Source organism: Cornus florida, unplaced genomic scaffold (assembly GCF_030987335.1).
Source record: "Cornus florida cultivar Cherokee Brave unplaced genomic scaffold, ASM3098733v1 CherokeeBrave_3.0.0_Hap2_Chr01, whole genome shotgun sequence".
In the NCBI taxonomy this organism is placed as follows: domain Eukaryota; kingdom Viridiplantae; phylum Streptophyta; class Magnoliopsida; order Cornales; family Cornaceae; genus Cornus; species Cornus florida.
This window is the reverse complement of record NW_026775571.1, coordinates 111,801,134-111,920,363: the sequence shown is the minus strand read 5'-3', so window position 1 is coordinate 111,920,363 and position 119,230 is coordinate 111,801,134. Positions and strand designations below refer to the sequence as shown.

Here is a 119,230-nt window from a genome sequence, read left to right as displayed (position 1 = left end):
TCACTTTCGTTGCTGCAATAAACTCTGCCTTTGTGGTAGAAAGAACAATACACTTCTGAAGTCTCGATTGCCAACCTACAGCCCCACCTGCAAAAGTGTGATACCCCTCGGATCCGAAACACGGGTTGATCAGGCCCAGGCCCAAACTCGAGGGAATACCAAAACAATTAAAGTATTTTAAAGCGAACACAGATGACAAAATGAAATAATAAAGATGGAATAAAACTAAAAGAACATTTAATTAAAAAATCCTCCATGCATAACTGAAAAATAAAACTCCAATCCTCCAAAACTTCAAGGTTACAACTTGGGAATCCATTGGTGGACCCCTAACCAAAAGTTCAACTGAAACTGAAAACTGAAAATAGATAATGCTAGAAATATCGAGAGAAGTCCTTCGTAATCAGATGAATGTGGGACTGTCCTTGACAAGCACGATCAAGCTCTAAGGCTGGAACCGTCCTGTACCTGAAAAGAACAATAAAGGAGTGGGTCAGACCCACGAGCAAGTTCTAATCTAACTGTAATCCATACAGTGACCCTATACGCAGATACACCGTAGACACTTCACAATATCTATCTAGTCCATACGTATAAATATATCCACACTAAGGGACATTCACTAGTCTATAATAGGGGTCTCAACCTGAATAGAAGGCAATATGCGAATACGCACCCAAAGGTGGGCATGAGTACCTAGACCTAACAGGGTATACCTCAACCTATTATAACCAGCTACGCATCCACCGCATATACACACCCTAACCAACGAGTCTGAGACTCAAGCTCAGCTCATGGTACCATAAACATATATATATAATCCATCCAAATCCAGGATATGTAGTTCAACTATTTATTAAACTGACATACAATAAACCAACCAGTTAGTCACTCAACTTATTCAATTGATATAACTTAACTACAATCCATTAATCTAGGAAGCCACTCAACTTAGTTGCAGTTGATATGACTTAAACAAAATTAGGATTCAATATTAATAAATCCATTCCTTAAATCCGTTAGGTTAGGTTTAGGCGTTTTGAGCTAAACTGTCCCTAGTATGTTACCGTCCCATACCGGTGCATACAATCCTCCATATCCTTATAAATTACATCATATATATAACATTTTAGTAATTTACAATCCAAAACCAATAACCAAATAATTGCAGGAAAAAGATTAACAATTTAGCAATTAAAATCCAGTATTAATCTATGTAACTACATTGAATAATTTAATATTCTAACAATTAACATCCAAAACATGCATAGTTCAAATTTGATATAACAATGACCCTATCATATTTTTAAAATCAGTTCTATAATAATATTATGGTTCAATAAATCGCTAAATTAATTTAAGCGACTTAGTTCCTTTCATCCGGTAACAGCGTACTAAGTTGTATACTTATCTTCTGTTTTATCCTTTAGCACCGAGCCACACCCTATGCCACAAGTCCAAATTTTTAAATAAAAGACTTCATCATACATCTAAAATTTAATTTAGATTCATATTATAGCCCCTTAAATTATCAAATCAAAATTAGACAATCAATTTCCTTCCAGCCGTTAACCGTATGCAAAGTTAATAAATAGCGCACTGCCAATTCCACTATTACCAAGAGGGTATTTGATGCAATTCAAGACCTTTATTACATCATAAATTATTTATTAAAAAGGCCATTAAATTTTTAAAACTATTCAAGAACCACAAGTGCCCAAACAGTAGCCAAGAAAACACAGTACGTATTAAAATGAAAGAGCCTGCTCTAGAAAAATAGAGCAGGCTCCAAATCAACATAGAGCCGACTCTACCACCACCTTGGAGCTGGCTCTAAACAGGTGGGAGCCGGCTCTTGGCATTCCAGAGCCGGCTCTCTCCCCCTACGAGCTTCCCCTCCGTTTCAGCTTCGTTCTGACCTCTGTTCTAACTCCGGCCAGTTGCAATCTTTCTGTTTGGTTTTAAAACTAATTCAAGAGTCTTATTTAAGCCTAGTATCATCCCCAAGATTTTATTAAAATAATTTGAAACCAATTACAAAGATTAAACGAAGCCATTAAACTAGTATGCTTGAAGAACAACACCGAAAACTAATTTAAGAAAAATTTCAGTTCTCTTCCAAACCCTCTGTTCCTCTTTACCACTGAACCTAAGGATCTTATATCAATCCCAATAACATCCCCATGGTTCATTTACAGAGATTAAAAATAATTCCAAAGACTAAAGTTACAACAGAGCAACATGCTTAAAGAACAAAAAACTGAAACGAGACATGCTTAAACTGTAACAGATTGATTTTCAACATAAACAGATCATTCACACGACATATATTAAACATATATTCTCCAATAATTTATTGATTAAACCCTAGAGATTATCTAGGTGCACAGAACATGAGCCAAAGAGAAGGAGAAAGAGAAAAACTTGCCTATGATTTCAGTTATGAAATCTCGGCCTCGTCTCTAAGTTTTCCGGCAATTCTGAATGCTGTCAAGCTTCCTATACCTCCGTCTCTAATCCTTACTCAACCTCCTTGATCCTCTCTGTAAAATTCCCCTCAAGCCTTGCTCTGTTTCTCTCACGTCTCTGTTTTCTCTCTGCGTTTCTTTCTTGTCTTTGATACGTGACTAGGAGTGGTATAAAGACTTTTTAAAACCCTAAGTTGTCTTAATAATATATTTATAGGTTTTAAACTAAACCCTAATCCGAAATTTCTATCCAAGAAGGAAACACAAATACCGTTATACTCTACCTTATTCAAAAACGTGAAACCCTAAAAAATAAAACCCTACGATAAACAGTAATTTAATTAAATTCAATAAAACAAATAATTAACAATACAATTAATTAACAAACCAAAATAATCAAAATGCCAATACATTCAAACAACTTTTGAAATAAAGTTCAAATAAATCAGCTAATGAAAATAAAACAAATAACACACATAATTAAACAATGATCTTAGCAGTCTAATATATATCCAGTAGCATCCCAATGATTTGTTTTGGCAGTTGAAATTTATTTATGTGACTTAAAACCCCTACCGATTCATTACGCGTTACCACAAAACTTGAAAGCTCCCACTCGATCCGTAATCATGAATGGACCGACAAACCGCGGAGACAACTTTCCTTTCTTCCCAAAGCGCATAACACCCTCCATAGGAGATACTTTGAGAAGAACCTGATCCCCAACCCGAAATTCCAAAGCACGAGTGCGACGATCAGCATAGCTCTTCTGCCTACTTTGGGCAGTACGCATGCGATCTCGAATAAGAGCAATCTTTTCAGAGGTATCCTTGATGAACTCAGGACCTAAGAATCGATTCTCTCCAACCTCCATCCAACAAACAGGTGATCGACACGGTCGACCGTATAACGCCTCAAAAGGTACCTGTGACACCCCCAACATTTTCCACACATAAGTTGATCAGGCTTATACACGAAAAACGAGGAATATCAAAAACAATTGGCAATATACAAGCATGGAATACAAAATGATGATAATAAAAGAATTTAGACAGGAAAGGAACACTAAATAATATAACATCCATCCATCCTTTATTTAATACAGTACTCCATTACAACTTGGAAATCCTATGTCAAGGATCCCTAAATATAAACCGGAGAGTTCAACGTCAAAAGTAAATAAAAACTGAAACTGAAGTAATACATAAAACTTCTACCCTGAACTGGATCGTAAGAGTAGATGAGTTTGGACGGTGGTCCCTCACTGCTAACCTCAACCTTGGAACGGGTACTGACCGTATCCTGAAATAACAACAATGGTGGGTCAACCCCACGAGCAAGTCCTCTCTACTATGACCCAAATCAGAGAATAAAATAAACTAATCATTTATATCCGGATGAGTACTATATCTGTATACATCCTAAGGGAACTATCCAATGTATAACATGACCTCAACCAGAATAAACGGTGATCACTTAGACTTACACTAGGTGGTTAAGTGTCACCTTTCCCTACCTGGGAAATCAGCTATTATACATGGTGCACGGTACTGACAACACAGACTATAACGAACTACACAGTGATAACGCATCTCCATGTACAAATGAATATACTGAGCATATCAATTAGGCAACACATGCTAACAATATTAATAAATATACCGAGTATGTCAATTAGGCAACACATGCCAATAATATTAAACCACATATCCCGACAGCCACACATCTGTCTATCGCAACGAATGCATAAGGTATAAATGAGTCTAAACTTATTAGCCAGCTCACATGGCTCTATATGGCAACACATCCATATAATATAAATGCGACATAATTTGAACAGTCCATTTATTCTTTGAAATGCACACAGCATAATAATCATGGTTGATATATGATTAACAGTATAAATATCCCATAATATATAATGGATAATTTATATGACGATAACCGTGACATTATTATATTTGAACAGTAATAATGAATACCATTTAATAAAATAATAACACCATCTATAGTAATGTTGATAAATGAATCACATTCATATCCGTACGGTAAACGGGCCAATTAAGGTTTAGAAATATTAATCGGCCATAATAATAGTTAACGGGTATTAAAATAATAATTTCGTGACCCGTTAAACCCGTAAATACCAACACGGTACCTAAAAATCCAAGTTTAAGGTTCTGAAATTTACAAAACAGGCCCTAGGGGTATTCTGGTAATTTCCAGCAGCTGACAGGGCCCTTCACGCGCCCCCACGCGCCGCCCTAAGCTTCCCCACGCGCAGCCCTATGTTTTCCACTCTCTCACGCGCTCACACGCGCGTCTGGCATCAGCCGCGCGTGCGCACGCGCTTCCACGCGCCCTCTAATGCTTCTTGCTGACGCGGCGGCTCCTGATTCGGTGGTTGCATGGACTTTGTTGTGGGCGCGCTACACTGGATAATTCTATCTTAGTTCTTCTAATCCAAGGGTCCTGGTTCGCGCGCGCACCATCCTATGGTGTATTGGACTACACCGAATCAATCTGCTGATTAGTTACTCATCTAACAGCCGGATATCCATGCGCACAGTAACTATAGTGCGCCGTATCACACCGGATTACTCCGGTCATCTCCCCCACTGCCGGCGACCGGAAAACTCGCCGGAAGGTCGCCGGAAAATACAGAAAAATTCCGAAAATTGCCCAAAAATTCTAGAAAAAATTCTAAAGTTTTAAATAACAATTCTTAAGATTCAATTAATTACCTAGGCCAATAATAAATTATTTAACCCTTAAATATTTAATATCACATTATTTTAATAAATTAAATATTTAATTTAGCATTGTCCTAGCATGGTTTCTAACTAAAAAAAATAGCCGAATAAATGTAATGAATAATTTATGGACTCAAAGGGGAAAAGTAGATAATAACTTGCCTTTTTGGATTTAAAATAAATCCGCCGGTTGCGCGTAGTCGAGTAAATTTCTCCTACACCGGTCCAAGCTCCTTTCTTTCTCTCTCTTCCTTTCCACACTTTTACAATGGCTCACTAAAAATTATAACTTTTTCTAACTCCCTTCCATTCCTTCTAAGGTAGGCTAGCTAATTTATATACAATTTATATAATATAAATATTACAAATATCTAATTTTGCATTTAATTAACCACACTCCCAACCATATGGCTTCAAGTCTTACCCATAAACATTAATGAAATCCTATCCTAATCTCTAATTTCATCATGACTTATGATTTAATACTATTATTATTATTATTATTATTATTATTATTATTATGATATTGTTATTAATAAACTTTTATAATTATTATTATTATTAAACTATTATAATAAGTATTATTATTATTACATAAGAATACATTATATCATCATAATACTTTATAACACAAATATAATACTTTAATTAACTAATAATGCTTAATATAAACATAACAAACAAATAAAAATTATTAATAATAACACATGCACAATTAAATGAATAAATTTACTATTTTAACATACACAATTAATTTACATGCACCATTAAATGAACTTAATATAATAATGTAGCATGCACAATAATAGGTAAAGAAATCCACACATAAATGAATTTAAATAAACTAAACTCTTTAATAAAATACGGGGTATTACATTCTCCCCCCCTAATAAAGGAATTTCGTCCCCGAAATTCACTACATACCTGTAGTAAAAAGCTCTGGATACTTGGCACGGATAATATCTTCCCGTTCCCAAGTAGACTCTGTAACACTATGATGACTTCACTGTACACGTACTAATGGAATAGTCTTCGTGCACAGTATCTGATTCCTACGATCGAGAATACAGTAAGGTTGTTCCAAATAGGTTGCATCGGGTTGCAACTCAATCTCACCCACATCAATGTGTTGATATCGATCTTCTTCCCGTAGAAATTTTCGCAGCATAGATACATAAAAAACATTATGTACCCTATGAAGATTATCTGGTAGAGCCAGACGATAAGCTACTACCCCAATTCGATCTGTAATCATAAAAGGACCCACAAAACGAGGCGATAACTTACCCTTTGACCCAAACCGCATTACTCCCTTCATGGGAGAAACCTTAAGCAAAACCTGATCACCAAACTTAAACTCCAAAACACGAGTTCGACGGTCAACATAACTTTTCTGTCTGCTTTGAGCTGTACGCATCCGATCCCTAATGATAGCGATCTTTTCTGACGTGTCCTTAATAAATTCAGGACCCAAAAAGCTGTTCTCACCAACTCCAAGCCAACAGACAAGAGACCTACACGGTCTACCGTACAAAGCCTCAAATGGTGCCATACCAATAGTTTTCTGATAACTATTGTTATAAGCAAACTCTGAAAGCGGCAAATATTCCTCCCAATTGCCCTTAAAATCAAGAACACATGCCCGCAACATGTCTTCTAAAATCTGATTAACTCGCTCAGTCTGTCCATCTGTCTGAGGATGATAGGCAGTGCTAAGATAAACTTCTGTACCCAAAGCCTGCTGAAAGCTCCTCCAAAATCCTAATACAAAATTCGGATCTCTATCTGATACGATGGACAATGGTACGCCATGAAGTTTCACCATTTCTGCAATATACAGCTTAGCATACTGTTCTGACGTAAAGTTTGAACGAACAGGCAGAAAATGAGCAGACTTGGTCAATCTATCAATAATGACCCAAATAGAATTATGATTATGATGCGAAGTAGGTAATCCCTCTATAAAGTCCATAGAAATACTCTCCCATTTCCACTCTGGTATGGGAAGTGGCTGTAACGATCTTGGCGGTCTCTGATGATCAATCTTAATCATCTGACAGGTGCTACATTTAGAGACAAAGATAGCTATGTCTCTCTTCATGCTGGCCCACCAAAACTGGCGTTTCATGTCCTGATACATCTTGTCTCCCCCTGGATGTACAGAGAACTGAGAAGTGTGTGTCTCTCTCATCACAACATTTCTCAAATTGTCAGCTGAAGGCACAATTAAACGTCCCTTGTACCTCAATCCTCCATCAGTCCCTACAGAATAAAAAGGAACATCTCCGGAGGCTAACTCCGAAACCCGATCAATACACTGTTGATCTGAGAGTTGCGCTTGAATGACCTGATGAATGATAGAATGAGTTACTACCACACATGCCATAAAAGCGTCTGCTAACTCATCAACGGTCTTCAAAGCATCCCACTCTGTTGCAAACAAAGCTGAAAGGCTGACATAGGGTCGGCGGCTGAGTGCGTCTGCTACAACATTTGCTTTCCCTGGATGATACTGTATAGAGAAATGATAGTCTTTCACGAACTCCAACCATCTGCGCTGTCTCATATTCAGTTCCCTCTGTGTGAACAAATACTGTAAACTCTTATGATCGCTAAACAATCGAAAAGTCTCCCCCAAAAGATAATGCCTCCAAATACGCAAGGCAAAAACCACTGCTGCGAGCTCTAGATCGTGAGTTGGGTAATTAAGCTCATGAGGCTTAAGCTTCCTAGACCCATAAGAAACTGGTCGCTCTTCTTGCATCAACACACAACCCAAACCCTTCAGAGAAGTGTCAGTAAATACTAAATACTCGATTCCACTTTGAGGTGTGGCTAAGACAGGTGCAGAAGTTAACTTACTCTTCAATTCAGCAAAAGCAGTCTGACAAGAATCATCCCATACAAATGGTACATTCTTCTTAGTCAGATGAGTAAGTGGACTCACAATTTTGGAAAATCCCTGGATGAACTTGCGATAATACCCCGCCAATCCCAGAAAACTGCGAATCTCTGTCGGTGAGGTAGGCTGTCCCCACTCCATAACGGCCGCAACCTTGGCTGGATCTACTGCTAACCCTTCTTCTGACACTACATAACCCAGAAATTTGACCTCTTTCTGCCAAAATTCACACTTCTCAAACTTCGCAAATAACTGATGTTCTCGAAGTGTCTGCAACACTGTGCGTAAATGTCTGGCATGGTCATTCTCCGACTTAGAGTAAACCAGAATATCATCAATGAAAACAATGACAAACTGATCTAAGTACTCTCTGAATACTCTATTCATCAAGTCCATAAAGACAGCTGGAGCGTTCGTTAAACCGAAAGGCATAACACGAAACTCATAAGATCCGTACCTTGTGAGAAATGCTATCTTTGGAACATCTTGTTCTCTGGCTCGTGGCTGATGATAACCAGACCTCAAATCGATCTTTGAGAAGTAAGTAGCTCCCTTCGACTGATCAAACAGGTCATCAATTCTGGGCAACGGGTACTTGTTGCGAATAATGACCTTGTTCAGTTCTCTGTAATCAATACAAAGACGAAGAGATCCATCCTTCTTCTTGACAAACAGTACTGGTGCTCCCCATGGTGAAGTACTCCTGCGAATAAATCCCTGGCTGAGCAACTGCTGAATTTGATCTTTCAACTCTCGCATCTCCACTGGTGCCATTCTGTACGGCGCCTTAGCAATAGGCGTAGTGCCTGGAGCTAAATCAATGACGAAGTCTATCTCTCGACTTGGTGGCAAGCCTGGAATTTCCTGGAATACATCCTGGAATTCCTGTACTACCGGGATACTGTCCAGAGATACCGCAGTCGCTTCCTGTGAGTCCTTCTCAAGAACGAATAAATAAGTGCTAGGCCCTCTATCAGGTTGTGGTACAACAAGAAGATACATCTCCTGTCCTGGTATAGCAAATACAATAGACTTTTCGTAACAGTTAACCTGAGCATGGTACTGAGATAACCAGTTCATCCCAAGTATAACATCCTACGAATGCATATCTAACACTAACAAATTTGCAAGAAATCGAAGCCGGCCCATATCTATAAGGATATCACCGCTACACTCTCGTAAAGTTGCGCCAACTCCCAATAGTGTATAAATATTGAGAGGTTGGTCACATAACTGAGTCGTCATACCAGATAAGATAACAAAAGATCTAGACACAAAAGAATGTGATGCACCAATGTCAAACAGTATACGAGCAGTTCTACCATGTATAGAAAACATACCCTCAATAGCCTGAGGAGCCTGCGCATTATGTGGCATGAAGTTATAAACCCTGCCATGATGCAACTGCTGTGGAGGTTGTCCCGGAGGAAATGGTGGTGCTGGAAGTGCCGAAAAATTCTGAACTTGCCCACGTGGCATCGGTGGGGCCGGTAGAGGTAATGGCTGATTAGGTCTCGGCTGCCCATACTGTCCCTGCTTAGCTTTGGGACACATCTTGGCCGGATGCCCAATTTCTCTACAGTGATAACAACGTCCAGTAAAAGGACCTGCCTGCCTTCTCTGTTGATTTCCCGACCACTGTTCCTGTCCGGTCTGAGTTACCCCACCTTGTCTACCCTGATTAGGAACTCCATCCCTCTGCACATCTGGGTTTCCTTTGTTTTTCTTCCAAGGTTGATGTCCTTGAAATCTGCCCCGATCATTGGACTTGGTACCACTGCTGCTTCCTTTCTCCACTGTCTGGTAGTCTCGGTTAGCCCGCTTATCTCCCTTGGACTTCCGGTAATCACTCCTCATCTGGCAGTGCTGTAAAGCGGCATTAACCACCTGGATATAAGTAGTATATGCAGGACTACCTATGATCACCACTTTAATCGGCCATATCAACCCCTTAACAAAGCGGTCTCTCTTCTTTTCTTCCGTATTGACCTCTTCTGGTGCAAATAATGACAAGTTAATGAACTTCTGTTCATACTCAGCCATAGTCATATCCTCCTGTTGCAGATCCAGAAATTCAGTCTTCATCGCTGATCTTACTGACATAGGAAAATACTTGTCATCAAAGCGAGTCTAAAATTCAGCATAAGTCAATCTGGTTCTCTCTTCGACAGTAGTAATAGACTCCCACTACTGCAATGCATTGCCTATCAGCATAAACGTAGCTAGCATCTGTTTCTGCACTTCGGTACAGATTACCATCCGAAGATGACGCTCGCTCTCCTGTTTCCACTGATATGCTAACAAGACATCTGTGGACCCCGCAAACGATGGTGGATTCCCTCTGATAAACGAGTGACGAGTTTTGTCCCATGACATTGGCTGTGCCACTGGTTCAGGAACAGGCACTATCGGAGGAGGTTGCTGGTTTCGTAGAGCAGATGCTACTCCTGCTGCTACAGCTCGTGCAATAATATCAGCAACTTGGGGGGAAAATTCCTGATTCTCATTTTGAGTTGGGGAAGTACTGCGATGACGGTTCGCATTCCTTGTCCCACGCCGAGACATCCTTCTTTTGAATTCAGAAAAATCTAACGTCAGTACATTATAATGGACCGACTAAAAGAATACAAAGAACCCTAATACTTAGGCTCTAATTATCAGAATACACAACGCGGAAGTATAGTAATCACAGATCCCTAAGACACTCGAACCTGGAATGCTCTGATACCAACTGTGACACCCCCAACATTTTCCACGCATAAGTTGATCAGGCTTATACACGAAAAACGAGGGATATCAAAAACAATTGGCAATATACACGCATGGAATACAAAATGATGATAATAAAAGAATTTAGACAGGAAAGGAACACTAAATAATACAACATCCATCCATCCTTTATTTAATACAGTACTCCATTACAACTTGGAAATCCTATGTCAAGGATCCCTAAATATAAACCGGAGAGTTCAACGTCAAAAGTAAATAAAAACTGAAACTGAAGTAATACATAAAACTTCTACCCTGAACTGGATTGTAAGAGTAGATGAGTTCGGATGGTGGTCCCTCACTGCTAACCTCAACCTTGGAACGGATACTGACCGTATCCTGAAATAACAACAATGGTGGGTCAACCCCACGAGCAAGTCCTCTCTACTATGACCCAAATCAGATAATCAAATAAACTAATTATTTATATCCGGATGAGTACTATATCTGTATACATCCTAAGGGAACTATCCAATGTATAACATGACCTCAACCAGAATAGACGGTGATCACTTAGACTTACACTAGGTGGTTAAGTGTCGCATTTCCCTACCCGGGAAATCAGCTATTATACATGGTGCACGGTACTGACAACACAGACTATAACGAACTACACAGTGATAACGCATCTCCATGTACAAATGAATATACTGAGCATATTAATTAGGCAACACATGCCAACAATATTAATAAATATACCGAGTATGTCAATTAGTCAACACATGCCAATAATATTAAACCACATACCCCGACAGCCACACATCTGTCTATCGCAACGAATGCATAAGGTATAAATGAGTCTAAACTTATTAGCCAGCTCACATGGTTCTATATGGCAACACATCCATATAATATAAATGCGACATAATTTGAACAGTCCATTTATTCTCTGAAATGCACACAACATAATAATCATGGTTGATATATGATTAACAGTATAAATATCCAATAATATATAATGGATAATTTATATGACGATAACCGTGACATTATTATATTTGAACAGTAATAATGAATACCATTTAATAAAATAATAACACCATCTATAGTAATGTTGATAAATGAATCACATTCATATCCGTACGGTAAACGGGCCAATTAAGGTTTAGAAATATTAATCGGCCATAATAATACTTGACGGGTATTAAAATAATAATTTCGTGGCCCGTTAAACCCGTAAATACTAACACGGTACCTAAAAATCCAAGTTTAAGGTTCTGGAATTTATAAAACAGGCCCTAGGGGTATTCTGGTAATTTCCAGCAGCTGACAGGGCCCTTCACGCGCCCCCACGCGCCGCCCTAAGCTTCCCCACGCGCAGCCCTATGTTTTCCACTCTCTCACGTGCTCACACGCACGTCTGGCATCAGCCGCGCGCGCGCACGCGCTTCCACGCGCCCTCTAATGCTTCTTGCTGACGCGGCGGCTCCTGATTCGGTGGTTGCATGGACTTTGTTGTGGGCGCGCTACACTGGATAATTCTATCTTAGTTCTTCTAATCCAAGGGTCCTGGTTCGCGCGCGCACCATCCTATGGTGTATTGGACTACACCGAATCAATCTGCTGATTAGTTACTCATCTAACAGCCGGATATCCATGCGCACAGTAACTATAGTTCGCCGTATCACACCGGATTACTCCAGTCATCTCCCCCACTGCCGGCGACCGGAAAACTCGCCGGAAGGTCGCCGGAAAATACAGAAAAATTTCGAAAATTGCCCAAAAATTCTAGAAAAAATTCTAAAGCTTTAAATAACAATTCTTAAGATTCAATTAATTACCTAGGCCAATAATAAATTATTTAACCCTTAAATATTTAATATCACATTATTTTAATAAATTAAATATTTAATTTAGCATTGTCCTAACATGGTTTCTAACTAAAAAAAATAGCCGAATAAATGTAATGAATAATTTATGGACTCAAAGGGGAAAAGTAGATAATAACTTGCCTTTTTGGATTTAAAATAAATCCGCCGGTTGCGCGTAGTCGGGTAAATTTCTCCTACACCGGTCCAAGCTCCTTTCTTTCTCTCTCTTCCTTTCCACACTTTTACAATGGCTCACTAAAAATTATAACTTTTTCTAACTCCCTTCCATTCCTTCTAAGGTAGGCTAGCTAATTTATATACAATTTATATAATATAAATATTACAAATATCTAATTTTGCATTTAATTAACCACATTCCCAACCATATGGCTTCAAGTCTTACCCATAAACATTAATGAAATCCTATCCTAATCTCTAATTTCATCATGACTTATGATTTAATACTATTATTATTATTATTATTATTATGATATTATTATTAATAAACTTTTATAATTATTATTATTATTAAACTATTATAATAATAATAATTATTATTACATAAGAATACATTATATCATCATAATACTTTATAACACAAATATAATACTTTAATTAACTAATAATGCTTAATATAAACATAACCAACAAATAAAAATTATTAATAATAACACATGCACAATTAAATGAATAAATTTACTATTTTAACATACACAATTAATTTACATGCACCATTAAATGAACTTAATATAATAATGTAGCATGCACAATAATAGGTAAAGAAATCCACACATAAATGAATTTAAATAAACTAAACTCTTTAATAAAATACGGGGTATTACAGTGCCATCCCAATAGTCTTCTGGAAACTATTGTTATAAGCAAACTTCACAACTGGCAAATATTCCTCCCAGTGGCCCTTGAAATCCAGAACACACGACCGAAGCATATCTTCCATAATCTGATTCACCTTCTCAGTCTGTACGTCAGTCTGAGGATGACAAGCAGTACTAAAGTGTAACTCCGTACCTAAAGCCTGCTGAAAACTCTTCCAAAATCCAGATAGAAACCTCGAATCCCTGTCCGATATAATAGACAATAGAATGCCATGTAGCTTCACAGTCTCTGAAATGTAAAGCCTCGCCAACTGCTCCGAAGTGTAGTCAGTGCAAATAGGCAAGAAATGAGCTAACTTGGTCAACCTATCCACAATGACCCATATGGAATTATGCCCCTTTAAAGAATTTGGCAACCCTTCCACAAAATCCATAGATATGCTCTCCCATTTTCACACCGGAATTTGTAGTGGCTGTAGAGCTCCTGGCGGCCTTTAATGATCAATCTTAACCATCTGACAAGTACTACACTGAGAAACAAAAAGAGCAATGTCCCTCTTCATACCTGCCCACCAAAACTGCCGCTTCATATCCTGATACATCTTATCGCTTCCTGGATGAACAGAGAACTCAGAGTGGTGAGTCTCAGTCATCACATCCTTCCTCAAATTATCAGCAGAAGGTACCACTAACCGTCCCTTGTACCTTAAACCTCCATCAGCCCCAACATAGTAGAATGGAACCTCTCCGGAAGCTATCTCTGCAGCCTTGTCGACACACTGCTGATCGGTGAGTTGTGCTTGTAAAACCTTGCGAATGATGGAAGGTGTAACTACCATGCAAGCCATAAAAGTATCCGATAACTCATCTACACTCTTCAAAGCATTCCACTCAGTAGTGAATAGAGCAGAAAGACTACCAGCAGGTCGGCGACTGAGTGCATCCGTCACCACATTCGCTTTCCCTGGATGGTACTGTATAGAAAAATGATAGTCTTTTACAAACTCCAACCATCTGCGCTGTCTCATATTCAGCTCCCGCTGAGTGAACAAGTACTGCAGACTCTTGTGATCACTGAATAATTTGAAGGAGTCACTCAACAGATAATGCCTCCAAATACGCAAGGCAAAGACCACTGTTGCCAACTCCAAATCATGTGTTGGATAATTAAGCTCATGAGGCTTAAGTTTCCGAGATCCATAAGAAATCGGTCGCTCCTCCTGCATCAATACACATCCAAGACCCTGCAACAAAGCATCCGTGTAAACAAGATACTCTATCCCGCTCTGCGGAGTAGCCATAACCAGTGCAGAAGTCAGCTTCCTTTTCAGCTCATCAAAAGCTCGCTGACAGTGTTCATCCCACACGAACTGTACACCCTTCTTGGTCAGATGAGTGAGTGGTCATGCTATCTTGGAGAACCCCTGGATGAATCTCTTGTAATATCCTGCCAGACCGAGAAAACTCAGAATCTCAGTAGGTGATGTAGGCTGTCCCCACTCAACCACCGCTGAAACCTTGGCCGGATCCACTGCTATCCCCTTTTCTGACACCACGTAACCCAGAAATTTCACCTCCCGCTGCCAAAATTCACACTTCTCGAACTTTGCATATAACTGGTGCTCACGAAGCGTCTGCAAGACTATGCGAAGATGTCTAGCATGATCATCCTCCGACCGAGAATAGATCAAGATGTCATCAATAAAGACAATAACAAACTGATCCAAATAAGCCTGGAAGACTGTATTCATTAAGTCTATGAACACTGCAGGTGCATTAGTCGTCCCAAACGGCATAACACGAAACTCATAAGAACCATATCTCGTGAGAAATGCTGTCTTAGGAACATCCTGCTCCCTAACCCTCAGTTGATGATACCCAGAACGCAGATCAATCTTGGAGAAGTATGTGGCTCCCCTTAACTGATCAAACAAGTCATCAATCCTGGGCAAAGGATACTTGTTACGAATCGTAACCTTGTTCAACTCCCTATAATCTATACACAGACGAAGCGAATCATCCTTTTTCTTCACAAACAAAATTGGTGCTCCCCAAGGTGATGTACTCCTACGAATAAAACCCTGGCTGAGTAACTGCTGAATCTGATCCCTCAGCTCTCTCATCTCTACCGGTGCCATCCTATAGGGTGCCCTAGCAATAGGCGCAGTGCCTGGAGCTAAGTCTATCACAAAATCAATCTCTCGACTAGGTGGTAACCCTGGAATCTCCTGAAATACATCCGGGAAATCCTGTACAATCGGTATGTTATCCAATGGCACAGTAATCCACTCCTCATTTTCCTCCTCCACATGGAACAAATAGGTGCTACTGCCCCCTTTAGAACGTGGCATAGCTACTACATACATATCTTGACCAGGTATGGTAAAAATAATAGTTCTATCAAAACAATCAACTTGGGCATGGTAGTGAGACAACCAATCCATCCCAAGTATCACATCATAACTGTTCACGAGTACGAATCACTGTTCCCGAGCTCAAAATCCAATCTCCACCATTCAAATTTTAACTCATTGAGTCATGAACCATTCCTCCAAATTTCAGCTCGATCGGACCACGGACAAAGCGGGATCGGACGTTTGATGAAATCTGGGCAGACTAGGAAAAACCTGCATTTTTCTTCTCTTTCTTGTGAAAGCTATGGCTGATCTCTCTCCCTTTTTATTCTGACTTCCTTAGGGTTATTTACCCTAAAGAGCTGAGCTTTGGGCTTTAATAAAACCCACTTGGGCTTTCCTCCATATAGAAGGAAATAAACACAACAAATCTCCCCTTTTCTGACTATGTGGAGGGAATCGCCATTCCGGTAATCGAACAACAAACTTCAAGCTTCTCTCTTGGTAGGGTCTTTGTCAACATATCAAAACCATTATCATCAGTGTGAACCTTCTCAAGTTCAAGTAACTTATTGTTCAACGCATCTTGGGAACAGTGATTCGTACTTGTGAACAGTAACTGGGTTTTGGTTTTTTCTATTATGCCTAGATTTCATCAAACGTCCGATCCCGCTTCGTCCGTGGTCCGATCGAGCTGAAATTTGGAAGAGAGGTTCATGACTCAATGAGTTAAAATCTGAACGGTGAAGATCGGATTTTGAGCTCGGGAACAGTGATTCGTGCCCGTGAACAGTAACCGGGTTTTGGTATTTTTCTCTCTAATTCTCTTTGTTTTTGCCAAGATTGTTGATATCTTAATGAGATGTATTGTAGCCTCTAATTACAATTAGAGAAGACTTTGTGTACCCATTATTTGGTTGATAGTGGAGATTTCAACTGGACTAGGTCTCGTGATTTTTGTTCCTTACATTAGGGAAATTTTCCATATAAAAAATTACTTGTGTTCTTGTGGCTTGGTGTGATTGTTTTTTTTTCCTATTATTTTCAGCACATATAAAAGTAGAGATATATTATATTTGTTTGTATATAAGGATAAGAGTTATTCTGCTATATTTGTTTATTGTTATTTCTCCCAACATGAGTAACGTTCTTCTTTTTGAAAATCCTTTCATTACTCTCTTTCCAAGTATGGTAAACCATAGCTGAGAAACAAATCTTGCAAAGAAGATTTATAGGGGTTTTCATCTTTCATTTTTTGCTGATCCAATAAATTAGGGCTTTTCAATCTGTGATAAAGGTGTTAACCTTATATTTCAGCTTGATGTACCTCCAGATAGGAGAGATGAAAGAGCAATTGATGAAAAAGTGGTCGTGTGACTCAGGATTGTTAAGGCACAGAGTACACAAGTTAAGGTGCTTTGCCATTGATTTACTGTCAAGAGTGGGGAGTTTGCATTGTGTTGCTAACCACATATTGAATTTCATACGAGGTATTGTGGGGGATAGCTATACCAGGTTAAACCAAGGCACTTGTTCAACATGGCCTGCCAAGAACAATGATGTATGTTTCAAGCTGAATTGACCTGAGGATGATGCAATCCATATTTTTGTATCAGACCATGAAGGACATGGTTGTTGTAGGGAGTGAAGCTCTGGGATGACAACTAGCAGTGATGGTGGAAATGTCCAAGTTGAGTTGGTGATGAACCTGTCAATTGTAATATAATCATCGGTAGGTTTAGTTTGTTTTTTTACGATTCAGTTATGGTTACGGTTACAGTTATGATTTCAAAAATATAGAATCATTTATAAATGGTTCGGTTACGATTTGAGATTCCACAAAACCAAACCGAATCGAACCGAATGGTTTTTTAAATTATATATATTTATATATTTTATATTATATATTTTTTGATAAGTTATATTTTGTATTATATAAAAAATAAAATAATAAGATTAGCCTTTTAATCACACAACTATATATATCATGATATATAATAAAAAATTATATTATAATAGAAAACTATATTATATATAATATATATTTTTAATTGTATATATATGTTAGATTGAATTATAAAAAAGTCTAAAACCGTGAAACCGAGCCGAACCAACCCGTTTTCTCATGATATGGTTTGGTTTGGTTCCATTGATTTCATGATTTGATTCGATTCCATTTTTTATGAAACCAATAAAAATTGTTTGGTTCCAAAATATTTTCAAACTGATCCAATCCGAAGTGTGAGTACCCTTATTATTTCTCGAATTTAAGTACGAGTCCATTCCTTCCTGGCTGTTATGTTTTTAGTTTTTATCTTCTCAGCTTAGTTTGGGCTAATTTTTCTGGGTCTCCACTAAGTGATCGTCACACATAATAAACAAAATAATTTGCTTTATATCCGAGAAGCCCAATGAGAGAAGGGCATGGGCCCATCATTGCGAAGTAGTTCAGCCCACACCCTTTACCTCATTCAGCCTTTTCAATTTCGGCATACTATCATGGCTCCATAATAAAAGTATTGGAAAACTGCACCCGGATAAATTATTACATTGTTCGACTTATAGTCAAACACAATATGATACGTGAATAAAAAACGAATCAAACTATTATATTTATTTGTGTATCGAAATTTTTGAAACTCGTCTCTCTTAAAAATCTATGTATATACTGCTACTTTTCTTATGTTAGGTGGATAGCATGGAATTGATAACTTTCAATTAATTTTAAAAAAAAAATTTAGTTCAAACTTTAAACTATTTTTTCACGTGATTCCAAGTGAAGTTACATAATAAAAACGCTTCCAAATGAAACATAGAATAGATGTATATATCAGAAAATATAAGGCGTATTTTTGTGGATAGTACCTATTGAGGTGTCCAGTATATGAAACAAAAAAAAAAAAAAAAATCTAAATGAAAATTAATAAAGCAAGAAAACTCCCTAGCCATAATTAGTACGAATATATGATCTCTCTTTCCTAAAGAAAGATCGAGTGATTTGAGTTTCACATGAAAAAGTGTGGTGTATGCGCACGTGTTGCTTAGGTATAAAAAGAAAAAAATTAAATAGAAAGAGAAAATAAAGAGAGGAGCTTAGAATGGTTGCACACAGTGAGGTTGCATCAATGTAACGTTTGAGGTGTATCTATTGTTGGGAAATTAATATGAAGGAAGCATTTATCACATGTCAATCTATCTACCTAAAATCATAAAAGTTGTTACCATCATCATATTATCTTTGAAAATTTTGACATCTGTGAAATCATTCAACAGTGACCTTTCATGAAAACAAAGGACTATATATATATATATGGTACAAATTGATTGCGAATTGATTGCGAAGGCCGTAAAACTCGTACTAGTAGTAGAATGTGTGATTTCCACCATCAATCCAAATGCACGCTTGACAAGACCAAACGCACGGAGTATCATTTATGGTATAGCTCACTACCTTCCACTCAACTTAACTTATCATCCGTACATTATCTAATGGAAAGTTGGAAGCTCTCTCTCCTCTCAATGTGTGTGTGTGTGTGTGTGTGTGTCAGTGTGTATAATATATACATATCTATATGCAAGTTGTTCAAACCAGAAAATGAAGTGTGAGCTAGTAAGGCCAGGCACTATCTGTGTTTAATTTCTTTTACAAGTGAGTGGTGTTATCAGTTGTACGTACCTAGCCTGATATGAGCTCATTTATGTATATGTGTGTGTATATATATATTTGGTCGATCAAGTCTCAACATAAGTACTTATTTCCATTCCAAGTCGGTGCACAAGGCGTAGGATACAAACTTGTAGTTGGCATCCCAATCGTCTAGCTAGCCTAAAATCATATCCATTTGAACAAAAAGTGAGTCATGAAGTCATCATGCATGTACTGACTCATGCAAAGTCAAAAACTAATCAACTAGGTGCTGATTGTCAAACTTTATCTTGCTAAGAAGATATCTGGCAGAAACACTTTGAATATATTAATTATCGAAATGATAAGATTGCTTTATTGTGACCAATCACAATAATAATTATTTTGAATATATCTCATAGAAACACTTTGAATATATCTCGCTGAAGCACTTTGAATATATTGATAATTATCAGAATGATAAAATTGCTTCATTGTGACCAATCACGAGTTCAAAATAAAAAAATTTACTTCACATGCAAAGATAAACTGCATACATCTAACCCTTTTCAAATTCCGAATCACAAGATGTTAAAATAGCACATACACCCATAGTTCAACTTAAACTCTTAAACTCTTATATATACAAGTGATGCAATTTGATCATATCAATGAAAACTTTTTGTAATCCAATGAAAACTTTTTGTAATCCTTCCAATTTGAGACATAGCAAGTGGTTATGCAAGTTGTGCACTTTCTTATCAAATCAAACCAACTTTGCTCTCTATCCCCAAGGGCTGTAAGTGTGTGGGTTTGGTGGAATAGGGTCATCCACAATAGAGAGGTTTTGGTGTCTTTTTTCCTTTTTTGTACATAAAAAAGATACTATAAATTGGGTTAAACAAATATCATCTTTTATAAATTCTCTTGATAAGCAAAAGCAACATATCTAAGTTGAGGTTATTGACATATTTAGAAAATTAGAAGGTATGTTAAAATCTCTTATTAACCTTTAAAGGGTAATGGACCCGAGTCTAAGCCCAATACACAAGACCAAACCCACTAAAAAAGTGTTTTGATAAGATGCACTAAGGCCCATCAGTAACTTTCGACATGTTTTAAACGTGGGCCAAACTGAAAAGTCAAATCGATAGAGAAAAGTGCTTGACCTAGCTAAAAGAGTTCCTAACCGATAAAATTTTGATACCTGTCAATCTCACAGTTCCATATATTGAATGCGTTAGGCATGCCATCTCATAAGTATATTCACCCAATGATAGTGCGTTATTTAAAAAAAAATGATCTACCTACTTATAAAAATACTGATAATGAGATTATGTTTCATTAGATTGGTACACTTATGATAGGGTGTGCTTGACACATTCAATATCTACTCCTGTTCATCGGTAGGAGTTTGAATCTGCCGCTTCCCTATTGGAGCCCATGGTCTTAAAATTTTCAATGTACTTAAATTCAATTTTAATACATTTGATCTATATTTTAATATATTAATTGTGTTGAAATTTAAAAGAAATGTGTTGACATATGATTTAAATATTTTAAAAAATGTCAGGTAGTATAAGTAATATAACTACTATTGCAGAGGAAGTTACAACTTACAATAGAGGATCCGAACTCTATAGTAGATAGTTTGGATTAGAATGGCTACATGCATAAGTACATACTATATAACTTTTGCATGACAACCTACAAAAACACGAGAAAAAGAAAAAGATAAAAACCTTTATCATGACACTGATTATTGTTTTAATACAAAGTTTATTATGTTCTCATTCATGCCACTTTAGCAATAAATAAATGTTGCCTTGATTCCATAATGTAATTGACGATACCATGATATATATATATGTAGCTGATTGATGATGGACAAATGCTAGGATACATTTTAGCTAATTGGGTTGCATTCTGTCATTTCTATTTTTTGCAAACTCACTCAACGCATCAACTGAGTCAAGAGAACACACACAAATAAATAAAAAATAATTTCTATCAAAAAAATTAAGTGTAACTGTGTAAGCCAAACAACCACCACCACCACCACCACCACCACCACCACCACCACCACCACACACACACACACACACAAATAAATAAAAAATAAAAGATCTCTAAAGTAAAATAAATGCTTATTCCCTCAAAATTTTTATTTTTGATAAAAGCAAATAGAAAAAAAATTGCACTATTTGTTGGTTTATATATGTGATGCTTGTGCATAAGTCATGCTAATCTTATTTCTATTGCTATTGTTTCAATCACAGATGTTTTTGAAGGGACCTACGCCATGTCACCCAACAAAAATTGTTAGGGTGACGATATAATTTTTCTAAAATCTCATTTAATCTCGATCTTGAAGTTTTGTGTTGAGTGGATGACAATACGTCATTAGATTTTCAAACTAAATTTATCCTTAGAAAACCCTAAAAATAAAGAGCCCATTTTTGCCACCCAGCTCAGGATGTAACCATTACCAACCACTAACGAAGCGTGGAGCATGAAATGCCTCATCATATGAGAAGAGCTTAGAAAACCACATTTAATTTGTAATATGAATCTAGCTAGGTCAAGGTGTGGCCACAATATTAGTAACATGACCTTGGATCCACGACAACGGATAATTGATTTCGATTGGTCCAAGTTGGTCCCAGTCTCAGTCATTTGAGCTGACTCATTTCAATTCATCTTTACACGAAACAAATAGGAACATGAAATTAATCGAAAATAAAAATGTCCGCAACGCAAGGCACCAAATTTGCGAGATGTCTTGGTCAGAAAATGTCCTTCAATATGCTATATATATTTATACATTTATATGGCAGAAATGATGGCTGTTACATTAACACTCATTGTCGGTGATGCCATCCGTATATGTGCTGCCGCATCTTCTCCTCCTAGTTGGTACCAAACTTGAGTCTCACGGCAACCTGGTGCATGAGGGCCTTACAGAAAATGTGATGATACAGAAAATAATAAATATTGTTAATTAACAGTATTCACACACACAAAGATATGTATAGATAAGGGAGCTAAAGTAATAAGGATAATAACTTTTCCTGATATGATCTCTCTCCAGAATCGCAACGGAGAACATAACAAGAAGAAATTACATACAAAATTCACTCCTGGATACACAAGTGCTCAAGTACTGACCTTTTTTTTTTTTTTTTTTTTTTGAATGGTAACTCAAGTACTGACTTGATAAGAGTGTAACAATAAAAAAATTACATACAAAATCCGTTCCTTGATACACAAGTGCTGACTTGATCATTAGAGTGTACCGCCGGACAACGCACTAGGGCTAGTCCCAGTTACCACACCTCATTTTTGCAGAAAAGTCAAGCCGATCCAAATGGTGCCAGAATCACTCAACATATATATATATATAATATTGGTGATCCAGGTGGGAATGACCCGAGTTAGATTGTGCCACTGAGTTGCTAATCATAGCCTTTGATATTCCATTGATTCAGTTGGTGGAGCAGAAAGATTAAAGAGGCATATAAGACGAGCTCTCTGATAGCTAGCCAGGGAGTGATATCTGATCTGACCCACCTCCACATGGATGTGCTGCGTGACCTGCCCGTCTGCCCATTGCAGGTGGATGAAGAGAGAGAGATTTTGAAAAAAAAAATGTCATTTTCCATTGCACAGGAAGATCTCCAATCTCCTCCTGTTTAAGTGGTCTTGTGCGCTCATCGTGTGCCTAAATGCAATACACTACATTATAATGCACCATAATTACATCACAAAATGCAACAACAATGTAATAGTTATGCAACACATTTATATCAAACACATTACATCTTGTTCCAATGTTATAATACCATTAAATCTAGAATTTTATACATTTACATAATTATTGCATTCTCGATTTAAAGTTGTTACATTAACGATTTAAAGTTATTGCATGAGGCACAAAGACAAAAATATCAGAGTTTTCCTATATCTTGTGTTGTATCATAGATAAGCAAAGTACTTGTTTCTTAATTCTTCCAAGATTTCAAGAAGAAAGATAAAGATGAGCTCTTTGATGATTAAAGAGAGTTAGTACTATTACTTTTTCTCTTCACAATTTTCATGATCACAAGTGGCCTTTTCTTGTGTGGTGGTTAATGGAAACACTTAGACAATAACCATTACTTTAAGAGAGAGAGAGAGAGAGAGAGAAAGATTCTTACTCTTAGTTGTCCATGTCCTATAACTCTCTCTCCAAACTTCCCAAAGTGTAGGATGTCTCACGGGGATCACAGTAGGCCCTCCCAAATCCGGTAACTCCAATGCCATCCCCCTCCTTCACAGGGTGTGTATGTGAGAAAGAGACATGTACAGATAGATTAGACAAAGAAGAGTATGAAATATTAAAAATATAGAATTAATATACAAGCATTAAGTTTATAAATTACATGGGTCCTGAGCTCATGAACTTGTGAATTTCCGATCTCTTGACCTGAAATAGGGGCAGAACAAAAGAATGTCACGGACGATCAAAATCATGAATCCATCATAACCGCCCATTGAACGGAAAATATCATTAACATTGAACTTTAAACTATGTAAATACTAAATCTTTCATCATCAACTGGTCGGCAAATAATTACAACAATAATGTGTCCTCATACTAGAAATGGGCCACTGTACATCTCACAGAGAGAGATGGGTTATTGAGTTGTTGGGGAGGGGCGGGCTTAGTACAGTATCACCCCACCGAGACAAGCTCTTATTGGTCCACGTGGCATCCATAACATGAACATCTCCATAATTTATTACGTCTGTCTGGTTCATTTTTAGACTCTGAAATGAAAACACCAAAATATTTTCACTCAAATCTGTCCTTAAAAGCCTTGTCTGTATAGCATTCACACCCCCAACATTCATTGATGATGGAGCTCCCACCATCACCACCAACGTACACCAACATCAGCACTACAAGTCTATCATATTTTCTTTCAGTAACTCTCTCTCTCTCAGAGGTCATCTCTGCAACTGCGTTACGGAAAAAAACTCGTGTCTGCCACTTCAAGAGCTATTTAGTGTCGTGTTTTTCTTCTTCGTCAATCTTGTCCCATTCTAATTTCTCAACCTTTCTTAACACAATTAAAAATTCCCTTTTTACCTTTTTCCATTCTTAAAATCTTTTCCACCCTTAAAATGACACGCAAGTTGCATACTCATCCCAAATATGTTCCAAGCAAACCAAAGAAGCGCACTGATCAAGGAGAAGTAGAAAGAAGAGATGTTACACGTGCCACCACCCAACAGCTAGCTTTGCTATATATAAATAAGCATTACAAAGAAACTTAACCCTAGCAGAAGTTTAACACACTGCTGTAACTTGGGGAATTCAAACCCGTAGAATGCTGCTTTCCTGTGCTAAAAAAGATTTCTTACCACGGTGCTGTGTCGATGAGTTCCATACGAGTACTGATAGCCATGGCAACATCTTTTCCAGTGATATTCTCCTCCCATCCCTCGGAGCCAGAATCAACCACGCAACTAAACTTCGCAGACATATAATTTCCCCATTCAATCCTCGTTACAGGTATGATGATTACCATTGCCCTCTACTTACTCAGTACAGTTTAACAAAAAAGTGAAGAACTGATATTTTCATTTTCAATTCTTCATTTCAGGGCTTGGGAGATGTTGCTGATTGTTCTAGTCATTTACTCAGCCTGGATTTGCCCATTCGAGTTTGCATTCCTGACATACAAGAAGGATGCACATTTCATAGTTGACAACATTGTCAATGGCTTCTTCGCCATTGATATAATTCTCACCTTCTTTGTTGCTTATCTAGACAGCCAATCATACCTTCTTGTTGATGATCCCAAAAAAATAGCAATCAGGTTTACATGCAGCATTTGATTATGCTTTTTATTTAAACTGAATAGAACTGATAGATTCTTTAGGTATCTTCGATAACCATCACTTAACTTCCTATGATTTTGTCCTTACAGGTACATAATGACCTGGTTTATTTTCGATGTGTGTTCAACTGTGCCATTTCAATCCCTTAGCCTCCTTTTAACAGACCATAGCAGTGGACTTGGTTTTAAACTACTCAGCATGCTCAGACTCTGGCGTCTCAGACGAGTCAGTGCCCTGTTCGCAAGGTCTGCTACCACGTTCAAAAGATGCCCCTTGGTTTCTTGAAAATTTTAAGTAGTTACACGGGAAGAACCATATTACTCATTAACCTGGTTTGCTTTTCTTCAGACTTGAGAAAGACATTCGATTCAACTATTTCTGGATTCGGTGCACAAAGCTCATCTTTGTAAGCCACTAAAAAACATGATTCAGTTCATTTGTAAAGATAATATTTATGGTATCTTAGCTATTGAAAATGTGTTGCTTCCCTTTTGGTTTGCTTTCAGGTTACCGTGTTTACTGTACATTGTACTGGATGCTTCAACTATTTGATGGCAGAGAGAGATCCAAATCCAAAGAAAACCTGGATTGGTGCAGTCTATCCTAATTTCAAAGAAGAAAGCCACTGGGACAGATATGTAACTGCATTATACTGGTCTATTACAACACTAACTACAACTGGTTATGGTGACTTGCATGCTGAGAACCCAAAAGAGATGCTAATTGATATTTTTTATATGCTATTCAACTTGGGGTTGACATCTTACCTCATAGGGAACATGACAAACCTTGTAGTCCAATGGACCAGCCACACCAGAAATTTTGTATGCTCTCTCTCTCTCTCTCTCTCATACTTTTTTGTGCTATTCCAAACTGCACCTGTTATTCATCCAAAAAAATCCCTGTTAAAAAAGCTACATACAAACTGGATTTTAAAAGAAGCAGAATAAACCCAAGTTCCCATCAACAGTTTCTACTAAGATTCCTACTGTAGTGAGAACTATAAAACTTGTGCAGCAAGACATCCTCTCCCTTAAAGTTGATATTTCCGTATGAAAAACTTCAAATGCCATGCCGACACTAAAGAGAAAATAGGACATATTCGTGCGTAATAATACAACATTGAAATTATCAAATTAAGCATTGGAATTTTCCAGTCAGTCAGTTAGATTTGAGTTATTTTTCCTCTTCATAGAATGTTATATATATATATATATATATATATATATATATTTTTTTAGGAGTGCAATTTTTAAGAAACTTTCCTCTGGTACTGTAGAGGGATACAGTCAGTGCTACTTCTGAATTCGCAGCAAGAAACCAGTTGCCCTCTCACATACAGGATCAAATGTTGTCTCACATATGTCTCAAGTTCAAAACAGAAGAACTGAAACAGCAAGAGACCTTATATGGTCTGCCAAAATCCATTCGCTCGAGCATTGCACGCGGTCTCTTCTTCCCTATTGTTCAAAATGTCCGTCTTTTTGAGGGAGTTTCTCACAACTTTCTTTTCCAATTGGTATTCTTCTTTCTATATTATTTCTCCGTTTCTCTCATTGTAAGTTAAGAAAGTGTTTCTCTTCTACAGAGGTCTAAAAACAAAATCCACGAGTTATGGTGTTCGTTTATACTAAGTTCATAATCTTTGCAAGATGTTAATACTATTTTCTACTTTGTAAAAGGTTTCTGAAATGGAGTCTGGATATTTCCCACCCAAGGGAGATGTGATTCTACAGAATGAGACTCCAACAAATCTTTACATACTGGTCTCAGGAGCAGTGGTGAGTGAACTTGATATTCATCTCAAATACTTTTCAAATCCTCCACAACACTTACCTCTTAACATCTTTGGTTCGGGAATGATTTGTGGTGGCAGGAATTGATCGTTCATATTGATGGCCATGATCGAGTATGTAACTTTAACACTAGGATATTCATAACCAGTAGAACAAGCAGACACCAATGACCTAACTTCACATTCTCTGATGCACCGGACAGGTTCTCGGAAAGGCTGTTGCAGGGGATATTTTTGGAGAAATAGGTGTTATGTGTCATAGGCCACAGCCATTCACAGTTAGAACCACCAAGATTTCTCAAATACTACGGCTGAACAGAAGTACGCTGATGAACATTATTCAGGAAAATACAGAAGATAGATGCATTATCATGAACAATCTTTTCCAGGTATGCATATATGATGAAACAGAGAATTGAAGTGAGATACCTACTTCATTTGTTATGTGCAACAATAATAAAGATTGATATTATGTGCTCTCCATGTACAGAAAATGAAAGAGCTTGAAAAGTTTGGTCTTCTGGACCAACATGCAAATCCAGGTTTGACCCACAGTGAGTGGTTTGATGGAGAACTAGAAGGAGAAATCTCTTCTCACACTGTTTATCAAGATCATTCACATGATCCATTGAAACAGAGTGAGACAGAAATAGATTTCCTTACTTCAGAGGCTACAGAGAAGAATGGTGCAGGAATAGCTCATACTGTGACCAGAAGTGGAATCACTGGAATGGATGTCAATTTAACACCTTCTGTTCGCAAGGGGCACTTCGAAATGGTTAGAACTCTATTGGAAGAAGGAGCAGAGGTGAACAAACCAGATGCGAAAGGGTGGACACCAAAAGCTCTAGCTGAAAAGCAAGGAAATAAGAGTATACATGACCTTTTACTTAATTATGAAAATAGAAGGATATTACATGGAAAAAAAATAGATTTTATAGGGCCAGAAAGAGCTGACTGCTCCAGGAACAGTCAATTCAAACCTACAAGAAACAAGGGCCCCAAATTTTCAAACTCTGATGTTAGAAAGGTACCCCCAACCTTCAGCTCGAGCAGTTCTAGCCGTGCCCCTGCTAGAGAAGTTACAAAATTGACTAAGAGAAGAGTCACCATTCATATGAAGTTTCAAAATAACATCACATCCCCAAAACAGCTGGGAAAGCTAATACTCCTACCTGATTCACTGGAAGAGCTATTCAGGATTGCTGGTAAGTTTTGTAACTTCTGTTTGACCACAAAGGCTACTTGCAAACATAAACCTGGATTCCTAGATTAATAATTTAATTGTTTGATCAACCTTAGACTAGATTCAAGAGAAATGAAAATGAAAATGAAAAGTCAACATATTAACAACATTCAAGCCTGATTTGTAGATTAATTTTTTAATAGTTTGATCAACCTTGGACTAGATTCAAGTGCAAGTGAAAATGAGAAGGCAACAACAAGATTAGCCTTGAATAGTGACTAGCTATAATGTTTCACTAACAAAGCATGTTTTACTTTCTTAATGCTTTACCTGTTTGCCATCCTGCAACTTGTGGAAATGCAGGTCAAAAACTCGGAAGCTACGAATTTACGAAAGTTGTAAGTGCCCAGAATGCAGAAATAGATGACTTGAGTGTAATCCGAGATGGCGACCATCTGTTTCTCCTTCAAAATGTGTGAAAGGTCCAGATTGTGACGTCACCAAATGAATATCGGAAAATTACAAGTTAGAATGTAGACATGCAGTTAGCTTGTAGCTTCAAGGCAACTGTATATTGATATATTTTAACAAGAAAATAAACTGCACTGATTAATCAAATTCGCTGCCCAAAGCAATAAATAATTCTAGGGAAGTCAAATTACAAATGGTCGCCTTCAACTCATTATATGAGATAAAAACTCAATCCAATTACAATTCTATCCTCTTATGACAAATGCCGTCAATCAAGCACAAAGGTAAACACGCCACACACAAAGATTTGCGTGGTTCGATATAAGCCCACATCCACAGTAAAGATTTCAGTAATGCAAGAAATTACAAACCCAAACCCTAACTCTCTCTCTCTTTCCTAAACCCGGGGGGGGGGGGGGAGTTCCATTTTTCTGGTCCTACCATGGCTAGGGAAAAAAAAAATTGGCCACAACATCACATATCCAATTAACTAACTGAAATCCAGTACTAAAAGCATCATAACATTTTAACCCAATGTAGCTTTCCTTACCGCTTATCAAAGAGAACAGTTTGAGATTGCAGCCTTCTGAAAAACAAAATTTTATATGGGAAACAGTTGCATATTCATGAACACCAAAAATATTATGGTTACTGGACATAAAACTAGTGTAAAAGGGATGATGTGAGTGTTGTCTGACCCTCATAGAGATATAAAGTTGAATAGGGAAAGTTCTATAAGCCCAACCATGCTTTATGTGACTTAAAAAATAGCAATATTAGAGGTGGGTATAGACAAATTGCCATCAAATAGAGGGTACAGTGCAAAAAAAATCCTCCATAAAGTATTGGTCATTTAGTAGAAAACTCTCTCGTCTAATAATTTGGCATATAATCCCCGAACTAACCAATTTGTTGTAATTAACCCGTTGTAATTAATCCATCCGTGATAAGCAAGTAGGTTGAATTTGACCGTAAAGAAGCATGTGCTGGTCACGACAATCCAAATTTTTTTAAATAACCATACAACCCTTATATGAAACTAAAAGACCACAATGCCCCTATCATCAACCACCTACAACTCCGGTGCCCGTGAAAGTTTCTGATTCTCTCTCTTTCTATATTATATCCATCATGAATACACACATATATACACACACCCTCATCGTCAACCACCACCCCAAGCGTCATCTTCAACCCAAACTGCAAGGACGGTTAAACATGAACCCAAATGAATCTACTTCATGAACTTTAATTTCTCCCAAAAATAATAATAATAATTAAAAAAAAAAAAATCAGGAGTTTGGTCAATGCATCCTTGACTGAACAGCATCCGATTTGAAGGAAATTCTCGAAGACGAATCAAATTTATAACCCTAAATTGAGAAAATCCCCAAAAAACTCCTCCATGGACACATGAAAACATAAAACACTGTCAATTGTATAAAATATAAACAAAATTGAAAATTTCTGAATCATTGTGCCCTAGAATTCCTTGGCTGTTGGTGGAGATGGAAGGCGGGCAAGAATCGGCCGGCTGTGGAGAGCTTGGTTGTTGGCTCGGCCGTGGAGAGCTTGGGGCGGTGAGCAGCGGGCTGTGATGGTGAACTCGCGGCGGCTACCTCGGCTTTGATGGTGTCGGTTGTGATGGAGGCGGCGGTGAGTTCGGAACGGGGAGGTCGGCGGATGAGGCGAAGCTCGGCGGTGAGCTTGCGGCGGTGCTCGGAACACAGACGGCGGTGTGCTCGGCGTGGAGACGGCTGGTTCAGGAGGGCAGCGAATCAACGACTAAAGAAGTCGCGATTCCGGTGATGGGCTGTTATAAAGAAGCTCGGCCGTGATTGGGTTTGATGGCGGCCGGCGGGACTGAACGGCTACGATCTTGGCTTCGGATGGTGGCGGCCGGCGGTTGAGAGGACGGTGGAGAGGACTCACTTCTCGTACATTGCCGGAACAGTCTCTGATTTTCGGCTTTGTGAAGCTATGGTCGCCGGCGTTGATTCTCTCTCTCTCTCTCTATATATATATATGATATATTTATCTCTATATAGAACCAAAGAAAGAGGAAATCAAAATTAGGCCTGTTTGGCTACAAGTGTAGCACTGTCCAAGGGGATAAAATTATCTTTTGCTATTTCGTTATAACTAATTTGGCCGATTATGTCACATCAGGAGATTAATTGTAAAAATTTAATAGTTGAATGAGGCAAATTATAGTCCAGAAGAGTTAATTGCATATGGCCAATACTTCAGGGGTTATTTACACTTTACCCTCAAATAGATGAAAGCAGCAATCCTTCACTTCTCAGTCCGAAACAAACCTTTCAAGTTCATTTGCCACAGAACACACAATTCTGATACATACATACATACATACATATATATATATAGACACACACAACACTATTCAGAATCCAAAATCTCACAATATGCTTGGCCAAAGTGGAACTAATATGAAGAAAAAAAAAAAAATCAGATAAAATAGTCATTGTTAGAAGCAAATTTGAAAATCTACTGAACAGACCTTGAGGGTTGGACGAGTTGGTCTTGGAGGTGCTTCGCAAAAAAACAGAGTTGATCTTCGGGGAGAGAGATTTAGGCCAAATATGGATTTTGCTTTCGACCTCAACCCGTCAATTTAAACAGAGTAGAGGGGTCTTGAACTACATATGACTCGAGTTTGAATTATGCCTCGAATGTCACGCCCCATCTCAAATTTCAAAATAAACTATCCATTATTATATATATATATATATATATATATATATATATATTTTCATAAAGCACGGTATAATTTGAACCCAACTTATTATATAAAATACTAAACCCAAACCCAACTTAACTCTATCTTCAACCCTAACTACCTAACGCGAATCCAACCCATTCTTCTACTTTTAAATTCGAGTTTGCAACTCGGGCTTGGATTTCATATTAAAAATTGAGAGTAATTCAAGTTACTCATATAACTAATCTTCACAACAAAAATTTAATATGATCTTGAATTAGTTTTAGATTAAATTACTCTTAAAAAAAAATTTAAAGACATTTTATAAAATTTGAATAAATTACGAAGAAATTCTTAGAAATTAATTATCTTGAGTGTTAACATATAATAAATTAAGATTTAAGAGATGAAGTTGAAAAGAAAAAGTTAATCGTACTTTAAATATTATGTATAATGTATTTAAAATTAAAAATATATATAAAAATAATATTAGAATTTAAATTCAAATTTTCTTAGATTGCTAGTACCCATCCTAATTAAATTCTGATCCATGTTAACGTGATTATGCCCATGAGACTCATATAAAGTTGTAAAAATCTTTTATTATATCATACCTTGTTCAAATCTTCATAATCACGTGTGGGATCATATTGAAACTCATATTGAACCTTTGTAGGAAAGTTAGGACTTTTACCACTCAATCAAGTTTCATTTCTTTTAGTACTAATTTACATAGTTTATTCGTTCCAAATGCTAACTATTTCATAAACTATAATTTTTATTTATTTGATTTATGTAGCAAAATAGTAATCAACTTTGTCAACTCTAACCAATTGTGACAATTTGACAAAGCAACATATATCAAACTTGCCCTATTATTCAGAAAAAAAAAAAAAAAAAAAAACTTGCCCTATTCAATTTGGGCCTACTAAGGTCTCCTCTTTCCACGGCTGGTCAATTGAATGTCCCCCACCCCCCTTATTTATTTATTCTTCCCATTCTATGCCTTTTTTTCTCCATCCATTTTTATTTTTAATTTATGATCCTACGCTACATGATGATTCTATGGATCTTGATTTAGCGTCTCAAAGTATCAGAAACCAACAAATATTTTTATTTATTTTGGGTACAAACAACTCGACCTATTTCCCCTGGTTTAATTTCATCCAAGCCAATTCAAATAATAATTAATAGAAAATAAATTCAAATAATATTATTCATAGAAAATTTGTTCAACCATTTAAAGACTTCAAGAATGCCGTTTAATAAGTTTTTAATTGGTAATTAAAATATTTTTGGAAAAATACAACAGGACAGAAATTACAAAAACTTGGTAATTTTTTATTTTTAAATAATCAAGGCAATAAAAAATTAGAAAATTGAAATTTACATAACAACCGAGTCTTACAATTCGGATCTAAGTAGTGTGGATGTTCCAAAGAATGTTGACATAACCACGAGATCAAGGCCGTATATGTACTTGTTGTACATATATAAATAACCAAGAAACTATCAAAATAAGAGAACGCAATTCAATAATCACATTCACTCTCTCTCTCTCTCTCTCTCTCTCTCGCTCCATAAATATATAACAAATGCATCACAATTAACCTATACTCTGATGGGTTTGAATTACAGATTGAATGTTTGCAACTTTCTGTTGCTTGTTTTGTTACTGATCGTCATCTCCTCGTTTGCTTACTCTTCATCATCATCATCATCATCATCATCATCATCACACGATGAAGTATCCAATATTGCACCATCTGTTGTGCCCTCAAGATTCAGAGTGTTCTACATCAAGAACGCAACACCATTGTTGTTAGTCGACAAACAAGAATTGAAGAAGCAGCTCAGATCAAAAAAAGGAAAGAATAAGAAGAAGAAGAAGAAGAATACGATGACGAAGAGATCAAACTTCAAGAACAGCAATATTAATATCAATGGTGGAAGCAGGCCTTTCTCAGCCATGCTTCCAAAGGGTTTGGTCCCTCCCTCCGGTTCGTTGCCGTGCCACAACGACTATCCTCGATCATCAGCCACCTTCATCTACTGCGATCTCTCCTCTACCCATAAACCCTAGTTCTTGAGGCCGCCATTCTATATGCACTTTCTCAAAACCCTAGAGATAAAAGGAGTTGCATATATGGTACGTCTCTTGGATCGATCATTCTGTTTGATCAGTACTATATATAGATGTATGTATTTCTTGATAAGTTTTGGTCTAATGTTTGTTAATTTTACTTTGTTTGTAAAGGCTGCTGATTAATATTAGTAGTAAGGTAGCTTTGAGGTTCATGAGAACATATTTGTTGATTGATCTTCTAGTACCATATAGCAAAATGGATTGTACTACATATGGCAATCAAAAAATAAGATTGATCGCAATCTATATATATATAAGGACGTTTTGTATTGTATATATCTCTATATATCTTCCATATGTTTCTCTTTTTTCTTTTTTCTTTTTTTATCACGGGGATGAAACTCTTCAATATCTCATAGTTTCGTTCTGGCCTAATGTCATGATTTTCCCCGCTTCTTTGTACAATTTAACTGTATCTTTATCAATGTACATTTAAGTACCATAACATTCCAATTGATTGAGCAATATGAAGCTGGTGGAAAGGTTTTATTTTATTATTATTATTATTATTATTATTATTATTATTATTATTATTTTTGGTTCAGTTTGTGGACAAATTAATTAACAATCATCTCATCAGTGTCAAATAAATGTAATCTATGTTAGAATATATATATAGAATGGTCATAAATATATTAATTTTTTACTAGTATTGTATTATATTTATATTTATTTTATTTGTGTGCGTGTGTGGTGAACAGGATGGTCCAATTTGTGACCTAGAGTATTGGTCTCAGAAATACCAACAGAGATGCCATCTAAAATATTTCAAAAGCTACAAATTAATAAAGCCTTGTCATTTATTGTTATTAGTAATTTCCTTTAATATATACTACTATATATATATATATATATATATGTTAGTGCAATGAATGGTTCTTGTAAGATATGTGAGTGGGGTGTCTGTTTTTTTGACTTGTTGGGATGTTTCAATTTCACCCAGCGGACTTGAAATCTAAAGGTCAATGTGTAATTTGTCACTTTGAGAGGCTAATTAAGAGCATGTGAAATTGCATCGTTTGTGGGGTTAGCTCTATATATTGTTTGGGTTATGGAGATTTTCGTAGCGTATACTCCATGCATATATATATGATAGCTAGGGGATGGCTCTCCATACTATGTGTTTACACAAATCTATATCTACACATAAGATCTATATATCCTAATCTATATATATATATATATATGTATAGAATAGACTGTAGTAGCTATCTCTTCTACATATATATATATTCATTTGGGTATGTACTAACTATCATTTTCTATATCTATAACCTAGACCATGTGGTCTTTCGTTCAAAAATCATAATTTATGGAAGGACAATGCATTTCTTGGATGTCAAATTAGAGACTCATTTCAACGTATGCAGTTCTACCGAAAACTTGAAAATGAAAATTTTAAAAATAATGAGAGCGATGAATATTTTCAAAATTGTGACTTTACATGTCAGTTGGGTAAAATCCAATTTGATTTATGTTAATTCTATATGGGACCATGTTGAAATTTGAGGATAGAAAAATGTAAAGTGCAGTTACCACAGTCACTTGCATGAGTGCATCAGGTAAGTTATCACAGTAACTTGCTTGATTTTATCAGGAATGTTACTCACACACTTTGTCCGCCTATGGGGGTTTGAGGTCGAACTCTTCTCCGAGCCTATGAGGATGGGGAGGTTATTGCCCAATGGCCTTTTGGTGACAATTAAAAAGCTTGTAATTGCTTTTATGCTATGTTTGGTTGTAATAGATGACGTAATATAACGGACTGTTATAAATATTTCACTAAAAACAAAATGAACCAATAATATAATTAAAAAGCTGATTTATGTGTTTTAATGGAGTGTTAGCCGTCGTTAGATTGCAACAGTTGCAACCACGTGGATATGTAATTCAGTCTAATTAAAGCTCTCTAACTAAGAAAAATATATTTAAAAAGAAATAAAAATTATAAGTAATCAAAAAATCGGACACATTCAATTTTTATGTGAGTAAAAAAAAAAAAATGTTTACCTTATGGCTGGAGTTTTAAAGTCTAAAAATTGAAACAGACCAGCTTAACAAAAATGGTCAACCCACCCAAATTGCCCAAACAAGATTTGTTGGCCTTTTTGGGAGCCAAATTGGCCAAACAAGTTTTGTAGGCCTTTCTGGGAGTGGTAGCTCTAACATCTACAACTCCTCCAGCTCAGACAGGTCCGGATCAATAAAGCCCATCTCACCGCCAAGTAAACGCTAAGCATTCAAATCGAAGCACTCAGTCGAACAAAACGTTCGCTTCAAAATTGTAACCAATTGAAAATGTCTCTGAGAACAACCATCAAACACCTCAGACGCATCACTTCCGTTCGCTCTCTCTCACACTTTTCTCCCCACCACCGCCACGAGGACCACCGTCAGCAGCCTCCTGAACAAGACCCATATTCTCTTTTAAAAGAAGACCCTATCCAAGTCCTCTCAGACCTCTGGGTCCGAACCTTCTCTGATCACCACAACCAAACCCAGACTTGCAAACCCTTTTCCAACCTCACCGGCTTTCTCTCCAAGCTCGATCTCTGGGTTTTGGCATACCAGCGCACGTGTGCCCACGTGACCGGATCTTTTCCTCCTCGTAACGCCATTCATTCCCACATACTCTGTGACCTCCTATCCCTCCGCAACGCCATCGTCAAAGGTCAGTTCGTCTGGAACATGAAGACCCACCTCTACATTCGCAGTCCCAACGACAAACCTCTCACCACAGTGATATCCAGACGCAAGCTCCAATCGATTCTAGACTCCGATACGCCGCCTTTTCAAGACCGCGTTGTTCAGGAAGTCCTCTTGATGATTCTGGAACCCATTTTCGAGTCTCGGTTTTCGCCCAAATCGCACGCCTTTCGACCCGGTAGGAATGCGCACACAGTCATTCGGACCATTCGGAGTCATTTTGCTGGGTATCTATGGTTCTTAAAAGGTGATATGAGCGAAATTTTTTCCAATGTCGATAAAAATGTTGTGATGGGTTTTGTTGAGAACGCAGTGAAGGATAAGAAAGTATTGAGCTTGATCAAAACGGCATTCGGAGTACCGTTAAGAAATGGATTACGATTTGGTACTGAAAGTAAGGGAGAGTTTGGAAGGAAGAAGAGGAAGAAAAGAAAGGGGGCCACTAAGAAAAAGATTCTGAATTGGAATGAGCCGAAACCAGACCCCTACTGGTTAAGAACTTTCTTCGATTTTTCCCCTGAGGAAGCTGCCAAGGTACCCAATTATGGTCATTGTGGAATTCTTAGTCCTTTACTTGCTAATGTATGTCTTAACGAATTGGATCACACCATGGAAGAAGAAATTGCTAAGTTTTTTCAGCCATCTAAGCTCGATTCAATTTGGAAAGATTCAATTAATGATGGTAGTCATAACCCTGCTTGGCCTGAGTTTGTTCCATCAAGTGGGAAGGAGAAAACAAGAAAAATGGATTACATTCGTTTTGGGGGTCATTTCTTGATTGGAATTCGAGGACCTAGAGAGGATGCAGTGGAAATTCGCAAGGCAATCATTGAATTTTGTGATAGCAAATATGGGATAAGGTTGGATAATTCGAAGGTGGAGATAGAGCACATAACTAGGGGAATTCAGTTCTTGGATCATATAATTTGTCGTCGGGTGATACACCCAACTCTTCGTTACACAGCTACTGGTGGTAAAATTGTGAGTGAGAAAGGTATAGGGACTTTGCTTTCGGTTACTGCTAGCTTGCAACAGTGTATTCGCCAATTTAGGCGGCTCGCGTTTGTTAAGGGTGATAGAGATCCTGAGCCACTGCCTTGCACTCCAATGCTCTACTCAAGTCAAGCCCATACCAATGCACAGATGAATAAGTTCCTCGAGACAATGGCAGATTGGTATAGATATGCAGATAACCGCAAGAAAATTGTTGGATTTTGTGCCTATGTGATTCGTAGTTCTCTAGCTAAACTATATGCAGCAAGGTATAGATTAAAATCTCGTGCCAAGGTGTATAAGATAGCTTCACGTGATCTCAGCCGTCCATTGACGGAGAATAGTAACAATTCTGCACCTGAATATTCAGATCTTTTGAGGATGGGGCTTGTTGATGCCATTGCGGGTGTTCAGTTCTCTCACATGTCTATGATTCCATCATGTGATTACACTCCATTCCCAAGGAATTGGGTGCCTGACCATGAACAGGTGTTGCGCGAGTATATCAAGCTACAGGACCCAAAATTCTTCTGTGAGTTGCTTAAATCAGTTAAACGTAAAGGATTAGTTCTGCCTCAAGATGAGATATCTGAAATTTTGTGGGACTGCAAGACTCTTGGAATTCGGAATTCCTGTTCTAATGGTGATTATCAAATGAAAAATGCTTCAGAGAATGTATTGATATCATCATAAATTCAGGATTAGAGAGCCCTGGAATTTAACTTCATGGTTAATGATTGCTAGCAGGAGGTTTACTCCAAAGGATTATGGGCTTTGTCTGTCCACGTAACACACAGTTCAGATGCATGGGCAGTTACATGACTATCATCAGAGTTTAGGTACTTAATTGCTTCTTATGCTTTGGGCTTTGTCGTTTTTAAACGGATCTCTTCTTTTCAGTCACTTCAGTGTCTACCATTAAGATAGAATATGTGCATTAAATGAATGTAGGTAAGTGAATACACAGGAAGGAATAGAATTCTAAAAAAATATATCCACGAGAGGCTAGTGTTGCATCAAATACAGATTAGATGATATGAAGGTTGCTGAAAATATTTGATCTTGTTGGAAGGAACCAATGACTTCATCAGTAAGCTATGGTGAGGTTGGATGGCCCTAAAAGGATAATAGGGGCCAAATAGAGCTTGGATTTAGGTAGTGAGGAGTGAAAAAGGGGGAAACAAAAAAAAAAAAAAAAAAAAAAAAAAAAAAAAAAAAAAAAATCATGGTAGGATTTAATACGGAAATTGAGCCTAGACACGGGTAAAGCCGTTAAATTTAGTTGGGATTTGAGTAGAAAATGATTGCTTGAGAAGCTCATTTTTTAGAATTTCAAGAGAAGAACTCAATGATCTTAATACTTCCGTCGAATAACTTTATTCTGGTTTTTCCCTTTGAAACCTCCTCATGTGAAGGGACAAGAATCTCTTGAATTTGAATGATTGGAAAACATAACCCTATTACTGGTGTCGAATTCAGAGCTTTAGTGTTGCTTTGGATTTCAGTTGATAGTTGATTGGCAACAGATTTCAAATTTTCTTTCCTGGAATCTTATTTACCTTTACTTTTTCTTTCATTATTCTCTCTCTCTCTCTCTTTTTCCACTCATTGATTTTATTTGAATTCTCTTCATAAATTTATTCCCAAGTATCATTGTGGTTTCCTGCCCCTTGTTGCCTTGGAACTTTTAAATGATTTATTGAAGAGATCTAGTATTACTGTTCTATATTTGACAAAGTATAACTTTGTAGATGAAGTGGTTTGGATTTCACAGCTCGTCCTGAGTATTATTGTGGGATTATCAGGGGGAAAAAAAAAATTACATCGTCATATCAGTGCATCATGTGGAGTACTGAAGGTTAGATCTGGGATTGCACATAACTGAAATCTAATATCAGTTCTTAAATAGAAGCCAAAAGAAGAAATTTTTTGACATCCAGTGCAATTTTGATATCCATTGCAATGCTATATAATGTTATCCTTGTGATTATATGGACTGTATATGTTGAGACTTGGGGGCCTGGGGCATTCGATATTATGCAACTTTTATGATGTTTTAATGCATAAGAGGCATGCGTAGGTTACAGATAAACTGTTTCAAGCTGGAATAAAAAGTTTGACTTAGCTGGAAGAAATTTTGCCTTCAATTTTGAGAAAATCTTAAGTTGACTTCCTAGCTGCAAATGGTTTCTTTCTGGGCCTTGTATATTCATTGCAGTGTGCTGTTGCATTTTGAGATCAGATCAATCCTGATAATTCAGATACCTAGAGTTCTTTGATCCAGTTTTCTTAATGTTTAAAGCCTGAATGTTAAGTGATCCTATTTTCAGAACAACAAATAAATTTAGTTCCATAAAGTTTCTTGAGCATGCAGAAATCTAGCTAGAGGGAAAAAAATTCAAATTACATTTGTTAATTAATGAATCTAAAAATGTCGATGTCGAACATGACTCTGTATGGCCATGCACAAGAAGCCAGTCTTGATTTTTTCTTTTAATTTTCTTTAATTTTAAGTATGAGAAGGAAAAGGCAAATATATATATATATATATATATATATATATATAATAAGAAAAATTAAGTGAGCCTTATTGATTTCCAGCACTATCTTTGTTCCTTTTACCAGGAGTTAGGCTTGTTTTCACCGGTTGAATGGTACTAACAGTTTTTCTCATTCTCTTTTAATACTTATCAGTTGTGATATCTTTGGTACAAATTATATGAGTCAGTTCTAGCCTTGCAGAGTGCTTGGCATCTTTTCATTACTTTAACACAGTGGTATCGCTTTCTCCATTTATGTGCATAAAATGTACTGTTGGATGCTTGAATTTTTATTGACATCAAGCCGGCATGCATATTCCTATTTGGATTTTTGGGTACAGTTGTTTGGTCGTCAGTATTAAGTGATCAAGAACAAGGTTGTGGTGAAAGTTCCTATATTTCAATAAATATGAAATCAGATTGGTGAGCAAGAATTCAACATGCTTACTTAGATGGATCAAAACTCCTCTTATTTTATTTGACCTTTGCACAGAATTTATCTGTACTTAAGTTGGAACTTTTTTAGCATTGCATTCATTGCAATTTTGATTGAATTGTTCTTAGCAAAAAATAGAAGATAAAGAGAAGAAGACAAAAAGAAAAAAGGAGGAGACTGAGGCCAAAGCTGATGCTACCTTAAGCACTTGTAACAGTAGATAGGTGGAGTTTTGGTATAGTGTTGTTCCCTTTGTGTGGTTACCTCTTTAAGACACTTCTTTTATGTTGCATGACTTGATGGCTCTATTTACTGATGAACGTAATTGGTCTGGAATTTCTGTATGCTGTATGGAAATCCTATTTTCCCTTTATCTTTTGCTGTGCTTTCTAAGGCCAGTCTATGACAGCAGGTGCTGTCATCTCTTTGAGTTCTACTGATCACTTTTTTTATGTGATATAAATTTACTCTTTGCTTATGTTTTTACTAGCTTTTTCAGTTTTTGAATGAATTGCTTGTCTTTTGGGTTCATTTCAGATTCTTTTGGATTAATAGTCTGATAGTCATGAAGAATTAGCACCATTGTGATGCTACTTGTGGATAAATTCAGCTTTGCACTACATTTATTTTTTCCTCCGGTGAGTGTCTTGTATATCCTTCCGTACTACAAACATTTCTACATGTATTTTACTTTTCTTCTTGATGTCACCCCTAGGTGAATGACTGAGTCGTTTCTGCTAAATCAGACCCCCTCCAAATTTATATTTTGTTTTTCTCTCTTGTAGAAGCTGCATCCAAGAAGAGGGGGTAGGTATACAGCTGCATTTTGACATTATGCTGGTAATAGTTAACTTGTTATGCCATAGTTGGAGAATTGAAGGATTACATAATGGTTTTTAGTTTCTGCTGTCATGAAGCCTCTTGGTGGTTGTCGTAAGTCACATATCATGTGATGCCCTCTACCCCTTTGAAGCTCATTCAGAAAGGGAAATTGAAACAAGCTTAGTAACTTGGAAAGTGGTGTTTATGCAACGGAGGAAGGTGGTGGGTTGGCATTAGGAACTTTTGTACTTTTAACCAAGCTTTGTTAGATAAGCGGTTATGATAATGACGAATGGAGACGGAATTTTTTTGTGGAGAAGGGGGTTGTTGGATAGTGTGGAAGCATTAGGGATGATTGCTTGTTTATTGAAGCTCTACAAGTGGGACTTTGGAAAGCCATTAGGTTTTGCTGGGAGGGATTTGATGAGTGTTTTTTTTTGGGCTCCATTTTGATGCCCTTTGAGGTATATGTTACTTATTGAAAGGAAAAAGAAGCATCAACATTATGTAATTTCTTTTACAAATCATTCTTTCCTATCTTCATGGTTGTGTTTGATGTTGCATAAGTAATGACTCCTGGTTTATATATTTGAAAGACTTACTAATTTTTGGACAAGTAGAGGAGATACCACTATGCTAGAGCCTTCGGTATTTAGCCGCCTAATGTAATTGGTTTTAGTTATTATCTGTATATATCCTCGAGTAGGTGAACTTGGTATGGAGCTCTTTGAAAGCAGGATTACAAAGTTGGCTTTATTTCTGTCGGTAATGATTTTTTTCTTTTTTGTTTTTTTGGAAAATCTAAAGTCTTAGTAATTATATACATTAAAAAATTATATAAAAATGGTAATAGTCACAATATATACCATAAACTTCACTGATATCCTGACAAGTGACATTTTTGGGTGATCAGTTTCATGAAATCAAATCTGCAACGGAACATGGGGTGTTGAAAAATAAGATTTAGGTGATCAATCAACCGCCCTTGAAAGGTAATTGTGGATTCCCATGTGCTAAGTGCATGATTTCAGATGAGTTGAACCTCAAACATGGCGTTGTCAACATCAAACATAAACCATTTTTATACTTCGGCCACCTCTGAAAGTGAATTATAAAAAGAAAGTAGAAGATTCATTTATTTATATTTTAATCAAAACTTGTAAGTCACATAATTAGTAATGAATCATTTTCTTTTTATAAGTCAAACCTATTGTAAGTAGTGATATTTATAAAGAAGGATTTGATTAATTTCTTTAACCGAATTTACTTACGTGATTGGTTGGTAAGAGAATGCTATCTAGCTCGTAAACGAATGTTATTGGGTCATGTCTCACCAAATTACATCAAAATCAATCACTCTCTTTTTCTCTCAGTTCTCGTAGTAATCCTCATCCATCACCAAATATACGTCTTCGAAGAATGAGAACTTGGCATAATCAAAATGACAATGACACAGTGGAAAAAATAGAAACAAATTAATAAATGATATATCAATTAATTACCTTAATTACCTTCTTTATATGTATTTTTAGTTTGTCCCAAACTCTTGATAAAAGAAAAAAGAACGGTGTATTTTAGTTTAGCGGCTCAAACTCATTGTATTTTAGTTTATATAATGTTTTATCCACCGCTAGGCCTCTACCATGCAAGTGCCCGGTTTATGGACATAATTCTTTCTAATTTATCAAACTTTAAATTAATTTTGATTCCAAATTCAAAACACTACTCCCAAACCATGTGACTTAAATTACATAAATTCACTATTGTAATGTTTGGTAACATGTGACTTAGATTTAAAATTAGATAAAATTTAGTTCAAAATTTGTACTAAATTTTGACAATGATATGGTGCGCCAAACATAACATAATAGTTCCAGTCATTCCTAAACTGTAAAGACAATAGGTAGAGTGCATAAATACATTATGTGCAATTCAACATTTTAAATGTTTTCAAAAGATATATTTGCTTTTCAAACCAAGTTTTTAACATTACTCTAATATCCAAATCATATATAAAAAAGAAAAAAGAAAAAGATAGAAAGTATTAACTTGCCTACGTGGCTGCACCAAATATCACAGTTAACAAACAAGACTATAATTAGTAATTACTGTAATTTCCTAAACAAACCCCAAATCTCAAAACACTAACACAAACTGAAAGTAAATTCATAAAAGACATCGAAAACAGTTTCACAACGTTTCACATTTTCTTATTTTGCAAAAAAAAAAAAAAAAAAAAAAAAAAAAAAATATATATATATATATATAGAAAGATTTTACTTTTTATCTTCAACCTCGAAGGCCGAAACCGGAAACGATCGTGAAATGCCGGCGGCGGTACCGAAGGTGATCTTGCCGGAGGAAGGGTCATCGATGTAGATATCTGAGATGGAGACCCAAATCAGGAGCTCCTTGCTCTTGACACCTGTCAGCTTCCGCATCCGACGGTCCTCCATGAACGCCGTCACCTCCGTATCGTACGAAACGTTGCGGCCGATGAGGCGGAACCTGTGCTGCGTCTTCTTCTTCTGCTTGAGCCAGACGAAGCCAGTGGACTGATTGTGGCCCACCTCCACGACGTCGTCTAAGGGCAGGAGTCCCTTCGGAAGCGACACCTTCTCCAGCAGCTCGCGAGATTTCTGCTTGCAGAGGGCTTCGCCGTGGTATATCTCGGCGTTTTCTCGGTGACTTGCGACTTTTTGAGACGACATTTTGGAGGATTTTTAGGTGACCTAGCGTGAAGGTTTAGGGGAATTGTTGGCGGCTTTGGATGATGGTAAGTGGAGAGACATAGATTGGGTTGGGTTTATTATTTATAGTCCTGTGCTTGTGTGTATTATTGTAATTGTTGTAGTGAAATTACTGAAATACTCTTATTTATTTGTCGGCACCACCAATAGACCACATGACTCATGACTTAAAAATTATAAAATAATAATAAGAATCAAGTACAAAAACAAATCCCACCTAATATACAAAATAGGCAATTTACTCTGTTGTTCATAAAACTCACTTGCATTTTACAATTTATGCAAATAAGAATATTAGGTCAATTTAATTATTGAAATGTCTAAAATATTCATACAATAAAATCAAAATTATAAAATATAATAATAAAAAAACAAAATATCCACTCTCTTCTCTAATTTATTTTTTCTTTTTTTGGAAGGTCTCTCTCCTCTCTATTTCTTTATTTGTTTTCACTTTTTAGTGGGACTCTATTTCCAGCAACTTCTATATTTATTTCTCTATCTTATCATTTTTTTAGCAATTTTCATATATTTATTCATCTTGTCATACATATATATATATATATATATATATAAGATGAAAAATCTTTAAAAGAGATGCAATCAACCCATAACAACTCTGATTTTAGAAGCAAAATCCTTCTCTTTCTTCCTCTAACATATGGGAGTAGGCTTGGTTGCAAGGATATACATAATAATGTTCATATAATTTAATTTTTTTGATTTTTGGAATGTAAATGCTCCTATGAGCCTGAAGGATCAAAATTACAATGTGGCTCAATCAAGATAACATCCAATCAGAGGCATTGAAGAACAATCAAGAGGGACAATTGAAGTTGTGCATCTTAGGGAACAATTAAATATTTTGTTGTGTTATATATATATATATATAAAATCTTGAAATTATATAATTTTTATAAAAAATTGGTCAAAATTGATGATTAGGGAGTAATTTGCTCAAAAGGTTGATAAAACAAGAATTTATATGCACTTAATTTTTAGTGGGGGTGTTTCTTGCATATTTTTTATATAGCGAGGGGGTTTTATGCACTTAACCCTAATAATAAAAATAATGAATCTTTAAGACTATTAATTACTCCTCAGTCTCAAAATAAGTGTCATGTTTTTCTTTTTTGTTTGTCTCAAAATAAGTATTCACTTCTCTTTTTCAAACAATATATTTTACATTTTTTCATATATATTTTTTAAGTTTAAAATTTTAAATTTGAATATTCAAAACTTTAAAAATCAAATTAGTAATTTTTCAAAAAAACAATATATGTCTTACATGTCCCTTTTAAAAATTACCACTCCCCGTAAACACTTAAATTGAGACAAGGAAGTACAGGAAAAAGTATATACTGTATATAACTTGGCCACTTAAAAAAGAAACAAAGTGAGATAAAATGAAAATTGTGGTGGGACTACTTTTTAATTTTGAGTAAAGAAATATAGAATAGAATATATTGAGTGTAACTTAGGAACATTAATTCTTTTGCTTTTGACCCCGCCCTTTTTTTTTTTTTCACTGTGCGTTCTATAGACCACTTAAATAAAATGTAAGTATTTATAATTATTTCTAAAACGGTACGTGTTAAAGTGTTATTAAAGGTATTAAAGTAGTTAAAGAGATAAGGAGTCGTACTCCGGATATTTTTTACCTTTGAAAATATGGAGAATTCTACAAGTACACGTCTCCATTAAGTAACAAGTTTGTGGTTTATAATGACTATTAAAGTGTAAAATAGGTTTTAAGGTTTAAGATTTGCTTAACTTTCCGTGAATTATTTTGATACCTCACGAATAATAAAAGTAGAAAATAAAGAGCATCTTTTTGGTAGCATTGGAGGATGGAGGATACTTCTGAAAATATTATTCCTATTAGCTTTTGCAAGTTGTTTGCCATATTTGTTGTTGTTTGTTTGTTTTATTTTATTTAAAAAATAAAGTTTTTTTCTCCTAAAAGTAGAACATTTAGGTTCCTATTTGTTTTAACGGAAAATATTATTTTTGGGATTTTTATTTTTATTTTTCAGGTAATATATATATATATATATATATATATATATATATATATATATTTGGTACTTAGAAAAAATTTAGGCTGGGATTAAGGTCCATTTCGTTGGGTAAGGTATGTAAAATAATTTGTCAAAAATTAATAAATTAATTATTTTTATTAAATTTTAATATTTTTTTCCTTTTGTAAATATTTACAACAATCAAACACTAAAAAATAAAAAAATATATATATTTTACATTGGAACAAACAAGTCTTAGTTCTTAGTTCTGTCACAATTCTTACTTGTAAAGACCATATTAGATACAAACTCTGATGATTCGATTTCTGTAAACTAACTTTCATTCATTTCTACAAATTCAACTGGTAGTCTTCTCTTCCTAGAGGTCTTTTCTAATTCTATTTCTTTTCTCACTCAAACCCTTTTTTTTTTTTTTTATTAAAAATTAAAATATCTCAAAATTTACAAATATCAATAATAATAATTTACTCAAGTCTCCTATAAATTATATTCCTAAAATTCTAAAGAAAAAATAAAAATAATTAATATAGGATTTAGTCTCCTCCACTGTCCTTCTATTCCTACAACTCCTCCACTGTCCCTAAAATTGAAGGGAAAAAAAAAAAAAAAAAAACATATCATACTTCAATCACAATCTATTTCACGCCTGTTCTTCACTAATGGTAAAAGCTCTTAGTTATAAACTCTCACGAAACAACTATAACTCTTCTTCTTTCTACAAATTCAACTGATAAGCGAAGAGTTTTAGATTCATTTAATTATGAAAACAGTTTTGACTGACTTTTCTTAAATTTTCTATTGTAACGTTCCATTAAATTATGAAAACGTACAGTTTTATTATTGTTATATATATATTCACTATGTGTTACTGATTTGCACTTTGCAGGTTTATACATTAACGCCACAACTGTTGCCGAAGTCAAAGCCTTTGAAAAGGTTCTCTCTCTATTCCTTCCTTTCTCTCTTATATATATATATATATATATATATATATATATATAAGAAAATACTGATGCAGTATTCCTTCTCACCATTTTTATTCAATTATATATTGATGTTAAATATAGTTTCATGCTTGAGTCCCATTGCATTATGTCCACTTAACGGTAATATATATGCTGAATTTCTTTTTCTTTTTTCAATACAACATTTTATTCGGCTGTTGGTGGAATTGCTTTAGACTCAGCTGTGATTACATTGAATAACTGATGCTGTTAATTAACCTCAATTCTTAATTGAAATTCATTTTCAATACCACAATTCCATTCCATTTCTACTTACTAGCTATGTTAATGCCTTCAAAATCCATGTCTAATGTGTATTTGAATCTCTTTCTCTATGTTTGTGTGTTCATGTTGTACAATTTCTTTTACATTTATTTTTTTCATTGTTTGGAGCAATTAAATTTGTGACTTAAAACTTGAGGTTTCTTATATCAGACCATATGAGATCTAGATTGCAATAGCATATTATTAGAGTTCCATTATTTCTTTTCATAGGCTAATGTTTCATTAGCATATTGATTGATAAATTTGACATCCAGTATGTTGTTTCTCATTTTTAACATTATTTAATATTATTAATATCTTATAGATAAATAGTACGTATCATAGTTTTTATTCTAATATATACTCCGTATATATACCTATATCAATTTATATTTCCTCCCACATGCCCCAGAATAAACCAAATTATTATACCAAATTTGATTATGGTCTGCTTGACTGCTCTGGTAGTGTCTTTAGGATTATTTTTATTCTCCACAAACTACCGATTACATCACTAATCCAAGCATGCGTATCCTTTAAAATTCTAAGCAAACCAGAAATTGTTAGATAGCACCCTTGTCACTTGGTGGTAGGGCTGCAAGTTGGGCAAACCCAACCCAGCTCGGTCCTAACTCAATCTGAACCTGAAAGTGGGTTGGATTGGATTAATCCAAAATTTACCTAACAACAGAAAATCGGGTTGGATTAGACCAGCCCAAAGTTTACCTAACAACGGGTTATGTTCATAACCCAAATCCAAATATTTGGACGAGTTGGACGAGTTTTACGGGTCATTTTTTTTTTTCTTTTTCAAATATGCAGAATTACATTTTCCTTTTTCCCATATTTGTAAATATCAAAATTTTTAAGAAAATTTCATAAATATACCTAGGCGATTTATATATTTTTCTTCTGTTCTTTAGGTCGTCTATATTGTATGGTAATACTCTTGTCCTTATTCCATTATAAATTTTGATTACACCATATACAAAAGCTATTCTCATGCCATTTCACACTACTATCTTCAATTTCTTATCAACCATATGATATGATGACACAATATTGTAGGGCCTAATCACTTACATGACTTCAAATTTAATTAGTCCAGTGATGGGCCACACTTGTATAAAATCTCATTCACACACTGTGTGTTGTGTGTTTGGTCGAAATGAACTATTGTTTCTAGGACTGTATTATTGTTAATTATGTGTCATTTGAACATAAAGTTTAATAAATAAATATCCATTTAAAACATTTCAGTTACTGTAACATTTGGAAGAAAATTCAGTGGAGGTATATGTGTGAGTACCAACTAATAATAACAATAATAATAATAACATTAAGGCTCTTTGTTTCAACATAAAATATTTTCCTTGAAATTTTTTTTTTCAAGTAAAATATATTTTTTTATTTCTATTTTTTCAGTTTGACAAATGTTTTATCAAAACCATGCTATACAGAGTGTTCGCACCTGAGTTATGTATATATATAAAATAAATTATCTATGCATTTATTGGTTAAGGTTTCTGTTTTTGTTACAATTGATACAATACTTTTTTAGTATATTAATATAAATAATACTAATTAAGTCTAAGCAATCAAATTTATAATAACAATAAAAATGAATTACAAAATAAAATATATAATAACAAGTTAGAAGAATTTTAGAAAAATAAAATAAGATGTGGGTGTTTATTGATTTGGGCTCAGATTGCTTAATTTGGGATTTTGGTGGGTTTGGATTGAACCCAACCTAATCCGAACAAGACTGGGTTTTGACAAAACCCAACCCGATTTGAGAATTTAAAAATCCAAGTTCTAAAATTTTTGGGCTGAGTTCGGTTGGGCCGGGCTAACCCGCCCAGGTTGCACTCCTACTTGGTGAACTAATTCAACTTAAACTCTTACAATTTAGAAAATGGCTCCACAAAATCGAATACATTAATATATAACAAAGAAATCTCAACTTTAATTTCGATTGAATTGATCTAAACCATCTAGTAATTTCTCACACCTACACATGGTGTGCCACTCAATTGAACCATCAAATAGTACCATGGTAAAGTTATTAAAGTCTATAGAGTTGATGAGGGAAAAAGGAAAAAGAATAGACTTAACCTAGTTGACAGAGTTACATTTCAATTCTTACCTTCCACTCACAACACAAAAAGATCACATTTGACTTTAAGGGGGAATAAAGTAGCTACCACCGCAACAACAACTGATTGCAATAATATTTCTCAACTTCTTGATAAAGCCTAAAATACCACGGAGAAGTGGATTTTTAAATTTTCATAAACTTTGTCAACCACCTTACATGACACAACAATGACAACTAAATCTTTTTTCAAACTGTTTGGGATTGACCCTTAATGTGAACTAGTTGTCTTAGGATTTCATTCTTCCTTAGGGTTATATCCTCGTTCAATTCACATATTATCATATAATTTCTTATTAATTTTACTTGTTGACTTTGATCTTCTACTTCTCCTAATATTATCCTTAACATAGGCTATGTCACTTATCATAACTGTCACACTTAAATGTCTTCTTAATAGATGTCCATACCATTTTAAACAATATATATATATATCTATATACCCTATAAAAGTGTATTCAATTTATAATATTTATATACATTTTAAAACACTTAATTTAATGTAAAAAATATTATGACGTGACTTTTCAACTTTGCAATTTACGTTGTACACTTTTTAATTCCTAAAAGTTGCACCGTATAGGATTTCAACCTTTTTTATAACCTTTTTTATATTATTTACCAATACACTCTTACACATACAGATTAAACTAAAAATATTAAGCATAACATAGGTTTTGTTTTGGATATAATTGCATTTTGTTTAAGTTATTGATATAAAGAAAAATAAAGTAAAATAAGGGTTACCAAAAAATCCTCTTTCGATTTTAACTCACCCAATCAAAAAGTCTATATATACATTTTAAAACTCTTAACTGATTTTAACGCTTTTTGATATTTCATGCCAATACACTTTTACACCTTTAGCTAGATTTTTAATATGATTTTTTTTTTTTTGGAAAGTTACCTACTTAACTACTAGCACCTCTTTGCAAAGCTAAAAATAAAAATAAAATACACACACTCTCTAGATAATATTCTATTTTATATATTTTGATTATCAAGTTGTCTTCTTTTAGAAAATAGTTTCTTTTAAATTCATACACTTATTCATATTGAACACCTTTTTTTTTCATGATCAAAGAGTTTATGTGCGGTTAAAATATATCACCTTTCTATTTATTTTTTTTAATAAAAAATAATAATTCATGCCAATACACTTTTACACCTTTAGATAGATTTTTAATATGAAAAATAATTTTTTTGAAAAGTTACCTTAACTACTGGCACCTGTTTGTAAAGCGGAAAAAAACACACACACACACTCTCTCTCCAGACACCTTTTCTATTTTATATATTTTGCCTATCAAGTTATTTTCTTTTAGAAAAGAGTTTCTTTTAAATTCACACACTTATTCCTACTAAACACTTTTTTTTTTTCATAAAGACTTTCTGTCCAGTTAAAACATATCACCTCTCTATGTATAATTTATTATTATTATTATTAAAAAAATACGTGAAATATTTCAATTACCTAATTTACTCTTTGTATACTGAAATATGAATGGTTATTTAGGAAAAAAATAAATATGAATGGTTATGAAGAAAGTTAATGGTAAAAAACTTTTTATAGTTGAACAGACCTATTATTTCATGAATAGGTGTGTTGTAGCCTATAAATAAAATAGTAGTCCAATAAAAACAATATATGTTTTGCACATTCCTCTTTGTTTCTTTCCTAATCTTTCTTCTTTTGTCCATCCAATATACTATATCATGATACATATATGTATATATATATATATATATATATATATATATATATATATCTTGAATTTATGATCAACATGTAAATGAAAGAGTTGATAAATGTTATTCAACGTCACAATTGTCCTCAGTCTCCTGACTCTCCAAGAGGCCGAAATAAGTTTCTTACTGTCTCATTCTAATATGCTTTTATTAATTGATATTTTACTGGATTATTATTATTTTATAATGTTTTAATTATTCTATTTATATTATGTTATAACAATGTGTTTATTTTTTCATGTTGATTTTCTGTCTAATTCTATATTCCTTTTTTGTTTAATTCTCTAGGAAATATTGTTCTTTCATATACGTTCTCTACTTTGCCTAATTCTTTCCAAAATATTTATGATTCTGTTATATAGTTCTCTACTTTGCCTAATTCTTTTCAAAATATTTATGATTCTGTTATATAATGTCTTTATATTTGGAAGAGATTTTTGGAAGTATGTTCGTTGGAGATTTAGGATAAGAATGTAGAGGCGTTTAGAAAAACTTATTAAAAGTGTTTATTTAGAGTGTTGGAAAAAGATATTGGATAAAAAGAAGTGTTGTGAAAGTGAAACATGGAGTTTTATTTTTCATTATACTAAGTGAAATAAATAAGTGCATCTTATACCTTTTATGAATTTAGAAACACTTTTAATAGCAAACATTTTTAGAGAAACGAGATAGTTAACCGTTATAGATTCTATGTATGAATAAATCGTAATACTTACTTTATATAATATCTTTTATTTATTTTTAACCTTTCATTTATCTTTCATATATATATATATTTTTATATAAATCTACTACCCTCTTACATACGTACTCTCAATGAATTTCAACGGTTTGAAAAATAAATTTCAACTTTGTTTGAACAACTTTATAGGTCTCTATATACATAATATGTTATCATGTATATTGTATTCTATTCAGTCATATATTAAAAAAACAAAATAGATATACGACATATAGGTATAATTATTAAATTTTTATTGCAAGTAATGTTTGGTCATGATGTAGTGTTTGTCATATTCTAATACATCATATGATTTTATATAATAAATTTCTTGTAGAGTTGATTCAATAGTTTTTTTCATTGCTTTGTGAAATAAAATTATATTCTTTAATTGTTCGATAATAAATACCGCAAGAATATTGGAGTTTTCATAAAATTTTGCATAAAGAGATTTTGAAGATGATGAAAAGTATGAAGAGGATTGAATTAGTGAGTTTTAAATCCTTATTTATCTTTGAGATTAATAGTCAAATAGTATTCGAACGAATGATTGAATGATAATTTAAAATTTTGAATTAACCAAATTAATTTACTATTTTTATTCAATTATTTTAATTCCATTATAGATTTTTCTACTATTTTATTATATCTCAAAATATGATTAAGTTATAATCACATGCATCGCACGTAATTCTCTAATATATATATATTTTCTTTCTATTTGTGTTACTATAACCAACTCTCAAATGTAATCATTTCTAATTATATCATTTTTTTATATATATTTTTCAAACTTTAATCTTATCATTCACATTTCTGTCACCCTCGCACACCTCGTTTTCTACCTGGCCAACATTCTATACCTGATCTTATTTGACATTCACAAAATATATTTTATCAATGAGGTGGGATTGTGTTCGGGTTAAGATCTTCTTTACCATTTTAACCAATCTAAGACAGACACTTCAGGGGTCTGCGGGACCTCATGATGAGCTGACCCCACCAGATCACAATATCCCCCCAGTACCAAAAGGCAATGCCAATTTGTTCTTGTTTGTCAGCTTTTCTCTGTGAAGGGTAGTTGGGTTGGTTAGTTTTGTTTTTAATCTAGTGCTTTTGCAAAAAAAAAAAAAAAATCAAAGAGACAAAAATCAATCATGGGATTCACCCCACATTTTTAAAAGATACCTGTCACACTTGCTACAACTACCATTAACAAACAAACCAGGGGTTGCCCGCTTGGTCTTGGTCCCTTTCCTGGATGTGGGCCCAACATTTTTAATGTTGTGTCTATACTCAATTGCTACTTGTTCAAACACTTCCACATCAAACAAGTTCATCTTCATCTTAGGGTTCATGAGGTCTCTTACATATGCAAATGGCAGTTGATCTCTTGGGTTGAAAGCTTCCAATTCATTGAACATTAGGCAGGAGAAAATATTGTTGGCCACACTATGCTTCCTTAGTATTAAAGCACTATCTGGTACATCTGCATTGAGAGGGTATAAGAATTAATCAAGAAACAACTCAATTGACACAACAAGAAACTCACTTGCTACACTGAGAGGGTGTAAGAGTCAGACCATCCACAGTAGTATAGTACGCGTGTTATACTGTAAAAAATTCGGATTCTTAACTAGCATCATCCGTGAGGACACTAGCATGTTCTTTCAACTCTAAGATAACCTAACCTTCCTCAGATTGAAACTTACCAGAGAGCAAGATCTTAATATAAGATACCTACTTTGGTAATTAGTGGAATACAAGTAGATTGGGAATAATTGATTAAGTAGGATGTTACTTCAGTAAGACTCTAAATGGATTCAAAAGAGCACTCATAAGGTTGGGGCCTACCATTAAATATAATATATAAGCTTCAAAAGAGAAGACAACACGGGTCTTTTAGTATAGAAAAAAGTCATCATTTCAGATAGCTTCTAAACCAAGACAACTCCATGTTTGGATTCACAGTATGTTGTAGGAGAACTTATTTCAATGAAGTAGTCATTAAAGGCATCTAATTATCATAAATTTTTACATTACTCATCCCCAACGATGATGATGATGATAATAATAATAATAATAAAAAATCACAGCTCATCTTCTTTAATAGAGTAGCTTCATCAACAATTATAGTGGCATGGAATCAAAATTAGGTATACCCTTTTAAAATCAAAGCATATAAAATGAATGATCAGTTGTGTCTCCTAGTATAGTGTAGGTTTCATATGATAGTTTTTTTGAGTGGAGGAAGATCAAGTTGAATGATTTAATTCCAAATAGTTTTCAGATGAGCATTTTCTGAATTAAAATCAAAAGAACATAGTAACATAGATTTGTGATTTTATTATATATGTTCATACCTGTTGTATAAGGGAGCTTTTCGGGTGTCCATGGCTGCAATCCGTTCTCACAATATGTCTCCATCTGTGTCTTCAACGAATCAACATCCCACCATTTGTTCCACCTTGCAGTCGCCATCGCTTCTTCCATAGTATGAATGTAGAATGGATGCCTAGACATAGCCATATCCACATTCTCCGAAATAATAAGAGAATGAATCAACAACAGTGGATCAATCACTAGCTGCAACTTTCCGTCTATCCAAATACTGTATTTCGAGTTTGGAAAGAGTCTATGAACTAAGAATTTAGGTATCACCCCATTCATAGCTGCATTCTCATATAACTGCTCCGTTGAGATCTTTACAATTCTCCATGCACCTATTTTATATTCCTTGGATTTTCTTGAAATTAAATTGTGATAGGCAAGTCCTTTTAGAGTGATTTCATCTACAAACATAAAGAAACAAACAATATCTAGGGTTTTGGATCCAAGGACTTTCGGCTGCCGGATTTTGTCATGGTCACCAAAATTTGCTGAGACTACAACAACTCCATTACATTTTTCCATCGCAATTCGATCTGCATTACACATAAACAATAAGATCGAAACATTTAAACCACATTAAAATTTACTACAAACCAAACTACACTGAGATATCAGAAAAACATTCCTAGAAAAAACTTTATTCTGGATTATAAAATTTCCAAAAAAAACTGTAATGTCATTTCCAGTTCAATAACTGAAGTAACTTCAGTTGCAGTTCTGAAGATTGATAATTCAAGCGGTTCTCTATCGAATTCATGAGAATTCCAAACATGTATAAGAAAGACAAAAGTTGAGAATTATGATACATATAACTAACCAGAGTTTGAGATAGGAAATTTCTTAAAGAATCCACAGGGAATCTCGATTTCATCATCTTGATGATTGAAAAAAGAAATCCTCTTCTGGGTACTGAAATTCCCACCAAAGCTATCAGCTGTCCCCTGCATATACCTCAAAATCTGTGAACCATACGACGAATTCTGACAAAAATTTTGAATTTCCTTCAAAACCATCCAATAATCTGATCAAACAAACAAAACCCATTAATCAAAAACCATAATTGAATGGAATTAAATTTTTTTTTTTTTTTTTTTAATGGATGAGAATCAGAGGGGTATTAGGTACCTGAGAAGTAAACAGGGGAATCGCAAGAAGAGCGAAGGGTAGGGATGGCATATTTGTGCTCTCCATAAGAATGAGGGTAAGAGAAGAGAGGGGCCTGAATGGGATCAAATGGGGATGATCGGAAGAGGCATTTGGTAGGGGAGATGGCAAAATAGAGAGCGAGGAAGAGAGAGGAGAAGAGGTAGAGGAGAGAGAAACAGAGGATCTTTGATTGGAAGAGGAGTGGTGTGGACATTGCCTTCCCCATAAAGCCATTTTCATCAATTTCCTTCCTTTTATATATACTATAATAGTATTATTCCCCTTTTTATTCTCTTTTCATTTCTATTTTATTTATTTTGTTTGGTCAGTTTATTTAATTCTTGTTACATTCGCCAGCCTATCAAAGTAACAGAACGAAAAATGATTGGTGACCCCCACCAAACAGAAAAAAAATCATTAAAGAAGTAACAGATTACAGATGCATGCTTTTAGGTTTTTTAATTTCTGCATGTACTCCGGATCCTCCTGGTCGTATGGCTCACAATAGAGTTGTTCATTGGATTTCGTACTGTTTGTATTACTTTTATTGACGTATTTATAAATAAAAAATTCGTATGAATCTAATCGAATCATGTATTTGAGTTTCAAAAACTGATTCGATGCGTTATCTTCAAATACAATACTCTTGTTTTCTTGTTCAATTTCTTCTTGCTATATCAATCGTATAACTATTTAAATGACTGAAATTTAATAAATTACCATTCATTGAATTGAAATTTAATGTGAAATTTTGTTATTTGAAATTTAATGATTATGAAAGTGTAAACCCAATCCGTGAATTGGATCAATTTATTGATTTCAAATTTTATAAACTATTTTTTTTTTTTTTTTTTGACCTTAAATTTTATGAACTCATAGGAATGCGAATTGGTTTTGATTTTTGTTTAATAACAACCAGATACCCCTCCCTCACTCACAACACATATGTGAGATGCTGTACCGTAGATGATTCCAAAATTCCCAAACGGCACCCTTTAATTTTTCTAACAAAGACTATAAAATACAATTATTGCACCGCACAGTGAGAGCATGTGTTGAACAATAAAGTATATAATTCTTTTTTTTTTTTTTTTTTGGTTTATGTGTTGTCATATATAGAGCAGCATTGGACCCCATTCTATTTTACCAAAAACTAAATTTTACTATGTGTGTTATTATTATTATTATTATTATTATTATCATTATTATTTATTTATTTTTTGGAGAAGAACTGTTTCTTAGCAATTGAGAGTTTGATGCCCGTGACAAAAATGAATTAATGTACAAACTGGAAAGTTTTTTATGTGCATTTTTATAGTAATTCACTTGTTAATCAACCATATGCCCTAATTTCTTAATATTCAACAACTGCATAAATCAGTTAAATCCAATACATCTCCCAACATGCTAATTTCTTAATATATTTATACAAATTTAGTTTCCATGATAAATAAAAAAAAAGTAATCAAAGAGTCCAATTTTACTCTGCAAAGAATGAAGAAAAAATAAAAACCTCTCCACTCGAATGTTTAGCTTTCTTCAGTTAAATAAGCACGGTCTAAATAAAATTTTAAAATAAGTCTTGAGTTCTAGAAATTCACAAAATAAATAATCTCACGAAAAACTCTAATTAATCAAGATTTCTTTGTCGGGGGATTAATGAGTTATATTTATTAATGAAAGTTTCTCGAAAAAAGATTTGTGGGAGTGCTCAAGTTTGAAGATCTCAATGGGTACCTAGAGCCTCAATAGTCAAATTACATGGCCTGTTACAGAAAGAATAATATATTTTAATTATTTCAACTTTAAATGTTGTCATCATTTGAAGACACATTCATTCATATTCTCAAAATGGCGAAGCTTCTACGCTTTTGCTTGATTTTGAATTCGTTGTTTGAGGTTAAAATATTTTTTGTTTTGTATATATATATATATTTTTTAATATTTGGTTATCGTAAAATAAAAAAAATTATTAAAATTTAATAAAAATAATTTATTCTATCAATTTTCATTTAAGTTATTTTATATGCCTTATTTGATAAACTGGATCTTTGTCTGGGTCTAAACCTTTGTCAAATACTAAAATATAAAAATAAAAAATATTAATATTTTTTGTTTTGTAACTTTTTTATGCTTGATTGTCGTAAAATATTTACGAAAATAATATATTAAAATTTAACAAAAATAATTTATTCATTAATTTTTAACTAAATTATTTTATATGCCTTATCCGATAAATTCAACCTTGACCTCGGCTTAAACCTTTTACCAAATGCTAAAATAGCAAAATATAAAGATATAAAATATATATTTTACTTCGAAACGAACATAAAAAAAATTGTAAAATTGTTATCCCAATTACAGGGGTAAGAGATTGTTGAATTAGTAGTGGTATCTTCTTAAAATTTCAAAATAGATAGATGAGAAATTTTACTCCCATAAGACAGATGGATGAATAAAAATTATTAAATAATCATAGACTATATGTCAATTTCAATCAAAATTCATGTTTACATTTATAAAAGTATGAAAAAGATGTTACACACTTGAAGTTAAGAGTATTTGCAATTTGAGTTGTAATATTACAATATGTTAGAAGGAGAAGGGAAAAAAAGAAAAAAGGAATGAAATTAAAATTGCAACTATTTTGTGGTTTAGAATTGGGTGAAGTTTCAGAATTTGCTTAGTTTATTACTTAAAAAATAGTTTTAATTTAAAGTTTTTTAAAAACTACAGTTCCAATTAAGTCAATTTTTATTTTTACTTTTTTTAAAATGTAATGCACGCTGGCGACCTCTAAGGCTTTAACAGTATACTACTATACTAAAGAAAAGACAAAAGAAAGTCTAAAGACCATTATTAACGTGATCTTTTAACTTTAGTATAATAGACTTGTAATTTGTCGTAGTACCTAGATGTCATTTAAAAGTATTTTATTTCTAAAAATATATTACCTCCATCTCATATTCTTTTCAATTTGGTTGGTAGGAACATATTTTAAAAAGTAAAATAGTAAAATGAATATTATATTAATTGAGGGATATTTTTGTATAAATTAAAAAAAAATAAGGGTATTTTTTATACACATTTTTAAATAGAAGATAAAAGTGTTATGAAAGATATACTTCAACCTTTAGGAATGTTTTTTGTACTTATTCCTTAATTATAAAATGAAAAAAGTCATTCCCAACAAAATCAGCCTGGTATGAAATAAAATTTTGTTTCATCACGAATTTAATCCTCAAGTAATATCTGGTAGATACATCAACAATAGATCATTTATTTTTTCAGACCGATAAAAACGGAGTGATGTAAGAGAATATTTAAGTATTTTTTTTTTGTTTGAATGGTAAACTGAATATTTAAGTACTTATTCTCTTTCATCTGGGTGATGAACTGATGATTAGGATTCGATACCCGGACCAGGTCAGCCCTATGTCCAAAGCAAGGTAGCTCTGTATGCTTACTATTTTGTTTTTAGGGTTTAGTGCCAAAAAAATAAAAAATAAAAAAAAAAATAAAAAACAACCCGTAATATAAAAACATTCATCTACTTTTAATTTAGTACAAATACTTTATTTCCGCTTAAGATGACTCTAATGCTCTCGTATCAATATAATAAAATAATATACAAAAATACCAAGAATGTAAAATGACGATCTAGAACAAGAGTAAACCAAACATCCAAACACCCATGTCTTGATCCCTTATTACACCTATTCGAAGCCGCATCTTTTCCAAGTGCTGGAATGGGTAGGACAGATCCAAGCCAATCTTAACCATGATAAGCCAAAAACGGGATCACAAAAAGTCTAAATTCAGGAGATGGTCTGAGAGAGAGAGAGAAGTGGCGTAAGAAAATGGGTAGGGAGTGGGGTTTAATATACATAATGCGAGAGGGGCAAGACGAGATGGGAAAAAAGGCAAAACTGGTATTTAGCAAAAATTGGTCCATGGCTGCACAATTTTTTTAAAAAAATATAGACCGATATGCATATTTTTTGAAAAATTAGGGATTAATACTGCTTACTTTTAAAAGTAACGGGATCATTGTGCACAAAACACTTCACACGTTAATTGGGCCTATCCTAAAATGACCACATCTAAGTGAGTCGAACACTTTTTGCTGTCCTCTTAAAATCCTTTAAACCATTTTAGACCCTTTTTTTTTTTTTTTCTTTTGGGTGTGCGCGGGCTAAGATAAGATCATTATATAATAAAAATTAGGATAAAGTGTATTAAACCCCGTTGAACTATTAGTCATCTGCAAGAAGCCCCCTGAACTATAAAAAATTCCCCTGAACTATGATTTTGTTGCAATTTACCCCCTTGAACTATTGGTTATTTGCAAGAAACCCCCTTGAAATACAAAAAACCCCCCTGAACTATGATTTTGTTACAATTTACCCTCATAACATCAGCTTCCGGCACCGAAAATTTTGAAAGACCATACCCTTATAACACACTGCGTCGTTTTAACTTATACACTTCTTACATTTATTTATTTATTTATTTTTTTCTGCCAAAAAATATTTTTCACCCAACACAACCCAAAACAGAGAGCTAAAGAGAGAGAGAGAAGAGACCAAGGAAATCCGAGGTCGGCAGGATGGCTCGGTCTCAGATGATGGCGGCTTGTGCGCGGAGGACTCGGCTGTGATGAGAGCTCGGCCGTGAACTATGGAGGCAGCGGCGAGCTCAAGGGGGCTCGGCGATGAACTGTTGACGGCTGTGTGCTCGAAACACGGACGACGGTGTGCTCGGCTTCATCGTCCCTTTCAGTCAATCAATTCACGCGGCCACAAGATCTCTTCGTTCTCTCTCTTCGATTGATTGATTATTCTCAGCAATCACATGCATTTTTGTGTTTCTTAGCTTAATTGCAGTAGTAAAATTTGTGGGTATATATAGAGAAAGAATGACTTAGGATTTTTTGGGAAGAACTATACGAACAAAATGAAGAGGAAGAGAAACTGAAATAGAGATTAGGAGATGTTTGGGGTTAACAGTTGGAAGAAGGGTATTAAAGTCTTTTTACATGTATAAGGGTGTTTTGGTCATTTAGTATAATATTTTGTGTCATGTGATAAGCACGCGCGTCGCCGGATGGGGTAAACTGCAAAAAAATACATAGTTAAGGGGGGTTTCTTGCACATAACCCAATAGTTCACAGGGTTTTTTTGTAACTTTTATAGTTCAGGGGATTTCTTGCACATACCCCAATAATTCAAGGGGTTTTTTTGTAACTTTTATAGTTCAGGGGGATTTCTTGCGCATATCCCAATAGTTCAGGGGGGTTTAATGCACTTTACCCTAAAAATTATATGTTTACAAGGAAAATACTCATGGTTTATTTGCTTTCGGAAATCAAAGTAATCAAGACCATGAACTAGAACCTATAAATCTCGATGAGCTTTAGTAACTAATAAGGAGTTTTACTCATGTTTGCTCAAAGTAATTCTCTCATTAACCTCGATTCATTTAGTGGTCTTACATACTAACACATCAAATTCTGAATCTTTCATTCAAATAACCAAGATAAGTCATCGATGAATAAATCAGAGTTTATTTAATATATGTGTCAAATACAACCAAATTTACTTGAAATAACACATAAATTCATCATGCCCAACTTTGCTTTTGAGGTATACACAGTCACACACTATTGTCGAACTATCTATCAATGAATATATTATATGTGGGACTTAGAATTTCGAATTTTTTTGGAAAGAAAAACATGTTTCCGATATTCTCCAAGTGCCCACATCGGGAAAATGTTCTTGTATTGTGCAAAATGCAACATGCAATTTCTCATGAAGACCCCTGTAATTTCCTGCCATAGATAATTTAGCAATGTTAAAGGCCGAAACAAATTAAATGAGAACTACAATTTTCTTTTCTGGTATATGAAAAATGTTTAATATAAAAAAATAAAAATAAAAATTACCTGTTGTGGAAAATCACCATCATCCAACTGTGCATTTATCAATAGCTTTGCTGCTTTATGTAAAGGTGTTGGATCTCTCTCAGCCTGGTTAGTAAGATAAAAAGAAGGGTTAAAATAAATCAATCATTTATTTTGGAGGCATTAGAAAATTAATATTCGACAATACGCGAATTTATTGTTAACACTTTAAAAACTTGAAACTAACCTGTCCACTTTGAAGAAGACCCAGCATTGCCCATGATGTTTGTACCAGGTTCGTCCTATTTCCTTCCAGTGGTGTGTATTTCTGTTGCAAACAGACCTAATTAGAGGAGAGAAAACAAATAGAGATAGCGCTTTTTGAAAAATATTTTTTTATTTTTATATTTTGGTATTGGTTGAGACCTATTTTTTTAGATTTTTACTTATATTTTTTTCTTCGTAAATATTTTAGAAGAACCAAACAAAAGGAGCGGTAATGCTGTTTAGACTTTAGAGCCAACTTATGATTGAACACAAGGTTTAATTATAAGTTCTCTTACCATGCTTGGGCATGACTCAAGATCCTCTCCCCAACCTCCTCCTTCATTTTGTGTTGATAGAAGAAAATTGACAGCTTTACGAACTGCCTCACTGTTGTTATATGTCTTCCCAGCGGCTATTAGCCCTCCCACCACGAAGGATGTGCCATAGATGAAGCAAATTCCCCAATATCCATACCTATTGATATAGTGATCATATAACATTAAATATAAATCAATCTTGTATTTTTTTATTTATTTATTGTTTTTTTTTTTTTTGAGAAAATGAACTCAACTTACCAAGAACCATCAGGCCATTGTTTCCGTTCAAGAAATTGTACTGCTTTCGGAACAGCAATGTCTATTTCTTTTTTCCAATGCTCCGGATGTAGACGTCTGAATAATAGTAGAGCCTGGATTACAGATGCAGTGCATTCGACATTCCTAAACCACATGTTAAACAGCCATGGTTAACCGTCTATATGGATCTTTTTTTATGAGAAAAGGTGTACAAAATCTTACTCCTGCTCAACAACAATGTCAGCAAAAAGTTCTGAAGGATTCAACACCTGAGAAAAAGAAGTAACAAGAAATGTTTTGGGGTTAACAAATTAGCAGCATATATTATTTTTCTAGCTGTAATCCAAAGTAGGGCTTGTTTGGGAGAACTTTGAGCTATTACAAAATACGAAATTGATTACCTCTAAGTATGGTTGCGGGACTGCTGGCTCCCAAATAGAAAAACCGCCGCTTAAAGGACCCTATAAAACACAATTTTCCAAAAATAAGTTTTTTATCTATTAATCTTTGAAGCAAACAAATTCCAAGTATAGAATGTATTATGTACTTGAAAGTAGAGAAGGACGTTCACGGCTTCATATAATCGTTCAACAGGGGGTTTTTCTCCTGCAATTTCTGGTGGCATTTGTGACAGTAATAGGAGACACTGCATAGGAAAACGAACTTTTGTTTATCAACTAACTACATGCATGCACCAATGAATTTTGTAATTTCTAGTAAACTTATGCTATAAAAATTACAAATGTAAAGCTATATATAGTACCTTCAATGATTCGGCTGTGCAGTTTGAGACGGCCCAACCTTGATCTTGATCCGATAAAGTCCATGATCCTTTAGTAAAGTGACGATACATACTCATGTAATCCCCAGCTGGATTTTCTTTGATCTTCAATTTTAGTAAATTCAATTAATATCAGTAAAAGCAATACAAAATGATAAAAGCTATATATATATATATATATATATATATATATATATATATATATATATAAGAAATTGTATGTAAATATTATACATAGGAATAAACCTGTGATTCTTTCAGGTAAAAGTGCGCTTTTTTAAGAGTGTCCCCATACTCTTCAACCATATTACTTGCAATTAGTGCTTGAGTGGCAAGAGTACTATCCCACATTTGACTACCAAAAGTCTGAAAATTGATGGAGTAACAAGTTTAATTAGCAAATGTTTCAAATACTAAATGCATAATACATGATTTTAGTGCATGTGTACAGACCTGCATTTTCATTCCATCTTCAGCAATCCATAAGTAATCCGGAACTCTGGCTAGGTGATACTTGAACTCGTCACAGTTTGGGTCATGTGCATACCAAGCCATCATTTCTAAACACTGCATAAATTGCCAATAAAGACTCATTCTAGCTCCAATCAACAATTTGAATAGTAAGTTTGGCTCCATGAAAACACACAGCTTAAACCATTAATTTCTCTATGTTCCTCACCTTTTCCACGCATCCTATGCTGATGTATCTACTCTCTGTTGCTCCATAACGCATGTGCTTTATGGCTTTGTCTAGAGCTCTCTCTCTGAGCTTGGAGAAGGGCCAGTACTTTATAACCGGCTCGCTAACGTAATGAAGAGTATCCCAGAGCAGATCTTGTATGGTAGTATGCGGGTAGTAGAGATCTTCCTGCATAAATAATGGATATTTAGATATGTTACAAAACCTACTTTTAGCGTTTGCAAACTAAATTCGAATGCCACTTAAGATTAATTAATTTCACCAACCTTACAACATTCATGGCGTGCTTTGTTCCAATCTATCTGATCATATGGCTTGGTATGAAGTTCTTGTCTCATTGATTTAACAAGATCAGTGATTGGCCCGTGGTATTTTTTCCCATATAGATACGACATTGGCATGTAAGTTGTACGACAATAACACCACATTTTTGCTGCATATATAGCATTTGCTTAGAAAGTGATCCAGACCAAGATGATATAATATTCCAACTTCAAAAACTATAAAGAAATGGGGCAAATACAAGAAAAAGAAGATAGAAAACGGGGCATTTATGGTTCAGTTTTCTCAGAACCATTCTCTGTTTTGAGAGAACTGAAAATCATAAAACAGTATAAAATAATTGAAAGACTATTTTTTTGATACAGACTTTTCTAGTTTTTTATTTTTATTTTTATATATTTAATTTCAGAGTACTTAAGGACTATTTTCAAAATACCAAACCAAACAAGTCCACGCCCTTTATCTTTACCTGGATGATAAGGAAAAAATGAAGGGAAAAGCCAGAATTCAGGAGGCAATGGGTTGCAGCCTGCCCACTCATACACTCCAAACACCTGCAATCAAAGTTGATTCTATATATTTAGAGAAATTTCAGCAAGAGGGTTTGGCTGCGGGACAAGATTGATGAGTGGAGAAATAATTTTAATAAGCCTTTGAGCTATTAGAATTCATATCTTATTCAAGTTTCTTGTTTGAGTTTGTTAATCTTACTGATAGATAAGCCTTTCCCCATGAAGGTATCCCAGTTGCACCACCATGATCAAGAATCCATTTACAGGCTCTTGCAACTGCTCCGTGTCCATCGTCAGGTCCTTCTCCCAGCAAACGCAAGGCAATGTAGCTAAGCGTGGAGCCAATCGTGGTGCTGTGGCCCTCTATGTAGAGTCCCATCCACCATCATCGTTCTACATATATGAAACATTCTACAAGGTTAGGTACGGGTTAAATACTTCTAATTTACCAAAACATTAATGGGATCGATTTTGATTTGTACTTGATGAAGGTAAATGTATCGAATCATCTCCTTTTTGTGCTCGTGTCAGGATAGTATTAATTGCGCCACTGATGTGTAGGATAATGATCTGCAGATTGCAACATTTTCAACTGTTAGCCCAACATGTAATAGAAAGCAGAGCAAAAAGAAAAACTTGTGATCGACCTCTGTTGAGTTGAGTACTCACCAGGGGAGGAGTAAAGAACACTGGTCCTCCATTTTCAGCTGGCCAGTGTCCATCCTTTGCTTGGATAGCGCGATTTAATCGAACAGCTTTTCTCACAGCAGTAGTAATTTTTTCATAGCTTATCTCTTCATTGTCTCCTATTCTCACTGGTGGTACGCTTAGATCAATTCCATTTTCTTTTTTGAGCTGTGAATTGCAGATCAAGCCATGCAAATTAATTTAGAAACGAAGTTCAAACTTTTCTAGTACTTCACTTTATAATTGTAAACCACTTTTTTTTTTTTTCCCCAGTAAAACAAATGTTTGTGTTTACCTGCATTCGCGTTAAAACATCACCGGAGGGTCTGGCTCGAGTTTTCCGGTTTGTCTGGTACTCCTCTCGAGCTTTCTCAACTTCGGCACGCTCCTCTGGCGTCCCTGCTTCAGGATCAAATTCCCAAACTTGTCTACCAACAAAGTTGTTGGTGCTATACAACCATGGTCCATGCCCTTCAGCGATCTTGAGCTTCCACATACTCTTCTTAGCCCAAGTGGCTCACGTTTCTTCAATAGGACTCTGCAGATCAAATTAGAAGGCAACGGGAAAAAAAAATTCAAGAAATGCTCTCTTGACCGTTATCATGAGTTCTTCTCTAAATTAGTACATTTTGGGGAAATTAATTTTACAGTAGTCAATATCAATAAAGTGATCTCAGTTGAAAAAAAAAAATAAATAAATAAATAAATAAATTCAGTTTAGAATACCATAAAATAAAATTATAAGAGAGTTTAATTTGGTTAAACAAAGTCAAAAGAAACAGCATAAAAAAATAGGACAAATTGCAAAATCCTCCATTAGTATTACCCTGTTGCGAAAAGGACAAGAATTCTCTAAATTAAAAGTTCTCTAGATTATCATAAGTTGAATCACTTGCACATTGACACATAGCATTATAAGTAAATCTTTGGCTAAAATTACACTACATTAGCCAATTTAATAAGACTTAAAATACTGTGTCGTTTTAGGGCTACAGGAAGAAACACCGCTAGTAAAAAGTGTTTAATTCATTGACCCTCAAAAGAAAATGCAGATCTTCGTGAAAATCTTGACAGGGAAAACCATAATGCTCAGGGTTGAGTCGAAGGACAACATCAACCCATTAGATTTGATTTTCAATTTTCATCATCATCTTCTGTAATACTTCAAATATTCTCTTCCTTTCTTTATTGTAATCTGATCCATTAGATTTAATTTTTTTAATTGTTTTGATATTCTTAGTTGTTGTAATCTTTTGATTTTTTTTGGTTCATCAAACCCACTAGAGTACATAAAATGCAACCACATGAACGTGCTATATGATTCAATAGATAATTCGATAGGAAGTTTTCACTAACAACGTTTCTTCTTGTAGCCCTAAAATGACACACTATTTGAAGTTTATTAAATGAGTTGATGTGGTGTAATATTAGCCATAAATTTACTTAAAATGCCACGTGTCCGTGAGTAAGTGATTATGATAATTAATGTAGAGGGCTTTTAATTTAGAGGATTCTTGTCCTTGCAAAAAACCCCCTTATTAATATATTTGACAAAAAAAATCCACCTTAACTATCCCAAGAGAGTATTTTTAACTGATGTCCATTTAAGTGGTTGTCTGAGGAAAAATTTTAAACAAAATTATCTGTTAACAGATTATTTTTCAGACAATTTATTTATTTTTTTCTCTCTCCACGTCAAGCAAGCTTTCTCATTCCTTTAAACACAAAGCTAATAGTAGATTGAAAAACCCAATTGTTGAAAATTTATCTTTTAACACTGCTTAGACAACATGATATAGCACATGTAAACAATAGTTGAGGCCCCAAGAATACTCATAAGCTATATTCACTTAATCTATGACTTATTTTTATTTATTTACTATTATTGGTTTTTTTTTTTTTTTTTTATCATGATTTCATCCATGTAATTTAACAAACCATTGCATGTAAAAAGTGTTATGTTTCTTTTGGTTTCTTACCATCTTTAAATGAATAAATAAATAAACATCTTCATAATAAGAGTGAGTAAACTTCTTAGAAATTACCCCCTATACTTCGTTCACATGTAATTTTTCAGTAATAGGTGGTGGAATCAAAACAATATATGATGAGATAATAAATGCATTTCTATCAAACTAAATGACTTTAATGTCTTTTATAATTAGATTCGTGTGAATTGAATAGAGGTCACATTAAAAGCGTTCATATTTTTATTTCTTTAACATGAGTACATCAACTATAACAATTACGTCTCAAAAAGTTATGGTGGGGTATTTCGTGTTCTTGAAGTAAATTTTTTTTTTTTTTTTACAAAAATCAGATTTGAAAAATAAAAAAATTATGTTGCTTTTTAATTATCAATTTTAATCCACTTACCTTGCAGTAACATAATTCAATTAAAGAAAAGAAAGAATTTGGACTAAGAAAACATGACAAGTTATTAATTATTTTTAAAATAATTAATTGTTATAATGGATACTAAAGATCAAGTGCACTGGAGGAGTTCTTGAGCTACTTAATTTTTTCATCTTCTATTCCAACTCCTTAGTGGATTTTCTCTCTCCCATGCCGTCGTACTCAAATTTATTTTATTAATTATACCTAGCTAAGTATGACTTTATTGGCTTTCTATTTTTTCTGTTTTTTGGGAATTTTTCTTTGCTGCTTCACATAACTTTTTTGACGGAGAGAGAGAAAAGAAACAAAAAAAAAAAAAAAAAATGTCTGAAGAATAATCTGTTATGGGGTAATTTCGTTCAAAAAATTCTCTCAAACAATCACTTAAACGGACATCAATTAAAAACACCCCTTTGGGATAGTTAACGAAAATTTTTTGCCAAAAATATTCATAAGGGGAACTTTTTACAGCGGGTTAATAGTGAAGGGAGATTTTTTGCAATTTGCCCTAAAAAATAACATAAGTAAGAGTTTGACTAATTTATGTGATTTATTACAAATGAATTTTGGTACAAATGTTCAATTATTCTAGTGTTTCAGTTGCAGCTACAGAGATAACGCTTTTCCTTAAAGCAACTCTTTAATTTGTAGAGAGAGTTTATCTCTTGTGTCATACTAGTTCTTTTTCTTATTTTTCCTTTAGCGTAAGTAATTATTCGTATAAATCATTCTCTTTTACTCTCCTTGAATTCGATATAACATACTCCATTATAGTAATACTAATTATTTAATTTGTGGTTCAATAGTGAAGATGAAAGAAATTCGTCCTCTCTTTCTCTCTCTAGAATTCTTACATTTCAACCCAAAAAATATCTCCTTTTGCTCTATCCATTACTTCTCCTATTTATAGATACTTACAAATATTGATGGACTGCTAGATCTAAGCCCGTTCCTCTGTGAGTTTTGGTCATCTTTGATGGGCTATTCGCGTTCGGCCCATATGACAGCGTCTTTCTATGGGCTTGACCCATCTGTACGGACCGGATGTCGCGTTTGCAGGTTATATCCGGCCCATGTCACTTCGGGCCTCCTCAACTGCCCCCATAATTACCCCTTGTTTAATAAGGGGGTAATTATTGAAGGCGTCTCATCATGATGTTGACGGCTCGAGAAACCAATATGGGGGAACGGACGGTCAGATCCGGAATCAATGTTCCGGGGCTCGATGAATTTCTCGCCTTCCTGACGCTTCGGCCCTCGGGTCCACCTCGCCTTTATAAGGCTCTAGAATACCACTTCATGCCTTTTTACCGTCTCCATCATCAGTCAAATCTCTTGCTCATCTTTTTAGAATAGTGCTAAATTTCTTCCGGTGAAATTATTCAAGAGTCATTCTTCCAGCGATCTTGCAGTGCTCTTTGTTGCTTTCTACCTCAGATGTTAGTTTTGTTCCTTTTTACTTTCGGCAGACTTCTTTTTACCCTTTTAGATCCTTCAATCGCTTCCACCATGGTTGTAGATCTAGATGTTCTTCGTATGAGACTTAGAATTCCTGACAACATCCAAGTTAGGGTTTGCCCTAAGGATGTTGATATTATGACCGGTGCCGGCCTTCTTCCTGGCGAAGTTTTATTTACAAACCTTCAACTGAATGTCGTTAGGTTCCCTCTGCACCCCTTCTTTAATTATGTCTTCAATAGACTGGGGATATCCCCTCTGCAGGTAAACCCCAATTTCTTTAGAATCATATCCGTTATGCTTCTGTTGATTCGTGACAGAAGTCTGGACCTTGACCTCTGTAATACTCCTAATTTTTAAAAGGATATAACTGGAATTTCTTTATTTATTTTATGTGCATTTTATTGATTTATTGATTAGTTGATTTATGTGCATTTAAATATGATTTATCTGGTTGTGTTTAAGGGTTTTATTTGCTTAATTGATAATTGTGGTTGTTTAAGTTCATTGTAATTATTTTTAATTTAATTATTGGTTAATTTAAAGTTTTGATTATTAGTGACTTAATTGACGTGTAGTTTTTGGTAGCTTATATAATTTAGGTGTGTTGTATTTATGTAATTGACGTGTAATTTTTGGTAGCTTATATAATTTAGGTGTGTTGTATTTATGGTTTAGATTTAGGGTTTTATTTTTGTGTAGTCGCCGACTTAAATTAGGTTTTACGTAAATCTTATAAATATACGGTTATATAATTTGACTTAAGGTTGGGACGTGTATATATATAAATCTTATACGTCTGCTAGGGTGAGGAAATTAAAACTCAATTCACGTAAGGGTTTATGAGAGGAAAAACAGAGAGGTTCCTTGAGAAGGAAAAACAGAGGGAAATTGATAGAATCAATTAGGATTGCAGCCATGGATTGAAGGTGGGATCAAGGAAGAAAGAGTCGATGGCTTGTGGAATAAAGCTGGAACAGTGGGAGAGTTGCAGGTAGTCTACAGTTCGTTGCAGAATTTAGCAACGGCGATGAAGGTTTCAAACCGGAATCTTAAGGCAAGTTTCATTCTCTCCTTCCTGTAAACTTGTGTTCTGTGCATTCTAAATAGACTCCAGGAATTTAGTTAAAATTTTTAAAACAAATTTTATGCATATTAGTTTAGTCTGAAATTTGGTTAACCGTATAATAACTGAAGATGGCTTTTCTTGCATAAATTGTTAGATTATGTATTAAATCTCTGTAAATTAATTCATAATGCAATGTGAGGTGTTGTTAGGATGGTTAGGAAGTTAGTTAACCTTTATAATGGAATTTTGACACATGTGATCAGACTTTAGATTGTTCATACATTCAGTTAACTGTGATTGGCGTTTGTGGATACGGTTTTGTTTTTGTTTTAGATTTTTGTCAATTAATGCATGCTGGATGGTGAGAGGTTTCTAGGGCTTTAAGAATTTAAATTGAACCCTAGGAATGTTAAAATACTTGGGACAGGAACGTCGAACTTCGCCAGAAACGCAGAAAAATCATCGGACGAAGTAGAGACGAGGCAGAGGGGCTCTCAGGGGTGAGAGCCGGCTCCTAAATGGTGGGAGCCGGCTCCTATGAAGAAAGAGCCAGCTCTCCATGAGGGGGAGCCGGCTCTAGAAGCCTAGGAGCCGGCTCCAATAAAGGGGAGCCGGCTCCCATGGGAAAAAAACCCCTACGGGGTGTTTTCTGTAATTTTTCAGAGTTCTGGGGTTAAACGCAAATACTGAAAATTAAAGGGGTTTCAAATATGTTAAAATTAACCTATTAAGACCCTTAAATAGTTGGTTTATGCTAGGGTGCTAATCTTAAGGGGCATCAGGAAACAGAAACGTGGAATAGGTATGCTGTCAAGGAAGGATGAATGTTTAAGTTAATAAGTTTGTTTTAATAACTTAAACTGACTGGTATCGAATTACTTTTGGGATATTATATAAATTATTTATATACTTTAATGGAGGCCAGAAAGTTCGGTGTAGGATATGGGCATAGACAGTATTAACTTAAATATTAAATGGTATGCTGTCAGGAGTGGTAGGAATTTTAGTTGCTAGTTTTGGTTTAGCGAACTAAATGGACTAGTATGGGAATACTATAGGAATTCAGAGTGTCATATTATATCAGACACAGGTTTTGGAGTGGAGGATTAAAGGGACGTCATGTGGTGTAAATGCTAACTTTCATGCTGTTAAGGATTTATGGAGGATTTCATTACTTGTCTTTGTTTTGGCAAGTTAAATAATATGGTATGAGAGGATGGTTTGGGATATCTAGTATAATGTATTTAGTTCATATTTCTGGCTGATCATTATAACAGGTGATGGATGTTAATTGATGCACTGTTTAACTTCTGTTTTATCAATTGTATGGATGTGGATAATATAAATTGTTTATCAATACTTTAACAATTTATTTGGAGGATTAATGATTATAATCATATGCTGGATGCATAATAGGATCTTAATAATATCTGTTTTCTATTATGCTGGTTTCTGGATTTATTTGATGTTCTAATGAATGTGCATCGTTTATGGATCATTTGCATTCTATGTACCGGTATGGGACGGTGACATATCAGGGATGGATTAGATCAAAAAGCTAAGTCCTACTCCTTCTTACATACGGAATGGATTAACTAAAATAGTTAACTCCTACATGGATACATGTCCTGTCAACTAAAACAGTTGAACGACATAATGGATGCTTGTTTTATCTTCCGGCATTAGGAAGGAATTTATATATATATTTATGGTACTGTGATACGAGCTTGAGTCTCCTGATCACGGTTAGGGTGCGTATATCGCAAAGGTTGAGTAGCTAGATATAGCAAATGTTCCCTGGTAGGTTTAGGTACTTGGCCGCTGAAAAGCGTGTTTTATATGTCACCTTCTACACAGGCTGAACTATGTTATAGGCTAGTGAGCATCCTATAGTGTGTATATATATATCTATGGACTATTATAGATATTGCCGAGCTATCTAGGATGTATCTGCGTATCGGGTTTATGTACGGATTGTAGTAGGATGGAACTTGCATGTGGGCCTGACCCACCTTTATTTTTCAGGTGTTCGTGAGTACCAGACTTAGGGTTTGATCGTGGTGATGCAGATACAGTCACTCACTCTTTCGACTACATAGGATTTTCTTTCTTATTTTGGTTTTGGATTTTAATTCTGTAAATGTTTTACTAGTTGGAAATATTAGGGGTCCATTAGATGGATTCCTGAGTTGTACGGATTGGAAATTTTATTTATATTAAAACTTTTATTTTGGAGGTTTTACAATTAGATTTCTTTTCAGTTATTTCATTTTATTTCATTTTTATTGTATATTCTGTGTTCAATTACATATTGATTGTTTGGTATCTCTCGGGTCTGTGCCCGGACTTGATCACCTGTGGTCCTAGATCCGAGGGGTATCACAACCTCATAGATCTTCTTCTGTGTTATAAGGTCAGTAAGATCCGAACTAACGAGCCATTCTACCACCTCTACCCGATCGACAAGATGTCCATATGTACGGATACAATCAAATCTGAAAAGGGTTGGAGGGATAACATTGTGGGCGTTAGTGGGGCCTGGTCTTCGCCGGCTGCAGAGGATTACCCAATCCCGAGCGTCTTCGGCGTCTGTTCTGTCTCCTCATATAAGAAATTCAAATCTCATAAAAACGATTGTCCCTGCGAAACATGTGTTCCTCGTTTTTGTACTTTCTTATGTCGCTCCTTAGGCATACCTTGTGATGACTTGAGCTACAGTGTTTGCAGGGATAGGAGTAATTACTTGAAGAAATACGTTCTGAACGATATTCCTTCTTGCTCAGACCTCCTCACTTCAGACAACCTTCTAGCGCTCTTATCCCTCGGCTATACCATGAGCAGGCTTCAGATTCCATCCTTTGGTAGGAGGAAAAATACTCCCCCAGCCACTTCTGCTGCTGGAGCAACCTCCTCTCCTGCATCAGCCTTTTCCTCAGCCACCATCTCTGACACCATCCCGAGTACGGTGGCTATTGATCCTGTTGTCAGCACCCCTGCTACCAACCCGAACGCGTCTCCACAAATCACTACTACCCCTGCTGTCGCTGGGGGTGCTCGGGACAGAGAACGAGGCAAAATGCCTCATCCTGACGGTGGAGTCAACTTTGAGAAGGAACCTCTTATAAGAAGGACCCGAGTCTCTGGGCCGAGTGCTCTCTTGCATCGCCCAGTCAGAGCTCCTGCCCCCTCCGGGCCTGTTGCAGCTGGTGCCTCTGCTTCTGCTTCAGCTTCTCATTCTCTTCCTGTTTTACCACCATGGGCTCCTCGGTACACCCGAACGGATGGGACGTTCGTGAAGCCGAACGAGACCATGTTAAAGGATGGCCAGACCGCCATGGCGTATTATAGGAGCATGTGGACTCCGAAAGACCTTGAGGCAGCGAAGGGTCTGTCCCAAAAGGATGTGTTCAGCCGCTTTCCCCAATCTGCCATGGAGGTGACCTTTATTTTCTAACTCATGAATCCTCTCATACTATTTGGTCTTGTCTTCGTTTGACCAGGCTATCGGTTTAACCAGTATTCATGTATATCTATGCAGACTTTGTTCGGTATGATGGCTATGCAGAAGCAGGTGGAAATGGGGAATGCCAGGGCCCGTAAGTTCTCTGATAGCCTGGAAGTGGCTAATAAGGAAAACGACCTTCTCGCCAGCAAGAATATCGAGGTATTGGCTTGGCTTCAAGAAACCGAAAAAGAAAGAGATGTTCTGAAGAAGGAAAACGACTCTCTTCAGGATGAGAAGGATGCCCTACAGCTTGAGAAGAGTGTCTGGCAGACTGAACGTGATTCAATCAGAGACGAAAAGGCAGAGCTCCAGCGCCTTCTGGCTAATGAACAGTCTGCTCGGATGGCTTTTGAGAAAAGAGCTCTGGACGAGCGCAACGCTCTGATTGATACCATCAGCAGAGTGAATGGTGGAATGCTGGCTCTTCATGCTCGGTTCTCAAGAGTCGGAGCTATTAGATATGCTCAGGGATTCCGAGATGGTTTCTCCGACCGAGTTCCGGCTGAGGGACAGTCCAGCTCAACTCCGGATGAGATTGATAAGGATTTAGGGATTGATCCTCTGGGGGTCTATGTTGACCCAGAACCCACCGAAACCGAGCACATATTTGATGAATGTCAGGAGATTGCTTCCTCTAGGATTACTACAGCTCCTCCTACCGTTCAGCCTCTAACCGCTCTTCATTCGTCAACTGTGGTATCTGCCATAGTCACTGCTGACGTTGGCCCCGAGCAGAATGATTCTGTTATTCATCTTGATTCCCCACCTCGTGAGGGTGAGATGGCTGACGGGACCGAGGAGGCGGATCGGCACAACCAGGAGGCTGTCGGTACTGAGGCAGCTAGCTAGGACTCCTCCAGACTCTTCGATTCCATACTTTTTTGTAACAATGTGACTTGAATACTTCATTTTTTGTAACTCCAATGCTTATCATGAATGAGATGACAGAAGTCTTTTTCTCTTTTTTCTTTGTGCTACGCCCTGTTCAAACCCATTTTCAATATATATATATATATATTTATATTAACTTTGTCGTGTGCGTGTTTTTGGCAAGTGCCTAGCGTTCGGCTTATGGTGCCACTTGGCTTTTCATTTTTTTTAAAACCCTTTAGCAAGGAAAGTTGTTTTTATAAATTTCAGGAATTTGCACATTCATATGTACTTGATTGACAACAAACAACACCCAATAAAGCCGAAACTTAGCTTTTATTGGTAGTACCTCTTCAGAGACGTGGCATTCCAGGGCTTGCTGACCAACCTTCCCGCCATGGTCTCTAACGTATATGCTTCCTTCCCTATGACTTCCGCAATTCTGTATGGGCCTTCCCAGGGTGGCATCATTTTTTTGACTATCCCCACCTTTCTTTTCAGAACCAGATCGCCAGGGGCAAAATCTCTGTGTTTCACTCTTTTGTTGTGACTATTCGCCAATACTTGCTGGTATGATGCTAACCTTATTGCTGCAGCGTCCCTCTTTTCGTCTATCATATCGAGGTTCAATCTTAACATTCTGTCGTTCTGATCTCGACTCCATGCTAAGCTTCTGATAGTTGGGACCAAGTGCTCAACCGGTATAGCCGCCTCGGTACCATATGCCATTGCAAACGGGCTCTCCCCAGTCGGCCGCCTTGGGGTGGTTCTGTAAGCCCATAGGACGTTCGGGAGCTCATCCAACCACTTCCCTTTATGGTCCTCCAGCTTCTTCTTAATGCAGGCGAAAATTGTTCTGTTTGTAATTTCTGCTTGTCCATTGGCCTGGGGATGACTTACTGCAGCCAACTTCTGATTAATTCCATACTCCTCCAGCAGCTCTCTTACTTGCTTGCTGTCGAGGTTCGTGCCATTATCCATGACTATGGACCTTGGAACGCCGAAACGGCAGATAATATTGCTCCAAATAAATCGTCTCACATGAGTCTGAGTCACACTTGGATATGGTTTTGCTTCCACCCACTTAGTGAAGTAATCCGTGGCCAGTAGCACATACTTATTCTGAGCTCTTGCCGTTGGCAGAGGACCGACCACATCCATCCCCCTTTGCGTGAAAAGCCATGGCGAGGCCATTACGTGCAATTCCTCAGGTGGTTGGTGGATCAATGGTCCATATCGTTGGCATTTATCGCACATTCGAGAGAACTCCTCCGCATCTCTTGACATGTTTGGCCAGAAATACCCTTGTGTCATTGCTTTATGCGCTAACGATCTTCCCCCAGAATGATTGCCACATACGCCTTCATGAATAGCTCGCAACACCTGCTGCGACTCTGCGGGGGTGACACACTTCAAGTATGGGCCAAAGTAGGACCTTCTGTACAGCTGGTTATGCACGATGGCGTATTTTGCAGCATTCTTTTTTATTTTCCTAGCTTCATACCTTTGCATAGGCAAAACGCCATCTCGAATATAAGTGATGATGGGGTCAATCCAACTCGGTTCGTATGGTATGACATTGACTTGCCAAGGGTCAGAGTCCAAAGGTTCTTCGAAAATAGATGGCTGGGTCAATATTCCTATTGGAATCACCCTCGCCAATGTTTCACCAGAACTCGAAGCACTACATGCTAACCGGTCCGCATCTGCGTTCTGTTCCCTCGGTAACTGTATGAATTCAATCTTTGCAAAGTCTTTGGCTTTATGCAGAACGGCAGAACGATATGCCTCCATCGTGTCATCCTTGGTCGCGTACTCACCTTTTACCTGCCGAACAATCAACTGTGAGTCACTATAAACAGTCAAACTTCTGACCTGTAGCTCTCTAGCCAACTTTAACCTATTCAGCAACGCCTCGTATTCCGCTTCATTATTGGTGGCTCGGAACTCAAGTCTGAGTGCTTGACTCAAAGAAGTACCCTCTGGGGTTTGCAGTTTAACCCCAATTCTTGCTCCCATCTGGTTAGAGGAGCCATCCACATAAAGTTTCCAAGAGCCGCACCTAAGGTCTTCTTCCGTATCCTCAGAGTCACATTCTAGCAGGAAATCGGCTACCGCTTGTCCTTTGACAGCTGTTCTCGGCTCGTACGTTATGTCAAATGAACTTAACTCTATGGCCCACTTTGTCATTCTGCCCGAGAGTTCTGGCTTGTGCATAAGCACTCTGATTGAAAAAGTTGTTAGAACAGCTATAGGGTGGGATTCGAAATAATGCCTTAACTTTCTTTTTGCGTTTACAAGTGAAAGTATCACCCGTTCGGCTTTCGAGTATCTTCGTTCTGCCTCGGTCATCGTTTTACTGACATAAAATACCGGGCGTTGCACCCCTTCCTTGCAACGGATCAGAACGGCACTTGTCGCAACACTAGATACTCCAAGATATAGAAATAACTTTTCTTCTGGATCCGGGGCTGACAGGACTGGTGGATTCTGCATATATTCCTTCAAATGGGTCAATGCTTGTCGTTGCTCATCTCCCCAGACTTGTCTTCCATGACTCCGAATCGTGTCAAAGAACGGCTTGCAGCGATCTGACAACTTAGAAATGAATCGACTTAATGCAGCTATTTGTCCTGTGAGGGCTTGCACCTCTTTGATCGTCTTTGGCTCGGCATTCTTAATGAAAGCCTCTACTTGAGCGGGGCTAACTTCGATGCCTCTGCGGTTGACCACGTGTCCTAAAAACTGACCGGAACTCACACCGAACGAGCACTTGGTTGGATTGAGCCTCATCCCATATCGCCTCAGCACATCAAATACATCTTGCAGATGTTTCAGATGATCATCCTTCTTCCTACTCTTTACCACCATATCATCAATATAGGCTTCCACAATCTTTCCTATTTGATCCTTGAAAATTTTGCTAACAAGTCTTTAATAAGTTGCTCCCGCGTTCTTTAGTCCGAAAGGCATAACTTTGTAGCAGTATGTCCCTCGGTCGGTTACAAAAGAAGTTTTTTCTTCATCTGCCGGGTCCATAGGGATCTGATTATAACCTGAATAAGCGTCCAGAAAGGTTAAACGCTCATACCCGGTGGTGGCATCCACCATTTGATCAATCTTTGGCAGCGGGAAGCTATCCTTCGGACAGGCTTTGTTCAAATTGGTGAAATCAATGCATACTCGCCATTTCCTATTCTTCTTCTGCACGACAACGACGTTGGACAACCAATCAGGGTAGTGTACTTCTCTGATGAATCCCGCATCAAGCAGCCTATCAACTTCCTCGGCTATGATTTGGTTGCGTTCTGGAGCAAATCTTCGTTGCTTCTGTTTTACTGGTTTGAAATTGGGATTGACATTCAAGGAATGACAGGATACGGAGGGATTAATTCCAGGCATGTCTAGGTGACTCCATGTAAATACATCGGCATTGTGAGACAAGAAGTCAGTTAGCTCTTGCTGCTCTTCCCTGGTCAGTCTTTCTCCTACTCTGGTAGTTCGCTCTGGCCTGGACTGATCGATCTGCACATCTAGAAGGGGCTCTTCGGTCAAGTCATCTGACTCCTCCACCCTGTTCTGCTTGGGCGGAGGTTCCTGTAATTGCTATCTGGGGCTCGCCGATCGGACGGGCGCCTTCCCTTTCCCAGCATACTTTAGTGTGACGGAATAACACTCTTTGACTGCAACCTAATCCCCACGAATGTCTATCACCTTATTTCCATCGTGTTCGAGGCACCTCATGACCTGATGCAGAGTTGAGGGTACACCTTGGACTCTGTGAATCCATCCTCGTCCCATCAGGAGATTGTACGAGGGGTGAATCTCCACAACCACAAAAGTTTCCATAAGAGCCCGTTCTGCAGCTTGAACTTCTACTTCCACCATTCCGACGGGCTCCACCCTCTTGCCATCGAATCCTAACAGGGGATTTCCAGTGGGCTTGAGCCTCTCTGGTTTAATCTCGAGCCGATCAAATGTTTCCCTCGGCATGACATTCGCAATGCTCCCTAGATCGATCAGAACTCTACGCACCAGGCAGTCCGCCACTGTCAAACTGACTACCAACGGGTCTTCATGGGGGACTTGAACACGCTGGAGGTCTGTCCTGTCGAACTTTATCTGTATCGATGTGATCTGTTGGTGTAGAGTATTCACACTGCTGACCCTTTTCTTCATATGCGCCTGCCGTAGGCGCGCTCGGAGTAGCTCATCTGAATCTTCGCTGGGCTCGGGTCGACCGTGGATAGCATTGATTATACGAACTAGTTGTGAATTGTGGGAGCTTTGTTTATGACTCCTTTTTATTTATTCCATCGGTCGATTCTGCTCTGTCGCCGAGCCTTGAACATAACTCGCGAACTCCCCTCTAGCTATCAACATCTCCACTTGCCTTCTCAAATTCCTGCATTCGTTAGTCTGATGACCGAAATCGGAATGGAAAGCACAATGTTTAGTCTGATCCCTCTGTTCGAGGGGTTGCCTAATTGGCAGTGGTGGATGAAACTTATCTTTGTTCTCCTGATATAGCCTCGCCAGAGTGACCTTCAGCGGAGTGATCAGCTCTTTCTCCCTGGACCTCTTTTCTGCCTTCCAGGAGGTCTGACGTTGCGGCTGAGCCTGCTTCTACCTGATCTTTGCCTTGGACTTTTCCTCGGTCGACACGAGCGACGCTGTCCGAGCATTGGCTGCCTCCTCTTCTTCTAGGCGCACAAAGCCATTGGCTCTTTCATTGAGTTCATCCATAGTCGTCGGCGTGTTCACTACCAGACTGGTATGGAACGGAGTGCCACGTGTCATGGCTAACTTGAAGGCTTGAACCACTGTAGAAGGGTGGCATTCGATCACCATACTCTTAGTGAGATTAAATCTGGTGAGAAAAGCCTGGAGACGTTCATCTTTGTGCTGCCTTATTGTGAATAGGCTCGAGATGTCCTTCGGCGGACGCTTGTTCCCATAGTACTGGCTTATGAACCGATCGCACAGGTTTCAGAAGCTACCAATGGAGCTCCTAGGCAAGTTCTTGAACCAGCTGAGCGCCGGTCCAGCTAGGCTTGTAGGGAAACATTTGCACATTAAAGCGTCGTTTTCCGTATTCAGGGCCATCTTCTACTGGATATGGTACACATGATCGATCGGATAGGTTGTTCCGTCAAACAGAATAAAGACTGGCATAGCAAACTTCCTTGGATGCGGGGCATTCAGGATCTCGTCAGTGAATGGTGAATCAACCGTCCGAGCCGCGGATCGGAGTGATTCATTCTCTCTCTGGAGCCCAGTGGTAGCTGTGTGAGCTACGGTTCTGCTCTCCGAACCGCGATGAGTGATTGTAGCTATGGAGGGCCGGTAAGACGGATTGAACGACCGTTCCTCTATGAGCTCTCTTTGCCAAGGCGACACAACTCGGCGGCGATCAACCTCTATCACTTCCTCTCGGTTGAACCTTTCTCGATGCGGATCGAAGGTCATGGCTTCGTTCTGTCTGATCTGCTCATGTCGCGGATCAACGTGAGTCGATCCTTCGTGATCCTCAACTCGACGAGCATTTGGCGGCAAATCGTCCATCCTCCTTTCATCACGGTGGAGAGCTGACTGATTGTTCTCGTCCTGCTCGCCTTGATGCGCGATATTAGATTGAACACCTCCTTCACCGGCCGGAAGTGGATGCGAAACCGCGGGTATTTGCTGATGTTGCATTCCAGCTTTCAATTCTGCATTCTCTTTTTTGAGAGCTTCGATCAAGTTCATCAACTCCTCAAGCTTCGTTTGCTGGACAGCCTCCATCAGATTGGAGCTTTCACCTATCATTATTCTTGAACGGAGTAAAGGCATTAATCTCAAGTTCGTGAGTAGATCTGAGCTTCGTGAGTGCGAATTTTTCATATCTGGTTTCGAATTCTCCGAATTATGCTCACGGTTGACGAGATCTGAATTGTCCGAATTCTAAATCCGTCAGATCCTGCCACAATCGAACAACTCGTTGTTGCGTAGATCTGAAGCCACTTCCGCCAAAACAACAGGAACTAAAATTCCTCCAGAGTAGGTCACAATCGCTCAGATCTGGATCCAACTCCCAAAGATCGAGTTTCGTTCCCACGAATTGGTCTGAATCCACGCGATATTGATCAATGATCAATCAATCTTCAACGTTTTCCACAGACGGCGCCAATTGAAGATGCAAGAAATTCGTCCACTCTTTCTCTCTCTAGAATTCTTACATTTCAACCCAAAAAATATCTCATTTTGCTCTATCCATTACTTCTCCTATTTATAGATACTTACAAATATTGATGGACTGCTAGATCTAGGCATGTTCATCTGTGAGTTTTGGTCATCTTTGATGGGCTATTCGCGTTCGGCCCATATGGCAGTGTCTTTCTATGGGCTTGACCCATCTGTACGGACCGGATGTCGTGTTTGCAGATTATATCCGGCCCATGTCACTTCGGGCCTCCTCAAATAGATTACTACTATATAAGAGTATAATATTTCCAACATACAGTGTTTCTTGTATTTGGCATACAAGAGACTGTTATTGAGGAACGCTGAAATGTGGACTATGCATGCAATCTTAATCGAACCCTCTCAGAAAAATAAAAAATGTTAATTGAATCAAAATCAGAGGAGGTCAGGATGAAAACTTTGTTATTCAAATTCCAAATAACATTTTGGGAAATTATTTTTGGTACCATAAAATGCTACAGTATATAACTCAATTCAATGCCACGACCACTAGTGTGTGTGTGTGAGAGAGAGAGAGATACCTGATTCAGGCTGTGGTGTAGTCTTAGCTGCAGCAAAAGAGGTGTGGTAGCTGGACTTCAAATTTGTGGTTTGAGGAAAAGAGAATATATAAACACCAAGGTTCGACTTAATTAGTTGTGAAAATCGTGGTGAATATTTTACGACGTTATAAAATTAAAAATAAAATAATAAAAGACAACGCCAACGATGTACCTAGTTGCGAAAATCGTGACAGATATTTTACGAGATTATAAAATTAAAAATAAGATAATAAAAAAATTCATGTCAAAGCGGTAGACAGCGTATCTCAGCTGTACAAATTCTATGACATTATCATTTTACATTTAAAAAGTGCATCACATCACTCAAAAGTGACTTTAGTGAAATAATAATCAAACTTTTACGTGTGAGTGCAAGTTTAAACAAAATTTCCATCTACTAAGATTTGATCTAATTTATAGTGTCAGTGTGATCCGATACAAAATAATGAACTAATATAGAGACACGCATATGTATATACACTAATATACACACAAATAAAATACCAACTAAAATAAAATAACAATTACTAATTTAATTGACTTTCAATTTAGATTCCTATTATGCTCAGATTCTAATTATCCAATTTAAATTCCTGTTTTGTTCGGATTCCTATTATACTCTCCTACAATTTTTTTTTTTTTTTTTTTCCTATCACTGACTTATAAATCATTGACTAAGAAAAAACAACTAATTTTTATTTTAACTAAAATAAAATTTTAATTACTAATTTAGTTGTATTAAAATTCCCATTTAATAGTGTTACAATTAAAATTCTTATTTTAATTATTTTTGTACAGCAACAATTCCATGAGTTGGCCTTCACGAAAAAAATGCCACTATTTTATTATAGTCACTATATAATAATTGATCCGCTACAAAATAATGAACTAATACAGGACCGGTCAAGTTGTGAAATAAGCCAGATCACTCTTTTTTTGTTTCAACTTTTGGCTCATATTTTGAAAATGTTCTGGTACTGTTGAAAACAAAATAAGACGACTAAAACAAGTTTTGTTCTCAAAATGGTCTACTGTAACGGGCCTGAAACATTACAGAACAAAACACAACACTTTCCAAACGGAGGAGTAACACTAATATTTTGAAGATGATAAAAGATAACTTTAATAAGAGATGACTCAGCCCCGTTAATGTTTTGCCTCATATTCAGTTGAATTATTTTATTTTTATCTTCTTTTTATGGTGGCACGCATGCTGAATGCCACAACGTGTTATTAGTGGTGCCTTTGATCACAACGACACGTGGCAGACATGCAGCATGTGAGAAATGCATTTGATTACAATTAAAATGATCTAGAAATACATAATAATTTTTCAATTTTTAAGGTTGTAATTTACCCCATCTTTTGCAACAATTTTTTTTTTTAATAATTAAGTTATATTAAAAAAACATTGTATTTCTGCACTACATTAATTAACTCAAATCCTAATATATTAAACATATATATTTTATTTCCACAGATCATTCTAAATTTTTATTAAGCATTCAAAGAAAAAATCATTAAACATTGAGATTATCCTAGTTGTGATCCTGACGACAGTGACTAGGAAGACGATTTCATTAATTGAAATTAAGCAAAATTAAAAGAAATAAAAAATATTTATTACTTTACATTTTCTCGTCTAGTTTTTTTTTTTTTTTTTTTTTTTTTTTTTTTTTTTTAAATAAGATAATAAAAAAATAAAACGAATGCAGTGAGAATTAAAAAATTAAAAATACGTATAGAAGAAAGAAGATGTGAAAGACTCTAATAGCTTCAGAATAATTTAATTGACTATATAATGTTTTGTTGGTATTATATATATATTTTCAAATCGTCGTTGATTAACCAAAATATAATTAAAAAAAAAAAAAGAAAAAAGAAAAAGAGTAGCAAGAATTTATAAATCACCTGATACTGTTGTTGCCGGCGATGAAAGGTAAGTAGATAGAATGTGTAAATCACCTGCAACACACAGAAGTAGTGAAGTTGTGTAAATCATGTGATAAGTAAGAAGGTGGGAGAATTTGTAAATCACCTCTATAGCAAAAGCGAGTAGTGATAACTGGATCTGTGGTGTTGATTTCTTACTCTCTCAAGCGGCAGAATCATTTTATTTATTAAAACTGATAGAGAATGCTTTTGCTGAGACAACTGATGAATCTATTTATGTTGGAGGTGATTACTTCAAGCATGTACGTGGAGGCATTTACTCGTGAGGTGGTGGTGTTGGTTCATGTATTCGTGTTCCTAAATCACCTTCTAACGTGTACTCGCGTGATGTTGTTGGTTCATGTGTTATTTCGCTATTCTAAGTATTTTTCTCAGAAATCGTGTCTGCTTACTCCATATACGCGTTGCTGCTGTCATCAGACGTGGCCTGCATCCAACATGCTTAGTCATCTTGTAGTGTAAACTACCATAAGCATGTTGGATGCATGCCACCTCTTACGCCGTGGCCTTATCCAGTGGCAAATTATCATTTTATCACCTTTTTTTTTTTTTTTTTTTTGTGGTAATAAACTAATGAGGCTCTTGGCCTTATCAAGTGGCAAAGTCTCTAGTTCTATTTATTAAGGGCCGTTTACTAACATTTTTATTTTTACTTTCTTCAAAAATAAAATCATAATTTTCATTTCTAACGATAAAATATAAAGTAAAATTATGTGTACTAACTTTTTATGATTTCAATATTTTCAAAGTAAAAGGTTAAAAATCAAGTTTAATAATTATAATTTTAATTTTACTTTCTATATATATATATATATATCATCGGTCTCTCTCATCGTCCCACTCATCCACAAACCCACCTCACCCCAACCACATCTCAGTCTCTCTCATCGCCCCACTCATTCACAGACCCACGTCACCCCAACCACTTCTCAGTGTCTCTCATCGCCTTCCTCTTTGTCTCTCTCTCTCTCTCCCCCCACCCCACCCCACCCCACAAGGCACCAAAACCTGGTTCTCTCTCTTACCTCACCTTAATTTAATTTTGTTTTCTCTGCTATCTCTCTTTCATTTTTTTTTTTTTTTTTCAAGTCTATTGGGGTTTCAAGATCTGACCTCGCAAACAGTGCGCTTCTGAGATTGGCGCTTGCTCTGATTCAGATTGTTTTTAGCTTTTATTCTTTGATTACCTATTCTTCTTGGGCTATGACAAGTGGTTGAACAACAGTAAGCTTCACGAATTCGTCGGGAAAGGATGTGAAAACACAGCTTGTCGCCGATGATGGAGAGTCGACTTCGCCTTCTCCGATTCATCTTTATGTGACTGGTTCAAGTTGATTTTGGTATATTATTGATGGGTATGAGAGAGGAGAAAGATGGTTATGACAGTGGCTATGGTGGGAAGGAGGTGGGTGGAGGTGATGGCGGCGGCGATAGGCCGGTGGCCATGGTTGGGGGAGGCAGCGTGGAGCGATTAGTGATAATAATTTATAAGTTTTTTTTTTTTTTGATAAATAATGCTACAATAGAGAAAGCAATTCTTGTAAACAGTGTAGAAAGTATGGAAAATAACAAATCCTTACTTTCTCTTTCTTTCATTAATTCTGAAAGTACTAGAAAGTAAGGAAAGTAACAAATCCTCACTTTTTCTTTCCTTCATTAATTCTGAAAGTACTTCTAGAAAGTAAGTAAAGTAACAAATCATCACTTTCTCTTTCCTTTATTATTTATGAAAGTACTTTTTAAAAGGTAAAAAGTAAAATAATATTACTAAACATAATTTTTACTTTTACTTCACAATTTTAAGAATTGACAGTAAAAATTAGAAAGTAAAAGCGTTATTAAACAGCCCCTAAATAATTTTGGAGGCATGAGAGTTAAGATTAAAAACATGGGAGCGGGAATGGAGAAAGGTCACTCTGCCCCGCTCCATTTATAAATAATAAATTATAATTTTATTCTTATGTTTTATTTTATTTTTAATAATATTAAATATGCATTAATTAAATCTTAATTTATTTTATTTCAATTATTAAATATTCTTTTGTATTATTCTTATTTAAAAACTTTCATATATTACTTGAATTATCCAACAATAAGTTCAGTTTAGGTGATAAAAATGGTAAGTAAAGTCCCAAATCCCATCACGTGGATCGGTCCACGAGTAACTCATCTATTGGATGCACATATCAGTCCACTGTCATAAGTAAGTTCAGTTTAAGTTTCAATTGAAAAATTGAATCTTATTTTTATCCGAATTAAAGAAAAATTATTATTATAATAATTAAAAATTTGTTTTATTATTTACTTTCGTTAGATACATATTACAATTACAAAAATGCTTTACAAAACTTGCCCCGTCTTGTTCCTGGTGGGGATGGCATTTCTCGCCCCATTATCTTCCCTACTTTTACCTAAATTTGTATGAATAATGAAATAGTGGTGATATCATAATTAAATATGATGATATCACGATGATATCAATTCCCACTTACATAAAATAATTGAATATATCATACTTTCAAATTATTTACCGTTATTAATTGTTTTATTATTTAATTCTTGAATTAATGCCATGCAATCATAAATATCTAGGATTATAAAGATAAATTTTCTGATATCAGTCTAGACCAAATGCAATAGTGCTGCTAATTCGCTTATGTTCATGTTAGAGAAACACTAATATTTTGAAGATAATACTACATAAAAGATAAAAGGTGACTCAGCCCCATTAAAACAATAGCACTATTATGTAACTTATGTTTTGATTCGGATTAAGTTGAATTATTTTATTTTTATCAATTTTTTTTATGGTGGCATACAATGTATGCCACGTGTTATTAGTAAGTGCCTTTGATCATAACAACACGTGGCATAAACAGGTAAGAAATGCATTTGATAACAATTAAAATGATTAATAATTTTTCAATTTTTAAGGTTGTAATTTAACCCATCTTTTGCAACGATTTATTTATTTATTTTTATTAATTAAGTTATATTAAAAAAAAAAAAAATTGTATTTCCGCACTACATTAATTAACTCAAATCCTATATTTTTTATTTCCATACTACATTAATTAACTTTATATAAACAACGTTATATCAAACTGTTCCAAGTTCCAACGCATAAATTGGTAAAACTAATTTGCCCATTTATATATACACTCTAAACCCAAAAACCCCAATGACCAGCAGCACCCAATAAAATATAAATGAGCAACTTATGGACGGATCCACTTTTGGACCGGGCCACATGATGGGGCTTGGCCTTCAACCGAATAAATCTATTATTGCATAGTCCGGCAAGCGGTGGCCCATTTATATCGGGCTTTCTCTAGAGAGTTCGTTTAATTTCCAATAAAATAATATGTATTAAGCATAGTATGCGTCATCAAAATGTGACAACCGGCATGCAGGCATGAATAGGTATGCAGGCATGAATACAACCTAATCACTGCCAAGCAATATGAAGGAAGAAAAACATTTTTTTTTGGAATGTAATTAACCCTTTTTCCCTTATTTATGTTTACGGCTTTTATTTTTTATTTTTTTGTAATTAAAATATATTTAAAAAATATTTTACTTACATGTGACATTAATTAATTTAACTTTTTTTCTTTCTTAATTCCACAACACACGCATATCAAATTATGCATTAGGTCTTATATATATATAGAGAGAGAGAGAAAGAGAGAGAGAGCTGACGTACCATATCTTTTATTCCTTCTAATACAGTAGTAGATATTTAGATCATTCTAAATTTTCATGAAGCAACTTTCAAAAAAAAATCACCTCTATCGGCAATACCGAGTATTCATGACTCCAACTGTGGTGGAAATCAATCTTCCTATTTTCTATCAAGTGCAAGAGAAAATAATTTTATTTGTTAAAACAGATAGAGAATGTTTTTGTTGAAAATCAATCAGTCAATTATATTGCATTTATGCTGCGTTTGGTGTACAGAAATAGAATAAAATGCAAGTGAGAATGGAATGAGAATGGAAATAAAATAGTTATTCTCATTCTATTGTTTGGTTGTAAATATAAAATATGTAGAAATAGAATGATAATAACCATTTTAGTATTTGGTTGGATTAATTTAAAATTTAGAATGTAATAAATTTTGAATTGAGTTCTCCAAAATATCTCCTTAATAATAAATAAATTAAATTAACAAAATGACATTATTCTATAATGTTTTTAAAAATAAATGACGCCAATAGTGGTGGTAGATGGTGGTGACGATAGTGATGGAGGTGAAAAACGTTAGTGGTATGTGTAGGTAGTGGTGTTGGAAGACGACGATGGTGACAATGGTGGAAGGTGATGACGGTGATGGTGATAGAAGGTAACAGTGGTAGTGGTGGATGGCGGTGCCAGTAGTGTGGTGGTGGTGGTGGTGGTGGTGGTGGTGGTGGATGGGCTGATATACATCCAATAGATGAGCCACTTGTAAACCGACTACGTGACACAAGATGACTAAGCATGTTCGATGCAGGCCACGTCTTATGATAATGGGCTGATATGCATCCAATAGATGAGGCACTTATAGACCGCTTCACTTGACACAAGATGACTAAGCATGTTGGATGCAGGCCACGTCTTATGATAATGGGCTGATATGCATCCAATAGATGAGGCATTTGTAGACCGCTTCACGTGACACAAGATGACTAAGCATGTTGGATGCAGGCCACGTCTTATGATAATGGGCTGATATGCATCCAATAGATGAGCCACTTGTAGACCGATTCACGTGATGGGGTTTGTGCCTTTACTTACCATTTTATCACACCTAAATTTTTGTGTTGTGATATACTAATGGGGGCACTTGAAGACGATTTGAAAGCTAAGCAAAATTAAAAGAAATAAATAATATTTATTACGTTACATTTTCTCCTTTATTTTTTTTTTTTAAATAAGATAATAAAAAAAAATAAAACGAATGTAGTGAGAATTAAAAAATTAAAAATATGTATAAAAGAAAGAAGATGTGAAAGGCTACTCTAGTAGCTTCAGAATAATTTAATTGACTATATAATGTTTTGTTGGTATTTTTTATAATTTTTTTTTTCCAAATAATCGTTGTTTAACCAAAATATAATAATAATAAAAAGAGTCGCAAGAATGTATAAATCACCTGACACTGATGTTGCCGGCGGCGACGAAAGGTAAGTAGATAGAATGTGTAAATCACCTGCAACACACCGAAGTAATGAAGTTGTGTAAATCATCTGATAAGTAAAAACATGGGAGAATTTGTAAATCACCTCTAGAGCAATACCGAATAGGGATGAGTCGATCTGTGCTGTTGATTTCTTACTCTCTCTCAAGTGCCAGAATCATTTTATTTGTTAAAACGGATAGAGAATGCTTTTGCAGAGACAACTGATAAATCTATTTATGTTGGGGGTGATTACTACAAGCGTATACGTGTGGAGGCGTTTACTCGTGTGGTGTTGTTGGTTCATTTATTCGTGTCCTTATTCCGGTGTCAGCAATCGTGTTAATATTCTATAATTTTTACACAAATGGACGAACGGAGAAGACTATAGAATTCAACTCTACTAAACGCACATATGCTTTATTGCCTTGTGAAAGGAAAAAAAAAAAAAAATGCACATATGCTTTCAATATCCTTGCAAATAGATGGAATTGAGATTTTTTTTTTTTTTTTTATTTAAAAATAATGTCTTATTTATTTATTTTTTAAGTAGTTCAAGATTATCAAATAATTTCATCCTATAATATAACTCACAACTATACACCCTCTCTAAAGTGTAAGCATTCAAAGTAGACTGTGGATAATATAAATTAGAACCGACAAGGTTTTGAGAAAAATGATAGTTAAAATTGTATTAATCCTTCAAACATTTTTTTTTTTCATTAGTCATGAATTTGAGTCAGATTTTTAAATTATATTTAGAGTTTTTAAAATATTTTTATAATGGAACGAGCTTCATAATAAATTTTATTTAAAAAAAAAAAAATTTTGAGGTCTTTTAATAAAATTAACTTCAATGGAAAACCAATCAGTCAATTATATTGTATTTAATGTGTAAGAATAGAATAAAATGGAATGCTCATTTTAACCATTCCTTTGTTTGGTATGTAATTTAATTTAAGAATGAAAATTCGTTCGACAACTAAATGACATTCCATTCCCAAATAAATTTTTTTTTTTTAAAAATTAAGTTCTCAAAAAACTTTCATGTTCTAAGTCCAAAAACTACCACCACCGCCTACCACCGCCACTGCCTTACACCGTCCACCCCTTCCACTATAACCACTATTGCCACTTCCATTGCCTTTTACCACCATCACCATTGTTATTGTCTTCAGCCACCATACTGCCTCCGCCATCTCTTCCACCGCCTCCAACTTCAATCACTACCACCACCTTCCACCACTACCACCTTTGACCACCGCCACCTCCATTTTTTTCCACCACCATCACTATTACCACTACCACCACTGTCACCTTCCACCACCACCACTTCCACCGTCGTCACCAACACCACTGTTACCTTCCATCACCACCACCACCACCGTCGTCACCACCACCACCACCACCACTGCCACCGTCGTCACCACCACCACTGTCACTTTCCATCACCACCACCACACCACAACTGGCTCCACCGCCATTGATTTCCGCCACCGTCTTCCACCACCACCACCGCAGTTACCTTCACTGCCTTCCATCACCACCACCATCGTTACCTCCACTGCCTTCCACCACCTAAACCATTGCGGCATTTTACTACCACCACCACTACCTTCCACATCATAGTCTACCTTAGTGACGCCTTTCACCACTGCTTCCACCACCGCTACCGCCATCACCAGCATCACTGTCATCGCTTTCCACCAACACCACTGCCTTCGCCACTACCACGTTCCAACACCACCACTTACACCACTACCGCTTCCTATGTGATATCCCTTGACTCCGAGACATGGATTGATCAGGCCCAAACACAAAACCGAGGAAAGTATCGAACAATTAAGGTAATAAGCAAGTATAGAATACAAAAGAAAATAAGAATAAATAAATAAACTGAAAAGAAACTAAATAATAAAATCCTCCAATAAATAATCCAATAGAATTAATTCTCCAATAATCTAAATCCTCTGATACAAGTAACCGTCTAGATTACAACTCGAGAATCCATCATGTGGACTCCTAATAAAATCCCAACTGAAAACTGAGGTAAAGAAATCCAACACTAAAACAAAAGGAAAAATCATACATAGAAAAGTGATGAAGACTATCTCTGCTCAGCTCGGACAATCTCTAAGTCTGGAACTGACGAATAGCTGAAAAATAATAGTGGGTCAGGCCCACGAACAAGTTCTACTCTACTACAGTCCAAACAGATGCCTGATATATGTATATATCCTAGTCAATTCAACAATAACTAAGTAGTCCGTATATATATATAGATACACACTAAAGGACTCCCACTGGACTACAGGGCGACCTTAACTTGAATAATAGGCAACATGCAAAATGCGCATATAGTGGGCATGCGTACCTAAACCTAACAGGGTACACATCTATTCACTATATCCAGCTATGCATCCCATACAATATACGTACCCTAACCACTGATCCTAAGACTCAAACTCATTTCATGGCACATATCTATACATATATAAAATCCATCATATCCGAACATAAAAGTAAACTATCCAACCATATTTTTCAATGGCATGTCATCCAACTGGTTCCGTGGCCTAACACGAATAGGTATAACATAACTTATTTGTTAATTCGTCCCTAATAAACACGAATAGGTAGGACTTAACTTATTAGTTAATCCGTCCCTAATATGCCACCATATCTTGACAATGATGCATAAATCCACATAATCCAATAATTAATGCAACAAATATAATAATACATTAATTAATTCATAAATAACCATAAAAAATAAAAATCAGATAAATACGTGATCATATTATACTACCAAAACATGATTAAAATCATATAAATATCCTCTGAAAAATCCTAGAATAAATTTAAACAATTAAATCATCCATTAACAACATGTAAGTTTAATTAAAATCTTTAGCATGTTAATATAGATTATGTATTCTGGGAGTTAATCCAATTTATTTCAATCATTTAAATCACCCAAACTGACCTAAACAACATTGGAACACCCCAAACATCCAAACAGTACCTTAAAAACAACTTTTGCAGGTTCCCAGAAAGCCCCCTCCAAGAGGGAGCAAGCTCTCCCCACAAGGGAACAGACTCCTTCCAAGAGAAAGCCGACTCTCGCCCTGAGAGCCTTACCCAAAAGCAAAAAGAAATCGACTCTCGACCTGCTGCACCTTATCTTCTCCGTCTCTGGCGACCTTTGATCTTTCCGTTCGCCTCTGTTAAAGATCTTAAAGGTCTGAATTAAGTCCCAAATAATCCCAATTCATTATATGAAGACATTGTGCATCATTAACACAATTTAAAACAAGTTATCATGCAATCAAATTCAAGATCAAGCAAATATGAATATACACACATAAACACTGTTTTAATTCTGATTAAGCATACATACATAATCAATTTACTGTCTAATTAATCCTAGAATTGTTCTACGCATGTATAGAACATGAAATCTAAGGGAAAGAGTTAGAAAAAGAACTTGCATTAAGATTTCGGATTGAAACCTTAACCTTTTTCTTCCTAGCTTTTCTGGCTGCTCTTGGCTGCCTTTTCAGTCCTCTGTCGCTCCTGATTCAACCCACGAGCAAGCCCCTTCCCTTACCTCATTAGTTCAGCCTTAAACCCTTCTATTTCTTTCTCAGTTTTCCTCTCTAAAGCTCTCTGTAAAACTCTCCTTCTTGCCTCCAAAATATATCACGCATATCATTCTCAGCCTCCCACAGACTAATCCTAATCACAACCTAAGTTTGTCAAAAAAAAAAAAAAAAGAGGCAAAAATATAAAACGGTAACTAATTATATACGTATATACATAAACTAATATATATAACCTTTAATATATATATATATCTTACTATCCCATGTGATTATTAATACTAAGGTTAATAATAATAATTATAATAAAATATTCATATATATACAGATACAACTATCCGTGGGTAAATAGTCTATGTGACCCAATTAGTTGGTCTCTACAATCCAAATTCATAAAAATAAAATAAAATATTTAAACATTTAAATCATTTAATCTAACAAGTAATTACAATTAAAAATCGCATCATTTAAGCAAACAAATCAGTAAACAATTTAATTAAAATACACCATTTAAGCACACAATATAAATTAAAAAATTAATTTAATTAAAACACAAAACAATTAGTCATCTAATCAAATAATCAATTAAAATGCAATAAAACAATTAAATAAATTCCGAGACTATCTTTTTAAAATTAGGGGTATTACATCCTACCTTCACCACCATCTTCACCGTCATCTAGCACCACCACCATTTCTTTTTAAAAAATCATTAGAGAATGTCATTTTGTTAATTCAATTTATTTATCAATAGAGGGGTATTTTGAAACATTCAATATAAATTTATATAATTCTAAATTTTAAATTGGTCCAATCAAACACTAGAATGGTTATTATCATTTTATTCATACCTATTTCATATTTGCAACCATAAAATAGAATGAGAATTACCATTCCATTCTCATTCATTCCCACTTTTATTCCATTCCGTTTCTGCACACCAGATGCAACATTAGTCGAAAGGAATAGGGTTGCAATGATATTCATGGTTGATTTCAAATAAAGATATTTTAGTAAATTTCAGTTTGGTAGAATTAAAGAATTTTTTTTTTTGGCAAACAAAGGAAACACTAAAAATCACAAGCATAATTACAATCTAACATTGCTATCTGTAACATTTCATGAGGAATTTGAGAGAGAACATTAGCATGCATAACCAATGATGAGAGTGAAGCAAAGGCCTGGGCCACCCTATTGCCTTATCTGTAAACATGAGAAACCTTTACCAATGAGAGAAGGACGAGATCATATCGAATGTCAAAGATAAATGGAGAAAACACAGAAGTCCACCTGCTCCCCATGTTCAAAGCATCCACAATTAACTTGGAATCACTCTCAAACCAAACCTGTAGGAAGAAGAACACTCGAGACCACATAACTACAAGCTTGAGGGCACTAGCTTTAGCAATCAAAGGAGAAGAAGCTAGGAATTGCTTGAAGGCGACAACTTGAAGAATTGAGCTCTTTGAATCATGGAAAACGACTTTCCGCTACCCATCCCAACTGAAGATGAGAAAGAAGCATCAACATTGTATTTAACAATGTCATACCCCTCGACTCTGAGACATGTGTTAATCAGGCCCAAGCCCAAACCCGAGGGAATATCAAACAATTAATATTTAAAACGAACACAGAATACAAAAATGAAATAAGAATAAAATAATAAAGGTGGAAAAAAATTTTAGCATAAAATCCTCAAACGTTAAAGATTAATATAATCCAACCTTTTCCAAAAACTTCCAAGAATACAACTCGGGAATCTATCTAGTGGACTCCTAAATAAAATCCCAACTGAAAAATAAACAATTGATGATAAAATCCAAATCTAAAGCATGGAATGAAATCCTACGTTATTGGTAGAGTGAATAACCGTCTCTGTTCAACACGATCAAGCTTTAAGGCTGGAACCGTCCGATACCTGAAAAAATATAAGAGTGGGTCAGGCCCACGAACAAGTTCTATTCTAACTGCAATCCATACAGTAACCCAATACCTAGATACATCCTAGATATCTCAACAATATCTAACTAGTCTATAAATATGTATATCCACACTAAGGGACATTCACTGGACTACAAAGGGGGTCTCAACCTGAATAAAAGGCAACATGCAAAATGCATCTGAGTGGGCATGAGTACCTAAGCCTAACAGGGTACACCTTAACCTATCATAGCCAGCTACGCATCCACTACATATACGTACCCTAACCATAGACTCTGATACTCAAGCTCATATCGTGGTACCATAATCATATCTTTAAAGTCTGTCCAAAACCAGAGTATGTCATTCAATTATTTGTTGATCTGACATAAGATTTATCATTCGGGTAGCCACTCAACTTATTTAGTTGATCTGTCTTAACCGCAAATAACAACTAATCCAGGTAGTCACTCAACTTTACTCAGTTGATCTGACTTAAATATAAGTAGGATTCAATATTTTACAATCCATTCCATTATCCAATAAGGTAGGTTTTAGCGGTTTGAGCTAAACCACCCCTAGTATGCCACTGTCCCATACCGGTGCATACAATCCATAACATCCATATAATTGACAGAATTTAATATAATAATTCAGTAATTAAAATTCAACAACAATCCACGTAAATGAAAGAACATAGTTTAATAGTCCAGCAATTAATAACCAAAACAATAATCCATGTAATTGCAGAACGTCATTTATTATTTCAGCAATTAGAATCCTAAATAAGCATAGATCAAGTCTGATAAGTAAATGACCATATTGTGCATCCAAAACAAGGTTTATAATCATGCTATAATCTGTTAAATTGCTAAAACAAAGTTAAGCAATTAAATCCCTTATATCCGTTAACGGTATGCACAATTATTTAAACTTTCATACTATTCACTTTATTATCATATAAATATACATTATGCATCCTAGGGTTTTAATACACCATGAAATAATTATTAGAACCCTCATTTAAAATCCCACAACAATTCGGAAGCCCAAACGCATCCAAACAGTGCCCAAAACACCTCCAGAATGCTTCAAACAAGGGAGCCTGCTCTTAAAACTTGAGAGCATGCTCAATTACACATGGAGCCGGCTCCCTAGCCCTTGGAGCCAGCTCTATGAAGAGGGGAGCCGGCTCCCCATCACCTGGAGCCGGCTTTGCACAAGAGGGAGTCGGCTCCCACTTCTATAGAGCCGACTCTCTCCCTCTCTGAGCTCTGTACTTCTCCCCTTCGTCTGCTTCGTCTCTGGCCATTTCCAACTCTTCTGTTCCTCTTTAATACTAAACCTAAGAGTCTAATTTATACCCAGTAGCATCCCAATCATTTGTTTACAACAGTAGGAGTTAATAACAACGATTAGAACAACCACCGATTCATTATACTTTAAAAACAGACAACAAACTCCAAACTTGCAAAAACAATTACATATTAAATTAAAACATATACAATCGATGAATTCAACATAAACTAAGCATGCAAGATTCAGTTAACATCCGATTAAAATCCTAGAGACCATCTAGGTATGCACAGAACACAGGTCAAGGGGCGAGAGAAAGAATATAACTTGCCTGTGTGGTTTTGAATCAAAACCTCGTCGCCGTCTTCCCAAGTTCTCCGACGACGTCCGTTCACTATCAACCTCCTACTGTTCAACCTTCCCTCCTCCTAGGTTCGTCCTTTAATCCATAGCCGAAACCCTAACTGATAACTCTCTGTTTTTCTCACAATCTCTCTCTGGTTCTCTCTATATCTCTGTTACGTGCATAGGGTTTTTCCAACCCTTTTGCAGGCGTATAACAGTATATTTATAGGCAATACTAAAACCTAGGTCCAATTATAATTAGAGACAGAAACCCTAACCAAACCCTAGTCGGCCAAAACGTGATTCCTAAAAGAATAAAACCCTACTTTCTCATTAAAATTAATAATACTAAATTAATCCAATTAAAGAAAATAAAAATACCATTAAATAAACAATTAAGCAACTAATTCAATTAAATAAAATAATTAATCAAATATTGCAATTTAAATACACAATTAAACAATTAAATCAAATAAATAATAAAACAAATAAGCAAATAATCACACAAAAATGTAATAAAACAATAATTAAAATGCCAAGACTATCCTTTTAAAATTAGGGGTATTACATTCTTCCCCCCTAACAAAAGGAATTCCGTCTTCGGAATTCGCTCTTACCTTCTTCCAATATCTCAGGAAACTACGAGCGAATGACATCGTCCCGTTCCCAAGTAAACTTAGCCTCATTGTGATGACTCAACTGAACACGCACTAAAGGGATAACCTTATTACGAAGAATTTGATCCCGACGGTCGACAATACAACACGGTGGCTCCAAATATGTTGCATCCGGCTGCAACTCAATCGTCCTAACATCGATATATTTATATCAATCCTCATCTCGCAGAAATTTCCGCAACATGGAAACATGGAACACATTGTGTACGCGATCCAAATTATCCAGAAGTGCTAATCGATAAGTTACAGCGCCAACTCGATCCGTAATCATGAATGGACCGACAAACCGCGGTGATAACTTCCCTTTCTTCCCAATGCGCATTACTCCTTTCATATGAGACACTTTGAGCAGAACCTGATCCCCAACCTGAAACTCCAAAGCATGAGTGCGACGATCGGCATAACTCTTCTGCCGACTCTAGGTAGTGCGCATGCGATCCCTAATAAGATCAATCTTCTCATAAGTATCCTTAATGAACTCAGGACCCAAAAATCTGCTCTCGCCAACCTCCATCCAACAAACAGGCGATCGACACGGTTGGCCATACAACGCCTCGATTGGGGCCATACCAATAGTCTTCTGGAAACTATTGTTATATGCATACTTCACAAGTGGCAAATAATTCTCCCAGTGGCCCTTGAAATCAAGAACACACGAATGCAGCATATCCTCCATGATCTGATTAACTCGTTCAATCTATCCATCAGTTTGAGAATGATAAGAAGTGCTAAGATGTAACTCTGTACCCAAAGCCTGCTGAAAACTCTTCCAAAATCCTGATACAAAGCTCGAATCCTTATTCGATATAATAGACAACAGAATGCCATGTAACTTCACAATTTCTGTAATGTAAGGTCTCGCTAACTGCTCCGAGGTGAAGTCAGTGCGAATAGGTAAGAAATGAGCTGATTTATTCAACCTATCCACGATGACCCAAATGGAATTGTGATCCTTAAAGGAATTAGGCAATCCCTCTACAAAATCCATAGAATTGCTCTCTAATTTCCACTCAGGTATAAGTAGTGGCTGTAGAGCTCCTGGCGGCCGCTAATGATCAATTTTGACCATCTGAGAAGTACTACACTGAGAGACAAAAATAGCAATGTCCTTCTTCATACCTGCCTACCAAAACTTTCGCTTCATATCCTGATATATCTTGTCTCCTCCTAGATGAATAGAAAACTCAGAGTGGTGAGTCTCAGTCATCACATCCTTCCCCAAATCATCAACAGAAGGTACCACTAAACGTCCCTTGTACCTCAAGCCTCTATTAGTCCCAACATAGTAAAATGGGACCTCCCTAGAAGTTATCTCTTCAATTTTGTCAATGCACTGCTGATCCGTAAGTTGCGCCTTCAAAACCTTGTGAATAATAGAAGGTGTAACTACCATACAAGCCATGAAAGCATCTGACAACTTATCCACCATCTTCAAAGCATTCCACCCAGTGGTGAATAAAGCAGAAAGACTAGCAGCGGGTCGGCGGCTGAGTGCATTTGCCACCACATTCGCTTTCCCTGAATGGTACTGTATAGAGAAATGATAGTCTTTCACAAACTCTAACCATCGGCGTTATCTTATATTCAGCTCCCGCTGAGTGAACAATTACTGTAGACTCTTGTGATCACTAAATAATCTGAAGGATTCCCCTAACAGATAATGCCTCCAAATGCGTAAGGCAAAGACCACAACTGTCAACTCCAAATCATATGTTGGATAATTAAGCTCATGAGGCTTAAGCTTACGAGATCCTGCTCCTGCATCAAAACACATCCAAGACCTTGCAAAGAAGCATCTGTGTAAACAAGATACTCATTCCCGCTCTGTGGAGAAGACAAAACTGGTGCAGAAGTCAACTTACGCTTTAGCTTATCAAAAGCTTGCTGATAGTGTTCATCCCAAACGAACTGTACACCTTTTTTAGTCAAATGAGTGAGTGGTCCCGCTATCTTTGAGAACCCTTGAATGAACCTACGATAATATCCTGCCAATCTGAGGAAACTCCGAATCTTGGTAGGTGAAGTAGGCTGTCCCCACTCTACCACTACTGAAACCTTGGCTGGATCTACCGCTATTCCCTTTTCTAACACCCCGTGACCCAGAAACTTCACTTCCCGCTGCCAAAATTCACACTTCTCGAACTTAGCATATAACTTGTGCTCACGAAGTGTCTGCAAGACTATACGAAGATGTCTAGCATAATCGTCTTCTGACTTTGAATAAATCAAAATGTTATCAATGAAAACAATGATAAACTGATCTAAATAAGCCCTAAAGACTCTGTTCATTAAATCCATGAAGACTGCTGGTGCGTTAGTCAATCTGAACGGCATGACACGAAACTCATAAGAACCATATCTAGTGAGAAATGCTGTCCTCGGAACATCTTGCTCCCTAACCCGTAGTTGATGATATCTAGAATGCAGATCAATCTTGGAGAAGTATGTAGCTCCCTTCAACTGATCAAAAACATCATCAATCCTGGGCAAAGGTACTTATTACGAATAGTAATCTTGTTTAACTCTCTGTAATTTATACACAGGCGAAGCGAACCATCCTTCTTCTTCATAACAGAACTGGTGCTCCCCATGGTGAAGTACTATTACGAATAAAACCTTGGCTGAGTAATTGCTGAATCTGATCCCTCAGTTCTCTCATCTCCACTGGTGCCATCCTGTATGGTGCCCTAGCAATAGGCGTAGTACCTAAAGCTAAGTCAATTACAAAGTCTATCTCGCGACTAGGTGGCAACCCTGGAATCTCCTAAAAAAACATCCGAAAAGTCCTGTACAATTGGTATGTTATCCAATGACACAGTAATCCCCTCATCCGTTTCTTCCTCCATATGGAACAAATAAGTGCTGGTGACCTTATTAGAACATGGCATAGCGACGACGTACAAATCCTGACCAGGTGTGGTAAAGACAACAGACCTATCATAACAATTAACTTAGGCATGGTAGTACGATAACCAATCCATCCCAAGTATCACATCATAAGTGTGCATGTCCAGGACCAATAGATTGGCTAGAAATCTAAGTCTACCAATATCTAGTATCACAGGGCCATCACTTTCATGTAAAATAGCTGTATTGCCTAAAGGTATAGAAATACCCTAAGGACTACTACATACCCACGTCGTCATCCCAGATAAAATAAAAAAAGATCTAGATACAAATGAGTGTGTAGCACCCGTATCAAATAAAACATGCCCCAATGAACCATGAATTGGAAACATACCCTCAACAGCCTGAGGTGCCTGAATATCCTGTGGCATAGGGTTGTATACCCTGCCATAATGTAACTGATGCGGTACCTGTCCCTGAGGCTGTGGCGGTACTAATAAAGCCGGATACGTCTGCCCCTGAATCCGTGGAACCGGTGGAGCGGGTAAAGGTACCGTTGCCCTTTGTCCCTGCTGCACATGCTGTTCCTGTCCCTGTCCTACTTTAGGACACTTCCTGGAAGTATGACCATACTCTTCACAAGTGTAGCAACTACCCTGGAAAGTGCCAAATGGCCTTCTCTGCTAGTTAGCCGGTGGCTAACCATGTCCTGCCTGTGGTCCCCCATTCTACTGCCTTGAATAGATGCCCCATCCCGGTGAGCATTTGAACCACCCTTGTGCTTTTTCCAAGACTGCTGTCCCTGGAATTTACCTTTATCATTCTGTCGGTGTCCATTGCCATTTTCTTTCTCAGCTGACTGATTAGCAGAGTCTCTGTCACCTCACTTCTCACCCTTAAACTGTCTGAAGTCCACGGTCAACTGATACTACTGTAAAGAGGTATCCATCACCTGAGCATAAGTAGTGTATGTTGGACTACCTATAACAGCTCGTTTAATAGACCACATCAGTCCCTTAACGAAACTATTTCACTTTTTTTCCTCTGTATCTACCTCTTCTGGAGCAAAAAGAGATAAGCGCGTGAATTGCTACTCATACTTTACCACTGCCATGTTCCCCTGTTGCAGATTAAGGAGCTCTGTCTTTATAGCTGCCCTGACTGCATAAGGAAAGTACTTCTCATCAAAACGTGCACTAAACTGATCATAAGTTAATGACATCCTCTCCTCTGCAGTGGCAACTGACTCTCACTACTTTAGTGCATCTCCAACTAGCTTGAAAGTAGCAAGTATCTGCTTTTGAACCTCCGTGCACTGTACCAGGCAAAGATGTCGCTCAATGTCCTGTTTCCACTGGTTAGCTGTTTTTGCATCGGTGGAACCTGAGAACTCAAGTAGGCTCCCCTTTATGAAAGAAGTCCTAGCCTTTTTCTAAGTATCAGTCTGAACCACTGGTGCTGGTATAGATGCCTGCTGAACCTATGGTTGATTCTGAAGTGCAGCTGTTACCCTTGCCTCTATAGCCCGAGCAATGAGGTTATTGATATGAGGAGGATACTCTGGATCTCCTCAATCCTGAATTTGCTGAACCTCCTCCTACTCTTCCTGAAACTGACCATCATCATCCTAAAACCCAGGCATTTGTTGTTCTTCCTCCATTTTCTAACTTCGCAGGCGTTCTTGCTGCCTACATGTTATTCTCCTCTGTCGATCGTTTCCTTGCATGTTCTGTCCTCTTCTAGCGTTAACCATGCTGTTAACATAGAAAGAAAGACATTAGTACAATTTAAACGGACCATATAGGAATACAATAAATCCTAAACTTAAGCTCTAATCAAGAGAAAACACTATACGGAAGTCTTAATACGAAATACCCCCAGAGACACTTGAACCTGGAGTGCTCTGATACCAACTGTGGTACCCCTCGACTTTGAGACATGGGTTGATCAAGCCCATGCCCAAACCCGAGGGAATATCAAATAATTAATATTTAAAACGAACACATAATACAAAAACGAAATAAGAATAAAATAATAATGACGGAAAAGAATTCTAGTATAAAATCCTCAAATATTAAAGATTAATATAATCTAACCTTTTCCAAAAACCTCCAAGAGTACAACTCGGGAATCCATCTAGTGGACCCCTAAATAAAATCCTAACTGAAAAATAAACAACTGAAGATAAAATCCAAATATAAAGCATGGAATGAAATCCTACGTTGTTGGTAGAGTGAATAACCGTCTCTGTTCAACACGATCAAGCTCTAAGGCTGGAACCGTCCGATACCTAAAAAAATATAAGAGTGGGTCAAGCCCACGAACAAGTTCTATTCTAATTGCAATCCATACGGTGAACCGATACGTAGATACATCATAGATATCTCAACAATATTTAACTAGTCCATAACTATGTATATCCACACCACGGGACATTCACTGGACTACAAAGGGAGTCTCAACTTTAATAGAAGGCAACATGCAAAACGCACCTGAGTGGGCATGAGTACCAAAGCCTAACAGGGTACACATCAACCAATCATAGCCAGCTACACATCCACTACATATACGCGCCCTAACCATCGGCTCTGAGACTCAAGCTCATATCGTAGTACTATAATCATATACTTAAAGTTGGTCTAAAACAAGAGTATGTCATTCAATTATTTATTGATCTGACATAAAATTTATAATCCAGTTAGCCACTCAACTTATTTAGTTGATCTGACATAACCACAAATAGCAACTAATCCAGGTAGTCACTCAATTTTACTCAGTTGATCTGACTTAAATATAAGTAGGATTAAATATTTTACAATCCATTCCCTTATTTCAATAAGGTAGGTTTTAGCATTTCGAGTTAAACCATCCCTAGTATGCCACCCTCCCATACCGGTGCATACAATCCATAACATCCATATAATTAACAGAATTTAATATAATAATTCAGCAATTAAAATTCAACAATAATCTACGTAATTGACAGAACATAGTTTAATAGTTCAGCAATTAATAACCAAAACAATAATCCATGTAATTGCAGAACAATGTTTATTATTTCAACAATTAGAATCTTAAATAAGCATAGATCAAGTCTGATAAGTAAATGACCATGTTGTGCATCCAAAACAAGGTTTATAATCATGCTATAATCCGTTAAATTGCTAAAATAAAGTTAAGCAATTAAATCCCTTATATCCGTTAACAGTATGCACAATTATTTAAAGTTTCATACCGTTCACTTTATTAGTGTATGAATATACATTATGCATCCTAGGGTTTTAATACACCATGAAATAATTATTAGAACCCTCATTTAAAATCCCACAACAATTCGGAAGCCCAAACTCATCCAAACAGTGCCTAAAATACCTCGAGAATGCGTCAAACAAGGGAGCCTGCTCTCAAAACTTGATAGCATGCTCAATTACACATGGAGCCGGCTCCCTAGCCCTTGGAGCCTGTTTTATGAAGAGGGGAGCCGGCTCCCCATCACCTGGAGCCGGCTCTGCACGAGAGGGAGACGGCTTCCACTTCCATGGACCCGGCTCTCTCCCTCTCTGAGAGCTCTGTACTTCTTCCCTTCTCTGCTTCGTCTCTGGCCGTTTCCAACTCTTCTGTTCCTCTTTAATACTAAACCTAAGAGTCTAATTTATACCCTGTAGCATCCCAATCATTTGTCTACAATAGTAGGAATTAATAACAACGATTAAAATAGCCACTGATTCATTATACTTTAAAAATAGACAACAAACTCCAAACTTGCAAAAACAATTACATATTAAATTAAAACATATACAATCGATGAATTCAACATCAACTATGCATGCAAGATTCAGTTAACGTCCGATTAAAATCCTAGAGACCATCTAGGTATGCACAGAACACAGGTCAAAGGGTGAGAGAAGGAATATAACTTGCCTGTGTGGTTTTGAATCAAAACCTCGTCGCCGTCTTCCCAAGTTCTCCGACGACGTCCGTTCACTATCAACCTCCTACTGTTCAACCTTCCCTCCTCCTAGGTTCGTCCTTTAATCCATAGCCGAAACCCTAACTGACAGCTCTCTGTTTTTCTCACAATCTCTCTCTGGTTCTCTCTATATCTCTGGTACGTGCATAGGGTTTTTCTAACCCTTTTGCAGACGTATAACAGTATATTTATAGGCAATACTAAAACCTAGGTCCAATTATAATTAGAGACAGAAACCCTAACCAAACCCTAGTCGGCCAAAACATGATTCCTAAAAGAATAAAACCCTACTTTCTCATTAAAATTAATAATACTAAATTAATCCAATTAAAGAAAATAAAAATACCATTAAATAAACAATTAAGCAACTAATTCAATTAAATAAAATAATTAATCAAATATTGCAATTTAAATACACAATTAAACAATTAAATCAAATAAAGAATAAAATAATTAAGCAAATAAGCAAATAATCACACAAAAATGTAATAAAACAATAATTAAAATGCTAAGACTATCATTTTAAAATTAGGGATGTTATAAACAACACTAACAGAAGGAGAGGACCAAGTAGATGAAATATCATGTAACTTCGTTTCGCCAACACGTTCTGACAGCTTCATTAACAATCAGTAAACTCCCAAAACCTTTGAATAACCATTGCAGCCACGACACGGGGAGTCCACACGTCCCCATCAAAAATCAATTAATTCTGGGCTTTCCAAAGGAACTGGTAACAAAACAATGTCAAATTTAACAAACTAACTTTAACGACCCACTCCACAACATAGTATGATATTGTCTGTTTTGGACCTAAACCCGCACAATTTTACTTTTGGGCTTTACCCAAAAAGACCTCATAGCAAATGGAGTGACACACTAACATATAAGCACTTCACATTTCTTTTTCCCAAGCGATGTGGGATTATGCACCCGTAGCTCGCCAATGTGGTAGCCTGTCAGTGTTTTGCACCCGCTCACAAGGTTATCACAATAATTAAACGAACTTTACAATTAATCCTAGACCCGATCAGGATTGGGCGGGGTGTGCGCGTGTGGTAAATGGCTTGGACCCAAGCTTACCTAAGTCCTCTTCCTTTTAAAAACTTAGGTGTCTTTAGGCGAGTCTGCCGTGGGCGGATGTGAGACACTGACAGGCTACCATACTAGCGAGCTACGAGTGCACAATCCTACATCTCATGGGAAAAGAAAATGTGAAATACTTATATGTAGGTGTGTCACTCCAATTGGTGTGAGGAGTTTTGGAGTAAAAGCCCAAAAGCAAAACCGTACAGGATCAGGCCCAAAGCAGACAATATCATACCATGTGGTGGAGTGGGTCGTTACAAATGGTATCAAAGCCTGACCTAGCCAGAAGTGTGCCGACGGGGACGTCGGGCCTCAAAGGGGGGTAGATTGTGATGACCCTGTGGGCGGGTGTGCTGTGGGCGGGTGCGAAACACTGATAGGCTACCACACTGGCGAGTTACGGGTGCATAATCCCACATCGCCTGGGAAAGAGAAATGTGAAGTGCTTATATGTAGGTGTGTCACTCCAATTGGTATGAGGCCTTTGGGGGTAAATGTGACGTTTCTAATTTTCAGCATTTTTCATTTTTTTGGTAATTCATTGGTGAAAGGGTATTTTTGTCTTTTCGTGTTTTGTGGTTGGGTCCAATTGTATTTCATACTTTTTAATTTATGAGAATTATGTGGTATTTGGATGATGTGTAATTATATGTTTATATGGTGTATAATGGAGGAATAAAGAAAAAGGAAAAATAAAAAGTTAATAGAGGGCCCCACCACTAACCATTTAGTGGTCTAGAGACCACTTCTTGCTTCCTCATTTCTCTCTCCCCGCTACTCTCTTTCCTTCATTCTTAAACTTCATTTTTTTTTCTCTTTCTTTTACTTTAAACCTTTGAATCAAGATTCCTCCCTCAATACTTGGTGATTTTAGGTGCCGTTTGAGGCAAAACGGAGAGCACGACGAGCTCTACGCGTGAGTACCAACAATTTCAGATTTTAGCCCCCTTTGGATTTCGAATTTGGTGACCCACTTTAAGGGTTTTGCTCAATCTAGAGGTAGGGGTCCTTAATCCACGAAGTCTTATGCTTTAGTGAGTTAATTTACTTGATTTGTGTTCTAGCATGCTTAATTGTATTAATAATAGTTCATTTTGACTTGATTGAGCATGTATGAATATATGAAGATGTGTATTAATTTAAGTTGTATGATAAGCATGCTTGTATGAGAATTCCTAAGTCTATTATGTTGTTAACATGCTGTAAATGATGTATGAGAACATGTTGGATTGTGTTGTGAGAAATCTATTAGTAATATTGAAATGAAAACATGAGACTCATATGCATAACATTGGGCTTGCATGAAGGGAAATGTTTTGAATTGATAAAAAGGGGACTTTGGGAAGTAGTTTTTGATTAATTGGTTTTATGAAAACCCGGTCGCCGCGGGGGTACCAAATGGCTGGAGGGTTAATATAGCCTAGAGGGAACTAGGGAGATTGCCTTAACGCGGTTGAGCTAGCTGGGCCTAAAATGACGCCGCGGGGGTACCAAGGGTCAGGGACACTAGCCAATCCTTCTCTCGTGTCGCTGCGTGGTCACCAAAAGGCGGGTTATATTAATCGTTTGAAAATGATGGTTTTGGAATAAAAAATGGGGAGCGACATCGACATGCATTGCACTTCCATTGCATCATATTGTAAATATTTGAGATTGATTGTTATGTAATATTGTCCCGACGTTTTATGATCCCTATTTCCTATTGCTCTATTCTTTGTATGGATCCACGGGGACACAAGAGGTGTGTCTTAATTACCTTCTAGTAAGCAATTTGCTCACCCCATATAATTAACATTTTTCAGGTCATGGCAAAGAAATGGCGGATAAGAATCCACCACTAAATTGAAGGAACTTGGAAAACATTTTGGATGTACTTTTGTAGAGCCTGAACTTGTCTTGTGTAGTGCATGTAACAAGATATATTAGATTCATTTGGCCTGTAATGATGTAATAAAAAGTTTAAACTCATTTTTGATGTAAATTATCCATGATGTAAAGTCCATGTTTTAAACTTATGCAATTGATTCTAAATGATGTTTTATGTGACTTCGGATTACACCATTACACAGTTTCCATTTTAACCCCTTCTTATCTCCATAAGGCAACAGGTCAGTTTCAGGATGCAGGGCTCGAAGAAGCCACTTCAGTCGACCGAAATGGCTGATCGGTCAACCGAACCCCTTTTGTGGACTCTCGGGATCTCCATTTCGGTCGACCGAAATAGGGTTCGGTCGACCGAAACTTTTTTACACTCTCGGTATCTCAACTTCGGTAGACCGAAGCAATGTGTCGGTCGACCGGTTCTTGGAGGCCTGCTTCGGCCGACTAAAGCTCCACTTAGGTCGACCGAAGTGTGCCTGTTGGGTTTTCTTTGTTCTTTCTTCCTTGTAACCCACTCTTGACCCTTGGGTTGCTTAAAGCCTTGGGAAAGTTTGATTTTGCTCTAAATAAGCACGTTTTGACACTTGAAATGTTAGGTTTGACGTAGATGACCTCGGGTTCGAGTAAGGACCCGGGTAACGGTCTGGATCCATGGATTTGGGTCGTTACAAAGTTGGTATCAGAGCCTTGGTTCGAAAACCTTTAGGACGACGGGTAGAGGCCTACATAAGATTGATTAGGATGTTGATTGTATCGTTTATGTGACTAAATTGCTACTTATTTACTACTTGAGGAAGCATGCCTAATTGTTTATGTGCTTATGTGCTTAAATGTTTATATGAAGGTGTTTCTTGTATAATTTTGCATGCTTAGTGTCGTTACTGTATCATTTTGTGTTGAGTCATCTACTGTGGACCTTAGTGTCTTGTTGTTGAACTATTTTCTCGTTTTATAGCACGAAGTCGCGGCGTGAGGAACAAAGAGAAGTTGTTCCTAGGCCGACTAGGGGTGATGTTGGCAAGAGCTCTAGCTATAATCCGGAGGAGCTAAATGATGAGGACACACTTCTTAGGGACTTGATTCCCCCAAGAGTTGTCCCCACAAGGAGGGATAATGTTGAAGCACCCGTAGAAGTGGGTGAAGGTTCTGTGGCACTAGAGTTGAATCGTTTATTGCAAAGTACCATGAGGGCAACGATTGCAGCTCGGTCACAGTCGGCACCACAACCTACAGTTCAAGTAGAGGAGACGCCAGCTCAGAAGCGTCTTAAGATCATTAAGGGGTTTTCTCAGTTGATGCCGGTTATGTTTGACGGAGGTGCGGATCCAATGGTAGCAGATGACTACATGGATCAAGTTGAAACTCAGTTGACCTCAATGGATGTGATGGGGGATTACTTGAAGATCATCCTAGCAACTTACAAGTTTGCTAAGGATGCTAAGCTCTGGTGGAGGATGGTTACGAATCGGCATAAAGTGGAAGATATGAGTTGGGACAAGTTCAAGGAACTATTTTATGAGAAGTATTTTCCGCTTTCCAAAAGATGGAAGTTGAAATACCAGTTTCTTGGCCTTATCCAGGGCAACATGTCAGTGGCGGAGTATGAGAACAAATTCATTTCATTTTCTCGCTTTGCTCCGGAAATGGTGAGAGATAAAGTTGACAAGACTCGAAAGTTTGTTACCGGTCTTAATGATAGAATGAGGCCGTTGATCACGGCACAGTTCATTAAGGTTTATTCTGAAGCAGTAGAGAGGGTTTTGATGCTTAACGCTAATATCAAAGATAAGGACGCAAGAAGGGAACAGTGGAAGCAAAAGAGAAGTGCATGCCATCTTCAAAGGGATCTTCTTGGAAGAAGAATAAGGGTGGTTCATTTCAGTTTCAAGGGCAGCAAACTGTACGATCCGCTCCTACCACTCCTATGCCAGCTAGGTCTGATAAGAGTGGAATTGTTTGTTTTCAATGTCAGCAGCCTGGGCATTACAAGTCCAGTTGTCCCATGAGATCGTCTTCAGTTTCTTCAGCCCCAAAGGTTTGTTATGGTAAATAATAATTAATATAGTCAGTTATATATAATCTTGTATGTATGTTTAAACTGAATTAAAATAGAATTTATGTGTTTATATTCATAGTTGCTTGATCTTGAAATTTCTTGAATGAAACTTCTTTTAATATGTGTTTAAGATGCGTAATAACTTCATATAATTATCTGAAATTGTTTGGGACTTAGTTCGGATCTTTAGGACCCCTAACGAAGAAGAACGGAGGGATCGAAGGTTGCCGGAGACGGAGAATGAGGGTTGCAGCAGGTCGAGAGCCGGCTCCCTCTGCAAAGAAATCAAGGCTCTCAGATGAGGGAGCCAGCTCCATGGATGAGGGAGCTGACTCCCTCATGCCGAGAGTCGGCTACACCTGTAGGTGTATTTTTTATATTATTTTTTGGATTTCAGGGTTCGATTTTTTATTTGAATTGTCATGGGGGTTTTAAATTGTTATAAAAAAACATGTTAAAATTTCAGAATACATAATCTATACTAGTATACTATGAACTTGAACAACATGAAATTTCTAATTATGATTTACATGTTGTTAATGGTTAAGAAGGATTTAATTGTTTATTATTATTTTAACAATTTGTATGGATGTTCTATGATTTTAATCATACATTGGCAGTGTAATATAATCATGTATTATTTCTGATTTTATTATGCTAAGGATTAATCAGTATGAAATTCTAATTGAATTTACATGTTGATAATGAATAATTTAATTGCTTAAAATTGTTCTAGTAATTTAAAAGAAGGTCAGATGATTTTAATCATGTATTGGCTACATAATATGATCATATATATATCTGATTTCTATTATGTTTGTTTTTGGATTTATTTGATGTAATATTATATCTGTTGCATCATTTATTGATTGTATGCATTATATGCACCAGTATGGGATGAGGGTACATTAGAGATGGATTGTGATACCCCTCAAATCCGAGACATGGGTTGATCAGGCCCAGGCCCAAACCCGAGGGAATATCAAACAATTAAAGTATTTTAATACGAACACAGATGACAAAATGAAATAATAAAGATGGAATAAAACTGAAAGAAACATTAATTATAAAACCCTCCACATATAACCGAAAATTTAAACTCCAATCCTTCCAAAACTTCAAGGTTACAACTTGGGAATCCACTGGTGGACCCCTAACCAAAAGTTCAACTGAAACTAAAAACTGAAAATAGATAATACTAGAAACATCGAGAGAAGTCCTACGTAATCAGATGAATGTGAGACTGTCCTTGACAAGCACGATTAAGCTCTAAGGCTGGAACCGTCCTGTACCTGAAAAGAATAATGAAGGAGTGGGTCAGACCCACGAGCAAGTTCTAATCTAACTGCAATCCATACAGTGACCCGATACGCAGATGCACCGTAGACACCTCACAATATCTATCTAGTCCATACGTATAAATATATCCACACTAAGGGACATTCACTAGTCTATAATAGGGGTCTTAATCTGAATAGAAGGTAACATGCGAATACGTACCCAAAGGTGGGCATGAATACTTAGACCTAACAGGGTACACCTCAACCTATTATAACCAGCTACGCATCCACTGCATATACACACCCTAACCAACGAGTCTGAGACTCAAGCTCAACTCGTGGTACCATAAACATATATATAAAGTCCGTCCAAATCCAAGGTATGTAATTCAACTATTTATTAAACTGACATACAATAAACCAACTAGTTAGTCACTCAACTTATTCAGTTGATATGACTTAACTACCATCCGTTAATCTAGGAAGTCATCCAACTTGGTTACAGCTGATCTGACTTAGTCACAATTAGGATTTTGATATCTTTCAATCCATTCCATTAATCCAATAGGTCAGGTTTATGCGTTTTGAGCTAAACCGTCCCTAATATGTCACCGTCCCATACCGGTACATACAATCCTCCATATCCATGTAAATTACAACATATATAACAGTTCAATAATTTACAAACCAAAAACCACCATCCAAATAATTGCATAAAAGTATTTAAGATTTCAGCAATTTAAATCCCAGAATTAAACCATGTAGTTGCAGGAAACATTTTAATAGTTTACACAACTAGCATCCAAAGCATGCATAGACCTAATCCAATATATCAATGACTCTATCATGCATTTAGAACAAATTCTATAATCTTATTATAGTCCAACAAATTGTTAAATTAACCTAAATAATTTATTTCGTCCCATCCGATAACAGTGTATTAAGTCATACGCTTTTATACTGTTTTATCTTTTATCTTAGAGACTTAAACCATGCATCAACTAGTTTAATCACACTTAAAATCAAGTAATTAAATCCTCTATAAAGTCCCCACAATCCATTAGGAACATCCAAAAGCTCAAACAGTGCTCAGAATACCAAACAGTACCTGAAAAACTAAATAAATAAATAAATAAAATCGTATATTGGAGAGGGAGCCTGCTCCAAATTTTGGGAGCAGGCTCTTTCAGCCTAGAGCCGGCTCTAGGAGTCCTTAGAGCTGGCTCTACTTGTTGTGGGAGCCGGCTCTCACCTCCTTTGAGAGCCTCTGTCCCCGTTGCTTCGTTTTAATCCGTCTGCTCCCTCTCTGATCAGTTCCTACGACTCTGTTGGTTTCTAAAACTAATCTTAGGAGTCTTAATTTAGTCTAGAAGCATCCCCCAAGGTTGTTTACAATAACTTTGAAAACAATTACAGAATTTAATCAAGCCACTTAAACTAGCATCCTTGGAAAACAATACTGGAACAGGTTTCTGAAACTTTCAGGTCTCTACTGAACCCTCTGTTCCTCTTCACCACTGAACCTACGGATCTTATATCAATCCCAATAACACCCCCATGGTTCATTTACAGAGTCAAAAAAAAAAAAAAAAACATAATCCAAAGACTAGAGTTACAACAGAGCAACATGCTTAAAGAACAGAAAACTGAAACGAGCCATGTATGAACTGTAACAAAACGGTTTTCAACATAAACAGATCGTTCATATGACATATATTAAACATATATCTTTCAGTTATTGATTGATTAAACCCTAGAGATTATCTAGGTGCACAGAACACGAGCCAAAGAGAAGGAGAAAGAAAAGAACTTGCCTTTGAGTTTCAGACTTAAAACTCTAAATTCTCAGCATCTGTGGTGATATGTTTGTGTCCTAAACTGCAAGTCTGCTTCCCCAGTAACTTGGTTCAACCCAGAGACACCTCCTATCTTCCTCTGTTCTCCCTCTGTACCTCACAATTTCTGTGTCTTTCACAAAATTCAATTCACGTCTCCGAGTTAACTGCTATGAATCCAAACCCTAAGCTTACCGCACATATATATTTATAAGCTTAACTCTAAACCCTAATCCTTGTAACCTTAAAGCCAGAGCCCATCTCGGCCCATAAATCGACCTAAGATAAATACCTACGTCGGTCACCCATGTAAAATGCAACTCTAAATTCATGTAGAGAACAGAAAACTAAATTCCCTTAAATTTAAATTTTCATTAAATAAAATTGATTAAACAATTAAATAAACACAATTAAATAAATAAATAAAATTATATAAACAGTTACCAAAAACATATTAAGTAACATGACTGATTAAACAAATAAACCATTAAGCAATTAATTAAACCAAATAATGCACATACAACCAATTTAAACAAATGAAAAACAATAAAATAAATAAAAATGCGATAAAGACAATAAAATAAATAAAAATGCAATACAATAAATATTAAAAATGCCGAGACTATCCTTTTAAAATTAGGGGTATTACATGGATTAACTAAAAACGTTAAGTTCTAAACTAAAATGTTAAAGTATTATCTATTAGTATCAGGTCAATAAACAATTGGATGACATTCCATGGTTTACTTTTAGTTTTGGATATGACGGATTATATATATATAATTATATACCATGATATGAGCTTGAGTCTCAGGATCATGGTTAGGGAGCGTATATTGCCTAAGATGGATAACTGGATATAAAAGAAAGTTGTGTGCCTTGGTAGGTTTAGGTACTCATGCCCACTTTATGTGCAATTTGCATGTTGCCTACTATTCAGGTTGACGCAGACCTATAGTCCAGTGAGCGTCTTATAGTGTGTATATGTATATATACGGATTACTTAGCTATTGTTGAATTGACTAAGATGTATACGTATCATCGAGTCTCTATTTGGACTGTAGTAGAGTAGAACTTGTTTATGGGCCTTACCCATCATTATTTTTCAGGTGTTCATCAGTTCCAAGCTTAGAGAGTGTTCGTACTGAGTAAAGACAGTCTTCGTCACTCATTTATGTAGGATTCCCTTCTTTAATTCAGTGTTGGATATTTTTACTTCAGTTTTCAGTTGAGATTTTATTAGGGCTCCACATGATGGATTCCTAAATTGTAATCTAGATGGATTATTGGTATCAGAGGTTTTTGGATTATTGGATTATTTTAATGAAGTATTATTAGAGGATTTATTATTTAGTTCTTTCAGCTTATTTATTTATTCTTATTTCTTTTTATACTCAATACTTGTTTATTACTTAATTGTTTGATATCTCCCTTGGGTTTGGGCTTAGGCTTAATCAACTCATGTCTCGGAGTTGAGGGGTATCATAGAGTGAGGGCACCTGAAGAAAAAATGTTAAATATTTTCCTCTTCTATACCGTATCGGGGGCAAATCGATTGAATCAACAATCAGGCCTCTAGGAGAGAGCACGGAACCCAAAGGAAGGGATTCACGACAACATCGCCACAAAAAGTGATTAATTTTAGGAAAAATTTTACATTTCCAAACCGCTTTCCAAATTTTACCACCATGAGCTGAAATCTAGTCTGCAAATGGGAGTTATTAAGTAAAGATTGAGCCAAGTGATAAGCGGATTTTTCAGTTAAGGACCCCGACAATTTCGAGGCCCAAATTTTAGCATCCTCTTTATTTTGGACACTAAAATGACACTTAGAAATGGCCTCCACCTTATGAGGCAAAAATATTTGTTGAAGGACATCTCACTTCCATAAATTTTGATTCACATTTAAAAGGGTAAGAATCTTTAACTAAATGGGCTCCAGCTTGCCTAAAATGAAGCGTGTCTTGAAGGCCTGAAAAGTCACCAGTCCTTCCAAATAAAGATCACTAAAATGCCATGATGATATATCAAAGGTGCTGGATTTGCTGAACATTTTCTTGAAAAATTTCAGAAGTTGTTACCAAGTCAGAAGGAGGATTTAGTACTGGATTAAGTACTTATTGGAATGACACCGAGTGAGGATAGGAGACTGAATAAATATTCATCAGTAAATTCTTAATCAAGAATTTATTCAAGAGAGTGTGTCATTGGGAGGAATTTGCCGGTGTTGCACATGGAGGAGGAAACTAAGTCTCTTCATTTCCATAAATAATATGGAATTATTTTTTTAGTCACAATTTGCAACAATTAGCTGTTGCAAGGAAATTGATGACTTATGTAGAGGATGGGAAGATTTCATATTCTTTTGAAGTTAGATAAAGAAGTCGGATTGTCATTAACTTGTCTTAAAGAAGCAGGGTGTGTCAAAGACAAAATGGTGAGACCAAATACTTATATAAAGATGAGGTGCATGGTATGTATGGAAAGGTCGTAGTTTGTTGACTTTTGTTGAGTTAAAGTCATAGTTAACTATTGATAAATTGAATTACCGATTGATTTTTAATATCGGCAAGTTTATCACGGATCAGTGGTGGATAGATTTAGTTACAGAATTCGCTTTTGAAGATGCTCCAATTTAAACAATGGGTACAGACGAAAGCTGGTGATACCGGACTAACGGTACTTTCTGTAGACAAATTTGATGGAGGATGCAAGGATTGAATTTCACAACTCTTAGTTCTTTATTCACCCTAGTAGAAACATGATGCTTCACAGTATGAAGCAGATGTTTGGAGGACAGGCAGGAAGAGGAATATAGTATTTTTTCTCTAAGTCTAATATTTATTAAATAGTAGAGATGGACCATCAGAGATCACTGGATTCTTGCAGCTATTTTCTATACTGAAGTGGAAATGACAGAGCATTTTCACGGATTTAGTTGAGGGATTGCTGATTTTACACAAGGGTCAGGATTCTGGATGGGATATTGGTTGACTGATACATTAGGTCAACTTGATTCTTGTCTATTTCGAACTGGTAGGACTTTAGTTCATACGAATAGAATGGATCACGAGATGGTTTAGATGGATTACAGTGGTTATTCACACTTTATATCAAGTTCCGTCTGGTGGAAGCAATGATGTAAATGGATGCTCTCAACAAATGATAGAAATATTTAAATCTTTTGGTTAGTTGTTGAGTTATTAGATGCATTTATAGCAGGTGTAATAATAACACTTGTTATTATTACGGTAGTTGAGAAGGTCAACTTTGAATATTGGAGCTGACCTTGGAGACGGTGTTACCTTACTCAAATGGAGTTTAAGGACTCGAAGAGGATTTCGTAGTTTCTATAAATAATGATATGACGGTCGGGCGACTGAGCTAGAAAATTTATAATTTTTCTTGGTGTGATCAAACGGTTAAAAGGTACACCGTGACATCAAATGTCGATTTTGGTGAACAGATACAGATAAGGATGCATATACAATTGCCCTAAGTATAAAACCTGCTACAAAGGTGGAAAGTTGATCATCGGATATCGTAGGAATTTTTAGCCACTTCGTATAACAAATATGGAAGTTAAATTAAATAGGAGTGACGGTCGATGGGAAGGATCGACATTGATTTGGAATTTCAATTTTCCATATGGAATCTGACTAGTGGATTGAGAAAGATCGCTTGAGGACATAAATTTGAGTGATACTTATTCTAGAACTTCATAGTAGTTCTATAGTTCAGTGATAGTGGTGTTATAGCATGTGGATGTCCATATTAGTGGATGTAAAGTGTTATTTCGAAGGAGCTTTATGAAGATTTTGGAGCAGCAGCTCTACTTCATATCTATAGACGGAGGAATTAATCGAGAGATTAAATTAGACCATAAAGGATATGTTTGAGGTGTATACCCTAAATTTTCATGGACAGTTGGAAGTGTTTACTTCACTTGTCGGAATTTTATCAGTGATATTGTTGGCACAAGGAGGTTAGTATGACAACTTTGGAGGTTTTGTATCTTTCACAATGCATACCTCTCATTTATTGGTTGGAAATGGAAGTATGGGTTATACAATCAGACCTTGACTTCATTTAAAAATATGTTGGAAAGAGATACTTCCCTTTGTATTGAACTGCGCGCGGTTGGGAGGTAACAGTAGGATGTTGTAAATAGTTGAACTCGTATACTAGAGTTTTTCTATCAGGGAGTAGTTTGCTCGTTCTGTTTTCTATGTAGGAAGAATGCGATTTTTGGAGAAAGGTAAATTTTACTTATTACATTGATTTTTAGAAGATTGTGTTTCGCAATTGAGGCAGTCGCCTCTGAATTAGCGTTACCAAATTATTAGCTCTGGGTGCATAGGAGTTTGTGCTTATATTCTATGGCACTTGGAGGTATGTAGATCATTCCCTTGTCGACATGGGAGGATTACGTTGTTATTTGATACAACCTACGCAACGTATGATTATTGTGTTTCTTAACATATAGGAACCCTGTCTACCACTTGGTATATTGGAGTTAAGTGGAACCCTTATAGTGAGGTTGCGTCTACTTGGGAATAAGAGGATGTTTTTCGTTCACAGTTTCCAAGCATAATGGAAGAATAATGGAAGGAAGTAAGGGCGAATTCCGATGATGGAATTCCTTTTGTTAGGGGGGAAGAATGTAATACCCCTAATTTTAAAAGGATAGTCTCGGTATTTATTTATTTATTTTTATTGTATTTTTTTAATTGTTTAATTGATTATTTGACTAATCGTTTATGTGTTTAATTGAATTAAATGTTACTTGATTAATTGGTTGCTTATCTATGTGTTATTTGTATTTTGTCTAGGTGTTATTTGTATTATTTGTTTAATTAGATTGTGTGCTTAAATGATGTATTTGATTAATTGTAATTAATTGTAAATTAAATGATTAAATGTTTTATTTTATTTTATTTTATGGTTATAGTTAGTGGTAATGGGCTAACTAATTGGGTCATATGAACTACTTGGATAGGAGGTTGGATGGGTATGGATAATTACCTATGGATAGTTGTATATGTATATATATAGATATATATGTATATACATATATATAAAAAGGAAAGTAATTTATTAATATTATAGTAACTTTAGTATTAATAAATAATCTGATGTATATATTTTATATATTTATATAATAAGGATATACATATATTTTATACGTAACATGTTTTAAGTTACCTTTTTAATATTATGATAACTTTAGTATAAATAAATAATCTGATGTATATATTTTATTTATTTAATGAGGATATAGATAGATTATATACGTAACATGTTTTAAGTTACCTTTTAATATTATGGTAACTTTAGTATTAATAAATAATCTAATGTATATATTTTATTTAATTAATAAGGATATACATAGATTATATACGTAACATATTTTAAGTTACCTTTTTAATATTTTCATTTTTATTTTTCTTTATTAAGTTGACTTGGATTGGGAAAAGGAATAGGGTTATTATTTAGCCTATAAATACACAACTATAGGTTGAAAAAGGAGTGAAAATATATCACATAATATATTCTAGAGAGAAAGAGTTAGAGAGAGAAGGAGAAAGAGTAAGGAAGGAGGAGAAAACCCTTTAGAGAGAAGATCAAGGAAGAAGAAGTTTAACTTTCAATCCGAAAGTTTAAGGCAAGTTCTTCTTCTATCTCTTTCCCTTTGATTCGTGTTTCCGTACATGCCTAGGAAATTTCAGGATTTATTAAACACATAAAATTAAATAATTATGCATATTTAATTGGGTTAGAACATAGGTTTTATGAAATTGGTTCATATATGTTCTTGTGTTATGAATTGATAAAATGCATGATTTTGATTTGATTTCTTATGTGAATTTTTACATGTTTAAATTATGTATTTTTCCTATTTGTGGAATGATGGAATGTAGAACATGCCTAGGAGTCCTGAACATTAAATAGGGACTAGGTTTGGGTTTTAATAAATTTAAATAGACTCGATCATAATGATGCTTGCTATTTGAATGTTTTAAACAAACGAATGGATTTAATCTTTTTAAAATATTTTAGCAATTGAGATTACATGTGTAGGATGAATTGGATATAGAGAATCCTTATTTAACGATATAATACAATATCATCATGTATAAGATTCAGTTTGTGTAGGACATATGATATAGGAAGTTTAAAGAAATAATAAGTCATTCCTATTATGTGATAACTTGATATCATATTTATCATAGTTATTTATGGAATATTTGATGTATTTCCTTAATTGTTACATCAATTGTTGGATTGTGTGGTTTAATGCACCGGTATGGGACGGTGGCATTCTAGAGATGGATTAACTTATTAGTTAAGTCCTACCTATTTTATATAAGGGAATGGATTAACTAAAATGTTAAGTCCTACTTATATTTAAGTCAGGTCAGCTGAACAAGTTGAATGACTTATGGAGGATTAATTTATTATACAAGAGAATGGATTAACTAAAATGTTAAGTCCTACTTATATTCAAGTCAAGTCAGCTGAACAAGTTGAATGACTTATGGAGGATTAATTTATACTGAATAGGATGGTTACTAGATTATATATATATAAGTATGGTGCCATGATATGAGCTTGAGTCTCAGGATCAATGGTTAGGGCGCGTATATCGCCAGGGATGTATAGCTAGATATAGTGTAGTTGTGTACCCTGGTAGGTCTAGGTACTCATGCCCACTATATGTGCGTTTTGCATGTTGCCTACTATTCAGGTTGAGACAACCCTATAGTCTAGTGAGGTTCCTTTAGTGTGTATATATATCTATATGGACTACTAGTTACTGTTGGATTGACTAGGATGTATACGTGTATCGGATCTCTGTTTGGACTGTAATAGAGTAGAACTTGTTTGTGGGCCTGACCCACCATTATTTTTCAGGTGTTTGTCAGGAGTAGAGGTTGTTCGTGCTGAGCGGGGATCAGTCTACTTCATTCTTCCGATGCTACATAGGAGTTCTTTTATGATTCAGTTTCCTGATTTAGACAGTTATTGCTGTCATTTGTTTAGTTTAAATTTTCTAGGGGCCACACAGTATAGATTCCCGAGTTGTATTTTGGAGGATCAGTTGTATCAGAAGAGTTTATTACTTAATGGAAATATATTATGAGGTTTATTATTAGATTATCATTTTAGTTTCTTGTCAGCATTTTATTTATTTTTCTTTATTCTTTTGTACTCTGTGTTCGTTTATTATCAATTTGTTTTGATATCCTCGGGGTATTCGGGCGTGGGCCGAGCCAACCCGCATTCGGAAATTCGGAGGTATCACAAGTAAGTACTAGGGATGGCAACGAGGCGGAGTTGGAGTGGAGTTGGCTAAACCCTACTCCGCCTCGTTAAAAAATTCGTCATACCAACTTCGCTCCAACTCCAACACGGGTTTATAATTAGTATACCATCCCTGCCCCTACTCCGGTAGACAAAATACCGACTCCGCCCCGCATACTCCGTTTAATTGCGGTAAAGTTTAAACTGTTGAATTAATTCCTGAACTTGGGATAAAATAATAAGATCTTGAATCCTTAATTGATTCTTGAAGATTGAATCACGTGCATAATTGTAGAATTTTAGTAAATAGTGATTATAGAGAATATTTAGTCAAAATATATTAATGGACACTTAAATTAAATATATACGTTATAATATATATATATATAATCGGGGTGGAGGTGGGGTGGGGGCATCATTAAATCCGCCCCCGCCCCAAACCAGCTTTGGGTTTTCAATTCTTTTATCATATTCATCCCAAACCCATTTATGGAGCTATCAAATCCGCCCCATTAGGAACGGAGCGGGGCGAAAACCCAACGAGTTGGAAGAAATTGTCATCCCTAATAAGTACTCTAGCTTGTTGAGCCTTAAGGAGTGCCAATGACAATGCTTCTGCAGATAGAATAAATAGACAAGATGATAGCGGATCCCTTTAGCGAAGCCCTCGAGTGGGTTTAAAAAAATCAATTGGATTGCCATTCACAAGATTGAATATGAGACAGTGGAGATACACCGATAAATCAATTGAATCTAATGAGAATGGAACCCCAA

At 36.0% G+C, this 119,230-nt stretch overlaps 5 protein-coding genes and 1 pseudogene across 5 annotated transcripts; 3 read left to right on the top strand and 3 right to left on the bottom strand.

Moving 5' to 3' along the window:
* The first annotated feature begins 24,347 nt into the window (after positions 1–24,347).
* Positions 24,348–29,041, top strand: LOC132314112 (potassium channel KAT2-like). Its single transcript, XM_059813015.1, has 11 exons — positions 24,348–25,075; positions 25,167–25,382; positions 25,494–25,649; positions 25,753–25,810; positions 25,911–26,228; positions 26,684–26,923; positions 27,087–27,185; positions 27,281–27,313; positions 27,403–27,588; positions 27,690–28,407; positions 28,749–29,041. Exons 1-11 carry the CDS (start codon positions 24,891–24,893, stop codon positions 28,862–28,864), a joined length of 2,325 nt encoding a protein of 774 aa, XP_059668998.1. The 5' UTR covers positions 24,348–24,890; the 3' UTR covers positions 28,865–29,041.
* A 4,158-nt stretch (positions 29,042–33,199) lies between these two features.
* On the top strand, positions 33,200–33,661 carry LOC132280895 (uncharacterized). Its single transcript, XM_059782654.1, has one exon. It carries the CDS (start codon positions 33,200–33,202, stop codon positions 33,659–33,661), a length of 462 nt encoding a protein of 153 aa, XP_059638637.1.
* A 1,921-nt stretch (positions 33,662–35,582) lies between these two features.
* On the top strand, positions 35,583–41,745 carry LOC132314106 (nuclear intron maturase 1, mitochondrial). The gene is made up of 3 exons (XM_059813009.1): positions 35,583–38,262; positions 40,937–41,037; positions 41,185–41,745. Exon 1 carries the CDS (start codon positions 36,023–36,025, stop codon positions 38,114–38,116), a length of 2,094 nt encoding a protein of 697 aa, XP_059668992.1. The 5' UTR covers positions 35,583–36,022; the 3' UTR covers positions 38,117–38,262; positions 40,937–41,037; positions 41,185–41,745.
* Positions 41,746–43,294: 1,549 nt separating this feature from the next.
* LOC132314097 (uncharacterized) lies at positions 43,295–44,024 on the bottom strand. Its single transcript, XM_059813007.1, has one exon. It carries the CDS (start codon positions 43,930–43,932, stop codon positions 43,498–43,500), a length of 435 nt encoding a protein of 144 aa, XP_059668990.1. The 5' UTR covers positions 43,933–44,024; the 3' UTR covers positions 43,295–43,497.
* Positions 44,025–53,026: 9,002 nt separating this feature from the next.
* Positions 53,027–55,664, bottom strand: LOC132314090 (alkaline ceramidase TOD1). Its single transcript, XM_059813001.1, has 4 exons — positions 55,426–55,664; positions 55,118–55,321; positions 54,273–54,833; positions 53,027–53,398 (listed from the first exon to the last, which is right to left on the bottom strand). The coding sequence occupies exons 1-4, from the start codon at positions 55,658–55,660 to the stop codon at positions 53,061–53,063; spliced, it is 1,338 nt and encodes a 445-aa protein (XP_059668984.1). The 5' UTR covers positions 55,661–55,664; the 3' UTR covers positions 53,027–53,060.
* Positions 55,665–61,085: 5,421 nt separating this feature from the next.
* Positions 61,086–74,493, bottom strand: LOC132314082 (dammarenediol II synthase-like; annotated as a pseudogene).
* Between the last annotated feature and the right edge of the window lie 44,737 nt (positions 74,494–119,230).

Excerpts from the sequence above, each read along its gene's own strand:
- LOC132314112 (XM_059813015.1), top strand. The coding sequence starts at position 24,891 with ATGCTGCTTTCCTGTGCTAAAAAAGATTTCTTACCACGGTGCTGTGTC. Across the intron at positions 25,383-25,493 it reads CCCAAAAAAATAGCAATCAG|GTACATAATGACCTGGTTTA; the intron begins GTTTACATGCAG and ends TTGTCCTTACAG. Across the intron at positions 25,650-25,752 it reads GTCAGTGCCCTGTTCGCAAG|ACTTGAGAAAGACATTCGAT; the intron begins GTCTGCTACCAC and ends GCTTTTCTTCAG.
- LOC132280895 (XM_059782654.1), top strand. The coding sequence starts at position 33,200 with ATGGGTTTGAATTACAGATTGAATGTTTGCAACTTTCTGTTGCTTGTT.
- LOC132314106 (XM_059813009.1), top strand. The coding sequence starts at position 36,023 with ATGTCTCTGAGAACAACCATCAAACACCTCAGACGCATCACTTCCGTT.
- LOC132314097 (XM_059813007.1), bottom strand. The coding sequence starts at position 43,932 with ATGTCGTCTCAAAAAGTCGCAAGTCACCGAGAAAACGCCGAGATATAC.
- LOC132314090 (XM_059813001.1), bottom strand. The coding sequence starts at position 55,660 with ATGTCCACACCACTCCTCTTCCAATCAAAGATCCTCTGTTTCTCTCTC. Across the intron at positions 55,322-55,425 it reads TTCCCCTGTTTACTTCTCAG|ATTATTGGATGGTTTTGAAG; the intron begins GTACCTAATACC and ends TTGTTTGATCAG. Across the intron at positions 53,399-54,272 it reads AAAGCTCCCTTATACAACAG|ATGTACCAGATAGTGCTTTA; the intron begins GTATGAACATAT and ends CTCTCAATGCAG.